The 135,734-nt window shown below is 34.2% G+C and overlaps 5 protein-coding genes, 2 long non-coding RNA genes, 1 other non-coding gene and 1 pseudogene across 9 annotated transcripts; 3 read left to right on the top strand and 6 right to left on the bottom strand.

Annotated features, from left to right (window-relative positions):
* Positions 1-5,297: 5,297 nt before the first annotated feature.
* Positions 5,298-6,689, bottom strand: LOC141689049 (uncharacterized). The gene is made up of 3 exons (XR_012562239.1): positions 6,581-6,689; positions 6,322-6,396; positions 5,298-5,625 (listed from the first exon to the last, which is right to left on the bottom strand). It is a non-coding gene; the product is annotated as an uncharacterized LOC141689049 (long non-coding RNA).
* Positions 6,690-39,296: 32,607 nt separating this feature from the next.
* On the top strand, positions 39,297-41,413 carry LOC141689353 (protein ROOT PRIMORDIUM DEFECTIVE 1). Its single transcript, XM_074493628.1, has one exon. The coding sequence runs from the start codon at positions 39,467-39,469 to the stop codon at positions 40,781-40,783; it is 1,317 nt and encodes a 438-aa protein (XP_074349729.1). The 5' UTR covers positions 39,297-39,466; the 3' UTR covers positions 40,784-41,413.
* A 967-nt stretch (positions 41,414-42,380) lies between these two features.
* On the bottom strand, positions 42,381-49,537 carry LOC141693859 (vacuolar histidine transporter YPQ3). 2 transcript variants are annotated; one of them, XM_074499043.1, is made up of 14 exons: positions 49,380-49,537; positions 48,556-48,796; positions 48,335-48,377; positions 47,955-47,981; positions 47,745-47,837; positions 47,134-47,309; positions 45,872-46,037; positions 45,672-45,785; positions 45,231-45,350; positions 44,815-44,835; positions 44,537-44,595; positions 44,054-44,144; positions 43,735-43,843; positions 42,381-42,660 (listed from the first exon to the last, which is right to left on the bottom strand). In XM_074499043.1, exons 2-13 carry the CDS (start codon positions 48,789-48,791, stop codon positions 43,763-43,765), a joined length of 1,227 nt encoding a protein of 408 aa, XP_074355144.1. In that variant the 5' UTR covers positions 48,792-48,796; positions 49,380-49,537; the 3' UTR covers positions 42,381-42,660; positions 43,735-43,762. The 2 variants fall into 2 exon arrangements, with proteins under 2 accessions (XP_074355144.1, XP_074355145.1); XM_074499044.1 differs by having other exon boundaries at positions 48,556-48,793; positions 49,380-49,523.
* Positions 49,538-53,579: 4,042 nt separating this feature from the next.
* LOC141691813 (uncharacterized) lies at positions 53,580-55,988 on the top strand (annotated as a pseudogene).
* On the bottom strand, positions 53,703-53,809 carry LOC141694332 (small nucleolar RNA R71). The gene has a single exon (XR_012563648.1). It is a non-coding gene; the product is annotated as a small nucleolar RNA R71 (small nucleolar RNA).
* A 30,957-nt stretch (positions 55,989-86,945) lies between the features above and the next one.
* Positions 86,946-94,990, bottom strand: LOC141690293 (vacuole membrane protein KMS1-like). The gene is made up of 8 exons (XM_074495017.1): positions 94,604-94,990; positions 91,112-91,323; positions 90,679-90,757; positions 89,850-90,149; positions 88,796-88,950; positions 88,515-88,631; positions 88,096-88,275; positions 86,946-87,455 (listed from the first exon to the last, which is right to left on the bottom strand). Exons 1-8 carry the CDS (start codon positions 94,704-94,706, stop codon positions 87,264-87,266), a joined length of 1,338 nt encoding a protein of 445 aa, XP_074351118.1. The 5' UTR covers positions 94,707-94,990; the 3' UTR covers positions 86,946-87,263.
* A 3,066-nt stretch (positions 94,991-98,056) lies between these two features.
* On the bottom strand, positions 98,057-109,588 carry LOC141693755 (uncharacterized). The gene is made up of 6 exons (XR_012563234.1): positions 109,502-109,588; positions 106,582-106,762; positions 104,007-104,231; positions 99,179-99,226; positions 98,308-98,560; positions 98,057-98,224 (listed from the first exon to the last, which is right to left on the bottom strand). It is a non-coding gene; the product is annotated as an uncharacterized LOC141693755 (long non-coding RNA).
* Positions 109,589-110,317: 729 nt separating this feature from the next.
* LOC141691812 (uncharacterized) lies at positions 110,318-114,538 on the top strand. The gene is made up of 6 exons (XM_074496566.1): positions 110,318-110,642; positions 110,800-111,006; positions 111,048-111,257; positions 111,817-112,087; positions 112,189-113,850; positions 113,971-114,538. Exons 1-6 carry the CDS (start codon positions 110,318-110,320, stop codon positions 114,536-114,538), a joined length of 3,243 nt encoding a protein of 1,080 aa, XP_074352667.1.
* An 889-nt stretch (positions 114,539-115,427) lies between these two features.
* On the bottom strand, positions 115,428-119,316 carry LOC141693659 (chaperone protein dnaJ 72). The gene is made up of 3 exons (XM_074498809.1): positions 118,723-119,316; positions 115,909-115,978; positions 115,428-115,749 (listed from the first exon to the last, which is right to left on the bottom strand). Exons 1-3 carry the CDS (start codon positions 119,178-119,180, stop codon positions 115,687-115,689), a joined length of 591 nt encoding a protein of 196 aa, XP_074354910.1. The 5' UTR covers positions 119,181-119,316; the 3' UTR covers positions 115,428-115,686.
* Between the last annotated feature and the right edge of the window lie 16,418 nt (positions 119,317-135,734).

The following is a 135,734-nucleotide window of genomic DNA, read 5'->3' as shown; positions in this document are numbered from 1 at the left end:
AAAACAGCAAGAAAAGCAGAATTTATGATTTTCTCCAGAGAGTCAGCGCGCCCGCGCTGTAGTAGCGCACGCCCGCGCTAGGATTACAGAAGTGCAACACGCCCGCGCTGGTGAAGCGCGCGGCCGCGCCGGGTGGAATTCCAGGAATCCTCTTTCTACTCTGATTTTGATCCGAAAGATTTCTTATCTGCACGGGCTGCTATATATACATAACTTATGATCGTTTTTCATAACAAGACGTACCAGAGCTTAATGAGAAGGCGTAAGAAGACCGAATAACATAATTCAACCAAGGCGAAGAGGATCTAGTTTATTCTTGTGATTCTTTGTTTTAAGTTGTAACTTTGGATGTTAGTTTCCTTGCTTGTGAACCTATACTCTTGTTTCATACTTGGTTTATTATTTATTCAGTATAAATACTACGTTTATTATACCATGCTTTCATCGGAACCCACATTGATGATGAGTCCAATTATGGGATAATCGTCATCGTGGGGTTCTAGCGGATTTATGTATGGATTTCTTTAGTTAATTTATTTCGATGCCTTAGTGTGTGGTGATTTTATGATAGTCTAGTATTGGTTGTGCTTATTCGTCTTCTGAGCGTCGCGAACTTATAAGATAGCGTGTTAATCTCTAATGAAGCGAAAGTGAATCTAGGGGTTTAGAATTTGCCATGCTAGCATAGGTTCATGTATTTAATATGCATGATTCGTAGGTAATTTTAACCATCTTATTTGCCCTATGTAATCATGATAGATAACTTGTGCATTAAACCGTTATATTATCAAATTCTATAGATATATAGGGTTTTAATATAATTGGTGTCTATTCAGCTTCTATCTCTTTTGTGGATGTCTGGTAGTATGGTATTCGTACAACGAAAGTTGGCGTTTATCAGTTTCGTGTTATCTGATTAGTGTCATCACCATTTCATGCTAAGGTTAAAAATAAAAAGGCTATTGAATGAAGTATTTAATGAAGTTAGAATTCCATGTCTCAATATAATTGGTGTCTATTCAGCTTCTATCTCTTTTGTGGATGTCTGGTAGTATAGTATTCGTACAACGAAAGTTGACATTTATCAGTTTCGTGTTTTCTAGATTAGTGTCATCACCATTGCATGCTAAGGTTAAGAACAAAAAGGCTATTGAATGAAGTATTTAATAAAGTTAGAATCTCATGTCTGTGTTATATAGTTAATCAACTTTTTAATCTCTTAGTTAATGTTCTTTAGTATAATTCCTTAGATAATATTAGTTATAAACAATCTCAATTTGTTAATCGTCTTAGCATTGAATAATAACCATAACATTATTGCATAAATACATTGATTAAAATTAACCTAAACCAGTCTCTGTGGGAATGAACTAGAGATAATTCTATATTACTTGTGAATGCGTATACTTGCGTGAATATTAGCGCGTGTTTTCGTCCTAACAAGTTTTTGGCGCCGCTGCTGGGGATCGAACCCGGGTCACCCGCGTGACAGGCGAGAATACTTACCACTATACTATAAAGGCTTGAATTGGTGTTTTGTACTCAATTTATTTGTGTTTTTCATGTGTTTTGTAGTGTTTTTGCATTTCAGGCTTAAATAAAATACTCAGGTGAATTGGCATTGATTTGATGCTAATTTGGTGTTAGGAATTTGTCAAAAAGATTGCTCGTGAAAAGGCCAACTCAAAACAGCAAGAAAAGTAAAAGTTAGGATTTTCTCCAGAGAGTCAGCGCGGCTGCGCTTTAGTAGCGCGCGGCCGCGCTAGGATTACAGAAGTGCAGCGCGCCTGCGCTGGTGAAGCACGCGGCCGCGCCGGGTGGAATTCCAGGAATCCTCTTTCTACTCTGATTTTGATCCGAAAGATTTCTTATCTGCACGGGCTGCTATATATACATAACTTATGATCGTTTTTCATAACAAGACGTACCAGAGCTTAATGAGAAGGCGTAAGAAGACCGAATAACATAATTCAACCAAGGCGAAGAAGATCTATTTTATTCTTGTGATTCTTTGTTTTAAGTTGTAACTTTGGATGCTAGTTTTCTTGCTTGTGAACCTATACTCTTGTTTCATACTTGGTTTATTATTTATTCAGTATAAAGACTACATTTATTATACCATGCTTTCATCGGAACCCACGTTGATGATGAGTCCGATTATGGGTAATCGTTATAATGGGGTTCTAGCAAAATTATGTATTGATTTCTTTAGTTAATTTATTTCGATGCCTTAGTGTGTGGTGATTGTATGATACTTTAGTATTGGTTGTCCTTATTCGTCTTCTGAGCATCGCGAACTTATAAGATAGCGTGTTAATCTCTAATGAAGCGAAAGTGAATCTAGGGGTTTAGAACTTGTCATGCTAGCATAGGTTCATGTATTTGATATGCATGATTCGTAGGTAATTTTAACCATCTTACTTGCCCTATGTAATCATGATAGATAACTTGTGCATTAAACCGTTATATTATCAAATTCTATAGATATATAGGGTTTTAATATAATTGGTGTCTATTCAGCTTCTATCTCTTTTGTGGATGTCTGGTAGTATGGTATTCGTACAACGAAAGTTGGCGTTTATCAGTTTCGTGTTATCTGATTAGTGACATCACCATTTCATGCTAAGGTTAAAAATAAAAAGGCTATTGAATGAAGTATTTAATGAAGTTAGAATTCCATGTCTGTGTTATATAGTTAATCAACTTTTTAATCTCTTAGTTAATGTTCTTTAGTATAATCCCTTAGATACTCTTTGTTATAAACAATCCCAATTTGTTAATCGTCTTAGCATTGGATAATAACCATAACATTGTTACATAAGTACATTGATTAAAATTAATCTAAACCAGTCTCTGTGGGAACGAACTAGAAATAATTCTATATTACTTGCGATCGCGTATACTTGCGTGAATATTAGCGCATGTTTTCGTCCTAACAAATATCACTTCTAAAAATAAGAAGGTTAAATCATTTTTTTAGATCATTAATAATTCTCATACCATTAATAACATATCTTAAACACACTTTTATCATTTCATGGTCAAAGGTAACTTTTAATGTACTCAAGGTACACTAATTCTCGTATATTAATATAATAATTTCAAGTCTGAGAATCATTACATCATTATGACTTTGAGAATTACTTATGACACTAAAAACATGTTGAATCTCACATTAGACCTATTCAGCACTGTTGGGTTTGTGGAGTCTATCAATTAAACCCATGAAAATAGACTATTCAGATTCAGATTAGCTTATGGATTAGTCTACTTTTCAGATTTGGGCTATAATTTGATTTAGGCCTAATTTCTTCTCTTATAAATACTCATGTAATTGTTAAATCATAACACAATAAATTGTGAGAGATCAATACAAAATTAGTGTGGTTTGTGAAGTAGGAATTTTCGAACAACGTAAATCTTTGTCTTGTGTGATTGTCGTTTATTTTCTTGTTCTTATTTATTCACTTTGGGTTTTGTTTTCGTTGTTGTATACTCAACAGTTGGTATAAAGAGCATAGGTTTTCAGGCAAATGGGAGCGATGGCAAAAGACGGGAAGGTAAAGATCGACAAATTTGATGGCAAAGATTATGAATTTTGAAAGATGCAAATTGAAGATTATTTGTATCATAAAAAACTACACGAACCGCTGGAAGAGAAGAAACCAACTTCAATGAAGGATGAAGACTGGAAGCTATTGGACAGGCAGGCTCTGGGGGTTGTCATGTTGACTTTGGCGAAGAACATTGCTTACAATATCATCAAGGAAACAACAACTTATGGTTTGATCAATGCTTTGTCAAACATGTATCAGAAGTCGCCTGCTTCAAATAAGGTGTATTTGATTCGCTTGTTAGTTGCCACGAGATTGAATGAAGGCAATTGTGTTTCTGATCATGTGAACGAATTTAATTTTATCGTATCAAGATTAGCGTTGCTGGATATTAAATTCGATGATGAAGTACAAGCCTTGTTGTTGGCATCCTCATTACAAGATAATTGGTCAGAATTTGTAACTGTTATTAGTAATTCATCTGGGAGCGGTAAGATGACTTTTGATGGAGTTTGAGATTCGATTCTTGGAAAAAATATTCGTAGGAGAAACTCAGGAGAGTCGCCAGGTTCCTTGTTGAGTGCTGAGAGTAGAGGCAGAAAGTTCAAAAAGGGGCAGAATAAAGGGCATAGTAGATCGAAGACACAGAAGAGAGGACAATCCAAATATCGTAAGGATCTTGTTTGTTAGAATTGTCAAAAGAAGGGTCACTTCAAGATTCACTGCACGACACTCGCGACTTTTAAAGTAAAGGGTAAAGAGGATTCTCGTGCAACATTACATGCTACCCCTTGCAAGATTTGATGTTAAATTTTAGAGTTGGAAGTTTTTAGTAAGTTCATCTTGCTGATGATAAGACTTTGGTTATTGCGGGCATGGGAGATATTAATCTCATAACCTCTTTGGGAACTAAATGGATGTTGAAAGATGTAAGATACATTCCTGGTCTGAAGAAGATGTTGCTATTTGTGGGTCAGTTAGATAAGGAAGGGTATCAGGTTACTTTCGGAGACGGACAATGGAAGGTCATAAAGGGGAATCTAGTTATTACTCGTGAAGAGAAAAATGGGACTTTGTACATTGTTGAACAATCTAGCTATGAAGCAAATACAGTTGCTGATGAGATTGGGTCTTCAATTTTGTGGCACCAAAGGCTTGTCCATATGAGTGAAAAAGGTATGGAGCTGTTAACTTTGAAGGGGAATATTCCAGAGTTGAAGAATGTGGAAGTTGGATTATGTGAGCCATGTGTTCTTGGAAAGCAGAAATGAGTTACTTTTGCAAAATCATGGAGGACCCCCAAGGCTAAGAAATTAGAGCTAGTTCACACAGACGTATATGGTCCAAAAACAGTTGTGTTCACTACGCCATAAGTGGGCTATTGTAATGCCTAAATGGTGTTACAATAGGCCCCAAAAGCATTACAATAGGTCTATTGTAACACCAGGGGGCGTTACGTATACGAGCATTACAATAGACACCCTAATGTAACACTTCATTAATCTATTGTAATAGAGAGGAAAACGTTACAATAGGCAACTACTGTAACACTAAAAGGCCCAAATGTAACACAAAATGAGTGATACAATAGCTTGATCAAGATTGCATAAGTGGGATCCACAAGGTTGGGTCCCACAACCTATTGTAACAGTCTGTTTTATCTATTGTAACACCAATTTTTTGTAATTAAGCAACACTACCATATGTAATATAACACTATATAACATATATTACACTAGAATAGTCAAATGTAACAATCCCATATATAATTAATAAAATATCAAATTTGCATACATGAGTCTCAATTTTTCAAACCAAACTATTAAATAACAGTCTCAATCTCCAAACCATACCACTACATAAGAGTCTCATCTCTAACTCCAACAACTACAACATAAAATCCAAGCTATCATTGGATAGGAAAAAATTACTCGTCGACTATCCTTTGATATGAAATTATACAAAATAACCAGGCAGGGAAGCACTTTTTGCCCTTCTACACTTTCCTGATCCGAATACAAAATAACCAGCAGAAAGCTACTTGTTCTCCCTCATTCACCATTCCTTGCTCCTTTACACAAGTCACACCAAATTACATAAGAATTAATACAAAATGCATTTTGGACTTAGACAGGGGAAATGAAGATTTTGCAATAGATGCTAGCTACGCGAATTATATTAAAATATACTAAAAGAAAAACAAGTAAGAATCACACACAAAACTTATTTAATTTGGAAGAGGCTACCTACTTGGCAAGTCCTTCCTCCAACCTGTAGACATATCTTTCTTTCAGGGTCTCTAGGAACTTAACATCATGGTCGGCCAGATAGCCCCATTCAAAAATAATAATGACTCTCTTACCAGCAAGTTGAGAGAACAGATGAGGTTCAATCAAATTCAATGTCTAAATCCATGCTACGATGGAAAGATTTACAAAACTTAAAAACCATTGCAAGACCTACAGTATATGAATAAGTACGCTGCAGTGATGATACATTTTATGACTTAGACTTATTTGTGAATGTAGAAAAAGATCAGAATACACAATTTACTTGTTTTATCTCCTTCCCAGTTAAGTAACAAGCATATTCTTAAAATGGTCCAGCTTTTCATTCCTGGGACTTTATTTTGTATATGAGGATATGGTGAAATTCACATTTAGTTGCCTTGTGCAAATCAGATGAAAAAATGATAAGAACAAAAGACAGAGAAGAAACCAGGAAAGGTTTCTCTAAATGGAAAAGACTATCATCTTATTTTACATACCTTTTTTGAGGAAACAGTTAAGGTCACGCGAAGGTGATTGTCCCATGATACAACAGGCGTTAAATTATCTAACCCCTTCGATGTAAAACAAGAAAACAAGTATCAGAAGGTAATGACTACAACATCGACTAAATATGTCCTGGCGGAGACAACTTCTTGATTGTTTGTTACGTTAAAAAAATCGAATAAATTGATGCATGCATAGAGAATGTTAAATTTAGAATTTGGAATACCAGGAGAAAAGATAGTAGCTAGTGACCTGAAACATTTGTTCATTATAAACGCTAGGAGAGAACTGCAAAGCTTGAGATCCACCATCATTAAATGCCCAAGTTCTTGCAAGTGTAAGGCCATTTGATACTGCTTCTTGAAATAGAAAAGATACTTTATCCCTTTGAGATGGATCAGAAGCCACAACCATTAGCCAATACATATTAAATCCATTTATATAGTAATAGCTACCGTTCAGTATAAAGTGCACTCCATTGATGTTAATGAACTCATTGCCTGCTGAAACCTTAATATTTGTTCCATGCTGATCAAACAAGAACAGAACCAACAAAAGGTGGAGACCCCAGTTCCTCATCTCTCTTTAGCTGCATGAAAAAAGCATTAAGATGAAATCAGTGCTTAATCTTTTTAATAAATAGGGCAAAGTGTGTGCTTAAATATACCAGACAAAACTTACCTAATATATTCTGTTTGTAAATTCAGAGTGGGTAAGATGTACGCAGAATTTCCTCAAAAGAAATGGGAGACCGTTTACGTGTGTGTTTATATAATTAAATAATTACATGCGTAGTTGTCAAAATAACATGTATCGGTGTCCATGCAGAAGTTTTATTTCTTTTCGCCCAGAATTATAGCTAAACCTATCAAAATGACAAGTACTTCTGATGAAAAATTAGTATATTTTGGGAATCAGTTGTAATAATATGGCTACAATGGGACTTTTCCCAGGAGAAAGACAAGCAATCATATACATTGTTAAATTATCTACGTCGCCAGAACAATGCCACATGTACAATTTTAGTACTAATCAATTTCACAAGGAAACAAAAAAGAAAGTCCTTAAAAGAGTTACATAATGCTATTTAGTTCATTGAAAAGATCCTTCTCCTTTTAACATGATAAAATCACATATGAAGATAGATGCCAAAGCTGTTTCATAGCAGCACCAGAATCTACAAGTATAAAATATAAGTCAACACAATCAGACAAAGGAAAAAAAGCCACGCAACTAATAATAGAAAATATTGCAAGTTTTCATATAAAAAAATAACTGATAGTCTGATATAATAAATACATAAACCAGAACAGAAGAACTCACCTCAAATCCAAATTTTCCACCAAATACACTGTTTGGCTCCCATAACATTTCCAACCTCAATTGTTTTGCTTCTTCAGTAATTAACTCGGCAACTCTGTCACGAGAGAATGGGTACGCTGAAATCTTAAAGTTCTGTAAGATGAAGACACCAAACGGTTCGATAAATTCCATGTGAGGCCCAATAATTACAACGACAAATTCCTTTCCGTCGTTATCATAGGAAAAGTTAAAAATTTGTTTTAGCATCCTATGATGTGAATCTTCATTTGGGAGTGCCAGCCAAGGCATTGTTTTAAATGTTTTCCAGAATGATTCATCACTTTTGTAAGCCCACGTTCTTAGTCCGTCAAAGCGGTAACTTTATACGCCATCTGAAGTTCTTCTGTAACTTTTTCATCAGAAAACCCCTCTTCATAGAAGTATAGGGCTACCACCTTATCCTCAAGAGTATGAATAGGAACCTGTCATAGTAGATGGACTAGACAATTATTTACACTCACAAGAATGTGTCAATCACATGCATATTATTCAACAGTAGAATTAAAATTTAAAACCTTAATCAGTAAAAATGATTTTATTATTGCAATATTATGCCATTTCCAGCAGATGTATAATTCATACCTGATCTTCGTTGTTTGAGATGAGGTAATCACGTTTTGAGGAGGTCAGGAGCGTATGCAAGGAGGGTTGTCTAGCAGCAACAGCATCTTCAGATTTTAGAAAATCTAGCCTTTGATTGCAGAATGGATACCTTAAGTTAAAAAGATATTCGTACTCGATAAGTGACTTAGCAAGATTTCATATTTCCTTTGAGGCATGCTTTCGAAGAGCGTTAACAGCCTTTCCAATCTCAGTAGCCTGAAAGCAATAAAGCCAAATTTAGGGCAGCAATAAGAATATATAAATAGTATCATCCGGAAAATATAAGTTGCACGCAGAAAAGTCACCTGTGTTTGAATTTGTGCGCGCTTTGACTGAAGCAAGAGAACCTGTAGGCTTTAAAGTTGTGCGGGTGCCACCATAGTACCTCTTCACACATTTCTGCTCCAAAGATCCTCTATTTCCAGCTGCAGCATTATCACAAAGATATAGGAACCAAGGGCTTTCACCAGCGGAAACTGATAATTGATTGCATTTGCTAGTTGAAGCCCTTCAGCCCATTTAATCTGTGTAGGGCTGCCTATTACACTGCATATTTTGTAGATTTCATCTGCTTCACTGCAGAAGAGAAAACATCATAAAAATTTACCAATGACAGATACATTAAAACTTTGAACTAGAGTTCAGCAACCAATAATATATTCAGATGCAATAATATGCTTGCACATAATAGAATATTAAGATCTAGCAAACATGCCTTTCAAAAAAAAGATCTAGCAAATAGGTTTCTGGCATCGTAGCTCATTAATTAATCTAATTCGCAAAACTCTAATAAAATAAAAAATCAGTAAACCATCCATACAATTGCAAAGAATCTGCAACCTTGTTTCAGGATGATCTAAATACAATAATTCCCAGTCTACGAGATAAAATGTGCTAGACCCAGTATAACTATTTTAAGAAAGCATCCAGAATACAGCCATATTAATTTTGCAACAGAATTTAAGTATCACCTGTTTGTATACTTTAGACTGAATCAGATAACATGAAATACCTACCAGTAAGAACCGAATTGAGAAGCAGAATACCCTGAAATATTTATCAAAACATAAATTATATTTGACAATGTTGCAAAAAGTGCAAATAGCAAGTAATGTGTTATTATATTCTGATAAAAAAACAAGGGGCGGAATAAAATTTTGTGTGTATATGTATGTATAAACAAACAAGGGAAGAAGAGAGAGACAAAGATAATACAAAGGGTAGCTAGAAAACAATATACAAGAGAGAGATAGTACTTGAGAATCAATTTATTTGTCGAATTGATGTTGGAATGGGGTGACTCTTTCAACTTCATCACTATCTATTATAAATTCGAAGATCTGAAGAAGCCCTGCACACATAAATAGAGAGCGAATAGTTGAAGTTCAGGTAAATATAAGCCCTAATTGAATTCAAAAATGAAGAAACCCATATTTTGAGCTCAAATTCAAAGCCCTAATTTCAAATATCAGGCTCATCCCATGAATTAATTGAGATCCTAAACATACGACGAGGTTGTAGAGACAGTGGAATGAGATTGCAGAGAGGCGTCGTGTAGTGTAGTGGTCGGTGAGGTTTGAGAGAGAGAGAGAAAAAAAGTGAGCGAGAAATAATGTTGAGGAGAGAGAGTCTTGAGGACTGAGTTTTGTCTAACTCCAATCAGTCATTTAGGTGGAAAAAATGCCGCCCAGTAATTCACCTAGTAAAATGTATATTATTTTATAATTTTTTTCATTTCACTTTTAATTTTAATTATAAAAATATTATTTATTAAATAAAAAACATACAAATAATTTCAGATAAATAGGAAAATAAAAAAAAGTCTTTGAATTTATTTATAAGAAATTGTAGATTTAAATCATATTATATATTTCATTGATCATTCACTACTAAATCAGAATATAATTTATACTAATTTATGATAATATTTCTATTTTAATATTTCCAAAAATTAAAAAAGTATCTAATGTAACACCAGTTGTTGGTGTTACATATTGTGCAACACCGGAAATTTACCGCAACACTAGCTTTATAGCTATTGTAACATTGCAAGAGAGATGTTACAATAGGCCAAAAATCTCTTAGCTAATGTAACACTCCTTGTAACACTTGCATTACAGTAGCCCACTTATGGCGTAGTGGTTGTTGGGCAGATCTCGCTACTATGTCACTTTCATTGATGATTCCACTAGAAAGGTATGTGTTTATTTTTTGAAGAATGAATCATATGTGTTTGTTACTTTCAAGAAGTGGAAGACTAAAGTTGAAAATCAGATCGGTTTGAAGGTGAAGAGTTCGATGTCAGATAATGGTGGTGAATAAAGTAGTGATGAGTTTAAAAGCTATCACACATAAATTGGGATTCGAATGATTAAAACTATTCTAGAGACACCACAACAGACTGGTGTTGCCGAGCACATGAATAGAACCTTGAATGAGAAGGCCAGGAGTATGAGATTACATGCAGGGTCGCCAAAGATGTTTTAGGATGATGCCGTTAGCATATCAATATATCTCATAAATAGAGGACCTTCAAGTCCTTTAGGGTTCAAGATTACTGAAGATGAGTGGTAGGAAAAGAGGTAAATCTTTCACACTTGCGAGTTTTTGGTTGTGTTTCTTATGTGCGTGTTAAAGATCCTGACAGGGACAAGTTTGATCCAAAATCAAAGAAGTGTATCTTCATTGGTTATGGCTCAGATGATATGGGTTACCGATTATGGGATGAATTGACTAAGAAGGTTGTTAGAAGTAGGGATGTTACTTTTAATGAGAATGCAGTGTATAAGGATAAGCTTGTAGTCGATTCTGAGTTTACAAAGGAACAATCTGAGAAAAAGGAAGCAGTGCTTGAAGATATTACAGAAACAAATCTTGCAGGAAAGAGTGGGAGTTCGGAGAATGTTGATGACAAGATTCTAGTAACACCACAGACCGAGGTAAGAAAATCTAGCAGAATTGTGAGGCCGCCACAAAGATATTCTCCTTCAGCATATTAGATGTTATTGACCGAGGACGGTGGAGCCCCAGTGTTATTCGGAGGTTGTACAAGTGGATGATTCAGTTTAGTGGAAATCATCCATGGAGATGAGTTCTCTTGAGAAGAATGAGATTTGGACTTTAACAGAGTTATAAGCAGGAAAGAAGGCTTTCCAGAATAAGTGGGTGTTCAGGATAAACGAAGAACATGATGGTAGCAAGAGATACAAGGCGGGGTTAGTAGTTAAGGGTTATCAATAAGAAAAGGGTATTGACTATATTGTTATATTTTTTCAGTTAAGATGACTACAGTTAGAATTGTGCTAAGTATTGTGGCTGCATAATAGTTACATCTAGAGCAACTAGATGTTTAGACCGCGTTCTTACATGATGATCTTGATGAAGACATCTACATGGTTCATCCAGGTGGATTTCAATTAGTTGGAAAAGAAAACCTTGTTTGCAAGCTTAAAAAAAGCTTGTATGGTTTAAATCAAGCACCAAGACAATGGTACTTAAAGTTTGACAACTTTATGATGAAGAATGGGTACACGGGGAGTGATATGGGTCATTTTTATTACTTTAAACAGTTTGATTCACCTTATATCATATTGTTGTTGTATGTTGATGACATGTTGATAGCAGGATCAAACATGAGGGAAATCAACAAGTTAAAGAGACATATGTCCGAGGAGTTTGAGATGAAGGATATGGGTGCAACAAAATAGATACTTGGTATGAGCATCATACGCAATAAAGCTGAAGGTACTTTGAAATTATCTCAAGAGAAGTATGTTGAGAAATTGTTATAAAAATTTAGTGTCCAGGATGCGAAGATTAGAAGTACACAGTTGACGAGTCACTTTCATCTCACAAAAATTGTTGTAAAAATTTAGTGTCCATGATGCGAAGATTAGAAGTACACAGTTGACGAGTCACTTTCATCTCACAAAAAAGCAATCACCTAAAACGTATGAAGGCAAGAAAGATATGGCTAAAGTTCCTATACATCTGCAGTTGGAAGTTTAATGTATGTTATGGTATGTACAAGGCCAGACATTGCTCATGCAATGTGAGTTGTTAACATATTTATGTCTAATCCAGGAAGATAGCATTGGGAAGCAGTCAAGTGGTTGTTACGCTACTTGAAATGCACATCCAATGTTGCACTATGTTTTAGTAAGAAAGATGTTATCTTGGAAGAGTTCTCTGATGCAGATTTGGGTGGATGTTTGGATACAATAAAAAGTACAACGGGTTATATTTTCACTTTAGGTGGCACAACAGTTAGTTGGATGTCTCGACTTCAAATGAGTGTTGTTCTTTCAACCATAAAAGCAGCATATGTGGCTATCTCTGAAGCTAGCAAGAAGATAATTTGGTTGAAGAATTTTCTTGAGGAGTTGGGCAAGAAACATGCATATAATGCTTTGTATAGTGATAATTAAAGTGTTATTCATCTTGCGAAGAATCCCGTGTTTCATGCTAGGATGAAGCATATTTAGCTGAGATACCACTTTACAAGAGAGTTGATAAGCAATGGTATTTTTTCCTTGAAGAAAATCATTGGTTCAAAGAATCCTACAAATATGTCGACTAAGGTGGTTACCAATGAAAAGTTGAAGCTTGGTGTAGCTTAAATTGGCCTTTAGAATTGATTGATGAGAAGGCGCTACACTAGTTGGAGTTATTGATTAAAGAATTTATTTTATCAGACTAACAAGAGTGAAGTGAAGATGTGGCCAGACTCCAAGTGGGAGATTGTTGGGTTTGTGGAGTCTATTGATTAAGCCCATGAATATGGACTACTCAGATTCAAATTTAGATTAGTTTATGGATTAGTCAACTTTCCAGATTTGGACTATAATTTGATTTAGACCTAGTTTCTTCTCTTATAAATACTCATGTAATTATAAAATAATAACATAACAAATTGTGAGAGATCAGTATAAAATTAGTGCGCCTTGTGGAGTGGAAATTTCCGAACCACGTAAACCTTTATCTTGTGTGATTATCGTTTAATTTCTTGTTCTTGTTTATTCGCTTTAGATTTTGCTTTCATTGTTGTATACTCAACAACAGCCTGGCCCAGAGCGGACAATATCATACTAATTTGGAGTTATGCCTGCTCAACAAAAGCCCAACTAGTGGTATCAGAGCTATGATTCTAATGATCCAGAACAATCTCAGTTGGGCTCCAAGAATGGACCTAGGATGAGGCATATGGGCTACCCAGTATGGGCTTAAGGAAAAGGTGGGTGGGCCTTCCAGTATGGGCCTAGGGGGAGTCATAAAGCCAGGAGGATTTCTGTATGGGTCCAGGGGAAGCAGATCACACAATCAAGTAGCAGATTCGGCATGTGTCGAGCCCGATGTGTGAAAGGGGAGATTGTTAGGAGTTGACCCACATCGTTTGTGGGAGGGGCAGATTGCTAGAATTGAAACATCCATATAACTCCATTAGTATGAGGCCTTATGGGTAATGTCTAAAAATAAATCCGTGCGGGCCTGACCCATAGCGGACAATATCATACTAATGTGGAGTTAGGTCTGCTCAACAAAAGCCAAACAAGAACTATATACGTTTACTTGCACATTCTTGTGTTTTTTACTTTAATATCACTCTACCTATGATCAATGAGAAATGGTCATCGATCAACAAACACGCTAGTTTTAATGCATTATTATTGTCCCGTAGTAATGATATTTAGATATATACTATTCTCATAATCTCATTTCTAAAAAAGTAATGAACATGTACAATGCATTTCATATTACAAAAATATTTATTAATCTAACATTTATATCGTAGTAAATATATAGTTAATAAATAATCAAATGAATAATTGATAAAACATACTCATTAGTAATTCAAATGTCTTTTAACTAAAACATGATAGTGGTGTATGTTGGGCACAAACACTATAAAAAATACATATTTAATGTAAATTCTAAATTTTTACTAGTTATTAAAATTTAATATTTTAAACATCTGTTTAACAGAATCGGTCTCTATGAAGAATATTTAAGATGAGAACATGAGAACTCTGCTTTGAACCATTAGATTATATGGTAATGGGTGAAATATGACTAAAAAAGTGGTGTGTGCTTAATAATCAAATACATCACATTTTAATTTCTATACATTTTCTAGTTAGATTTTTTAAACCAAAACATCTTTTAAGTATTTTTGTCAATTATAATTTTTATTTTCATAGATTTTGTGTTTGCGGCTGACATTCATTTTGCTGATCTGCTAGGTATCTTCGTGTCTTATTTTGTGTTACAAATGTTATGTGTTAGATGTAACGCCCTCCAGACCCGGGGTATAAGTCTGGGGGTTACTAGCTAATCACCAAACCTGTACAACCTGTATAATAATTACACATATATATAAAATAATATATGTTTAGTTTTTTTAGATTTTAATGCCCCTTCATTTCATAAACTGAACACACATTGTAGAAATGCGTATTCATTATTCATTAAAATAGGAAAGTAAATATGCAGATTGTACATGCATGGTATTTGTTAAATTTTCAAAAATATTAGAAATATAAAATAATATTTGAGGGATAGTAAAGAAGAGAAACATGTGAAAATGTATTAATTTAATGTGTGTCTACAAGCATAACTTTGGCACCTATTTATAGGTGCAATACATGTATATTACAAGGCATTTGAAAGGCCAAAGGGCATGAGTTATATGAACTACAAAGCCAAGAGATATGAACTCAAGAGTTTTGTTCTAGAAAGCTCCAAGGACATCCACATTATAACACTCCCCCTTGGATGTCCAATTTTAAATAATCGTGCCTCGTTCAAACCTTTCCAGAAAAAACCCTTTTGGGAAAAAAATCCTAGTAAAGGAAAAATAGTACATCGATTTTTAAAAAAAAATATTTAATGTCTCTTAGACGACGCATCCTTATCTTGTGTTCCAATCTTTCATAAATTATTGGCGGCAATGACTTGGTAAATAGATCTGCAAGATTGTCATATGAGCGAATCTATTGAACTTTAATTTCTTCATTTTCTTGAAGCTCATGTGTAAAGAAAAATTTTGGTGATATGTGTTTAGTTTTATCTCCCTTGAAATAGATTTCCTTTAATTGTTGAATGCATGCAGTATTGTCTTCAAATATAATTGTTGTGACTGCCCCATCATGATACAAGCCACATGACTCACGAATGTGTTTGACTATTGACCTTAACTATACACATTCGCTAGCTTCATGAATTTCAAGATTTCAGCATTATTAGAAGAAGTAGCGGCCAATGATTGTTTCACTGAGCGCCATGAGATGGTTGTATCTCCATAAGTAAACAAATAACTTTTTTGCGATCGAGCTTTGTCTGGATCAGATCATTAACCTGCATCTGCATAACCAGTTAAAACTGCCTTGGATTTATTAGAGTAAAATAGCCACATATCAGTTGTACCTTGAAGATACCGAAAAATATGTTTTACCCCATACCAATGTCTTTGAGTTGGAGCAGAACTATGTCTTGTTAATAAATTTACCGAAAATGCTATATCAGGCCTTATATTATTAGCTAGGTATATAAATGCACCGATATGACTTAAAAAGGTACTTCAGGACCAAGAATTTCTTCATTTTTCTCCCTAGCTCGGAAGACATCCTTCTTTTTATCTAATGATCGAACAACCATTGGAGAGCTAAATGGATGTGATTTATCCATATAAAAATAGTTTAATACATTATCTATATATGCCAACTAATGCACAAAAATTCCATCTCGCAGATGCTCAATTTGTAGCCCACGACAAATATTATTTTTCCCAAGATCTTTCATCTCAAATTCTGTTTTTAGATAATCAACTATTTTTTGAAGCTCTTCGGGAGTTCCAATAATATTTATGTCATCAACATACACAACCACTATAATAAATGAAGATCTGGTTTTCTTTATAAAAAAATATGGGCAGATAGGATCATTCTTGTATTGTTCCCTTAAAAAATATTCACTTAATCTTTTATACCATATTCTACCAGATTGTTTTAATCCATATATAGACCTCTGCAATTTAATCGAGTTAAAATGGCGAGAATGTGATTTAGCTGCTTCGGACATTTGAAATCCTTCATGGATCCTCATGTAAATATCTTGTTAGGTCCCGAATTATCGTAGAAGGGGGTTGAATATGATAATCACTAAATTAAATTTTTTTTCGAATCTTTAGCGGATGTAAGATTTAGTGTTCAGTTAGTGGTTTCGTGTTCTTGAGGTGAATAGTGTTTGGAACAATAAAACGAGGAACACACGATATTCGGGGAATTATATAATCATATATAAATCCTCGAGGGGTGTTGGTACACTTCGGTAAATAAATTAACCGGCTACAATCTAAGAACAACAAAGTTCCTAGTTACTACACAAATTTATAAATCAAATCCTATACAATGATTTAGCTTTTGTTTGTCTAAGGATTAAATTACTGGGTAACAATTATAATGCTCCTATGAATATACAAGAGTTAAATCTGGCATTATAACGTTACTCTGGTGAGAAGTTAAATGGATATCCAAGTTGCCGGAGCTTCTCTATAAATCTTTGCTTCTTTTTTTCATCACCTCTCGTGAGAGAGAAGATGAACAAAGCTACTTAACAATATCTGTGTTGATTGTTATATATTCTGCTTCTCTGTGTAGACTTTCAATTTCTTTGGACATGTGGAATTTTTGTGTCCACACAAATCTAAGAATTGCTGCATTGATTCACTGAACATTCACCAAGTGCTCTATGACGACCTGAACATTCTCTGTTTGCTCTTCTATGGCGACCAGTAGCCCTGTGTTGCTCTATGGCGACTGTTTGAGCTCTATGGTGACTAGTTGAGCTCTATGGCGACTGGTGAAGTTCTTTGGCAACCACTGGTGCTCTATGGAGACCAGGATCTGTGTCCTCTCTTTTGTGGCGGCCAAGCTCTATGGCGACCACTTGTGCCTTGAAGATTCTCTATGGCAACCACTGTGGTGCCTTAGAATAATTCTCTATGGCGACCAGTTGGCGCCTTAGAGTAATTTCTCTATGGTGACCAGTTGGTGCCTTAGAGTAATTTCTCTATGGCGACCAGTTCTGTGGCGACCATAAAGTCTACTGTATGGTGACCAGAGAGAAGAGTATTATGTCTTAGAATGTTCTTGCTTCTATTTTTCCATTCTTCACTGTATCAACACATTCTTCTGTAACTGAACTAAAATCCCTTCTTGTATGTTGATGTTTGGTGCACTGGTCTGATTCACAAACAACTAGCATTGAGTAAACTTCATACAATTTGTCTTGTGTTTCTGAGCTGATACAGGTTGGTGAATATCCATTGCTTCTAACACTGATTGTCAACAAACAAGAGTACTTTCACTGAAATCCTTTCTGGTACTTTAGACAACGTCTCCATTGCTACTATAATCTTGAATACTTCATTCACTGTTCTTCACTGACGCTTGAAATGAACTCTTTTCAGTGAGTATAACTTCAAGACCGCAGATGTCTTCTTTAACCTCTGTCTATACCATGTCTTCAATTTTTCAGATTCATATACTTCAAACATTGTCTATCTTCAACCAATGCCAATACACTGAAATCTTCTGGTAGCACTTATACACTGAATCTTCATCATTTCTGAAACCCTGAAAGTCTTTAATCTTTATTATTCACTGAGGCATGAACATATTAATGAACTTCTTTCAGTGACCTGTAAACAGACTTCAAGCCTTCTTCTAATCTTTTGATTCTTTATATTTGCCTTATCTTCATTCATCCTGATAACTTGTGTAGTCGTAGTATTATTAACCTGTCCTTTTCTAGTGTTGTTATCGTGTTGAGTTATCACGTAACTGTTCATACAGCTACGCAGTCTCACCAACAATCTCCCCCTATTTGATTGTTAAACCTAACAAACAAATTAAATAGAGAGGATAACTCAACTAACAACTAGAAAAAGTAAAGTACCGGGACTTGTAAATAATGCTACTGGTTTTCTGGATCAAATACTGTATTTCCAGATTTCTTGAGTAACTGAAATGAAAGATACTTGTTCCTCTAGCATTGAACTGATCTTCAAGTAGTTTCATCTTCATTTCCTTGGCTCTTCAAATCTCTGCCAGATAATATTTCTCAGTCTTGAAGTAATTATTAATAGCTTCTTTTGTACAACCATATTTCCTGTTGAGAAGTGTATATCTCTCTTGCTTCTCCCCCTATAAGAATTAACTGCTTAAAGGAGATCACCTCCGTCTACCACCTCTCCCGTACAATAGGATCCGCGGATAAGAACTAATGGTACTCCCCTTTTGGAAAACAGTTTTTCCCCTTATGAAGAATAGTGATGAACCAAACCACTTCTTCTGATCACTAGGAAATCACCTTGTGTTTACCAATTCTCCCGTACAATAGGATCCGTAGTTACAAACAAAAATGATGTGGTGTAGTGTACATGTGCTTTACCTTTTTTCTTATGCCTGCTATTTCTCCCCCTTAGTTGAGGAATCCTCCAAACTATTATATAGGCTTTTATCTCCCCCTTAGAGAAGGAATATATGTTGTTATCTGAAGGAGTTCTCATATTTGTCTTGGTTGGAAAATAAATAACAAGTCATAGTCTGATCAACCATGTCCCGTTAAATGCTTCAAGAATGACTTCACTGTTGATCACCATGTTCACCAATCTTCCCAACTCCTTATACCTCCCAAATGTGAGATCACCAATTGTTACCAATTGTGAGCTCCCAAAGCTAAGTCCTGAAGTATTCTAATCTAATCTGTAAATTTTAGGTCCCTAAGAGTTAGGTTCCATTCATAAACAGATTCGAGACCCGAAGTATCGAGAACCATGTTTAAGGATAGAGAATGGGATATGGTGTTTCTCTTTCTTCCTCACTGTGAGTGTGTGATTCTGTTTTGTGTACCTCACATGTGTTTCACTCTTCTCTCCACTCGTGTTTACAATCATTCTCACAAGTGTATCACTCCTCTCATAGCTCTAAAATCCAGCTATACCTGCAAGGAAAATCACCTTAGCCATCCTTAAGGAGGTCATAGTGGTGCAATGGGAGTTCACAAATCCCCATCCTTGTTAGACTCGTCAGATGAATCTGAGTCATAATCTACAAGTTGCTAGTTTCCCTTTTAGGGTTCCAGATTTGAACTCTGGGAAGGTAAACAATGATCCAAAGAATTTAGCATAAAGATCAAAGTTTTCTTCTAATGTCTGTGAAGACATTTCCTTGTGACTCATCAGGTATATCTGAATCATTGTCAACAAGTTGCCGATCTGCACCTATGTCAGATCCACTATTCGTAGATGCATCTAGGGGGTTTAAGCCTGGGGAGGTAGACACTGACCACTGACATATGGCTACTGGATCAGTATCCTCTCCTAATACTTGTAAAGGCAATTGGTCCATTAAAGAACCTTGAACAATCGAATCTGACCGTAAAATGGTCGAAACTCTTATTTTCATCAACTCTTCCTTTGTGTGTGAAACCTTTCCTTGTGCATCAAGAATTGTTTATGTTTAAGGTGGTGACACTACATTGGATGCCTTGGCCGACAGGCGAATTTCAATAGACGCACCCTGTTGAGAGGATGAATCTAGTGACTGTTTTTGTGCATTTTCAGCCATTACATCTTTTTTAGAAGATGTATGGGGCTAGCAATTGCCTCGGTTTAAATACTACTCATCTTTGTAGGAGACGGAGCTACTGGGTTGACTTCAAAACCTTCCTTATGTGATGCACTAAGGCACTTTCTCCCTCACGCTCATTCATACTTCATTTTAGGGGTAAGAGAGTGTTGGTTGGTTCTGTTTCTGTGTTTGTCTTTACAGTATGGGATAGAAGTTATGGGTTTTCAACCTCATGACTATCAAATGAAAGAAGGTCATTGGAGGCTGAACCTGCATCACAGAATATATGGCAATATAGAGATAAAATGCACTTAAGATCTATAATGAATGAAAATTATACATTTAATCTTTTGAGAAAAATGATGTACAATAGTGATTTCAAAACGATTTAAATGAAATAAGCAATCACTAAATTAGAAAGAAGTTTTATTTTCTCCTAAAACTGTTCGAGTGCACAAGTCTGTTTTTATGCCTAAAAAGATAAATTATTTGATAAGACACAGACTGATGACCTAGCAGTATTAAGAAGAGAAAAAAAGATTTTGTCTTTCAATATGAATAAGTTTTTGTAAAAGCATTGACCACTTAGGGTAAAATCTAAGCAATTCTCATTCATATCAAAAGCTCCATAATCTATCTTTATAAAATTATTACCAATAATATTATTTATTGATAAATAATTTTAATAAGAATGATTATGCAGCTAATTTCAAATTGTAGTGAATTTATCAGATATAGCAAAACATATAAATTCGTTAAAACTTAAAATCTCACAATTATCATTAACAAAATATTAACAATATATCATTGTCTGATACTTGTCAAGTATTTTAGATACCAATAATTATGTTATATCCTATTTTAAATATTAAAATAAGATATTAATGAATTAAATACCAATTATCTATCAAAAAGACATCATCATTCAATTTCATATATCATACAATTGTTAACTCCTAACAACTGTAATATCTCAAACAATATTGGTTCGATAAATAAAGCAACATTAACCAACATTGACTTGTTTGCAATCTTAGAAAAATATTCTAAGTTCCATATACTTTGATCCATTGAGTATTGCATCTATTATCAAAGTGTTTAGGAATTTGCAAATAAGTATAAAAATTATTCTAACTTGACAACATATGGTTACTTCTAATAAAGCAATCAAACATTTTAACCATAGTTGTCCTTTAAGAAAAATTTCTACACTTTCTATATTAGTATAAGTGACTGAAGATAAGTATTGATTACTTAGAGGAGTTCTAAGTAATGTCACAAATACTAGAAATTCACAATTAGTTCATAGTTAAACACTTAACTAAATATCATTAACTGATATAAGTCAAGAAATTACACACAACTAATCATGCTACAATCATATTCTGATTTCAGTGAATTCTTGAGATATAAGTATTGCTAAATTCACTAAAACCAAAATCTCATAATTAACTTATAACACATAAGTTACAATCAATATACTAGATATTAATTGTTGACAGATTTAGTTATAATCATTCATGCTGCTTATTTATTTTAAGTTAGTTTGAGTTATGGAGCAAATAAAATGATTGAATCACTTCAATTTCCATAATCCAAACTACCTAAAATAAATAATAAATAAATACTAAATATCTATGAATTAGATACTAGCACTTAAATATTTATAATTATCCTTGAATAATCACCAAAAGGATATATGATTTATATACATGGCAATCACTCTCTGGATAATTAGTAATTTTAGAAATACTTTCTGAGCATATATTGAGTTTTATACACATAACTTAGAAAATACTTCAACTTTCAATATTAGTGATTTTAGAAATAAGTATTGATTACTTAGAACAAAAACTCTAAATAATATCACTAATACTAAAAGTACCACAATTATTCGTACATGATACAAATAACTATGCTGCATATTATTTTAATACAATTCAAATTATGAGACTGATAAGGAATGGAATGGTCTACAGTCATAATTTAAATCAATTAAAATAGTATTCAAACTGCTATAATACTTAACTACCACAAATGTACATGACATTATAATCATGACAATCAAGATAGTAGCACTAAGTACGAGGTACTGGATTACTGATAAATTCACAAGTCCTTTAAATATTGAAGATTTAATACTTGTGAACTTATATGAAGAATTCCTTACATATGGGATTTCCAACTAATATGCAATGAATGGTATCCCACACTTACAAACCAGTCTTGAAAGTTAACTTTAACAAGTGATTTAATAAGTGTTTCTGCAAGTGACTCTTTGTCTAAAAGACATGGTCTCGAAAGTAATGATACCTGGTGTGAAGATGCCTTGTCATAGAGTGTTCACAGAGTTGTTGGATTTGAGGTTGTTTCTTATCATAACAAGAAATCGATCTTCTTCCATGAAGTTGACAGCTTCCTGAGATGCTTCTCCTGTCACTTAGGTTGACAGCTTCAGAGATGCTTCTCCTGTCTTTCTTACAACCTACATAATCTATATCTATATAGCCAAACATGTTAAGCATAATATCTTTAGGGTAATCCAAGAGTTGGTAGTCCCTTAAGATATCTAATAATTTTGTTAATAGCTATAAGATTGGATTCTCTAGGATCCACTTTGAACCTTGCACTTTGGCATCTTGAGAACATTACATGTTGTCTATTAGCATTTGAGTAAAAGTCTGAGCTCGTCATACCTCTATAGCTTGTCATTATACCCGATTTGCACTGATCAAGCTTTAATGGTTTCTGTTGGTAAGTAGTCTTGGCATGTTCAGAATCTTCCAAATTTTGCATCTTTAAAAGATCCTTAACTTACTTGTATTGCAATCATTCTTTTGGTTTACTTGTGCTCCTAAAAGAATTTTTCTTTTGGCTTGCTTGAGCTCCTAAAAGAATTATTCTAATGGCTTGCTTGAAGTAATCCCAAAAAGAAGTGTAACCTTTCCAACACGCTCCTCCATACCTACTCTGCAATTACTTAACAAATAATCTTGCACAAGTTTTTGTTAGCAGACCAACATATAACATTATCATTATATCACTGCACATATAAAATAATATCTTTGTGCCTAGTGATACAAAAGTTATTAATATAACGACTCTACTAGTTTATATTTAACTATAACTTCAGTTAGAGTGTCATACCATGTCCTTGACGATTGCTTGAGTAGTATACTAGTTCATACCAACCTGAAGTGAGATTGTGAAAAAGAGATATGCATAGTCCAATAGATCTGCAACTACAAAGTCCATGAACTGTGGTGCATTGAATTCCTTTTTTGACTCACCAACCAGGAGTGCACTTGTTCACATCTGCTAGAGTCCAATTCCAAGTGTAATGTGCATCAGGTTCCTGATATGTCATAATATCCTCAAGCCTCATCACTGGTGCTATCTATTAGATACTACTTCCTGATAATAACCTAGCATCCAGTTTGGCCTTGTCCCTCGTAACAATGCCATTGTCATCCAGTTTGACTTCTGGTTATCCTTGTACCAATTACAATATTGTCATTTGGTTTGGATACCAGCTTCCCTACAATCTGCTTGCTGACTGATTGAGCTCATCTTGCTTTGCAATCACCCAACCAATCTTGATCTATCAGAGCTTCTGTAACTTTCTCAGTTTCTTTGTCAGATAGAAAATTAGAGAATTAATTATTCATACTCAGTAGCCCTGCTAATCATTACTCCACCATCTGGATCACTTAAGAACTAGACTCTGGGAATAATATTGACGTCAAACCCTTTGTCACAGCAGATATGTTCTTTAGTGTCGTCTGATTTTCAATTTGGTGTTGTGTCTGAGTAGTTGATCCTTCTATTTCTCCCCCTAAACTGTTGCTGGGATTTCCTGAAAATCCTTACCCTTGCTGACTGACTTTATTGAAATAATGAGTTATGTTATACACTGCCATTACATTGCTTGGATATGAATCATCAATACCATAAATTTCTCCTTTAACAGCTTGGAGCAGGGAGTTGTTGAATTGTGCACTTAGACTTTCTATCACTTCCTGTTGATCAACCATAAACACCCTGTAGGTTGTAGACTCCACTGAGTAGCCATGAAGAATATCCTTACAAGTCTTAGCTGCAAATGCCAAGGTCATGTAGAACATTCTCTTCAAACACTTTCAGGTTATCCAGTGTTTGCTACTATTGGCCATTAACTCATTAGTGGTCTTCATGTATGAAAGAGATGTGTCCTAAGTCCAATCATGTATAATGATTTAGGAATAACTTTTATGTAATCTGTTTTGATTTCATTGATATTAATAAAAGATTTGTTTTGGTTTTATTGCGGGCTTTATCTATTTAAGTGTTTAAATAAGATATACCATAGTTTAGAGTAAAGCTTTTTATGGATTATGATGAGATCATAATAATGAGACCTAAAAGATGATAACTCTAAACTTAAATATTTCCTGATCGTAGGATTACTAACTGGTAATTAGTAATCCGCAAAGATCGGTACATACTATGCTTGCTTCATTATGAAGGATGTCTGTTCTCATAGACATTTGTGTGGTGACACTATATCTAGTATGTAGGTGCTTATTATGGAATAAGTTCACTGAACATGACTCACACAGCTGAACAACTGATGGAGTTCACTCACGTGTCAGCAGTTGTTCACATAGTGATAGTTGTACAAGTATCCTTAGACTTGAGGTCATCATAGTCATCTTGTGTACACTGAACTATGCTTTGGTTTAGTTCTTAGTCTCCAGGGACAATTATAAGGGCTCTACTGGGTATAGGAATTTGTACACGAAGATAGTGTATGATCAATAAAGGATCTACCCCTTCCAGTGAAGGAAGAGAATGTTCAATGCTGATCCACTTATACTAGTTCAGAAATCTCTGGCCAGAGTGAATGAAATTAGAAAGGAGTTTCTAATTTATATTAATTAGAACTAAGAATAGTGAATGGGAAAGCAAATGATTAAATAAGATAGGCTTGACACAAGTTTCATGCCTTGTATTTAATCGTGACATTGCAGGATAGAAGGAATTGATTGTACGGTAACTACTCACTGAATATGTTCTTGGTATTCTAAGCAGTGAATTCGTATTATCCGGATAGTCGCGATATGCTGAGAAGTATCCCTCACGGTGTAGAATAAATATTATTAATTTATTAATTAATCATATTTAATGAATTAGAGAATTTATATAAATAATGATAAAATAGTTTTATTATTATTTATTTCTACTACCGGCTTAATATTGAACCTACAGGGTCACACCATAAAAGAGAATGATTTAATGGTGGAGGAATTAATTAATAATGGCTGGTAATTATTTATTTGTGAAATAAATAATTAATTAGCAGATTTAATAATTGACTAAATGAGATTTAATTAATTCTTAATATTATTAATTAAGAATTTAATTTTAGAAATTAAATCAAGTGAGAGAATTATTTTTCTAAAGTGTTTAGAAAAGGGATTAATGATTAAAAGGTGTTTTAATTATTAGTTAATTGGTTAATAAGAATAATCAATTAAAGGGTTAATATATTTTATGGAAAATTTTCAGCTGAAAATTTTGCCTATAAATATACTATTATAAACCCTATTTGCCTCAACCCAAATAATTAACCCTAATTCTAAAGTAGAACAAGAGGGAGGCAACTAATTCTCTCAACCTCTTCCTCCTCCATCACATTGTACTCTTGGTGGATACCGGTGGAGTGCTTCACACTTGAGGAGCAGCTGTTAGGGATTTTCGTTCATCGTTCTTGGATCGCTATTAAAGACCTCCATCTTTCCATTAACGCAAAGCTTCTTAAGGTAAACATACTGAACTACAAATTAAATATTATTTTTCGCATGGATCCTGCGGAGGGTTTCGGTTTTTTTTAAGATTTAAATTTACGTTTTCGTTGCGTTTATTTGCTAAAAACCCTTCAATGTATACATCCAGATCAAGGCTTGATCTTACTTGTTGCAAACTGTTTTGACTGCTTCAGCCCTTTGGTATTTATAAAGTCTTGATTAGCTTGATATTTCCCTTGTAGCTTTAATCAAGTTCCAGTTCTTCTTTTGTACCACTCCATTCTGACACGGAGCTCCAAGTGCTGAATATGTCTCAGAATGTTCTTGATGTTACAAATATTGATCAGAACTGCTTCTTGAATTCAGTCCCATTATTTGATCACAAGCTCATTTCTTTTACAGTTGCTTCCAGCTTGATCTTCTAATACTATTAGTCACCATCTGTGATCAACTTTCTTGAGAATGCACGAACAACAACTTTGTTTAATAAGAGTAGTCAACCACCATCACTAAGGTATATCTTTGCTTTGATGTGATGTTGTCTTTGACTCCTCTTTCTGACATGCCTCACATTTATCATCTTCTGAATTTCAGATGAGGCAGTCCTCTCACTAAACCCTTTTTACAAAAGAGTTCCTTGAGTTGATGTTCAAGGGTGAGAGCTTCTAATGCCATAGCTAAACTTTTGTCAAATAAAGCTTTATAGTAGAAACCATTGACTTCACCTTTCTTGAGAGTCTAGCCACGAGCATATCCTTTTCTTACTCTTAACTGGAGCAAGCTTCTCAATCTTCCTGCTTCAGATGAGACATTAATCCTTCATTGAATTGACATTTTGTCCTTTGATGCAGAACTATATGATAAGAGGATTTGTGCTTTGATTCTCCATCAAGGAAGTTGCTTCGACTATTATCAATGACTCTAATAATTAGTTGTTATCAATGATAACAATTGTTGAGTCCATGATGACATCCCTTTTCTGCATAGCTTGTCCCGTGATGAAAACCTTTGTTGTCATCTCCAAAGATTATTGACGAAATAGATTTTGTCAATCACATTTGATTGTGAGGCTATTTCTTTGATGATATGCCTTGAGTATGAATTACCAAGAATACATATGAATTAATTAACCTGTTATGTCCTGCACTTACAAATGGATTAATAGTTCTTGGTACCCAACTTATCAGTTTGGGTCCAGATGGATTAGAGATATTATCATAATCAGAGATAACAACAACTAAAACCTTATCATGCTAATTCTTATCTTTGACTGACCATTTCCCCATTTTTAACACCCTTGACAGAATTGTCTCTAGGCTAAGGAAAAAATGGTTCCAACCTTACATAAGGAGGACTAGCAGTCTTTGCCCTATTGTGATCCTAAACATGCTTTCTATAATTGATGCAAATTCTAAGAGATGCATTTATGGTATTGAAATAAGCAAGCATTGTATTAAGAATACATGACATTCATTCAGAAACATTACACATAAGAATTAAGCAAGACAGACATGATATGGAACAAACAGAATTAACAAGTAAATCTCCAATTCTATCTAGTCCAATCATGTTGATATATCTCACCTAGCTATCTCAATCCAATTATAAACTAACACATCTTAACAAATAATTCAGATTTAAAGAATAAATTACATAGTAATAGGATGCAGGAGATAATCATAAACAAAGGTCTTACATGCTGGAAAAACATATACCTCACTAAAGCAATTAATCATGTTCAACAAATATTCAAACACATATTTAAGATCATCTAAAGTAACATGCACAAGTAAACATCAATCCTAGTTACCATAAAAATAATATAGTGAACTAGTTCAGCATTATCTATGTGTGATGCTATCATGCTTGTGCGAGTGTTAAAGATTTAAACACTATAATCTTATCATGCATTGAATATTGAGAACAAGATATTGCAGTGGTTCAAGAATTTGAAACCTGAGATATGTGAGTTGGACCATCTTCAGAGATTGCTGTGAAAGCAAGATATTCATGATTCTCGTCATCTGATCCATTCCAACTCTTTCCCGTGCACTATAAGATTTGATTGACTGCTTCCCTAAGAAAACATTCCACCTTTGTCTCAACTCTTCAACTAAATCTCTACTCCTCCTTGTTTGTCAAGCTTCTTGTTCTGTTATAGCAAAACCCATGATAGTTACTTGATACATATTGATTGTCAAACCTGTAGCTATCAAATCTTGTTTATATCCCAACCTTAATCTGTAACCACCTCTTGAACTGAATCTGTAAGATTCTCTGCTTCAGAATAGATAGGCTTGATCCTTGAATATAGCTTATGTACTCCTTGTGAATCTGATACGACCAAACTTCCCTGACATATGAAACACTGCCCTGACATCCAGTCCCTCAAGTACTTCTACCTGAGTTTCTTCTGATTCAACTATCAGTAACTCTTACATTTTGTCCTGAGGTTCTAATTTTACTGCATGTAACTGAGATATCTGTATGTCCCCACTATTCTCTCTGACCTCCACAATTCCTGCATGTATGATCTCATTGATTCCCGGATAAATGTAGCATTGGTACAAACCACTGTGTGACTATAATCTAGAATCATAGAGTTATCTTAAAATCTCCGAGAAAAATTGTACCCGTAGAAATTTCATTCATATCCTACGTCAGAAAACCCAGTGGTATCCTATGGAGTAAGCCTTTGAGGAAGTTCCACAATTTTCGGCTGTAGGTCTTGAAATCAGTTCCATTGGAGTAAGAAAACCATTATCTAAAATTTCCGTGTTCAGGAATTTTCCGTCTGAATAGCACATGGTCTTCGTTTTCTTCAAAAGATTAAATTCCACTTTAAAAGCCCGGAGGAATCGTGAGTCTACCAATCCTTTAGTACCCTTAATTTAATATTTAAGAGAAATTTAAATTTCTAATATTTTTAATTTTCTTAGAAAATAAATTAGTCAAAAATAAATATTTACATAAAATCTAATTTTCAAGAATTTCGAATTTTCTTAAAAATTAAATAAAATGAAAATTAATATTTAAGAAAAATTAAATTTAAGAATTTTAAATTTTATGAAAAAATAAATAAATCAGAAATAAAAATTATGGCTAAGTCCAAATTATTTAAAATTCAAAAATCTCAAGTGTTGATAATTTTTGAAAATTAAAAAATCTGAAAATATGAGAACTTGATTGTTTGGACTGACACACCGGATCTGATATGTATATCGATAACAAGCTCTGATACCAATTGTTAGGTCCCGAATTATCATAGAAGGGGGGTTGAATACGATAATCACTAAATTAAAATTGTTTCGAATCTTTAGCGGATATAAGATTTAGTGCTCGGTTAGTGGTTTCGTGGTCTTGAGGTGAATAGTATTTGGAACAATAAAATGAGGAACACAAGATATTCGGGGAAGTATATAATCATATATAAATCCTCGAGGGGTGTTGCTACACTCCGGTAAATAAATTAACCGGCTACAATCTAAGAACAACAAAGTTCCTAGCTACTACAAAGATTTACAAATCAAATCCTATACAATGATCTAGCTTTTGTTTTTTTAAGGACTAAATTACCGGGTAACGATTATAATGCTCCTATGAATATAAAGATTTAAATCGGGCATTATAACGTTTCTCCGGTGAGAAGTTAAACGGATATTCAAGGTGCCGGAGTTTCTCTATAAATCTTTACTTCTTTTTTCTCACCTCTCGTGAGAGAGAATATGAACATAACTACTTAACAATATCTGTGTTGATTGTTATATATTCTGCTTCTCTGTGTAGACTTTTAATTCCTTTGGACATGTGGCATTTATGTGTCCACACAAATCTAAGAATTGCTGCATTGATTCACTGAACATTCACCAAGTGCTCTATGGCGACCTGAACATTCTCTGTTTACTCTTCTATGATGACCAGTGGCCCTGTGTTTCTCTATTGCGACTGTTTGAGCTCTATGGCGACTCGTTGAGCTCTATGGCGACTGGTGAAGCTCTTTGGCGACCACTGGTGCTCTATGGCGACCAACATCTGTGTCCTCTCTTTTGTGGCGACCATTGTGGTGCCTTAGAGTAATTCCCTATGGCGACCAGTTGGTGCCTTAGAGTAATTTCTCTATGGCGACCAGTTCAGTGGCGACCGTAAAGTCTACTGTATGGCGACCAGAGAGAAGAGTATTCTGTCTTATAATGTTCTTGCTTCTGTTTTTCCATTCTTCACTGTATCAACACATTCTTCTGTAACTAAACTAAAATATCTTCTTGTACATTGATGTTTGGTGCACTGGTCTGGTTCACAAACAACTAGCATTGAGTGAACTTCATTCAATTTGTCTTGTATTTCTGAGCTGATACATGTTGGTGAATATCCATTGCTTCTAACACTGATTGTCAACAAACAAGAGTACTTTCACTGAAATCCTTTTTGGTACTTTAGACAACGTCTCCATTGCTACTACAATCTTGAATACTTCATTCACTGACGCTTGAAATGAACTCTTTTCAGTGAGTATAACTTCAAGACTGCAGATGTCTTCTTTAACCTCTGTCTATACCATGTCTTCAATTCTTCAGATTCCCATGCTTCAAACATTGTCTATCTTCAACCAATGCCAAAACACTGATATCTTCCGGTAGCACTTATACACTGAATCTTCATCGTTTCTGAAACCCTGAAAGTATTTAATCTTTATTCTTCACTGAGGCATGGACATAATAATAAACTTATTTCAGTGACATGTAAACAGATTTCAAGACTTCTTCTAATCTTTTAATTCTTTGTATTTGCCTTGTCTTCATTCATCCTGATTTCTTGTGTAGTCGTAGTATTATTAACCTGTCTTTTTCTAGTGTTGTTATCATGTTGAGTTATCACGTAACTGTTCATACAGCTACGCAGTCTCACCAACATGTCTTTTTCAAGGGAATCATACAAGTATATTTTCATAACATCCATCAATCGCATGTCTAATTTTTCATTGACTGTTAGGCTAATGAGATAACGAAAAGTTGTAGCATCCATCAGGGGAGAATAAGTTTCTCATAATCAATACCCGATCTTTGTGAAAATCCTTTAGCAACTAAACGTGCTTTATATCTTACAACTTCATTTTTATCATATTTTTTTCCGAACAAATACCCATTTGTAACCAACCAGTTTAGTCCCTTCAGGGGTTTGGACTACGGGTCCAAAAACTTTATGTTTATTAAGTGAGCTCAATTCTTTTTCAATTGCTTCTTTCCAATTTGGCCAATCTTTTCTACGTCGACATTAATCAACAAATTTTGGTTCAAGATCATCGAGATCCATCATTATATCAAGCGCTATATTATATGTGCAATATTCATCAATGACAATATCATTTTGGTTCCATCTCTTTCTCGTGACAACATAATTTACCGAGATCTCTTCAATGTCAACATTTTCAGGTACCTATCCCTCTTCAAGAGTTTCGTTTATCATGTCATGGGTTTATTCTAGAGATTTTTATTTGGGCATTTGAGTGTTGGCTCTTTTTCTCAAGGATTTTTATCTTTGGAACTAATTGGTCTTCCCCTTTTTAAGCAAGGTTTTGAATCATTTTCCTTAACAATTTGTCCTTTGGGTAGTTGTATTTTTTAAGGAGCATTTACAACCGGGATTGTAATAACCCCAAAATTTTGAACTTTTTGTAACCCTTATGAATAGTGTTTTAGCTGAATGAGAAAACTTTTCATGCCACACTATGTAGGGGTTCTGTTATGGATATTCTGAGATTTTATTAGTACTCTATATGGTATATAAGTGTATGTAAAGATCGTCAGAATCCAATTCCGAACACTTTGATTTTTCCCGGAAATCCACTAGATACGTAAAGAATTGAGTATAAGGTAACAGGATAAAAAGGATTTAAATTAAAGGATTATAATAGAGGATCATAAAAAGGAATATAATGTATTGAGAAAGGTTAAGTGAACCTAAGTAATAAGATCCCGGGTATGATCCCTCAAACGATAAACGAAAATGAAAGTTAAGCGAACCGTATAACAGATCAGCGGTTATTAGGCAAACAATTAGAAGCTAATCAAAGAGATTAGTGGGGATGATGTCATCCAACCAATAGAAAGAGGACAAAGGAGGGATGATGACATCACAAAGTGATGCAAGCATGACATAAGAAGGAAGGAAATGTGGTGGATTGTTATCCACACAAAACCAAGGTTAAATTGGTAATTAACCTAAAATAAAACAAATCTAATTCAATCAACCAAGTTAAACATTTCATTTCATCAAAAAAAAACACAAAACCTCTTATTTCTTCATTGCTCTCGGCTTTTGCCATTTTCAAGAGAAAGAAATTTCAAAACTCAAGATCAAGGCTTCCTAAATTGGTAAGATAATTCCCTAGTCATCCTTATGCATAGTTATGGCTATCTTATGAGTTTAAGCCTTCAATTCTTTCTCAATCTTCTTCAAGAAATCAATGAAAAAGACAATGAATAGTGATTTCAAAGTTTTTAACTTGATTTTTTCTTGTTTTCCTTTAAGATCCAAGCATCCCTAAGACTTCTCAAGGCTTCTCAAGGCTTCTTAAGGCTTCCTAGCTACTCCCACCACTTTAAGGAAGGTATATCATCTCCAAACCCTAGATTCCTTTGTATAATAAGATGATTTTGATTGTTATGGTGATATAGTAGCTTAATGTTTGTGGTTTAGAGTTTGGGTTGGAGTGGTAGTGAAATGGAATGGTGAATCTTGTTGTTTTGGTTAAAAGAACTTAAGTATAGTTAAATTCAAGCTTAAGCATAAGTATAAATGTTAATATTGAATTTATTGGGGATGTTATGATGTGATAAGGATGGACTTTGGTTGTATGAATGGATTGGGGTTGTTTGGTGATGAATTGGAGTGATATAAAATTGGGTAATCACGTAAACATAGCCGTCGTAATGTCCGATTTACTTTAGGCTGTTTTATTCTTAACATTAGGACCCGACAACTCACTGCTAGGTTTTAATCATTGCCATGTTTAGATAGTTCATGTTACGAGCTTCGTTTTGATATGTAGTTCGTTTGATTCCGATGTACGGTTTAGGAGAAACGGCCGTTTTAAGTAACGACGTTTCGCGAACAAAACCTTATCCCTCGCCTTACTTTGAAACATTGATTAAGGACCCTAAAGGACTAATTGGAGTATGAATCATTTATGTACAGTGTATTAGGCAAATGGTAAGGCACTCGCGAGAGAATCGTCTTAAAACTCTTAATGGCTAAATTATTAAAAATGGTGGAGCCGAGGGTACTCGAGTGACTTAAGAGAATCAGTGAGCGCAAAACGAGCGTTAGAGTCTAAGTTGGTTAAAGTATAGATTTACAAGTGACTTTGGTTTAATTCCAACTTACTTGTTGTTTATAGGTTACCAGACTCGTCCGGAGCCGATTGTAACCCCCAGCCGCTCAGGCAAGTTTTCTACCCGTTATACTGTTGTTGTGATGTATACACTTGTATATGCATTATCTTGTAATAGATGCATGATGGTTATATTAGCAAATTCTTGCGATATATTGTAGCATGTGATATGGTACATATGCATGCCTGTTTCGTATTCTTGCCATATATATATATATGTTGGTTCAGTTGATAATACTTATGCTAGAGAATAGCGGTAATTTGCATATACCCTTAGTATAGGGACCCAAAGGTGAAAATATTTTCTAAAACCGGGAGTCGAGGATCCCGAGTAGATTTTATATATATATATATATATTTTATATATATATATATGGTAATAGTTTTCAAAACTATTAATCGAATAAGGTTTATTCGATAACTTTATTTTATTAATGAATATTATCTTGAATATTCATTCGAGGACTTATGACTCCTTTATATTATTTATTGAATATTACTTGGATATTCATTTGAGGATGTATGACTCCTTTATTTTATTTAATGAATATTATTTATAATATTCATTCGAGGTATTATGACTCCGCTTATTATTTATTAATATTCTTTATTTATTAAAGAATAATGTTCGATAATCAAACTTACTTTTGATATTCAAATAAAGATATTACTTTCGTATAAGTATATCTTTGATTATTTACTATTCATTTCAAGTATAAGTTTTCCAACTTCTACCTCAATTACTCTTTATGGGAATATTATTTAAATAATAATATTCAGATATTTCTTTATATTGAGACTGATTTACTTTATTAAATCAGCATTATTCCAAACACTCTTTAAAGTGTTTTCAAGTCTTTAAAATGATTTTCAAAAGTTAGAGCGGATCCCAAAACTCATTTTTATATTTAAGATCCTCCTTTCGAAGGGGATTTAAATACTCGCTCAAAACCTGAGGGATCCGGCTCTGTGGTGTGTTTTATATTCGCAACAAGGTTGCTGTTTTGATAAAAGAGTTTTTGATTACTTACCCAACACTCGGGAAGTAAAATTCTTGGAACAAGTTAATCCATTAACAGGCATCGCCTAGGAAATATCGGTGAGTTTTCCTTTCCAACTAGATACGACTTCTTGGTGGAGCCGTATCAACAAGTTTCTACTTGGGGAAAGGGGGGACGAGCTTTACGTTTCAGAGTCATGGATTTCATCTGAACTAGGAGTGGCGTAAGTGGTCGAGTGGCGCCGACCCAGCCTTATTATATTGGCCCAAATGGCCTGAAAGTTCCGCTAAGACGGTCCATTCCTTAGGAGTCCAGTGTTCGGTTGACAAGTAAATCCGATAGGTTCTCCTCTACATGTAGAAAATGGTGGGGTTGCACTACTACAACTGATCATCGTAAGTGGTCTTCCTGGCGCGGCAAACTCCCGTAATGAGTTCATCATCTAATTGGATATTTCTGCAACACTACCCAGAGCACTTCGATAGAAAGGTTACGGTTGGGCAATTGTTGAGTTTTGGCAGGGTCAAGTTTTCAAAATGATGTTTGCATCAAATGAAGTATCTCGTAACTTCATTTTATTTTGATGATATTTTAAAGATTTAATCTATTCAAATCTGGTCTTGTAGTCTCATCTATGTGATGAACTTTGGAAACTAATTATAACTTGAATGGTGGTAGTTCAAGTAGTATTTGGAAAAAATATAAGTATATTGGAGTATCTTGTAACTTCATCTTTTAAACTTATATCTAGTAAATGATTATCTTATGCATGACAAAGATTTTCAGAAAAACGTTGAGACAAGGTTAGATATATGAGATCACTTTGCAACGATATTTTTATACAGTTATACACTGGAACTCTGTGTGTATTATGCATGGAAGAGGACTTCCAATATTTTGAAAAGTATATATGTATATATATATACTGAATGTTTTGCGACTTCATCGCATTAAGATATCAACTTGGTTCATTTCTTTTGACCAAGACTTTCATGAGTACTATGAGAAGGCTCATATATTGTTAATCATTATACATATTATTTTGGTGGGCTTACTGCTCACCCTTGCTTTCTTCTTTCATCACACAACATCAGATAGACAAGATGAACAGGACCAAGCTCCCGATTCGCAAGCGGTTAGAAAACGTTCTGCAGTCTTCTGGAAGCATTGATGCCGCCGTAGCTGAGGTAGGATCTACCAATAGACTAGGTTTTCAAGTATTGATGAACCAGACTTATGTATCTTTATCAATTGTAATAATGGCAAAGAAATGTAAATCTATTCAGAAACCCTTTTTAAGGTGTAATGGCATAAAATTTTGGAATAAAATGACTCGTGTTACTTTTGGATATTCATCTCTGAGACTATAACTTGTGGTGTGTGTGTGTGTGTTCATTGTGGGGTCACAATACAGAGTAGTTGATTGTTTATTAATATTGGGTGTTATTAAGGGAATTGGAACTCGTGACAACCCGGATCCCCGACCCCGGATTGGGGGGTGTTATAGGGATATATAATTTTGTTACTTTATCGATGTTGGTAAATGCATCAGGAAGCTGATTTTCCATGAATGAATTATTTGTTGTGCTTCCAAATCACATTGTGCGAGGATCAAAAGTATTCAATGAAGATGCACTCCACGAAATTTCCTATTCCAGTTGTTGATCTTCTCCCCTAATTTTGGGGAAATTGTTATTTTCTCCCCCTAATTTTGGGAAAGTATTTTCATCGAAATGACAGTCTGCAAATCTAGCAGTGAATAAGTCACATGTCATTATATCTAGATGAGGGATATTCATAACCAACATATATTCCCAATTTTCTTTGAGACCCCATCTTCGTGCGTTGTGGCCGAGCAATAAGGATATATACCATACACTCAAAAGTTCTAAGATGGGAACTATTAGGTTCTCTTCCAGAGACCAATTGTAATGGAGAAAATTTGTGATAACTTGTATGTCTGATGCGCACAAGTGTTGCTACATGTAAAATCGCATGCCCCCAAACTGTAAGAGGGAGATTTGTTTTCATAATCAATGGTCTGGCAATCAGTCGAAGTCATTTAATAAATGATTCTGCAAGGCCATTTTGTGTATGAACATGAGCTACATGATATTCAACATGTATACCAATTGATTCACAAAACCAATTAGAAGCCTTTGATGTGAATTTTCCAGCATTATCTAACCGGATTGTTCCATATTATAATCCGTAAATTCCTCTCTTAATCGTATTATTTGCGCAAGTAGCCTCGCATATGCTAGATTTTGTAACGATAATAAGGACACATGTGACCAATTTCAAAAAAAAGCACACATGTGACCACCTTGTTGATGCATCGATCAATATTATAAAATATTTGAATGGTCCACATGATGGGTGAATGAGCCCACATATATTTCCCTCTATTTTTTCCAAAAATTTAGGAGATTCAGTGCCATTTTTTGTCAAAGAAGGCTTAATAATTAAATTTTTCTTTGAGAGCAAGCAACATATGAGAATTCATTAGACTGAAAAATCTCTAGATTTTTCAATGAATACCCATATGAATTTTCAATAATTTTTAGCATCATGATTGATCCGGGATGTCCTAGCCGGTTATGCCAAATAATAAAATTATTTTCGTCAATAAATTTCTGGTTTACTTTGGTATTAACCTCAATATATCGAATTGAAATTGTAGTATAATCCAAAAGTGAAAGCTGGTAACTTTTTTTAACAGATTTGCTACCCCACACGATGCTTGTGATAAAAAGGAATTCTTTATTCTCTGTATTCACTGTTTCAACATGAAATTCATTTCTGCAGATATTTTTAAAACTTAATAAATTTCTCTGTGATTTTGGGGAGAATAATGCATCATTTATTACAAATTTTGTTCCTTCGAGTAATAATATAATAGCTCTTCCAGAGTCTTCTATTAATTTTATACTTCCGAAAATTGTGCAAACATTGCCATAATGTTTGTTTAAAGAGATGAAATATTTTTTATTTTTAAGAATTGTGTGAGTAGTTGCATTATCTACAAGACAAATATCTTTCTCTTTTGTTATATATCCAATGCGAGAATGAGAAACATCTATATATTGCTTCAATAATAGAGAAATATATAATTAGTAATAATTACAATCATTATAAAGACATATAATCATAACATATGTATATAATTGAATCACGTAAAGCAGACATATATAATTTTTATCATATGGAGCAGTGGTGTCATCAGGGATCTCATAAAAATCAGTTGTATCAAGATATGTCATTGTAAGAAGATTATCCGCATGGTCTTTATCCTCGAACACCAAATTTGTTTTGACATTCTTGCATTTATCTTTCAGGGATGCTTGATAAAGATCAACCAAATATTTTGGCGTACGACAGGTACACGACCAGTGACCCTTCATTCCACATATATAACATTCATTTACAATAGTCTTTTTCTTTTCTTATTTTCCAAAATTTTCTCTAACTTTTTGTGGACATTAGATTTTTCGAACTTGAAATGAGGGTGATTTTGGACATGAGACTCATGACCACGTGCCCATACCCACGCCCTCGATCACGATTACCACCTCGTCCACGTCTGCTATCCCGTCCACGCCCATAAATATATGTTGTCGTATTCACTTCAGGGAAAGGGCTAGATCCAGTTGTGCGAAACTCATGATTTTTCATCAAAAGGTTGTTATTTTGCTCAGTAACAAGAAAACAAGAAATCAAATATGAATATTTTGTAAAATCATTTTCACGATATTGTTGCTGGAGGAGTACATTTGAGTCATGAAAAGTTGAATAAGTTTTTTAAACATGTTTGCGTCAGTAATATTTTCTCCGCATAATTTTAGTTGAGAAGTTATTTTAAAAAGCGTGGAGTTATATTCACCGACGGTTTTAAAATCTTGAAGTCTCAAATGTATCCAATCATAACGAGCTTTTGGAAGAATTACAGTCTTTTGATGATCATATCTATCTTTCAAATTTTTTCAAAGTTCAAGTGGACCTTTCACAGTGAGATATTTATTTTTAAGTCCTTTGTGAAGGTGGCGGCGTAGAAAAATCATTATCTTTGCGCAATTTGACTCAGATTCTTTATTCCCTTCTTTTATTGTGTCCCAAAGACCTTGTGCGGCTAAATGTATCTCAATGTAGTTCTTTCTGATAATATCAAGAACCTCAAATTCAAATTTGGTAAAATTTGACATTTTTACAAAGCTATAAAATAACCACAAAGAGAAATTAAAATAAAAATAAAACAAGTCTCCTATACATAATATGGATGCATGTATAAAATGGATTCACTTTTAAAAAGACTAATTGATATATAAAATTACTACACGGGTATAGAATGAAAATGAGATTATAAGGATTAAGAAAATATGATACTACGATCATTTTTTCGGAATAATATACTAATCCAAGATTTTTTAATTTGTCCCCTTTTTCTTTTTAATTTTACTATCTAAAAACTACTTTATAATTGGATGCATGACATGAATAGATAGTTAACAAGATATAACTAGTGGTCTCGGCATATATTAGCAAACTCTAAAATTATTTAATAATTAGGTAGGTTAAAATGTTATAGACAAAGATTTTACAATTACAAAAATAATAATATTTGGTTCTAAATCTGACGAGTAACGATAAAAAATGAGTGTTTTTATAATCTACTAATTTTACTCCATTTAAGCAAAAGTACGTACTGCCTATACATATTAATAATTAAATGTGGTAGTATTGGCGGTCAGGATTGTAAAAAAGACATTACCAATAAAGAACTACACTAGCCTTTTTGTTTGTTTATCAACAATTTCAAATCTGGAGATTATACGTATTATATTAAAAAAGATAACTTAGTTGACATTAACATTTTAGTGTACTAGACTATTAGAGATTATACATATATCTCAATATTAATGTGTTGTTTTAAGCCGAAAAAAAGAGTCGACAACACGACATAGAGACAAATTCTTAACCATCAACCAAACCCCGTATGACCTTTAAATCTGCAGCAATGAGCGATCTCGTCTACAACATAATATTTAAGGGATAATAGAGAAGGAAAACATGTGAAAATGTATTAGTTTCAAGTGTGTCTACAAACTTAACGTTGTCACTAATTTATAAATGTAATATATGAATGTTACAAGGCTGAGTTATATAAAAAAGCAAATGTATATACATTTCGTAGGTATTTTGAACTCTCATCACATTTGATTCTTAGAAGTGGTCATTTTGGTAAAACACCGATAATGATTTGCCATTCAAGAAGAGTAACGTTACTTTCAAAAATAAGTTCATAGAGTGATCAAAAAAAGTTCAAAGAAACTTTACTGTAAGGCCTCAGCAGTCAGCAACTTATCAAAATGACGAGGGTTTTACAAACATTCATCAAACACAAACTAAACCCTCATTTTTCAATCTCATTCGGTCCGTTTAATTCCTCTATTCAATTACGATGGAAGAAAAAACCCACCAGCACTGCAAGAACCCGATTAGAAACCCGTACCCGAGACCTCAAACTGGACCAACTCTCAGCCCATTTTAAGAAACTCAACCTCATTCTTCACCTCCACAATCTCATGACTGATAAAAAACGAGGCCCATTTGTCTCACTTCAGTTAATGTCTCGTTGGAACAACATTGTTGGTCTTAACATTGGTATTGGCGCTTTTCTCCGTAAATACCCCCATGTGTTTGATGTATTTACTCACCCATTAAAGCGAAATGTTTGTTGTCGAATTACGGATAAAATGATGGGGTTGTTGAATGATGAACATAATGTGGTTAGAAATTTGGAATTGGAAAATGTGAAAAGGGTTAAGAAGATTTTGTTGATATCGGTTAATGGGACGATTCATGTACATGCTTTGAGGTTGGTCAGGAGGGAGTTGGGGTTACCGGAAGATTTTCGTGATTCGATACTTGGGAAGTACTGTGAGGATTTTAGGTTAGTTGATTTGGAGATAGTGGAATTGGTGGATAGAGGTGATGAGAGTTTGCGTGTTGCGAAGATTGAGGAATGGAGGGAGAGGGAGTATAGGGAGAAGTGGTTGAGTGAGTTTGAAACGAAGTATGCCTTTCCTATTGATTTTCCGACTGGTTTTAAGATTGGGGCGGGGTTTAAAGAGAAGTTGAAGAATTGGCAAAGGATGAATTATGTTAAGCCTTATGATGTTAATGAGGTTGTTCGGGTCCGTACTTGTGGAGGCATTGAACGGTTTGAGAAACGTGCTGTTGCAATCCTTCATGAGTTGTTGAGTTTGACTGTAGAGAAGATGATTGAGGTGGAGAGGATAGTACACTTCCGCAAAGATTTAGGGATTGAAGTTAATATCCGGGAGCTTATTTTGAAGCACCCTGGAATATTTTATATATCCACCAAAGGAAGTACTCAATTGGTATTTCTCAGAGAAGCGTATAGCAAAGGGTGTTTGGTTGAGACTAACCAAATTCATGATGTTCGGAGAAGAATGGTAGAGCTTATGGTGATGGGATGTAGGAATACTAAAGAGATGAAAATTGAAAAGGAGGAAATAAAGGACAAGACCGGAAGTCAGGTAGTTTACACTGGTTGTGAAAGAGGTGGACGGGATACGGACTTTGTCATCTCGATTCTTGAGAAATGTCATGGTCATGATTATGACTATGGTGCTAGTGATATTGAAGATGGTTCGGAATAAAAGAATTGTGTAATGGGGAATTGGGGATGACCGATGCCGTACCTGGCAAGTAGTGAAAGTTGCAGATTGCTAGTGACTACTTGGAAAATATCCATGTGGTTTGGTTGCTGGGGATTAATTCATTGCGAATAAACGTCAAGGACCATTAGTTTGCATCACCATTGCATTTGGAGCCGTGACACTGAAACTTTGGCGGGTATCCGTGATGCTCTTGATTGTTGAACAACTTTAGTTATGGTGATCAGCAAAAACAGCATTTGTTAATAATTTTTACATCATCAAATGGGTGACAAACACTCGTCGAGGACGTTCTCATCTGGTGGACCGGGCTTGTTCATAACTCATGTTCTGCACACAAGAGGTACTGATCACAGGCTAACATTTACTGGCTGGTTTAAAAGGAGTGTTTCATGAAACATGTCAGTGAAAAGTCAAGAATTCGGTGATGTATGTCAAATTGGATGATAATAACAAGGCTTTGTATAGTATGGTGTATGTCATGCACATGCTAAATATTAAAATTTATAATTTTGGTGTATTTTAATTGATGCGGTTATTATGAAATGCAGAGGATCCACCATTATAAAAAAGTGTAAGGCAATTAAAACAAATAAAATTTATAAAATTTTGTGTTTAGGATGTGTTCAGGGCACAAAACAAATAATAATAATAATAATAATAATAATAATAATGAAAAATAACGTATTGCCAAGGCTTTTGAAGTTCGGTTTTATAATGTATACAGGGTTCTAAGTAGAGCGGACAATTTGGTAAACGACACGTGAACACGACACGCAAAATATGGATATGAGTTTTAATTTTTGGTATACGAAACACAAATGTACACGAACACGAAATTACACGATAGATTTAGTGTCGGATATGGGTTTCAATTTAGTTACACGAAAGTACACGAAATTACACGAGATAAATATATTTATAAATTAATATATATAACACATGCATATATTTATGTATATAATATAAATATAATATAAATATTTACAAGTTTTTATAGAATACTATCTTTGGCCTAATTATAGATTAGAAGACTTAGCTTGTATGAATAGATATTGGTTAGTTTTTATAGAATACTATGTAAAAATATATATATATTTATATATACACTCTCCATATTTCATTAAAATTATACATTAAAATATATATTTTTTATATATTATATTAATTTTTTATTTAATGTACACGACGATTCGAATCGGATATTGGTTTCACATATGGGTACACGAAATCATTTCGGGTCGGATATGAGTTTCATATTTATGTACACGAAACACGAAATTACACAACACAAAAGTACACGACACGACCCGATTGCCCGCTCTGGTTCTAAGTAAATTAAGTCTCCATTAAAGTGTAAACTTTACACTTTTTTTACAGTTTAATAATAGCAACGAGGCCATTATAAAACTTGTCAAATACTAACAGCTAACAGATACTCTGCATAAGCACATCAGCCACACTAAAGTAGAACTTGAATTCATGTAGACAGTGTTGTTCTGGTGGAGAATCCGTTGTAAAGTATCTCTTTTGTTTTGTTTCTATTTGCTCTTCAAAAAAAAGTGGAATAGACAAAACGTTATCTACACAAACATTTGTGGAGATTGATTATCCTTAATTTTACGGGAAAGTATAAGCAGACATAATAAAAAGGTAATACTAATTCTGATAATCAGTCGACAAAACAAGATGAAACATCGGTTGTCCAAGTTCATCTTTAATCAAACCCCATGTACACGTCCAGGTAAAATCTTCAATTGTGTGCAAGAGGTCGTTGGATGGCAGGGAGCATCTAAGATGACTACCATACCAGTTCCCACAGAAAAACTGAAGTTGCAGCTTCTTGCCGGAGGCATGACCTACAATATTATCAAGTGCAAAATTAAAATATATAACCATGTCTACAATTTTCCCCAAAAAAACTGTTTTTGCATGACAATTAAATTTCAACAGTATCAATTAGGGCACGGGAACTTTAAACCAAGGTTTCCATTTGGAGCAGAAATGATTACTGTAACAAAGGGATTTCAGCTGTGTACCCCACTATAACATTCTATTCCAAACATATCAACTATGCACCCAACTATAAGCATTCACTGTGCAAAATGTATCACTTTTATAAACAATGATCTACCAAATTCTGAAACAATTTCTATTTAAAGTATTGTTCTAATTATTTTCTTGATCTCAATTGCTTCTACGTGTAAAAAGTAACAACTATACAAGGGTAACTTGGTAACCATTTTCAGTTCATTAAGATTGAAATGACCTTTCCTTTCTATAACCAAGGACAATAGATAAATAATGTACTTATTTTTACCAGAGAAGATCAACAACCAAGCTTTCTTCTTTGAGCCAGGTAAAAGGGAAACACGAACAAGCATTTTTTTGCATGGGGGGAATATATAAGCAAGAGAGTTATGTCATAATTTTTAAGGTCGGTTTCCACTAAGATCAATTTTTTTGTATCTTCTTCGAATCTATTTATACATTTTTAATATATAATTGCTCAAAATTTTAGCCATTTCCTATCCACTCTACTCTTGGACCATATTAAAAAAAACCATCAAAATATGATATAATTACTAACTATACAAGGGGCACTAAATAGGTTAATATAATTACTAAAATATACACAATTATACGATAATTACTAATAAAAAATTTATTGAAATTTTATTTTCATAGATCATCCCTTTTGAACAAGCATATAATCCTGTATCAACTCTATCTAAGAGATGTCCAAACATAAGTCATTCAAAAGTCCATGAAAACTACTGGCAGTGAAAACTAGGCACCTCAGAAAAGATTATAAGATGCTTCTGATGTCCTAATAAGCAGATACATTATAACAAGAACCAAAAAGTGTGTGCGTGCCTGCATGAGTTTGTATGTGTCAGTGCGAGCGAGGGAGGAAAAGAGGGAGGGAATACCTTTTGCTGCTAGGTGGTTGTTATTCATCTAAGTTACGTTTGAGCTTTCACTCTTGATCTCGTGATCTTGTGGCGGATGATACCAAAAATATATGAATTGAATTAGTATCTGGAAAAAAGATTTAAGGAACACACCACAAAACACACTTTAATTTTGTTTGGACAACAAAACTCTAGTTTGACAGTGAGGTAATCTGCATATTCCAAGGCATTTATGAAAATCAAGTTGATAAAAAGTACCCACGCGTTACTTCGGACACAAGTCACTCATAATTACTAAAATGCAATCCATGCATAACACTAAATACATTAAGGATACAAGGGAATCAAGAACCACGCAACCTCCAGCATCCACCAGCCACGGCAGGTTTGGTTTTAGTTTTGCCCAATCCAAGCTGCTCACAAGTATACTGCAAATAGCCAAATACCCACACGTAAAACACAAAATTATCATAGTAAGTAAGTATGCTGTTTAAGCTATTTAGCCTTAATAAAATTATTGTTCCAGGTTGCTGATATCTTATAGCTCCAGCCTCCAGGAGACTACATACAACCATCAACCTTTGATATTAGATATTTTACTTAAAACAGGTTTGAGGGTCTAAATAAATTAATGAACATCTGAACCATTGTAGCCTAGTGGATACCCCTCTATTTTTGGTAACAAGAGGTTGAGGATTCGAGCTCTACTGTGGCAAGTGTGTGTGAGTTATAAATTTGTGTAACGGATCTTTACAAAGAAAATAAGACAAAAGTAGTAACAGATTAATATAAAACTAATCTTGCTTTAGAGAATCTTAACCTTCCCACATAGGTGATATTTCCAACGAGAGCAAATATGAACATAAGCGGATTAAGCCCCTGCACATCAGTGAAGAAACGTTAAGTAACAACAAGATTGTGTGCAGCTGTGTAAACTGTGGCGACTGTTTTGCAAGGATAGAGTAATATGAAACTTATGTGATACGAAAAAAATGTCCTAATAATACATTAGATATATAACAGTAATTGTAATCGTCATAAGATTCTTTTGAGATGCTTTTGAAATCAAATTCAATCAACATTAAAGACGAGGTTTACCTCAACATGGCCTCTTCTGAACTGCAAGTTAAACACAACCAAGTTAGATGCTATATGGTTGTTGTAATTTATATAAATATATATTTATTAAGATTACTCTAATTTAAAATTGGAAGAACTAGCTCAGTTTCGAGCTTGAACTGTACGCTTCAGAAACAAGAATACACGAATGCAGCTTCAAATTTGGTTCTTGTTCATGAATTCTTTTATATGAAGACAAAATATTCTGTTGTAACAAAATTAAAGGAGGACAACGAATTCAACCTAAAAAATACAAGTTAAAATACAAAAAATAGCCTGGTTCGAAAATGTTAATGTATCATTTGCTGTAATACGACAAAATCACAATGGAATAGAGGAAAACATATTTTTGCTTTTGAAGTATACGACTGTTCCAACAAATTTTAAGGTCTCACATTCAAATATATTTGAGGTAGACGTCCACCCATGTAGATGATTGCCATTCCCCAGCCAAGATAACTCCCAATTTCTACAGCACCACTGCTTCCGTACTCTTTCAATAGACTTTCATTTACCTGCAGTTTCAAGTAAAATTTCTTTTGACCTTCCGTATTTATCCAAGTAAAATCCAGCTTTTGTACAAATTGCAGTAGAATGCAAATGAAAACGAGAGATCCAATAAGATAAACAGAAACTTGGCAGACATCAAGAGAGAAAACAAAAGGATTGATGCAATCTCCGGTGTGAATGGTGGAATTGTATATGCTGCTTTCAAGCTAATTGAAATAAATGGTGCAGCCATTGATCAAAAATAGATAAGCCATATCTATGAAAAAATAAAATAAAAAAAGATATGCCGATTATCAACCATAAATGCAATAGACAGCTCCTCTTACCTGTAAAAGCTTTCTACCCATTTGCACCACAAATCCTTGATTTTGCAAATTATTCCTATTGCTATTTACATGTTGTAAATTAGAGACGCATAGGAAGAACGTCAGAGCAGAAACCTGAAGACAGCAAAAACTTGATCATTCATGCGTATATGGCATATGTTTACAAAAAACAGAAATGCTAATAACTATATAACACTCACAACACACATCAAGGTTTTAGTCTCAGAAGGAGGCGCTGATTGAGTTGACTCATGTTCACCAAATATGGACTCTTCAGTAGATATACATTCATAACCGGAAGTAGATCTTTTTGGCATATGAAAACCAAACGTTGGAGTATGGCTTCGAGATAGGGATCTTGCTGACCTGAAATTTATTAAAACCTGAAATTATGCATCAAGACATACAAGAACAAGGAGATGTACAGAACATCTGTCAGAACAATCACTGCAAATACAAATGCATGTGCATACGGAGCACTTAATGGAGTGGACACCATCATAAATTCATAATGTCTGCTTTAAATGCTTTATATATGTTCACTGTGGAAATCATACATTAATTTTGAAATACTGATAATGGTTTGCATTTATTTATCATGTAAAATCAGATTAAACGAACTCCCTGCAATTTGCTGAATAGTCACAGAGCAGCAACATACCATATTTTTTCTATTGTCATCTCCAAGTTCTAACAAGTTAACAATGATCTTCTATGTTTCCACATTAAAGAAAACCCTATCCTAGCTCAGATATTTGAAGAATGATGGATGAATAATGAAATTGTAACAGTAATAGCGATAAACTGTACTGTCAGTAAAAATATGTCAGAACACTAAAGTAACCTGGCAGAAAAAGACCTTGTATAAAAAAGTGAAAGGGTGCGTTGTGCTTATGACAGGATAAACATACATGCTCATGTAAATTAATTAAGAGCTCATAAGTATCAAATATTTATTCGTAAGTATCAAGTTAGCACTAGTAGGTGTTATGTACAATATTAGCGACAAACATTGTTAAACAAAACACATTACAACTGGCATAGATATGCATAATCACGACTTGTACACCCTTAGTTACCCGGACTCTTCATTTTGCTTAGAGTACCCGTGTCGGACACTCGACACTCGGACATGGGTATGGACATTTGGACACTTATTTTAGGCCAAAAACGTAAATTTTTCAAAATATTGCCGAGTCCGACACTTGGATACGAACCCGTGTCCGACACCCATACCCGAGTCCGGGTAACATAGTGTACACCATATTACATTATTACTAATTTCAAGGGTAGGGTCAAATTAACAAATTTGTAAAAATTTTTGGCACTTCGACCAGTTTCATATATTTGGATTTATTACATCTACATAAGATTGCTAGTTATTTTTTAAATAAACTTTCAGACAGACAAAAATTGATCAGAACTGTATTTTACTGAAAAATTATAAAAGAGGATCCATTACGTGTAGTAAAACTCTCCTCCAACAGAACCATGATCATTGGCTAGAAAAGGGATTGGTATACTTGGAGCAACTCCACATGCAAGCAACTGGCTTCTATGTTCAAACCTATGAGCACTATCACCTTGCTTTTTGTCAATATCATCGGTATGTAGTCTTCGCTTCTCCACATTATCAATCTGGTCAAAATTGACAAGTCATAAAGTATATTAATTGAGTTACACCATGAGCAGTAGAGAGTATAAGACAGCAATTCAATATACTTGGCACAGGGATACAAAAAGCAGTCTAGATGAGTCCAAAACGAGCAGAAAATTTTGAGTTTCCGAGAACAAAAAGGAAATTGTTTTCCATCAGTATAAAATTACATGAGATACTCTTACTCTTCCTAGAAAACCGTCACAAAAGTCAAACAAAAAAGGATTAAAAAGGGTTTTAATATTAAAGATTAGTTAAAAAAAATAAACTATTGGCTCTTGTTTCTCAATATAAAATGCACAGCTACATACACAGGAATAATGCGTCTGGCATTTGACTACAAGCACACATATGGGATGGAAGAACCAAGCAACAAAGCTGTACAAATCAGAATATTACAAGGAAAAGATTCTAACCTTGTAGTGTCGCTTATTGGCTTTCAGCCGGGGATATATGTGACCATAGTATATGGTTTGCATAGCAAGCGACAAGGTTGTCAATGTATATAACTGCATATTGCAAGATATCAATGTAGTCAGATTTGCAAGGGACAAGGAAAAACAAGAAGACTTTTATTATTATGGTACTAGTAAACCTAATCTAAAAGGACTAGAAACTGTTCTTACCACTGCCATATAGTACTGTGTCGGAAGCTGCGAGGAAAGAAAAAGGATCAACAAAGGTACACAAAATTTTCGAAACAAATTTAAAACACACCCCACATATTGAACTAAACACAAAGGGAAACAAGAACATTCTCATCTTCATCCCACCAGAAGAAGTCTGTTTCATACTTTGGTGGAATGTGCTTGAAAATTGTCATATATGTGTTTATATATTACATACACAAGCAAACAAAGGATATCTTTTTTTTTGGGTACCTCTCCACCCAGACTAATTAACTTAGTCAGATGTTGATAGAACTTCAGGATTTCTTTTTGTTAATTTTAATATATATCTCTAGATATTAAATATATATATAGCACAAAAAGAAGGAACAACTCACTGTCGCTGGTTCTAGCTTGCAGCCAATCAGATTAAGTAAATCTCTGCAAAAGAGGTGTGGCAAAGTACAAACTTTAGAAGCTAAAAACAAGTGATTAAAATGTAAAAACGAAAAGTAAATACACTGAAATACAGAGTACAAAATGAGATACCCTGAATGTGGATCAATTTACAAGCATTACATAAAAGATAGTATAATTTAGAACGGTATAATGGCATTACCCAAGTATCCAAGTGGTTATGAACATGAGAGAAAGACCCTCCACTGATTTCTCCTTGTAATTTGTGATGAGCTGAGGTACCTCAGCAACCCCCCAGCTAAGAACACTAATAACACCCAACGTCAACGAGATAACATCTCTGGTGCCGCACAGGCAATAGCTCATATTTTTTTCCACCCATTGAGAACAATGTTGGTCTACAGGGCATATCGGCACCGAATTGTTGTAACTTTCCATTGCTTCTAAAGACACCAAGATGATAGTCAATAAATTCTCAAGATCAGAATATGTAATAAAAACGCAAAGAAACATATATCACAATAAATGCAATCATTCGTTTAAAATAAGGAGCAAAAACGCAGTTTAACTTGAAAAAAGGAGAAGACAATCATACAAATATCCATCATAATTCCCCGTGGAAATCATTATATAACCATAACAAGTCCAAGGAAATCATTTAATTCTTCTTGGCTAATTAAAAAACATAAAAAATACGAAAATCATATAAACAGCACAACGCGAAAGCTCGAAAAAAGGACCTAATATTGTGAACAATAATTAGTATTATTATGACAGTTGATTCGTAAGTTAAATGTTGATGTAAACTATAGACATATAGATATATAGAGAAAACAACATATATAGAATATATAGAATGAGAATAAAGGATCTACATAGGTGAAAAATTAACAAAACTCAATCGATATATAAAAAAAACAGAAGAAGAGTAGGATTGAAGAAATTGGAATAGAAAGTGATATACACAGATACATGCATATATGAATGTCTAAGAAGAGAGTGCGCGAGAGTGTAAATTGAATATACCTGATGTGTGTGTAAGTGTGATGTGTGTGTTGAATCGACTACTCTTGTGCACCGCCTTCTGTGTCACCCCTCCTCTTTAGCATGTACTCTCTCCCCGAGTGTGAGCAGTGGGGGAGGGTTTACAATCCTTTTATTTTTTATTTTATGGAATGTTTCTTTCTTCTTTTTTTTTTCTCTTTTCTTGCGTGGAATAATGAGAGACAATTGCGTGTTTTTTTATATGGAGCAGGCCAGCAGGGTTATAGATACGCAAATAACTCTCTCTAACATGTTTTCATATTAATATACATGGAGTTTATTATATTGATTAGCAATTAATCAATCACATACCAACATCTTATTTTTTGGACAATTTTTTTTGGTATCTCTAAAATTACTTTTTTATATTTATATGTGTTGCTTAAATCTTAATTTACGGGTAAATTAATCCAACAAGTTTCTAGTTAAAACAGTTTCGAGCTTTCGCAAAAAAAAAAAATCATACGAGCACGATTAAATAAGTGCTTAATAGTTTATTCTCTGTCGTACCAATATCTGAATTCGACCGTCACTCGTCCGCGAATTTTCTGAGAACACATACTCATTTATAAGGATATAGGTCATATTTGTAAAAAAACAAAACAGTTTCCTTGTGTTCCAGAATTGTAAAAATCAAACAAATTAATAGAAATAAGTTTTTTTTTATCTTCTCAAAGGTGTCATGAGTCACAAGTAAGTGTTCATAGTGTGAGGAACACGAGGCTTGTGTTGGATCGGAATCCAGCCGGGCCTAGAAGAAGAAGAGCTCTTTAGCAGAAATAAACTTTCGAACTAATGACACTCAAAGAAATGCCAAGGTCATGGCACCTCACGATAAATATGGTGATGAAAACACATCCATTGGGATAAAGCTGACAATGGTGAATCTTCAACTCAGCAAGAGCCTAGGGATAAAGGGAAGCAAGGAAAACCTTAACTCGGCCTCCACCACCGCTTTATACACATATAGTCTAGTACGACTCAAGTTACAAGTCCTCTCATTGGACTTGGCTCTGCAAACTCTGATACATTTAGGGAAGGAGTAGCTCGGCCTGATCTCATCGACGTCCTCGTTACTAAGCACGCTTCTATGATAGAAGGCGTCAAGATGCACAGTGCTCGAGTACTCATCAGCTAGTTCATCTAACATGCTCTTCAAGCTATTCAAACAACGGCTAAGAAAGCATATCTTTAAATGACCGCATCGTAGCACACTTGTTCATCGTAGCTGAGAGGGAGGGCTTGTTGATGTGATTTTCAGCCATATTGCAAGAGTAAACACTTGTGAGAATGAGAGCTTTTGAACTAAGAAAATTTTGGGAGAAGTTGAGAAATAAAGGTGTAAAATGAAAATGAGCACTTCTCATCTTCTTTTATAAAAAAGGGGAACCTGTTACAGCAGGTCACAACTCTGTCTGGTTCGCGTTAGCAAGTAGCACTAAAAAAACCGATAGATGGCAGCAAAACAGTTAAGAACTGAAAGGAAAGGACATAATAAACGAATAAGGTGATACAAAATATTGTCTATCGTGTCAGTCCTCCAGGAAAAGCTTAATAAAGCTAAACACAAGATAATGGTCCTAATCCAAGACTAATTATGCTAATCATAACGATTAGTGAAAACATTTTGGCAAGAGCAAATTTTAGCTCTTAAACTAAGTCGTCTGTAGCCGAGAAAGTTGAAGTTTAGGAACGTTCATGAGAACAAGTTTCGTGAAGACTATAACGTCCACAAAAACAAGTTTCGTGAAGAGTATAAAGTTCACGTGAACAAGTTTCGTGAAGACTAGAACGTCCATGGAAACGAGTTTCGTGAAGAGTAGAACGTTCATGAGAACAAGTTTCGTGAAAACTAGAACGTCCACAAAAATAAGTTTCGTCCTAATCCAAGACTAATTACGCTAATCATAACGATTAGTGAAAACATTTTGGCAAGAGCAAATTTTAGCTCTTACACTAAGTCGTCTGTAGCCGAGAAAGTTGAAGTTTAGGAACGTTCACGAGAACAAGTTTCGTGAAGACTATAACGTCCACAAAAACAAGTTTCGTGAAGAGTATAAAGTTCACGTGAACAAGTTTCGTGAAGACTAGAACGTCCATGGAAACGAGTTTCGTGAAGAGTAGAACGTTCATGAGAACAAGTTTCATGAAAACTAGAACGTCCATAAAAATAAGTTTCGTAAAGAGTAGAAGGTTCACGAGAACAAGTTTCGTGAAGAGTAGAACGTTCACGAGAATAACTTTTGTGAAGACTACAACGTTCGCGAAAACAAATTTCGTGAAAAGAACGTCAACAGAAACAAGTTTTGTCAAGACGACTCCCGGCCGACAAGGACCCTCACGGAGGCCTGGTCCCGGCCGACTAAGAGCAAGCTAAGTCGAGTCCTCCACATAGGGGGATTGGTGATAGAATATATTTTTATGTATATTTTAGATGATTTTATTCCCATATTAATTATATTTTGCATTGATTTGGATATTTATTTAATAGATTTTAATGATTTATTGTAGGAAATAAAGAATCCTTGAATTGGAAGGATTTGGAGCGAAAAGACCTATTTTGGAGTGAAAATAGAAGAAAATTCGTATTATTTGGCTATACGGCCTGCAAATACTGTTTGGGCCATATCTAGAGATCCAGAAATCCGTTTTTGATCATCTTACAGTCCACGCGAAGCTTGCAAGATTTCCCTTAATTCAGAGATGGGCCCAAAAGCAAAGTCCAACTGGAAGAGCCCGAAAACTGGGGGTAAAAATAGCTGCGAATTTTATAAATTCCTACTCCATTGTGTAATTCTTTTTGTATTATTATTAGAATATTAAAAATACTTTTAATATTAGAAATAGGATCAGATATTATTATTGGAGGATACTTTTAGTTTTGTTATGAGTTTTTATCATTAGTTACAAGGAGACATACGGATGTTTACAAAAAAGCTAGGATTTATGTCTTTCATCTTCTTCATTGGATTCTTTGTTTAAGCTTGGATCTCAATTTCTTCATTAATATAAAAGTTTAAGGTATTCTTAATCTTTTCTTATTTATTAGCATATATTTTCTATGACTTTCTTTATTGTTCTTGTTGTTTTTATTGCTAATATGAGTGAGTAGTTTTATTCTAGGGTTTAAGGGAAGCCATGTTTGCACCATGACAATTCTCTGATTTGTTAGTAGTTTAATGGGTAAAGAGTGATTCTAATTGATATGTTTTATTATTTAATCTATGTAATTGACCAATATCGTGGATTAATTGTATGCAAATAGGGGTAATAGATCGAGAGATTTTACTCGCTAGAGGCATACATACGATTAGCAGAATTGAGGATTAGTGCGAGAGCATAATTGGATTTCTGAAAGTGTTAATGCTTGAGAGAGATTAACCATTACTTTAATTACTCGACCCAATAAATTGTTATATTTCAGTGAATGTTTTGGTGTAAGCATGGTGAACCTATATTGACCTAGACTTTAGTTATTTGATTTTAACCACACAAAATTTGCATTATTTAGTTAGCTAAAAATTCACAACACTCGATTTAATCCAGAAACAATTTGTAGTAGTTGAATTAAAATCCTTGAAATAGTCTCCTTGTGGATACGACCCGTACTTGCCTATATCTGCTAACAACAGACACCGTGCACTTGCGGTATTACAATTTTACACATCAAGTTTTTGGCGCCGCTGCCGGGGAGACGCCTAGTTTCTATAGATTTTATTTTGATTATTTTAGATTGTTTCCTTTGTCTCATTGGAGGTTCATTCCAATTGAGGCATATTTCACTGCCTTTTCTTATTTTAGTTGTTAATGCCCAGGTCCACAAAAGAAGCAGAAGTAACTCCTCTTAGTCCGGATTTTGGGATTACTTGTCAGCAATACATAGAACGAGTAAGAAAAGAAAGGCACCAAAATATCGGTGATTCAAAGATCATAATGGCAGAACTTCCTATTAAATCTTTGAAGAACTATTCACAGCCCTCTCCGAGTGGTGTGCCTACGGGTCTTACTATGCCAACTATTGAAGCAACAAATTTTGAGATCAAACCGGCGTTGCTTACTATGATCCAATAAAATCAGTTTGCTGGTCTTCCATCTGAAGACCCTACACTTCATCTGCAAAGGTTTTAACAACTCTGTTCAACCATCAAACATCGAGGTGTCACTACAGACCAACTTAAAGTCATGTTGTTCGGGTTTTCTCTTCGTGACAAAGCTCAAAAATGGTTGAATGATATCAATGTGACTGAGTGGAATGCAATTGCTCAAGCTTTCTTAACTGAGTTTTTCCCTCCGAACAGAACTGATGATTTGATTGACAAGATGACGGGTTTCAAACAAGAGTATGGAGAGTCTCTAAAAGATGCTTGGGAGAGATTCAAAAATCTTCAACGTGCATGCCCTCATCATGGTCTTGAGAAGTGGTTTATGATAAAACGCTTCTATAATGGTCTTGATCCTGAAACCAAAGGTACGGTTGATAATGCTACAGGTGGTGTATATTTAGATAAAGGAGTCGATGATGCATATACTTTTCTTGCAAATTTGGCTACTCATCACTTCAATAACCCGAGAGCACCTAAGAAGGGCGGTAAACTTGAAGTGGAGGCTTATTCTCTCTTATCATCTCAGCTCGCTGCGTTAACTCAGGAGATTCATTCTTTGAAGACCTCACAATCATCTGCTCCTCTTATGAGTATTAATGCATTGTCATCCATGGCTCCTACGAATCATCTTGTTTGTGAAGTGTGTGGAATCCAAGGCCATATGGGTAATGAGTGCTCATACAATTTTCAGAATTCACAAAATTTTCAGATGGAGCAAGCAAATGTTTTTCAGCAGAGGCAGCAATATAATCCATACTCCAACACTTATAATCCTGGTTGGAGAGACCATCCGAATTTCTCATATAGGAACAACAATGCTCAAAATCTTCCTATGCCTAATCAGCAACACCAGTATCAACAATCTTATCAGAGTTCTCAACAACAACAGTATAGGCCTTCTCAGGGACCTATGAATCCTCCTGGATTTCAGAAGCCTCCTCAAAATTACGCTCCTCAAGCTAGTCAAGCTGCACAGCCTGATCAAACAAATGAGATGCTGAAATTACTGATGCAAGAGATTAAAGATATGAAAGTCCATAACAAGATGATGGAAACTCAGATTGCACAATTGGCTAGTTCTTCAACTGCAAGGCAGCCTGGCTCTTTACCATCACAACCAACAAATCCAAAGGAAAATGTGAATGCTATTTCTCTTAGGAGTGGTCTTACATATGATGGTCCTTCAATGCCTAATACTGATGTGATTGATGAGAAAGCAAAGGAAACCATCAAAGATGTCAAGGTGGATAATGTTGATCAGACAAACAAGAGTGGAACTGAAGGAAGCAAGAAAGCTGAGAACGAGAAGATTGTAAATACTCCTCCACTATTTGTGCTTAAGTTGCCGTTTCCTAGCAGGATGAACAGGACAAAGGTAGATCAACAGTTTGGTAAGTTCATGACACTTGTCAAGAATCTTGAGGTAACAGTTCCTTTCACTGATTTAATTTCTCAAGTTCCATCATATGCAAAGTTTTTAAAGGATATTTTGACCAAGAAACGATCTTTTGGTGAGGTGGAGACGGTAGCTTTTACTGAAGAGTGTAGTGCTGTTTTACAAAATAAGTCTCCACCTAAAATTAAAGATCCCGGAAGTTTTTCAATCCCTTGTCATTTAGGTGCATTATTTATTGACAAAGCTTTGTGTGACTTAGGCTCTAGCGTCTCTGTCATGCCTCTCTCAATTTTTTAAAAATTAAACATGGGTGAGTTGAAATACACACAAATGACATTGCAAATGGCGGACCGTTCCATAAAATACCCTATGGGTATTTTAGAGAATGTGCCTGTCAGGGTTGGAAAATTCTATATTTCTGTGGACTTTGTAGTGTTGGATATGGAAGAGGATAGCCAAATTCCCATTATCTTGGGTAGGCCATTCCTATGTACTGCAGGTGCTGTTATTGATGTTAAAAGTGGGACTTTAACTTTGAGTGTTGGTGATGATAAAATTACTTTTACTCTAACCTCTGCTCTTAAGTCCCCTTTGTTTGAGAATATTTGTTGCAGGATTGATGTTATTGATGAAATTGTTCATGATGAGCTACCACAAATTTTGTTGAATGATGTGTTGGAAGCAGTTCTTATGCTTGAAGCTTCTGAAGGGGAAGGACATTCTGAAGTTGACTCGTTGATTCTTGAGTTGGATGGTAAGGCTGATCCAAGCCAAGGTTGTGAGGTAACAAACACTATTACTTCTTGTGATAAACCTCAGGTAAAAAAATTAGAGTTAAAGCCTTTGCCATCTAATCTCAAGTATTTGTTTCTTGATGATAATGAGTCCTTTCCTGTGATTGTCAGTTCTGATCTTGACGATGGTCAAATCTCTAAGCTTCTTACTGTGTTGCGTATGCATCGAAAAGTGATTGGGTATAGTATTGATGATCTTAAAGGGATTAGCCCAAACTTCTGCATGCATAAAATTCACCTAGATGAGGATCATAATCCTTGTATACAGGGACAACGCCGCTTGAACCCTAACATGTAAGAGGTTGTTAAAAAAGAAGTCTTAAAACTACTTGATGCGGGCATCATTTACCCAATTTCTGACTCAAAATGGGTAAGCCCGGTTCAAGAGTTCCAAAAAAAGGAGTTGTCACTGTTTGGCGGATGTGTATTGATTATCGTAGATTAAACACTGCCACTAAAAAAGATCATTACCCTCTTCCATTCATTGATCAAATGCTTGAGAGACTTGCTAAACATAAATTCTTTTGCTATTTGGATGGGTATTCAGGGTTCTTTCAGATCCCTATACATCCTGATGACCAGGAAAAGACTAGATTCACATGTCCATATGGTACCTTTGCATATCGAAGAGTGCCGTTTGGAATGTGTAATGCTCCTGCTACTTTTCAGCGTTGCATGACATCCATATTTTCTGATTTCATTGAGTCAATTATGGAAGTATTTATGGATGATTTCAGTGTTTATGGTTCTAATTTTGATGTGTGTTTGCATAATCTCTCTAAAGTGCTTAAACGTTGTGAAGAAGTTAACTTGGTTTTAAATTTGGAAAAGGGCCACTTCATGGTCAATGAAGGAGTGGTACTTGGTCATCTTATTTCTGAACGTGGCATCCAAGTTGACAAAGCAAAAATTGAGGTGATTGAGAAACTTCCTCCTCCTGTTAATGTCAAGGGAGTGAGGAGTTTCTTAGGTCATGCGGGGTTTTATCGACGTTTTATAAAAGATTTTTCAAAAATTGCAAAATCCCTCACTCAATTGTTGCTTAAGGATGCCACTTTTGAGTTTACTGATGCTTGTCTAGAGTCTTTTTACAGGATAAAGAATGCTTTGATAACTGCACCAATCATACAACCCCCAGACTGGAATCTTCCTTTCGAAATTATGTGTGATGCAAGTGATTACACTGTAGGTGCAGTTCTTGGTCAAAGAAAAGATAAGGTATTGCACGCTATCTACTATGCAAGTAAAACCTTGGATGAAGCTCAGGTGAACTATGCTACTACAGAGAAGGAGCTTCTAGCTGTTGTCTATGCTCTTGACAAGTTTCGAACATATCTCATTGGTTCAAAAGTCATTATTCATACGGACCATTCTGCACTGAAATATCTCTTGGCGAAGAAAGAAGCAAAACTGAGACTTATTCGATGGATTTTGTTACTCCAAGAATTCGACTTGGAAATCAAGGACAAGAAAGGTGCTGAGAACGTGGTTGCAGATCATCTCTCACGACTACGTTTTAAATCAGATATTGCATCAGACATTCCTATTGACGACTCTTTTCCAAATGATCACTTATTTGCAGTTGCAACTAAAACTCCATGGTATGCAGATTTTGCAAACTTTTGTGTGAGTGGCTCTCATCCTCCCGAATTGACCTATCAACAAAGAAAGAGGTTCTATCACGATGCTAAGCAATATTTTTGGGATGACCCTTTCTTGTATCGAAAGTGCGCTAATGGTATCTTTCGTAAATGTGTTCCTGAGTTTGAAGTAAATGACATTCTCAAACATTGTCATTCTCTAGCATGTGGAGGGCACCACGGTCCTTCTAAAACCGCTGCAAAGGTGCTTCAATTCGGTTTCTTTTGGCCTTCTCTATTTAAAGATACTCGTGATTTTTGTCTGGCTTGTGATGCATGCCAAAGAACGGGTAATATTTCAAAACGCCATGAGATGCCACAGACTGGTATTCTAGAAGTCGAGATTTTTGATGTATGGGGTGTTGATTTCAGGGGACCTTTTCCAACTTCTTGTGGAATGAAATACATCTTAGTTGCAGTTGATTATGTGTCTAAGTGGGTTGAAGCAATTGGATCCGCAACCAATGATTCAAAATTTGTCATGAAGCTCTTTAAAAATATTATCTTCCCACGTTTTGGAGTTCCAAGGACTGTGATTAGTGATGGTGGTTCCCACTTTAGGCGTCGACAATTTGAAACTTTGTTGAAAAAGTATGGTGTTACTCACAAGATTGGTCTAGCTTATCATCCTCAGACAAGTGGCCAAGTTGAGGTTTCAAATCATCAAATCAAAAGCATCCTAGAGAAGGTGGTGGCCAAGTCTCGAAAAGATTGGTACTTGAAGTTAGATGATGCATTATGGGCTTATTGAACAACTTATAAGACCCCTATTGGCACTACCCCCTACCGGTTGATCTATGGTAAGGCATGTCACTTGCCGGTTGAGCTTGAATATCGTGCTTTTTGGGCTATCAAAGAGCTCAACATGGATTTAAAGGCCGTGGGTGAAGCAAGACTTCTTCAACTGAATGAATAAGATGAGCTTCGTTTTGATGCTTATGATAATTCTCGGATTTACAAGGAGAGAACGAAGAAGATGCACGATAAAGCAATATTACGTAGAGATTTTCAAGTTGGCGATAAGGTCTTATTATTTAATTCTAGACTTCGGCTTTTTCCGGGAAAGCTCAAATCTAGATGGTCCGGACCATTCACTATGACTGGAGTAAAATTTCATGGTGCTATTGAGATTATGGGGCAAGATGGAACAAGATTTAAGGTCAACGGTCAATGCCTTAAATTGTATGTGAACGGAGCCTTTATTGGAAAAATGGAGACGATTCGTCTCAATGATCTCATCACGAGTGTCTAAATCGAGGTTAGAAGTCAAGCTAATGACTTTAAACGAGCGCTTTTTGGGAGGCAACCCAAGATTTTGTATAAGTTATTATTATTATTTTTTCTCTCTTTCTTTCTTTTTTCTAGGTAGAATTTTCTGTATATTTTATCTTCTTTTTATTCCCGCAAGGTGCCTTGATAATTTTTGTGTGAAGTGTTTCAGGAAGGAACAAAACTTTTACTTGATTTGGATGTGTTTTTTTTAAAAGGATGAATTTTCAAAATTTCAGATGTGTGCAAAAAAAAATGGTGGTAAAATTCTCCTTTCTGCTACCCGTGATGCGTTTTCTCCTCCCCACTGGTGAGGAGGCTCCCTGGAAAATGAATAAAGCGGAAGAAAAACATGAGACCTGGGGTGCATCTTTGTTGCACGCGGTTACTACCCCTCTCTGGAAAATCAACACAGGAAACCCCATGGTGCATACTTTCCTACCCATGGGTACTTCACCTCCCTGGAAAAATCATGTTTTGGAAAGCAAAACTCCCTCGCGCGTAAAGCTCTACCCAGGTGCAACACTCTCTCTGCCACACTAGTATTGTAAGTTGTTAAAACCCCCACCCCCTCCCATTTTCACGCACGTAACCCCCTTATATAATTATGTATACATTTTATTCAATTTAACTATTTGATTAATTTATGTAACTTTTTTTTTCTTTTCTTTTTTCAATTCTTTTTTTTTATAATTTTATTATTAGCTTTATTTATTACATTACATATTTGTTAATATTATATTAATATTTATATATGTATGTATATTTTATTATTATGTATATTATTATTATCTAATTTTTTATTTTTTATTTTTCTTTTATTTCTTTATAATTGTTTTTAAAACTTATATATATATATATATATATATTTTGTACAGTATCTTATACACTACCTATATATATATATATTTTAAAATATTATTTGTATTAATTTTTATGAGTAATATTATTTGTACATATATGTTTGCTTTTCTTTATATTAGTATTGTTATTAATTTTTTTTTCTTTCTTTCTTTAAATATACTTTTTACTCATGTATAATATATTATATTTTATATATTTGCATTATATTTATAATTATGTTTTACGCATATATTTATATAATATATAATTTGTATTCTACATGTAAGTATGTATTTTATTAGTAAAATTAATAAAAACAAATTTGTACGTATGTATATTGTTTTGTTATGTACGTGCGTGTAACCTACCAGCAACACCCCAGCCCACCTCCCCTCGCAGACTCCATCACAAAAATAATAAGGACGCTTTCATAGAGTTTTTCTTTTCCTTCACTGGTTCTTCACCAAGGTTGTTCACCGACTTCTAATAAGAACAGGTGTTCAGACTTGTTCCCTACACTATATTCTATCAAAGCCAGAGCAGACTCAAAGCCCTGATCTTCTTTGGTTTTATATATCTCTGCCACACGGTCTCTACCTACATATACGAGCACTCTGTATTGTGTCTCGAATAGAACACACCCACGCTCGGAGTTTTCTGCCTTCACTTGGGCTTATTCAGCGCGTAACGGCTCTTGTTCTTTCCTTGTGTGCCTATACTATCACGTACCTGATAAACACCACCATATTCCCTGCTGCGTTCCATCGGAGATTGATCGTATCTGGCCTCTGCTTTTTGTCAGTCTGTCGGTAATTGCAAGACAATGATTCTATTGTGGTTGTGCCTATTGTTAGTCTGTATTGCCACGTGCACAAATTTAACTTAAACCAGCCACAGAGCACCAATAATTCTTCCTGCTAGTCACGACGTCTTCTTCTGTTGCACCCCGGGTATTATTCAGTTTTTCTACCGTAAGTCTCTGTCTCTACAACCAAGAACATCCGCTAAACCAACTGCTACAAGAGTTGTCTTGCACTGTTGTAAATTTACTAGCAGCATCTTGTTCTATTACAACATAGTTCGTCCTACATCTTCCTCTAAGTCTCCTCTCAAGAAGAAATAAAAGAAAATTTCTGAAGACACGGAAGTTTTTCAAAAGTATCCGGTTGTTAAGACTATTGGGGACACACAACCAGCTCGTTATATTGTTTTATCTGAACGTCCGGTGCTTCCCAATCGGTATGTATGTCCTCGAACAACTATTGAATTGTGTATTGATGCAGAATTTGAAAATAAATTGGATAAGGTTGGATGGAGTAATCTCTATTCGATGAATGAGCCCTCTTATGCTCCTCTTACATGTGAGTTCCTCAGTTCTTTCACAGTCACTAGTGATGGTTTGTTATCTTTTCGGATTGCAAATAAAGATCATGAGATTACAAAAGCTCGGTTGGCCGACATGTTTGATTGGCAGTTAGTAGAGCAACAACCACTTCCTGAAAATTATGAAACTCCCTTTTGGCTCAAAATTACAGGATTGCCAATCACTCAAAGATATATTGCTCAGACTGCCTTGGCCTCAGATATCATCAACCCTTGTTATCGTTATTTTGCTAGAATTTTATCATTTACCCTATATGGTCGTGCAGAGAGCAATAATAAAATTCAAACTGGGGAGCTTGCTTTGTTGTACTATTTTGATGCGGAGCTTCCGGTAGACTGGACAAGTTTGTTGATAGAAAGGTTCTTGTATCAAGCCGAGCGGCGTACTGGTGCTCTGGTCATTGGGGGATTTGTCACTCGTATTGCTGAGCTACTAAATATTTTTGGTCGTTACACGACTAATTTGAAGGCAGCGACTGGGTGGTCTACACAAATTGATCTTAAGTACATCACTAGTATGCATATGATGCGTCAACATGGTAAGAAAGGGTTGTCTCTAGCACCTCACAAACGCGACAGAGTACAACCAGAGGTGACTACAGAGCCAGTGATATCTCTCGAGCAACAAGTTGTTGAGCTAAGGGCAAACCAGATGCAAATCATACAAAATCAAGAGAGGATGGGGAAACAATTGGATGACATCTCTGCTTCTATTCAGAGATATTTCTCGCATCCTGCACCTTAATCCCATGGGAGTTTTCTTTCTTTTTAGTGTAGATTTTTATTTTGTTCTTTTTGTATTTTGTTAGTTAGTTCATTGGGGACAATGAACCACTTAAGTGTGGGGATGCGTTCCAAGTGTTAAAAATCCAAAAATATATATATATATATATATATAAATTCAAAAAAAAAATTAAAAATTAAAAAAAAATTAAAAAATTAAAAAAATCTTGTATATTCCCATGTCTCGTAGTGTGTTAACAAGGATAATTACACATCATGTGAGCTTCTTTTGCATAATTAGTTGATATGTCATATCTATAGAAAATCATTTGTTGCATGATGATTCCTAGTATGTGCTTGCGAAAATTATAAAATTTGAGATGCATCTTTGTCAATTTTAGTAAGTACTGAAGCATGCTTTCACCTTGTGAGATCTTAAGCCTAATTTATGATTGATACTTTCTATATCAATCGAATTTTTATTGTTGTGTGTTGTTCATCATTGATTATGTGCTCTAGAACTTGTTTTGAACCTTGTTGAGACTACATGATATGTGTATGCATGGAAATGATAAAGGCACTAGGATAAACCTCATTTACCTAAACAGTACCCATAAATTATATCTCTAGTGAACCCCTTTGAGCTTTATATCCGTTCTTTTGATATGTCACCACTCTAAATGCTTGGACCTACTTTTTTTGTCCTTGTCTTGATTTACTAGTAGACCAATTTGATTTATTTGAGGGTTGGTGAAAGCATAGTGTGGGGATTCTTTGTTATGGTGTGCTAGTTTGGTGGGAATTGGAATGGCTGGCTAGCTACTTCCTCTTTAATAAGATTGAAGAAAGAGAAAAAAAAGGGAAAAAAAAGAAAAGTTAAGTACTCCTTTGAGACCATTGGGTGGCAAGTGTAATATCATATGAAAGGGACGATCCATGTACATGTGCTGGTATTAAGTGCATGGTACTAGAAATTAAGGGGGATTAACCTAATAACCCTTATTTTTCTTGGTGACTTTTCGCTGTCCTTGGTTACTGGAGAATTACTTAACTTTGAAAAAAAAGAAAAAAAAAAGAGTTTGTGTTCATTGGTTTGTGCAATATGAAGTGGGAAACTACATGGTTATATGTGCTTGGACTTAATGCTTGTAAGAGTTCGTTCAGCCTTTGCATGATTTAATTTCATATTGAGTGCTTAATTAAAAATGATTATTATGCTCTATTAGTTTGTCAAGTTAGCCACTTGTGAGCCTTTTTCTTGATATCCTGCCCTTTGCCTTAGCCACATTACAACATTCGATAAAGACCTTTTGATTTGTGTATGCATATATTCAAAGTAGTGGAGATTTGGTTGACAACCAAGCTTATGGTAGCACGTAACTTCATTGATTGAACTTGAGTGAATACACTTAGCCTATACACTTGTGTGATTTGAGAGTTGTGTGAGTTTTTCTATCCATAGCATGTTACTTACCAAAGGCGACATTGATGATTGTTTCATGTTATTTTTTGTCTATTTAGACAATGTGTGTGTACTTGGATTATTGTGTACAAATGATGTGCGAATTAGAAAGACTGTCAAAATTGTGTAATTGTAGTTTACATGTGTGAAATGCTATGAGATGTTGCATGCTTGAGACTTGGCAGAAAAGGAAAAAAAATGAATTTTGTAGGTAAATTCACTATAAACCTTCACGAGACAACACTCGTCCTACTAGGGCTGCTTAGGGGTTTAAAGGCTTGTTGCATATGCTCAATGCAATCGTGTCATCTACGAAAATGATGTTAGTTAGATAGGACTAAGTTTTTTTTGTTTATTTGCCCGAGGACGCGCAAATGCTTAGTGTGGGGATGTTTGATAGAATATATTTTTATGTATATTTTAGATGATTTTATTCCCATATTAATTATATTTTGCATTGATTTGGATATTTATTTAATAGATTTTAATGATTTATTGTAGGAAATAAAGAATCCTTGACTTGGAAGGATTTGGAGCGAAAAGACCTATTTTGGAGTGAAAATAGAAGAAAATTCGTATTATTTGGCTATACGGCCTGCAAATACTGTTTGGGCCATATCAAGAGATCCAGAAATCCGTTTTTGATCATCTTACAGTCCACGCGAAGCTTGCAAGATTTCCCTTAATTCAGAGATGGGCCCAAAAGCAAAGTCCAACTGGAAGAGCCCGAAAACTGGGGGGTAAAAACAGCTGCGAATTTTATAAATTCCTACTCCATTGTGGAATTCTTTTTATATTATTATTAGAACATTAAAAATACTTTTAATATTAGAAATAGGATCAGATATTATTATTGGAGGATACTTTTAGTTTTGTTATGAGTTTTTATCATTAGTTACAAGGAGACATACGGATGTTTACAAAAAAGCTAGGGTTTATGTCTTTCATCTTCTTCATTGGATTCTTTGTTTAAGCTTGGATCTCAATTTCTTCATTAATATAAAAGTTTAAGGTATTCTTAATCTCTTCTTATTTATTAGCATATATTTTCTATGACTTTCTTTATTGTTCTTGTTGTTTTTATTGCTAATATGAGTGAGTAGTTTTATTCTAGGGTTTAAGGGAAGCCATGTTTGCACCATGACAATTCTCTGATTTGTTAGTAGTTTAATGGGTAAAGAGTGATTCTAATTGATATGTTTTATTATTTAATCTATGTAATTGGCCAATATCGTGGATTAATTGTATGCAAATAGGGGTAATAGATGGAGAGATTTTACTCGCTAGAGGCATACATACGATTAGCAGAATTGAGGATTAGTGCGAGAGCATAATTAGATTTCTGAAAGTGTTAATGCTTGAGAGAGATTAACCATTACTTTAATTACTCGACCCAATAAATTGTTATATTTCAGTGAATCTTTTGGTGTAAGCACGGTGAACCTATATTGCCCTAGACTTTAGTTATTTGATTTTAACCACACAAAATTTGCATTATTTAGTTAGCTAAAAATTCACAACACTCGATTTAATCTAGAAACAATTTGTAGTAGTTAAATTAAAATCCTTGAAACAGTCTCCTTGTGGATACGACCCGTACTTGCCTATATCTGCTAACAACAGACACCGTGCACTTGCGGTATTACAATTTTACACATCAATTAGCCCGAGTAAAATGCTCATCAAACAAAAATCTGAGGACCTCCACGAAGGATTGGTCTCGGCCCCCCATGGGGATGATCTTGGTTGGCTAAGAGCCTCCCGTGGATTCTCCGTGACCCTCATGGGAAATTTTTAGACCAAAACTTGAAATTTTTCAAAATATTCAGATTTTTAACTAAGCCTTATTTAGGGCCGATTAATAAAGATTAGCCTCAATTAAGGGCCGATTAATAAAGATTAACCTCAATTAAGGGTCGATTAGTATATATAGCACATAGTTAGCCTCAATTAAGGTTAATCAGTGACTTGTGTGATATAATTAGCTCCGTTTAGAGCCGTTTAATCTATCAACATTCACAATTAGCCTAGATTAGGGTTAATTAGTGACTTGCGCGTGCTGATTAGCTTCGTTTAGGGCCATTTAGCCACGTTTAGCGCTGCATAGTCTGAATTAAGGCCAATTAACGTACTTTAGCATAAAATTAGATTAAATTAAGCCTAATTAACAGCTTATACATATAAATTAACCCCGTTTAGGATCAATTAGCCCCATTTAGGATCAATTAGCCCCGATTAGGGCCTATTGGTAGCTTTCACATCACAATTGACCTTGACCAAGGTTAAAATATGATTAACGCTCGTTTTCTAATCCCGATTAGGACAGTTTATTGTCTAACAATATTGCATTAGCCTGTGTAAAGGCCTAAAAATGTGTATAATCATAGACAATATATATAAGTCGTTGTAAATGTGTAGTTCGCTCCACATTTTATGAATAAAACGATGATACCTATAAAGGGCTGCTACCGAGTTAGGGTCGATACCAATAAAAGGCCGAAAGTATCCTGAGTCGCGAATAGACCTTTGTAACTTCCATGAAAACTCGAGTAATTTTTCCGGAAGTTGGGGGCAAATGATATGGATAAAAAATACATCCTAAAAAAATACATCCTAAAGACACATTAAACGTCACATTCATTACGCTTGGAATTCATGTCCAAAGCCTACTACAAACCAGGCCGGTCAAGCCAGTCACGAACTAAAAACGGTCAGGTCGTCAAGATCCACGAACATAAGTTATTCGTGGGCGAGGCCCAATACGGCTGGAAGATTGGAGACATGACGATCAACGTGGACACAAACTTCTACAAGGAAAGATCTAGAATCACCTGCCATACAAGAGTCTTAATTATTATCTAAGTTGAAGACTTGTCCACCAAGTCTCTCAACACACGTCTAACCCTAAACTCACCTCTATATAAATGGCTCTAACCCTCAACCTAGAACTATGTTTTTGGCTTGATTCTCTGCAAGACAGATATACGTAGGCATGTTACGAGTACAACCAGTCCACGAATGTGAGATTAACCATTAAAGCCCAGAACCCAAAAACCCTAGTACTGAATACTAACGAACCCTAATTTTTATTCCAAACATTATTATTATTATTATTATTATTATTATTATTATTATTATTATTATTTATAAGATGTATACTCCCTCCGTCCCTCCAGGTACTTTATATTGGGGAACGGGGGTTCGGCACGCATTTTAAAACTCCCGTAAAGTATTGTTCCCTAAATAATTTTAAATATTTTTTCTATTAAATAAAATAAAATATTTAAATTTATATAAAGAAAAAGAAAATTTTAAAAATAAATTATAGAGGTATATTTTATGTTAGACTTAAATGCGTGACAAATATGAGAAAAAAGTATGTAAAGAAATTAGTGAAATGGAGGGAGTATAAAATGTATATAAAATAAAAATAATATTAATTTTTACTTTGGTTATTCAGTCTATTTGCTCTGGACCGAAATATTTTTAAAAAGGACCAGATTGAACACATTTTTTAATTTGATTTATTTGATCTGGACCGAAATTCTGAAAAAAGTAGGATCATACCAAATTAATATGGTTCACTTTTTTTCCGATTTTAATTAAATTTTGCTCACCCCTAAATAAGGTAAGATTTGTTCAATTAAAGTGATATTTTGATTATTTTTTTCAAAGAAAAATATTAGATACCCAAAATTAGATTTCAAAATCGTTTTAAAATGTCACGTGGTTATCATATAATTTATAAGATATAATCCCAATATTCATATCAATATAAATAAATTAAATAACCCAATATGAGATCCAAAACATATAATATATCAGTAGAGTTGCAACGAGTAAGGGAGGAATAAATATCAAGAAAAGCTCAGAAGCATTCTGATAATTGAAGGTGGTGTTAACCACCTGCGGGGTGTGTAAAGATAAACACAAACGCGACATGTCTGTTAGGACCAAATAAAATGGGTGTGAGTCTGTGAGATGTGTTATCAGAGATGAGTGGGGAAGTTTTTTTCAAGCGAGAGCAGGGCTGAGCATTCGGTCGGTTCGGTCAGAAACCGCGCCGAACCAAATTAACCGAAAACCGAATTACATTTTTTTTCAAAACCAAACTGAACCGATTTAATATCTGGACCGAACCGTCAACCGAACCGAATTATTTCGGTTAGTTCGGTTCGGTTTTTCAAACCGAAATAATTGATTTCAAAATAAAGTTCTGTTACCCCCTTTTTATCCAATATCTTAAATTGATTTCTCTCTTTTAAACAAACCCAACAGATCAGCTATTATTGAAACCTTGAAATAAAGCAGAGCTTGCTGATCTGTTACATTATCTGATGAATGCACACATGTCGAATTTGCTAATACCAAAATCAGAAGACTGATGAAGGGTAGAGAACTGAAAATAATGGTTCTAAAATAAGAAGAAAAAATGATGTAGCCTGTAGAGATGAAGGTATCTATTTATATGATACCTATAGCGGCGGCGGCTTCTAATGTTCAGTTCAGTTCTTTAGTTTCATTTCACAGTGTTTTGTTTAATACTTATTTTTTACTGAATTATATAATATATATATAATATAATTGAAAAATACAAGTATATTTATTTTGGTTAATTTGGTCAAAACCAAACCAAAATTCTGGTAAACCGAACCGAACCGGTTTTAATTCGGTTAAAACCGAAAAACCGAAATAACTGAAATTTTTAAAAAAACTTTTGTTATAGCCAAAATTTGGTACAAAAGTTATGTGGATCAAATCCGGGTCGACATAATTCAATTTGGGCGAATGCCAAGAAAACGGGTTTTCGCGGACGGCCAAGGACGGACGACCAAGGAAGATCGGCCAAGAAAATGAGTTTTCGTGGTTGGGTTGGCACGAGGCCAAGCCCTTGGCTGGGTTGGCACGAGGCCAAGCCCTTGGACAGGTTGGCGCGAGCCAAAGCCCTTGGACAAGTTAGGGCGCGCCCTCTTAATAAGAGAAATCAAAGGATTGATGACAAGGGCGACGCCAAGAGAAAGACTTGAGCGCGCCCTCACTCTCAGTTTGTCACAGAACTTGACTTGAACATGCCGCTTGATGGACTGCTTGGACACTTGGGGAAGAACAATCAATGAACGCTTGGACAATAGAGAAGGCGCTCCCTCCCCTAAGGGAAGGAGGCGCGCCCTCATGATGTAAAGGACCTTCAATGTGCTCTGGAAAGAGCGTAGGGCGCGCCCTATATGGGAAATGGTTTTGGACAGGTTCCAAACATGGCTGTTTGGACGGATTTCGTGGAAGGCTCAAGGAAGATGGAGTTAATTATGACTAACGTATTTGATGCAGGTACTCTATTGAAGAACTCCTTCCTGTAGCACATCTACAGGAAAGGCGGTGTCCGTGGTCAGAGACTTCCAGGGGTATGCCTGGACTGAAGGCCTCCTCCTGTAGTAAATGGGTGTCCTCATTGGGGATGTGGGGTGAAATCTGGTGTGTGCTTTGGGAGCTCTGTCTCTGTAGTCAACGGGTGTCCTCGTTGGGAGACTTTGGAGTATCCTACACTTTGCACCCAAAACCTTGGGATCACTTGTCCTGCAATCTGGTAGGGGCTCCTTATCGGGGGACAAGGATGCGTCCAACATTTGGGGTGAACCACAGCTATACCTGCGTCCACAGACTAGAGAAACAGCTGGTAGCGGAGGGTTATCCTTGGCCAGGGAGATGCTTTATCCGTGAAGTCTCGAAGCCGTGGACGAGTCTTGGGCCTTTGTGATTGGGCCTCATCGGCGGACATTCCTAAAGCTAGTAGAAGACGGTTTCCGGTAGGGTTCCTACTGGGCCTCGGGATAAGAAATCTAAGCCCGTTAGGTTTCTTGTTCCCCAAGAACTACATGGGCTTGATTCCCTATAAATAGGGATAAGTAGGCAAATTGTAGGGGGTCAGAAGCGAGAGCGCAAAGGAGCCACCACTAACCCTAAGCATTCTCAGCCCCCAATAATCACCACCTTCCGACGAATACTGTTCATCGGATCCACCGGTTACTGTTCACGTTTCCGACGAAGAACCGCCGTCACAGATCTTGTTTCCGGCTACGAACCTCAAGTCTTGTGGCTCCCAAATTCCTCCGTCAACAAATTGGCGCTAGAAGGAGGGGCTAATCAATATCTGCATCTAGGAGGAAAGATGCCTCATAATTGTGATGGGAGTACTTACAAGGAAGATAATTCTGAGAAATTTATGGGCATGATTATAGTTGTTCGTCCAACCCCGAACGTTGGGGGCCAACCACGTGTCCTTATTAGCAACGCGGATCCGTTGGAGTAGCTATACCGCATGGGTGATGCTTTTAATATCCAGAATTCGACGCTGAGTATGGTGGAGAAACATAAAATTAGGAGAAGTCGCCACCATACTCGTTCTGGTCAAGCGTCTGAAAAAGCTCCGATGGTTAAGAGAAGTGCTCCGGGCAATCATGACGAGACCCATGGCGACCATATGCCAATTACTCCGCGATGATTGAATTACTCTGGGAACACAACTTCAATTATCGAACTTGTCAATAAGAACACAAATGGACGAGAAGTGTTACGGGTGGATAATCAGATAGCTCCACACCCGTATCGATCTTGACGAGCTTTGGATGAACAATGCCGGGTGGAGGCCTTGACGGACGAGGGATGACAAGGCTTTGCTGCTCTGAAGGATCGACTTGGTATATGGTTGGGAGATGATGATCTGAGAATGTTGCTTCTGCAGTGGCAGATGGAGGTCAGTCAAGGAGATACAACGCCCCGTGGCTTAACGCGTGTGCCCCTGAATCTCTTACGGGATTAGGAGCGGCACCGCGGCCATGAGCGAGCTCCTCCTCGTGATTTGGTGGGAAGATATGGATGAGATTACGAAAGTGACTGGCATAGAAGGTTTGAATAGCGTGATAGGTGGAATCTGAATTATCTTACCAGCCCTACTGAAGGGAGATATGAAAGATGCTTGAAGAATGATAGGATTGCCTATGCACGGAATAACAGAGATGTACGGACTCATAATGATGTTCAGGCTCGAAGCAGTGAACGTGCCCATGCTTTGGTTAAGTTGTAAAATGATGATCAAGGAATAACTCAAGATAAATGCCAAATGATCCCACAACCGTGAGGCGGAGGTCAGACAGATGCTCGGATGGTGGATCAAAAACCCTTAACGGTCCCTGATCAACGAAGTTGGACAAGAGTGTCTCTTCACCCTTGAGGGTAATCCCCCAGGGTAACATCTAACTTGTTATGTTGTGATTTCTGTTATTCTTTTCTTGAGCATGTGCAAGACGGAAATTTTGAAAGATATTCTCTGCATAAAGGGAAATCTCCACAAATTTTGTGGACAACAATAACTAAGGACGCATCCTCCAGGGTGCACACTCTACTTGGTAGGTGCCCTGATAAGCGTTTCCTTTTTAGAGCATGCCCTCAAAAGAATAACAGAACTTCAGAAGGCATGACTCCAAGGAATCAAAAATGATTACAAGGAAATTCTTATATTGGAACTTCAAAGAAATTATTGGAGAAGCGAGGCTCCGTGATACGTGTGTGCCCCTAATTCCCAAATGAATTATAGGAAGAGGCACCGCGAACACAAGCGAGCCCCTCCACTTGACATAGTTGATATGAGTGTCGTATATATATCTCTGACTTATGCCATCATATGTGCCTTAAGATGAGACATATGTCATTACTTTAACTTTGATTGAAAATAAGTTACAAGAAGGTGCGGCTCCGGGACGTTAACGAGTGATTGCTTTCACCTAGCAATAATATGTTAGTGAGATCCTTGTATGCATGTAGAAGCCCCTGCGTTTACAACCTCCACGAAGGAGAATTAAAGGAATAATAAGTTTTTATACAAAATACAACAGAATAAGATTATGGTGCACCTGTACATGTATAAAGGCGCGCGCTTTAAAAAGATACAAAGCATTCACCCGGCTAGCCCCTTATTGAGGAGCTTTATATGGCCAATCTGCTACTCATGTGCAAAGGACGCGCCTTTGCTTAAATAAAAATATGAAGTCAAAGTTGTGATGATAAGGCGCGCCTTCAGAATAGTTCCCTGGAAATAATAGATATTGTATAACATTTTGACAGAATGTTCAGTATGAGGGTTAATAGAGACATACACAAGAAAATTTAAGAGAAAAAATAAATAAAATGGTGGTAGCTTGGGTGAAGCTGCCTGCATGTGGCATGTAACAGGAGAATATGTGGACTTGTGTTGGGGATAGGGTCCGTGTGTATTGTATAAAAGGCTGAAGAAAAATGTATATCATATAAATAAAAGTTGGAAGAAGCATGCCCCGCTTTTAGAGTGGATATATGGGTATCTGATTAAGCAACAAGGGATAGTTTTGCAGGCTCTATATATACTTTTTATGAACTAGAGAGAGCCCTCAAATATGGGAAAAAAAGGTATCCGTAACTGGAGGTTAAATGTCCTGGGGATCACAGTAGAAGAAAAATATAGATGTATGATCAATATGTCAAAGCAACAACATTTAATGGTACCTCAGGACGCGCCCTTCTGATTAAAAATTGATGGCAAATCTGCAAGTATCAAATTAATTGTGTTTGGAAAAGGAAGTGAAGCACCAGGACGCGCCCTATGTTACACAAATAAAGTTCATCTTATAAAATTTGGTGGATGGCTAGTTTTGAAAATAGAGGTTAACATAGAGAAATATAAGAAGGTGGAAACCAATTAAAAAAAATTGGAAGGTTGTATAGCGTGTGGTGTGTATGGTTACAATTCAAACAAAGCAGGACTCCATGTTGAGACAAAATACTCAATTGTGAAGACAAAAATATGTAATATGTGGGTGTCCAGTGTTTGGTACATTGAGAAGTTAAGTTGCAAAGTCAGAAAATTGAGATAAAGCGAGTAGATGATGTGTACAAGAACTGAAGAACACTACGAGTGAACCAAGATTGTGAAGAAAATTTGACGATTTCTAAATATAAAAAAAACTATCAAATTATAGGCCAAGTGGATGGATAAAATTGCATATACAAAAGAGACTAGTACAGATTGGATGAGAAGAAATAAAAAATTTAATGAAGTGTTTCTTTAGAAGGGCGCGTCCTCATACAGATAGAAGGAAGAAAAAGTCATTTAAATTAATAAAAGGGTGATTTATTTATTTCAAGACATGATGTTTAGAACCTGAATAAAGCAACATGTCTAATTGGGATTGACAAGTGAAAAGAAACAAAAAGTGATCGAAACTTGGTCGCGCATCCACAAAAGAAGGCTACGAAATCAAAGCAGCCAACCAGTAGAAAAGAAGAAGACAAGCATATGTTTTTTGTTCATATGAATAGTTTGAGAGGTCAGATTTTGGAGATCATATATAAATTTGATTCCTAGTTGGTATTGGAATTAAAACGAAGGTGAATCTGATGGGCATATGCCATTTAAAATGATGATTAAAAATATAAAGTAGGTGTGTTTGGGTGTCCATGCAATGGAAATAATAATATGAAAATAAAAGTGGTCAACTATAGATACATTCATGTGGTTGCCCAAAATATTATGGCGATTTATAGACTTGCAAGGCGCGTCTTTAACAAAAAGAGAGGTGGAAGTTTTTGTGTATTAATAGGGCGTACATATCATGAAGGCGGACTTAAAATGACTAAGGATGTGCCATGTAGAATGTTAATTGCGTATACTATGATGGATTGCAAGGGAAAAACCAACTCACTGTGCTGCACCACGAAGGACGTGCCATATACAAGTTTAAAGAAACAATATTTTGAAACATAGCATGCACTGCTCCGAAATAAATAATGGAAGACAAGTCAAGTACACAAGCCATGCTATTTGAGTTGGCTAATAAAGCAGTTGTCCATTTGGAAATCAATATGTGCTGACAATATAAAATAAAATGAAACTGAAGAAGGCCTTGAAAGCCTTGAAATCGCAGTGATTTAAAGGAAGAGTGTATGATTTACGTGTTAATGCAGCAATATGTAGTGTAGTAAAGCTAGTAAGGGCGCGCCTAAGAAGACTGCTTGGCATGGAAAAGCAGGGAAATATTAGCAATATATGAAGAAGTAAACAAGCTTGGATGATTGTGGAGGAAAAATCTATTTCATGACTTTAAATATATAGCTACTAAAAGAACATGGCAAATGCACTAGGCGCGTCCTCACATGTTCAACGAAAAAAAAGTAAAGATGAACTCACCTTACTTTTGATCATGTGAACATGTAAACGGGATGAATGTTTGGAAATGAAAATTATGGGACACGTGGATTTATAAAATAGTAATACACTTGAAGACCTGCACATACATGTATTCAAAGTTGGTAGGTCAAAATGGAGAAATTCCAGAATTAACAAGAAAATATGTTGGCTTACTTAAGTGGACGCATGTGAAAAAATAAAGCAATATGGATGGGTATAATGGTTTTGGTTGACTACATGCATACATAATGGCTTCGTTGAGGAAAAAGAAGCAGCACACGTCTTAGGAAATAACTGAAGATGGGTTCGATTGTTGGAGCTACAGGGAAAGAAAACTAAAGTGATATAGAATTGAATCTCTTACATGCAGTTCGGTTTGGTGAACAATAGAAAGGCGCGTCCTCTGTTGCACAAATAAAAGAGAAGCAAATGAGGTGATGAGCTCGTAATATAATGTGTTTGTCACTGTTGAGATGAAAGTATTGAAGATGGGCCTGCGAATCATTTGAAGGAAAGATGAAGCTTGTGAGTATGTATGTGGAAAGATAAAGCGGGACCAGCAAGGATTAACATGATGGATTATAAAATAAAATAAGAGCAAGGTGGAGTAAAAGCAGTGCAATGATGTAACTACGTCCTATTTGCTAGCCTGCCATGAAGTTTTGAGGACGCGCCTAAAAAAAATAATATTTGAAAATATAGCAAGGCGCGTCCTGCGTTGCATAATAAAAAGTCATATTTTAAAGAAAGAATTATTGAGAAGATAATTTGGACTTTCACGCTTTGATAAAGTGAAAAAAGGTTACGAGGTTGTTGGGATGGCCCAATTAAAAAAAACATAAAATGATGTGACAAGAACATAGGAGAGGAGTGCAAGGCGCGTCAAAGAAAAAGAAGAACTATAATACACTGGAAAAATAAGGCGCACCCTTCAACAAAATACAAGATCAAAGCATCATCTGGCTAGTGCATAAATGAGAAGCTATATTTGAAGTAAAAAAAAAAGAAAAAAAAAAGAGGAAAGTTGCATGCAAGCCCTAAAAATAAAAAAAAATTAAAATTAAAAGCAGAAACAGAGTGATAGCTAGATTAAATAAAGGCAATGTTAAGGTTATGGAGGCGATGCACAAGGGACATGCCAAGGTATTTCCATTTGGGCGTACCCTCGGGGGTAGGGTGCAAGTGATTGTTTCCGTGGTCTCACATAGTTCTATGAATGGAAGATAGATGAATTTTCTCAAAATCAAGAAAATGCCCAACTCAAGAAAACGCCCAAGCTTAGGAAAGCGTTCAACTTTAAAGAAATTCTTCCAAGAGAGATGCACCTCTTGTGTTGTGTTGAGATTACTCTGATATTCCTCCAAAATATTAATCTTGAAGATATTTTATGAAGTTTTGTTACATGAATACTTTTGCAGAAGATCTTGTCGAGGTTGATGCTCCTCTTACAGAGGACGCGCCCTCTAAGGATGAATACCCTTATCGAGGTAGATGCTTCTCTGTAAGGAAGGTCCCTCCAAGAATGATTCTCCTTGTGGAGGTAGATGCTCCTCTTATAGAGGACGCGCCCTCTAAGAATGATTCCCAATCTGGAGGTAGATGCTCCTCTTATAGAGGACGCGCCCTCGAAGGACGATTTCCCTTATCGAGATAGATGATATTCTAATTGAAGGCGCGCACCCGGGGGTAGGACGCATGTGATTGGTTACGTGGCATCACATTATGCCACAAACATAAGATAAATGGATTTTTCTCAAAATCAGGGAAATGGCCAAACTCGAGGAAACTCTCAAAAATCCCTCCGAGAAGATGTCTCATTTTGAGATGACTCTACTTGATATGCCTCTTCGTGAGATGCTTATACTTGAGATGCCTCATTGTGAGATTCCCATGTGTTATATGCTTCTATGTGAAATACCTCTTTGTTAAATGAATACAAATGATCAAGGAGGTAATGCATGTCTACCTCCCCTTAGCTCAGACTTCACTTGTTTTATCAAAAAATTTATGACTTTCTTGAAAATACCCTTATCGAGGTAGATGCTCCTCTTACAGAGGACGCGCCCTCAAAGAAAAAAATACCTTGTCGAGGTAGATGCTCTTCTTGCAGAGGACGCGCCTTCCAAGGATGAAGAATTTATTAGGGATGATGCTCCTCTTATAGAGGACGTGCCCTCCAGAGATAAAAAACCTTGTCGATGGAAATGCTCCTCAAAGAGAGGGTGTACCCTCAAAGTTTAAAGACTTTGTCGGGTTAGATGCATTTATTACAGAGGAATTTCCCTCAAAGGGGTGGGAAAGATGCCAAGACCGAGGACACGCCTACATAGATGAAGATGTGGAGGGCGCGCCCTCATGATTAAGGATAACATAAATTTTTGCTTGGGTTTAAAGATAATGGGGACGATTATCTTCCACGATGAACGTATTAATCGGTTAAAATTCTTTGGCTTCACCCTGAAAGATACACCAACATAGGTGTGCCTTATTGAGATAACGACGCGTACAAATTTTTCGAATCAAAGAAAGTTAAAAATTCCAATCCCAATTTCTCTCTTGCATGAGAGTCGGCCGCCCTAGCTTCACCTAACCCTAGCCGCCCTACCTTCTTTTTCCCCCTTTCTACCCATCTCTATCTCCATATTCATCTTCATCTTCTTCTTTTATTCACTTTTTCTTTAATAAAATCGAGATTTGTTTTACAAAACTCGAAAAATCCATTACAGTTTTTCACTTTAGTTTTCAGATCTACTAAGGTAAGAGCTTGGATTTTATAATAAAATTCAGTTTTTGGATTTAAAATCTCTGGCCTAACAACATATTACAATTTGGTGTTATTCCGAGATTTTTAAATTTTGGGTTTTTTCGTATTGTTCTGTTTAAGTTATTATTTGTGTGTTTGATTGTCTCGCTTTATGCGATGTGTCTCGCTTTGTGCGATGTGGTGGCTGTGTTGAAAATGAATTGGATGGTGTATTGGGAGATCTGGATATCTCGCATCAACAACACTTTCGGCAGGTCTATAACTGGTGTCCGGCAGGTAGATAGCTGGGGTGCGTTTGGAACGGTGGTGAAAATCACATGTGCTCACCTCTCACAAAAAATATTTGTTCATAATATGAGGCCTCTAAACTCCGTTGTTGCAACTGAGTCCTCTGAACATTGCAATATCAATCGAATTAATGTGAGGGTCAATTGTGAAGCTACTGTTTTCGGGGAAGATGCGTGCTGGATTGTCCGGGAAACCATTACCTTCATTTTTAATTTTCAGAATATTTGTATTCAGTTTGTTAAGCAATCCGGAAATAAAATGGCTAATTATTTAGCTCTATTTGTTTTTCAACCTGGTTGCATGATCAGTTGGGGGTTTGTCCCGATTGAATCTCTTTTAAGTCATTAATGAAATCTGCTGCTTTAAATTTGGCAAAAAAAAAAAAAATCCAATCCCATTTCCAATGACATATGGAATTTGGGGGGTAGTTGTTATAGCCAAAATTTGGTACCAAAGTTATCCGGGTCAAATCCGGGTCGACATAATTCAACTTGGGCGAACGCCAAGAAAACGGGTTTTCGCGGACGGCCAAGGACGGACGACCAAGGAAGATCGGCCAAGAAAATGAGTTTTCGTGGCTGGGTTGGCACGAGGCCAAGCCCTTGGATAGGTTGGCGCGAGCCAAAGCCCTTGGACAAGTTAGGGTGCGCCCTCTTAATAAGAGAAATCAAAGGATTGATGACAACGGCGACGCCAAGAGAAACACTTGGGCGCACCCTCACTCTCAGTTTGTCACAGAACTTGACTTGAACATGCTGCCTGATGGACTGCTTGGACACTTGGGGAAGAACAATCAATGAACGCTTGGACAATAGAGAAGGCGCTCCCTCCCCTCAGGGAAGGAGGCGCGCCCTCATAATGTAAATGACCTTCAATGTGCTCTGGAAAGAGCGTAGGGCGCGCCCTATGTGGGAAATGGTTTTGGACAGGTTCCAGACATGGCTGTTTGGACGGATTTCGTGGAAGGTTCAAGGAAGATGGAGTTAATTATGACTAACGTATTTGATGCAGGTACTCTATTGAAGAACTCCTTCATGTAGCACGTCTACAGGAAAGGCAGTGCCCGTGGTCAGAGACCTCCAGGGGTATGCCTGGACTGAAGGCCTCCTCCTGTAGTCAATGGGTGTCCTCATTGGGGATGTGGGGTGAAATCTGGTGTGTGCTTTGGGAGCTCTGTAGTCAATGGGTGTCCTCGTTGGGAGACTTTGGAGTATCCTGCACTTTGCACCCAAAAGCTTGGGATCACTTGTCCTGCAATCTGGTAGGGGCTCCTTATCAGGGGACAAGGATGCGTCCAACATTTGGGGTGAACCACGGCTATACCTGCGTCCGCGGACTAGAGAAACAGCTGGTAGCGGAGGGTTATCCTTGGCCAGGGAGATGCTTTATCCGTGAAGTCTCGAAGTCGTGGACGAGCCTTGGACCTTTGTGGGTGGGCCTCATCGGCGGACATTTCTAAAACTAGTAGAAGACGGTTTCCGATGGGTTTCCTACTGGGCCTCGGGATAAGAAATCTAAGACTGTTAGGTTTCTTGTTCCCCAAGAACTACGTGGGCTTGATTCCCTATAAATAGGGATACGTAGGCAAATTGTAGGGGGTCAGAATCGAGAGCGCAAAGGACCCACCGCTAACCCTAAGCAATCTCAGCCCCCAATAATCACCACCACCAAACACTGTTCATCTTTTCCGACGAATACTGTTCATCGGATCCACCGGTTACTATTCACATTTCCGACGAAAAACCTCCGTCACAAATCTTGTTTCCGGCTACGAACCTCAAATTTTGTTACTCCCAAATTCCTCCGTCAACAACTTAAACCAAACCGAACCGAAATTTACCGGTTCGGTTCGGTTCGGTTTTTCGATTCGATTTTGCTAACCTCTAGGCGAGAGGTAATGTTTTACGAGGAAGCTTACAATCAAGGGAAGCAGGTCGAAAGGAGGCCCTAACTTGGACAAAATTTTGAAAACGACACAAGTGTATTTTTAAATGTAATGCGAAATTACTGGTAGATGCAGTTAATGCGAAAGAATGCAACACTTCTTTTCATCTACTCGTTGAGTACTATGGTGATATTATTAAATATTTTGACAAAGATTTAATTTAATCTGTACACAGGTCTGCAAATAATATTACTCATAACTTGGCAAAAATGTCATATTATATATCAGATTTTACAGAGTGATTTTTTACTGATCCGAAGTTTTTTATTTGTAACCTTGATTTTGATTAAAACTTGATGCAAGTACGTTGTTTAAAAAAAACAATGTGAAACATTACCTATACGACATCATTTTAATTTTTAATATGTATTTAATATCGGGAATTTGACACTACTTTGTTTTACAAAAAAAGGGAGACTTTTACCATTTTTCTCCTGATAAATATGAAATATTACATAATTTAATCAACTAACACTGCTGTTTCTTTCAAAAAATAATTCAACACTGCTGTTAAATGTATAGAAATCAGAATTGTTGTCGATTGTGTTGTTTGTAAAGCAGGTACTAAAATAGCGATAGTAATAGGCAGCGACAAAAAAGGAATATTTGTCAGCTGTTCTTTTGGAGATAGATACATACATGATACATCCACATATGTATTTGTCATTACTAACCATCACTCGTGATTATCTTGGATAACTTGATTGTTGGACACCACAAATATAATTGTAAATACGAAGATATGTCCCCTAGTTATAAAAATGATAAATATTAGCTACCTAAATTTGGATTCAAAACAGTTTTAAAATATGATGTGATATATTTTTATTGGTCATAATATACTTAATAAGACGTATTTATTACATTTATATCAATTTTAAAAATTAAAATTATCCAAAGTGACATATCACATATGTTATATCATTTTAAAATTTCTTTTTATACATAATTTTGAATTCTTAACACTGCTCTATGAAAATATTAGTAAAAATATCTCACCGACCGATCACACAGATTTTAAGAAATTGCCTGATAAATAAAAAATTAATATTTTAACCAATTTATTTCGATTTTCCAAATTTATCTATTACTATTATATAAAAAACGTAACATTAAAAATTTTGGTACAGTACCTGTTTTTTGTTACAAAAATAATAATATACAAATACATAAAATAATAAATATTAAAAGTAAACTGTATATTGTACATGGAATAATTTATATTATCATGTTAAAGACGGAACATTAAAAGTTTGGTTGTCGGGTTGGTTCATCGGTAAATTCTACTTCTAATTCTAATTCTAATTGATATCGAAATCAACTTAGTTTAGCAATTTAAATTCTAATTCACACTGAATTCTACATTATTCTAACTGATATTAAAGTCAAATCAATTTGAATTCTAATTCATATGGAATTCTATATTGAAGTCAACTTATTTTGTTAGTTTATTTTTTATTTAATTAAAATTCTAAAACACTCTCTATTATAATAACCAATTTATTTAATATTTAATTAAAATGTCAAATATATTATAATAATCTGTTATATATACAGATATTATATGTATTTATATTCATACAATCAGAAAATAATTTACTGCTCGATTTAATGGTATCGAGATAAAATAAAATAATCTATTCTCTTTATTCAGGCTAAAACAATTATACTATTGATCAGGGATATAATAAAATATACAATAAAAAATTAAAATTAATTATATTTGTTTAATAATAATGGTTGAAAAATATATATTGTTGAGTCGAGTTAAAACAAAATAACATAACCTATTTATCATGCTAAAAATTAGAAACAAAATAGTTTTTTAACTGTTTTATTATCTAAAATAAAATCAAAATTAAAGTATAATTCGACCAACTTAAACAAAATTATATATACTATTAATTTATTTGGGTTAAAACAAAATTATAATAATAGTCCAGGCTAAAAATAATTACAATTAAACTAGAAATACTTAGCTGAATTTGCTTTGTGTAACGGGTCTAAGTTAAAACACAATAATGTATATTATTGATTTGGGTCTTCGCTTAAAACACAATAAAATAAATCATTGATACGGGGCACAATAATGTAAATTTTTTATCGAAGATAAAATAAAATTTATATGAGATTACGCATAATTTGTAGACTATTGATCTGAAATAAAACTTTTACTTAAATTATAATATTTTTTGTAAATACTCATATAAATATCAATTTAATTATATTTAATCCAATATTATCTTTTTTCGAATTCCTCAAATTAAAAAATTTATGAACATATACATGTATTCATATATTTATCATTAAATCATAATATTTAAAAAATTTAAATGAACAAATTAAGAATTCAATCCATATTAACTTTTTACTAAATATATATAAAATTATATACAAACGTGCATCGTAATGGGTTTTATGTTATACTGTTATATTAAAGATAAAATATTGATATTCATATTTTATAAAGAATACGCATCTTCGTCTACAGTAACGAAATGCGCATTTTCAACATGTGTATTCGTGTTACTGTATATAGTGAATACGAATGTGAGAATTTACAAAAAAATAAATAGAATACGCATGCTACACATTCATAATCAGTGGGCATTTTGGGCGTACCGGCAATGGATATTTTGGGCACTTGAAACTGGAAGTAGTGTATTGTGGGCATTTTTTCACACGAAATAATATATAATACTAAAGCATTTTTAAAAAAATTATACTATTGAATCAGGTTAAAACAAAGCTAAAATATGAAAGATAATTCGTTAGTCAATATAATGACACTGAAATAACACAAAATAATATATACAACTCATCTGAGTCAAAATAAAATAATGTTCCATTGGAGCTAAAATTAAAATTAAAATAAACTAAATATAATTACTTTGAGTTGGTTGATATAACGGGGTTTCCTATGCCTTTAATATCCATAATGTTTTTATTAAAATAAAATCCCACCAACCTAAATAATGTTCAATTAAGGGGTCATTTGGAAAATCTGAATATTTTAATTCTGAATGAATAATATTTCTGAATAATCTGAAGGAATAAAAAATCTGAATTCTGAATGAATAATATTGTTTGGTAAAAAAAAATTCTTATCTGGATGCCATTTTTTCAAAAAATATTACATCTAATTTGAACAAATTTTAACAAACAAAAATATAAAATCATAACAAGTAGTTATCATGTCATAATAAAACTAAAGTGGAGTACAAAGTTTATGAATTTGGTGAAAGTTTCAAAACAATTTGATCACGTAAACTACTCATGAATTGTGTTCCTTGTAAATTTCGTTCTGATTCATATTCGGTCTCTTCTACCATTTCTTCATTTTCTTCTCCATTACTATCACTCGAGACATTGTTGTCACATTGATCAAATAATTCATCTTCTATTTTTTACAACCTTATAAAATTATGGACCGCAAAACATGCAATAACGATATCTCTTTGCGTCGAAAACGTGTAAGGAGGCATTTGTTTTAATATAGGAAATCGTGCTTTCAAAACACCATATGCACTCTCTATAACATTTCTCAGTTGTGCATGAGCATGATTAAATTTTTCCTCCTTAGTCAAAGCACGTCGTCCCTGAAAATCAGCTTGCCAATATCTTGTGTTTTTATATGGAGTTAGAAAACCACGAGTGTTTGAATATGCAGCATCACAAAGATAATATTTATCTGCAGTTAATATAATAATATGTTTTGATATTATTAATATGAAATATTTATTAAAAAAATTAGATTGTAAAGCATATAAAAAGATACATACTTGGGGGTGGTAGTGGAAAACCGGAATCAGTATCAGCCACAACTTCTGTCAAATTCTTGAATCATGTGCAACCCCTTCCCATCCGGCGCAAAAAAATGTGAATATCATGTTGAAATCACATATTCCTAGTACATTTTGATAGCATTCACCCCTTCCTCGTCCTCTATAGCGAGCTTGTTGACTAGCTGGAACAATCGCATGAATAAGGGTTCCATCCAATGCACCAATTGCCCCATGTAATATAAGGATATATGTATTTTTTATTACTATATTGATACATTATATTTACTTTGTAATAAAATAAATAAAATGACATTTTATAACTTACTCAAAATATTTTTAGTAGTTTTTTCTGTCTTTTTGATATATTGGTATTTTGGTCATATGGCGTAAGGACTATGACTTCTTTGACAATTTCCATCATTCCATTCAACACCTCATGAAAATACCTGTGAACTGTTTCCGTGGAGTGTTGAAATCTGTTTTTCACCTTTATAAAGCGATCATTATGGCTTATAACATGCAAAAATATAGCAGTTTTATCTTCAACAGTTGCATTTCGACTATCTTCAACTCAACTTCGCTGCTTAAAGAGGTTACAAAGTTGTATATATGCAACACGAGAGAGACGCATCATATCTTGACATTGTGTATTTGAACCATTTAACAACTCACGTGTATATGCATGTCCACCCAAAGCTGAAGTATTGTCTTTTAACCTTGATATATTCCTTGCACGATTTTTTTAAAAATAATAATACACAAGAATGACACATAAAAGTTGATCCATAGTCTCCATATTCAACCTGTAGAAAATAATAGTGAATGATTAAAAAATGTAAACTGAATTACATTGTACTGAGAACCATATCAATGTTCATTACAAGATATTTAAACATTGACAAATAAATAAGTAATTAGCAGAGGACAAACTATATGACTCCACACCCAGGACCAAACAGAACACACAATTTTGATTCAGATAAAACAGGCAAAAAGATAAAGCATTACTTAAAAGATACAACTTAGTTATCAGTGTGATCATATAGAGTTGTAGTAGGAAACAAAAAAAAATTATAAACCTGAAAATAAATAAAAAAACTGACGATGTATAAATATTGATACGACAATAATTACACATAATAAAATCATAGGATTAAATATACGATGAAATAAAAGTAGAAAAATGATGTAAGAAAAAAGACTGAGTATATGTTTATGTTGTAACAATTGTTTGATATGTACAAGAACAGAAACATTTCCTATATCTGTAACTAAAAACTAAAATTACATTTGTATTAAACCGAGACATATATATTAGATGGCTGGTATAAAACTAAATGGACTGACAATGCTAGCTGGTGAATATATAAATGCTTGCAGTAGGAAGTAAATATAGGTTGACAAGTAGCATTGAGCATGCTCTCTCTCTCAAACACACACACACACAAAGTTAGCAAGTTAAACAACTGCACATTATTTAGCATGTTCTGACAATGTCCAATTCATATGCCGCAAGCATAGAAACATGTATTGTATCCTTCTAATAAAAGCAATTCAGCCACAGATTTAAAAGGCAATTGAAAAATGTGACAAAGCCAAACAGTAGCATGAGAAGTGTGAAGACAAGCACTTCCTATATTTGTAACTAAAAACTAAAATTACATTTGTATCAAACTGAGACATTGTTTTTAGTAGCTCTAACCTCTAAATATGGAGTTCAGTATTGTATTTCTAGACACCAGACTTCTAGTGGATACTTTTTAAACATGTAACTGGTCATACAAAATAACAAAATTGGTTTATTCTTAGATGGAGATAAAGGGCAAGATTGGTTTGTTCTTAGCCGGAGCCTGGAGCATCAACTAGTACTGCTTATATTTCTTCCAATCAATATTCCAGGCCAGGGGTAGACTTGCACAACTGGCTAAGACAAAACTTAATAAAAACCTAGGGGGGAGATGAATGAGGGGGTGTATGATACAGAACTCATAGACCATACAATCATACGAAGCCATGTGAAGTTTTGATAAGTCAAGAACAAGAGTTAACATGTGCTTAAGGGCAGGGTTAACTGACCTGTTTTCATAAACTATACACTACATATTATTTGCACATTATACCTATTTGGCTTTCAACAAAAAAGAGAAATCTATACTGCCTAGACTTTTTATCTCCTTTTCTTTTATCACACTGTAGGCTTTAGCTTTCCATTTTTCATACAACTCAGATAAGATGTCAAACCACACTATTTTCTGGGGAAATATATTGTTACAATCTTTCTTAAGTTACATAAAAAACAATAAATGTTGAGTCAATAAATATATATACTTAGAGAACTTAAAGCTAAACTAAATATCCAGAACTATATTACAACTACAATCAAATTACAACTACAAAGTTACATTGAATATCCAGATTATGCAAGAACTTAAAGCTACACTAAATATCCAGAACTATATTACAACTACAATCAAATTGCAGAACTGCAGAGCAAGTAAAAATGTATTTTTTTATTTCGCAAGCATAAGCACTAAATATCCAGAACTATATAACATAAAAATCAAAACAGGTGCACAATAAAGTTTAAACCTTTCTAGTTCAATTAAGCATCCAATCATAAGTATTGACGTCTATCACTTACTACCCACCATGCCCTGAACCCGGTCTGTCACTGGGATTGCCAAAACACAACGATCCCAATCTTATTACTTAGCTTCATCAAGCGAATATTGATGGCCAAAAACACAGTGAACTCTAAAATATTCTAGTCTAGTTCTACATATAGACAACCACTTGCAACTATGATATCTAGAATTCTAAATATAATCAAAAAATATGTTAAGCATATGGCTAAAAAGAACACAATCAAATAAGCAAGCACTTGATAAAAATCATACAATTAAAACTATGGGCATCAAAGATATATATGATATGATTTTACTCTGTAAGTACTTGTTCTTGATGCAGCGGTTATTTTCGCGGAAAAAAAACCTAACGATAATCCAGGTGTATCACGTTATATGAATGAGTTCAGGGAGGAGTTTGAGTATGGATCAATCAGTGATAGAAAAGATTCGTCCAGCTGTAGATTGGAGAGCCAAACGATATGAACATATATGAATCACTCATATAGGCCCATTCAGTTGTAATAAGGGATAAACAAATGAGCCCTAAAGTATTCTAATTAAAACATGACCTATTGACTTGGACATGGATTATATTTTTTGAAACTATTTAGTTGGACCAAGTTCTGAACCTATATATTTTAAAACCTAATTTAATAACTCTAATTGTTTTAACAAACTATTTACATATTTTCACATGCCAACTAATCATAAATAGCTATTTTAATAAAAATTTGGGTATTCTTAAGTCATATTTAAAAAAAATATTTAAATGATAATTAATTAAAACAACCGTACATCGCACGGGTTATAGGCTAGTCTATACTAAAACATAATATAACTGATGTCATCCTAGCCAATGTGTCTAAGTTATTATGTTATGATGATGTCATGGTTGCTTATGTGTCAATTTCTTATTTAATCCCAATTTTTATATAACTTTAAAATCTCCTCTTTCATATCCTCTCTTTCTCTTGTTCATTAATTCTCATCCTTCATTTCTCACTCATTAATCTTCATTAATTCTCTCTTTCCCATTTTTCATCCCATTTAATTCTAATTACTCACATTTTTAATCCTATGTAATTCTAATTACTCACTCATTTTTAATTTTTTGACTAATTCACAATATTATTAAATTTTAAGTAAAATTTGTACAATAAAATCTTTTTATGACCTTTATATAACATATACAAAAAATTATTTAAAATAACTGTTACTAAACTAACACGTTTATTTCAAATAAACTAAATATTAACCGAGAATCCGCCCCGATACTAATCTAGTAACTAAACTGTCCAAACTCCAACGTATTTGAAAATAATTGCTAAAAGCGGAGTATTGTTTATTAATAAAACAATAGCTTCTCGCCGCGCCTAAAAAGGAATGAGACATGATAATTTATCAGGATGAGGTTTGTAAAGAGACTGGACTTTCTTGCCATGTCTTCATCTTTAGTGGTTTCACATGTGAAATTTCACTTTTCTGTTCCTATAAATTTATAATAGAATCATCTCCAGTTCCATGCTATTTTAGTGATCATTACAAAAGATGGGCCATCCTGCAATCCTGCAACCATAGAGATAAGATTGGACATGTATACCACAGTAGATAAGAAACTTAATATTTCAATTGAGTAATGCATAATAGATCAAATTCCATATAAACTCCTTGCAAATGCTTCTTCGTATTTGCAGTACTTGAAAGGTAAGAGTTACCTTGTTACCTCCGCAATAAGCATATAAACAGGTACAAAATGGGTGACAAAGTACCCATTATATTTTAACAAAGCAGGATTCAACATTCAAAACACTCAAAAATGTTGGCAAAAAAAAAAACACTCAAAAATAAATTACAGCCCAATTACACCAATTCGAGAAGGAGACCTGTCAACCAGTGCAGCACCGTGAAAACAAAAATTTTGAATCCAACCAGAATACACAATCTACAGTATTCATGTATTGATATGAATCAACTGCTTGTTTATAATTTATTTAAGGCTTCTTTAAATAGCACAACAAATTAAGTTGAATGAACATATATTATGAATAATCAGCGGCTAGTAGCTTAAAAGTATATACACGGCTTTGACTTGTTACTTAAAAGTATTATCTTTAATTTTATATTATTATGTATTAAACTATTCTTTTACATATTTATCTTACCAAAACAAAAAAATTTGAAAAACACAACAAAATTTTCTTTTAAAATTGAGCCCTGGGTAGATACCCTATACTTTGCCTTTAAAGCCATGTTGAATATTCGTTTGGTTATTGTTAACTTCATGGGGATGGAACTGGGAAACACAACAAATAAGGGGCACAAGGCTAGCATTGCATATGTGATATGTCTGCCATTGACAAAGAATGATGAGATCTTCGTCTTTTCATCCCAATACATATAACAATGACAACAGTAATTTCTCTCCCAACACAGATGCTTTCCCAACATCACGTTTCAACTTAGTTAGCAACATATGTGCTTTCTTTACAATATTTTGGGGTATCTTTGTTGCTGCGATTTGCGAAAGCTCTTTCCGACTTTAATTGTGACTATAAATAATGCTGAAGTCATAATTTCCTAACTGCAACTACCAAGTAAAAAAAGGCAACTTAGCAGCTCTATCTAGACCTAGTGATCAGTATTGTTTGAGGTGCCTGCTGCCGGCAGCTCCGGACTCGTGACAGCAGCCAACTCTCTCTCCTGCTGCTTCTTAAGATATCTTTGTGCAGTTGAAGTGACGATCTTAACAAGAAAGTTCATGAGCATCAACCACACAACAGCATTCCAGACCGAAGCTAATGACAGATCCCACTTGTCCACCTGAGAAAGATATGGATGGATATCAAAATATTACTGTGTAACTTTAAACCGGAGAAATCACATGTCTTGAATAACCTATGTTAGCAAGGCTCTTTAATTCGACTCGACACTCTGTATAGTCACTCGCACTTTATTTTGGGTAAAAATCGTGCAAATTTTCAATATAAATACAAGTCTAACACTATGGGCCTGTCTGTTTGACAACTTTTAAGTTACTTACGGCTTATAAGTTCGTAATACCTTATTGACGGGTGTTTGTCGACCCCATATAAGTTGAATTTATAAGTTAATGTTGGTGACGACGTACTTTTTCTCAACTTATTTTGATTTTTCATTTTTTATTAACTTAAGTTTTAAAATATATGTTTTTAAATATTAATCTAATTTAAAATTCACGAATTAAGATATTTAAATCTAAAATTATTTATTTTAATTCATTTAATATAAAAAAATCGGAATTATAAGTAAAATTATCCAAACACTTACATTACTTATAAGTTATAAGTATCATCTACTTATCACTTATAAGTCGCTTATTTATTTCAAGTCATAAGTTACCTATTTTAAGATTTCCAAAACGGGCACTATGTATATGGTGGACACTTACAGTGGAGTCAACATAATGTGTAAGCAGGAATACCTTAATATTTGTGGTCACCGGAGGCGGTGATGTCATATATTTCTCTTTCATTGCATGCAGTTTTGCCACAAGTCCGGGAAGAATGGAATCAAAACCAGGTACATGGCTAAGAAGCCATATTAACTCGTTCTCTATCCAGTCCAGTAGCTGATTGTTGCACACTGAGATGATGAACACAGTCTGCAGAAAATATTATTCACAACAATTTATATAAAAGTAAAGAAATAAGGGCACTCAAAACAAAAAAAAAATCCTGTTGACATATCGAGTTAAATATACAGGGGATAGTGATGACTTGATGAGTCAAAGCAGGTTTTAATATATCCCATTCCCATTACATAAGCCACCGAGTAAACAGATTCTCAACTTCATCCAATTTGTGGAAAATAAAATAAGGATTCAAGATGTCCTTCACAAACCTGTATATGTGTTTTAACAATTGCTTTTCCGATCATTGTTGCAAGAAAAAACTCCCAGAAAGGAATACCGAACTGTCCACACATTATGCCAGCAAGGTCAAACAAAGGATTTGGCACCTGTAAAAGTACATATTAGTTATTAGAAATTCTAGGTTACAAAAGGGAATCATATAGTGCATCAGAGCTTTGTAGATACTCAAATTCAAATACTGTATTTTACTTGAAAGAAAAGATCTAGTAAGTTTCAAGATCAGATAGAGCATTAGTAGTATCCAACTAACCGATGCAAGCAATAGAATGGTAAAGAAGTTTAGATATTGTGCATGTGACAGAAACCAGCGCTTAAATCGATTCAAAAGCGAAGCTATCCGCCCTTCATCTTCAGAAGAGGATGTATCTAATTCTTCCATATCCAATGTGCTACCTGATAAACTTGCTACACAGAGACAAATATTTAACATGTAACTATGTAAGCATAGCACTATCACCGACTAGACAAATGTATTATTGAAAAGGAACCAATTAAGACATTGTATAAGAAACCAGAACCTTATAAACATTTGAGATAGTAGCAAGGTATTATGCGCTGAAGCTCAACCAAACATTATAAGTTTACAAATATAGTCCGACCTTTATAAAATTTATACAACAATATGAACAACCTCCATGGCTACAGGAAATAAGAGGATTATAATCGCAAACAGCTGGATGAAGTTCATACATCTATTAAGCCTCCTCTTTGGTGTAAATATTAGGTGTCCAGCCCTCTTAGCATTACACTAATTTTGAAAGCACATGATACTTGCCCTCCAGGCTTCTACTCACTTATCAAGTAAACAAAGAACGAAATTTTTCACTGTGCAATTCAAAACTCAATGTTGACAACAGTGAATCCTGTGAACTACCTTCAAAATGTAGTTGGGCATAAAATCAAGCCGTTTACAACTAGTGTAGTCTTACTGAATACAGATAGCTCAGATTAATCAAGTCTAGAGATTTCCAAATAATCTACCTTTATATAAAGGTACATGCTGTAAATAGGTGTAGGACATGCACAAGGTAGGTAACAAACAGACTGAATATATATTTGTGAAACGGAATGAACTACAAGGTTTTCTAATGACATGAAGGCACTAGTTCCGGATAACAAACAAATTTCTACCTAAACTCTTAAAACTCCACTCAAGTCCAATGAATCAAGTACCCAGCAAACATGATATGGCTATACAACATACACTTCAAATATTACGGATAATTGTCTCGTGACTGGTTCTTCGAAAACAGTCTTATAATAATTAGAAAGGGGGGATTCAAAAGTCCCTTGGTGCTCAGTACCTGCTCTTGAAATAAAGTATGGAGGTAGCTCTCCTAGCGCAGTTCCCAAACCCCACAAAATAGCCTCTAACTGGACATGCGGCAGTATACTGCTAAGTGGAACCCGCAAGCCCTGTGACAATGTAAAAACAGGAGGACCAAATTCTGAGCAATCCTTCCTAAGCCATGAAGGCCCTCTATTCAACTGTATTGTATCATATGGAGCACTTTTAATGTCCACCCGGCCACATTGCATTGCTTTTATCGTGAAAAAGGCTATATGAGGACCTAAATATAAGACAAAAGTATGTAGCCCGGATCCTGCACAAAGTATTATATAGATGGCATAAGATTTCCATCCCAGATCTGTAGGCAGGGTGCTATGTATCCGAATTCAACAAAAAACACTTAAGAGAGATACAAATAAGCAAACATGATAATATCATGCTTCTGCGTCGGATAATTAAAATACAAAACATAAGTTATCAACCTCCTAAAAAGACAAACAATATTTCAAGAATTATTTATCGATCTGATAAATAGTACTATAGACATTACAAAACATATTTCCATAAGATTTAATTATATGCTAACATTCATCACTCAGAAAAGCATCAAGTACCAAATACTTGCATATTTGAGATATAGGAATAGCAGTAATGGCATAAATTTGATAAGAATCATCTATCGACTATTGTCTTCTGGCATGTACTCCTATTTTATTAACAAAAATGACAACTTAGATGAAAGAATCAGTTGGGAGGGAATACAACTCTAATTCTTGATCATTTGCAGCATGTAAAAGTCATTGTCAATAAATTATATTACAAAATAAAACAACTATTCTCACCAAGACCAATTGAAGATGCAACACCGAGGGCCACCCACCACAGTCCAAACTCTAGATAGTGGATTACCTCCTCAAAATGCTGCAAAATGTGAAGACAAAAAATTAAAAGTATGTTAAATAACTGCCTGTTAGAAACTTTATAAATACCATAGAAGAATTTGCTGATAATTAAAAAAACAAAAGAAGATGAATTTGCACTTAGGAAACTGTCAAAAACAAAATCTTCAAGAGGTTTTATCTTCAACAGGTATGATAATCCTGTGAAGAGAAATAACTCTGTGATGCAAGAGTTTTAGGGTTCTTCTTTATAGAAACTATTAATTCATCAAAAGCAAATTATGGTGCTTGTTCCAGCCAGTAATTAAGATAGTGTTCCTTTCTGGATTTATATGTAAGCACAAATAAGGTAGAAACATTTACAAATCTGGAGTACCTTTTCATGAGGGCCATTAGTGTTCATTAGCAGTAACCCACTTGCGACCAGGAAGCTACTAAGAAGCGTAAGCCAGGCTCCATGTCCCAACAGATACAGGATTACTCTTTTTAGATACTGAATTATTGCCAAAACAAAAAATTTTATAGTTTTGAAAGGATGTGTTGCAAGTGTCAAATTTTCTAGTTCCCGTTGATGCTTCTCATGAAGTCCTGCAAAATTTAGAAGTTCTATCAGCACAGATGACCTATAGTATACTGTGGAAACTTTTTTAATCACAATGTCACTTATATATCAACTTTTTTTATATATTTAACATGACATTATTATTGCCCAATATAAATTTTACTGTTATGGTCCCATTTATCTTTGGGGATTACTGTACTATAGCAATAATCTTTAGTATACTAATTTTTAAAATTGTATTACTCAACAAAAGATATTGTGATTTTTTTTATGCTTATTTATTATCGGATAATAACCTTGTACCAGAACTAACTTATGCAGGATTTTCTACTTAAGTTTATTTATTGGTCGGAGATAACATATATGCGCAGACATTGGTATGGCCGGTGAACATCCATTTTTTATGTTATATAGAGATGTGTTCATAATATCAATAATAATAATAATGATATATACATTAATTATTGCGTATTTGTTGCCGCACCTAATTAATATTAGGATTTTATGTTATATTTACAGTATTGATTTACCTCTACTATTTTGTGTGTTAAATTCATGTTTAGTATCACAAATCTTGCAACTTATTGTTTGTTTGTTGCATTGGACATTTTTGAGGATTGTAATTTATCGTGGGTACAAGATGTAAAACTGATGTAAAATTGCACCTGGGTTCAATGAAATTAAGTGATACAATATAAACATATCAGTAGAGAAATAGAGCTGAATGTAATGTAAAATTTCTAAGGCTAAACCTAGACGTACTATTTCACCTTTGACAATAACAACTCAACTACAAAAGTTTTATGTATCTAAAAAAACTCAAATTATAACACTTCACTCCCGAATTTTAAAATAAGAAAGGATTTGTTTCCTTTATTAGGAGATTGTTACTTGTTGACTAAATTTAAGGATTTACTTGTATGTGGCTATATAAGCTGATGTAATCTTTTATTATAAGAAGAATTTATTGATTACTACTGAATTGAAAATTGTTTTTCTCTTGTTATGATTCCAACAAGTAGAAAACATCTCTTCTGCGGTTGACAAATCCTAGAGCATGGATTTTCTGTAGTTAATAAACATAATTCTATTCTTTTTAATTGTTGTCATGCATCAAAGTGGTACCGGAGCCACCGTTCCTTCAACTAAACATTTTACTGAACACCTTTCCAACAATTTAACCAAAAAACAAAAATTCACAAGTATTCTTGTTATTGTTCATCCAACAGTATCCATAATATTGTTCACAAGCATAAGCGAAAAATTTCCATGGCAAGAACTATAAAGCATCTTAATGATATGATAATAGACGCCAAAAACATGAACTGAAGAGTACACTTGCTATGGTTGATGACTTCTAGGAGTGAGCATTTCCACGTTCAGAATGGAGAACAGAACCGAAATTTTGATTCTGGTTTGGTTCTTAACTAATTGGTTCCGGTTCGGTTCCCATTTTTCTAGAAATTTTAGTTCTCAGTTCGGTTCCATCACAAAATCGTAAGAACCGAACCGAACATATATAATATTATGTATTATAATTTTTTCTCATATATACAATTATAATAAATTTCAAGAAAAATATTATGTTATAATATATGATTCATATGTCTAAATATATAGATGATGTTTCCATTATTTTACTAATAAATTTTTTATTAAAGCTTTAAAAGTAGTCAAATTCAAAATAATGTACTCCTAATAAAAAAATTAACTAAGTTACCCTTAATTGATAAGTAAAATTAGTAAAAAAAAATGTTTTTTTGAACAAAAAATAATATGCAAGATAAATAACTATGCAATAAAATAAAGTTTTGATTCTTTCGGTTCGAAACCGAACCGAACCGAGATTTAGGTTCGGTTCCGGTTCGGTTCTTCCACAAAATCGGGTTTCTGAAATATTCATATTTCGGTTCTTGGTTCTTTCGGATCCCTTCACCCCTGATGACTTGGTACTTAAATGGGCCGGAGAAAAGTACCAAGAGAACCGATTCGATGGCATGAAGAAAGTAAATTTCATGGTAACCTAGTTTCAATTGTTGGATAAAATCATGTAAAGTCGAATCTCCTAAATTTCAGTGTATCAACATCAAAAAAAGAGATAAAAATGGGTGTGTGAAATATTCATATTTCGGTTCTTGGTTCTTTCGGATCCCCTCACCCCTGATGACTTGGTACTTAAATGGGGCGGAAAAAAGTACCAAGAGAACCGATTCGATGGCATGAAGAAAGTAAATTTCATGGTAACCTAGTTTCAATTGTTGGATAAAATCATGTAAAGTCGAATCTCCTAAATTTCAGTGTATCAACATCAAAAAAAGAGATAAAAATGGGTGTGTGAAATTGAAGAAGTTGTGACGAATGATGTTGACATCATTATGGTGGAGCATTGATTTTATTGGAGAATACAAAGATATCGGGAAATATTCTCATGTTGAGATATCATATTTTTCTTCCAAAGATTGGAATTGGATGTACACGAGTGCTACTACAAATCATCTCTTTGTTCATTGATTCTCAAATTTTATAAAACTCGTGGAAGAGTTTTTTTCCAAAGGCGAGGAGAATGATGAACAAGTGGAAGAGTTTTTTCCAAAGGCGAGGAGAATGATGAACAAATATTAAAATATTAGCTTATATATATTTTATAATATTAGTTAGGATTAGATTGTAATTTGTTTTAATATTATATTTTATATATGCAGGAATATTCTAGATTGTGATTGAAAGTAAAAAAGAATTTGTTTCCTTTATTAAGAGATTGTTACTTGGTGACTAAGTTTAAAAATTTACCCGTGGCTGTATAAGATTATGTAATCTTTTATAACAAGAATTGATTAATTATTATTAAAATTGAGAATTGTACGTCTCTTGTTTGATAGTGATTTTTCTTCAATTGGATCACCTTTAGGCGCGAATTTTCTTTCTGTAGTTAATCCACATAATTCTATCCTTTTTACTTGTTTTTAATTGTTGTCCTGCACCACCTTACTATCCAATAGGACCGAATTCATACACGACATGAAAATGATAAGACAATTTATTTGTTTATATTCACAACATGGAAGTGTGTTACACGAGCTGGATTTAATGTCGTGTTTGGGTTTATCCTTCGCGCACACTACATAATTGCGTTCAATTAACTACTAATAAGCATATATGTCAGACAATCAATCCATGCAACACTTAATTAAACAAATCGATAGCAACTTCTCAATCAACAAACAAAAAACAGATCAGTAATATTTAACCAATTACTAACTACTCAGAACAATAACGGATCCAATACGAGTAACGAGTGTTTCATACCTTCCTGAACCTCTTCACCGGCGGTACGTTCTCCGAATTTCCGCTCTAGCGGTGGCAGTGGACCCGACGGAGCTGCCGTGACATCTCCAACACCACCGTTCATTTCTATCCTACAAACGCTGTGTGTTTTGTGCGTGTGTGTTGTAATTAAACAGTGAATAGATGGATAGATACAAATCGAGATGCAGCGTATTGTGTATATATAGCGATCTGATATGATCGCAGCTTATAGAATTAAATGATTAAGTAATGCATCAAGAGGGATTGTATATTTGGTATTGGGGCAAGATTTAATCGATTTACAGGACTCCAACGATGAACATAGATGGGATATTCTACGAAATTGGTGGAGGGTAGTCTTGTAATTCAACGACTGAACCGTCTGGGAAGATGGAATACACGGCTTTATCAAGTATTAATGTTTCTTTTTCAAAAAAAAAAGTATTTACTTTTCCGCTCATAGCTGCTTTTTTTAAAAATCACCGACTTAACCAATTAATCCCCGATTAATTTTTTCCAAGATATCTGATAGATTTGATTTTTGAAATGGGATTAATCCTTACAAGTTTTTAGTCATTGGAGTATATATAATTATTTATTATAATTAAAATATTATATCCAAATAAATATGAATAATTATAGAAATTATGATATAATAAATATATATTTATTAATAAATAACTAATATACTCATAATAATATTATTTAATATTATAATATATTCGATTTTTATTCTGGACAATCCTTCTGATTAATCTCAATTTTTTAAATTCTAAATCAGTAAGTATATCGATCTTGTCTAATACCCAGTTTTTGTAACACTGCTAATAGCATCTTCGAGTGTTCTAAAAATCATTCGATTCATCAAATTCATATGGATCTCGTCTGAATTAATCACAAATCGGGTCAAAGTGTGTTTTTAAAAAAGCGGTCAAAAATCTGCCGATTCGAACAAAAATCAGGTGATTCGATTAAAAAATCGATCAATTCGGGTCAAAAATCGGTCAATTCTAAGGCTGAGTATTCGTTCGCTTCGATCGAAAACCGAACCGAACCGAAATAACCGAAAACCGAAATTATAATTTTTCTTTTACCGAACTGGACCGAAATAACAATTTGGATCGGTTCAAAACCGAACCGAATTATTTTGATTTATTCGGTTCGGTTTCAATAAACCGGATTTTTGTTTTAAAAAAGTATCATATCATGACTAATAAACGCAAATCGCATAGTTTAAAATTTTTAAAAAAGTCTCGGGCATTAGAAAGTAACAGTATTGCAATAGCACGGGTGCTCAACAACGTGAATTCCTAGTCATTAGTTATTTGCATATACTAATGGAAATTTTCAAGTCTCTACTGCTCCAAGTCTTTGCTAATTGTCTTTGCTCTTTGCTAACTATCCTTGCTGCTTCTTCTTCCCACCTAAATCATTGAGTAACAAGCTACACCATTCCTACGTATTGAATGCTTCATCAATTAATTAGCAGAGTCAGTGTGTTTGTGTTTAAGAATTAGGTCATTTATTATGTACTTTTTGTTCCTGTTAGTCGAGTGTGACTGTGTTTTTAATTAATATTTACTATATTTAATTATCTATATTATATTATATTATATATATATAATATAATTCAAAAAATATATGTGATATTATTCGGTTAATTCGGTTAAAACCGAACCAATATTTTGAAAAATCGAACCGAACCGACTTTATTTTGGTTAAAAGCGAAAAATCGAAATAACCGAATTTTTTTAAAAAAAAAAACTTAAACCAAACCAAACCGAATTTTACCGGTTCGGTTCGATTTTTCGGTTCCGACTCGATTTTGCTCACCCCTGGTCAACTTAGTCAGATGGTGAAATTTAATAAAAAAACATTTTTTAAGAATAAGTTGAAATCCAAAATAATAGTTATATCTCTTCTATATATAATAGAAGAACAATGGGATAATATTTTGAGATTAAAAAGTCTCGTTAAAAATACTAAACTACCCCTATCTTGAATATTTATATAAAATATGTGTTTTGTGAGAATCGAACTCGAGTTATTTCATTTTTCTATACAACGTCATACCAATACACCATATTGTCACATGTGCTTTTTATTATACACATAATATGTAAATGTGCTAAATAAATATTTTATTTAACTTTAAAGATAGCTACTTGAATTCCGCAAAAAAAATAGTTACTTGAATATTTGTACAATTAATTTTAAAGAACAGATATAAAGTTAGGCATAATACATAAATGAATTGTTATCTTATTTATTATTATTTTTTAGTTTGAAAATATATCTCATATATTTTTAACATATTCTTTATTATAAAAAGTAATTAAAATGTACATATATAATTTTTAAGGAAAATATTGAAAATAGAATCGCCTATATATAAATAATCTAGATTGGTATTAAATATTTAGATAAATTCGAATTATAATGAGTCGATAAATTTTAGTTTATTTTGAATTTGAAATCAGATTTTGGCCCATTGTTCAAAAAATACTCGAAATTTGACTACATGATCAGCCGAAAAACATTGTCACATTCTACGTTTAGTAAATTTATATTACAAGTTCGGCGAGAATATCTTACCAATAATGTGAAATTTTTTAATATCTTTTATTAATATAAATTAACGTGTTTGAGATATTTATAGGATCAATTCAATTAATTATTTGTATTAAAATTACTAATTTCACTCGTAGAGCATTAGTGTTTTGGGACTTGTTCCGATTTTAAAAATATTTGAAATTTGATATGAGATCTCACAAGATTTGTTAAAACTACGATGATATATTAAATCAATTTATTTTTTATTTTTCAATTTAAAAAAACTAGCATTTTAAAAAAGAATTTTTTTAGATAAACAATATTCATTGATCAGGATAATATAGTACAAATATTTTGAATTATTCAAATAAAAGTTATATCTATACTATATTGTAGTATTTGATTCAATGCATTTTATACTATATATATATATATATATATATATATATATATTTTGGGGTTTTGGTCCACAACCCCGGGTGATTGTGGTAACCACCTTCCGCATTGAAACATTGCGGCAGATACTGCAACAATGTTTCATTGCAAAGGTTGCAATGAAACATTGTTGCAGATGCTGCCACATTGTTTCAATGCAACAATACCCCCGCATTGTTTCATTGCAGCAGCGCAATGAAACAATGAAGCAGTTATTTAATTTCTTAAATAATAAAAAATTATATTTTAATGATTTAATTTGTTTCCGATAATAACGGAGTTAAAAATTATATAACTAATTTGAACAACAACTTGTTTCTATATTTACTAATTTTATTACTACTTCCCATTTATATTATCAATTGTATAATGAGTTAAGAATTTAAAATTTAATTAGATATATAATCGAAAAAATAATTAAAATATTAGTTTTAATGAAAAAAATAAAAAAAACGTAGATGATAACTGAAATGTTAAATGTTATGATTGTTTATTGATCGAAAGATGTCGTCAAGCTCCCTATGAGTAACTGGACGACCCTTAACAGGGAGGCCCATGATCATGTATACATCCTCGAGGGTGATGGTCAACTCACCAAATGGAAAGTGAAAGGTGTTAGTCTCTGGCCTCCACCTGCAATTGCATTCATACACAAACATCACAAACATTGCTAGTGACGATTCAAATAAATGAGAAAATTGATTACAAATTAGTACCTTTCCACTAAGGTCGTTATCAAACGAATATCGTTTTGAGGAAATGAACGATTGTTCGTGAAAGTCGAGAAACCCCATTGGCTCAGCAACTCACGCTGGGGATCCGAAAGTATCCACTGCTGATGATTAGTTGTGTACTGCCGTACATCCAGTTTATCCCGCACACCTCCCGCCTATATGGCAGTACTAATATGATCATCCTGCATCGTCAGGAGTGATCCAACAATAGGCCCGCACTCATTCTCCATAGTAACTGCAAAGTGCACAATAAAAAATACTATATAATCCCAACTTAAACACGAAACATTTATAGAACCGTTATTTTCTATTTTAAGTCCTACCGAAAAATCGACATGACTCATTCGTTTATAAGCTAGCCACAACCAATCAAATATTTTATGTGTGAGAGGAGTGCAGATGAAATCACTTCGTGTACCCCACAGATTTGAAACAACAGTAAAACCATCAAATACACATAAAACTCTTTAGCAATAAAAAAAGCACAACTCGAAATTTAATAATAACAAATTCTCATCTACCCTTTTAGCAACCAACCAAGCATAAAATTGCAAACATATAAACACCCAATAGATGAAATACAATAAACAATAATCTTGATAATTATACCTAAAGAACAACCACATTCAACCTAATATAACATTATCTATCATAAAAACACATGAAATTAAAGCATTGAGAATTAAAGACCGGGGAAAAACAAAGAAAGCAGTATTCAAGCCCCTGTTCCAGACAAATGATTCACTTATATCTAGGGCTCATTGCGGAAGCAACAATGGGTCATTGCGGTAGTATGTAACTATGTGTATGTATACGTGTATGTATACGTGTGTGTAGATGATGAGAATCATACCTGAGTAGCTGAATCACCGGAGTAGATGTTGAAATCGCTCGAAATCGCCTGAAATCGCCGGAGTAGATGAGAATTAGGTTTTTGTTATTATGAAATTAGGGATTTCAGGAAGAAACGTGTTAAACCCGGGTCTCATCTTCCGCAATGACTCATTGCGGGGGTTGCAATGGGTCATTGCGGAGGCCGGGGTTATTCTGTAATTTCGCGAATTTTAAGTAATAGTTTGTTAAAATAAAGAATTTATTAATAAAAATATATAAATACAAAATAAAAATATAACAACCAAATAATAATTATATTAGGGATTTATGCATCAATTAAAATTATTTATATATTTATTATCTATTATTTTACAATTATTTAAAAATAAAACTAAATTATTTGCAGCAATGAAACATTGCGCAAGCTGAGCTCCCGCAATGTAAGAATGCGTAACCCGCATTGAAGCAAAGTTGTTATGCTTCCGCAATGTAATAATGCGGCAGGTGGTTATTAGAACCACATGTGCCTCTGGAAGGGCACCCTATATTTTGTTCAATAAATAGAAGGAATTAACTGGTTCAACTAATATTTATAAAATTTTATCGAATTGAAAAATATTTAATTTTATGAGAATAGTATACAATATTATCAAATTATTTTATGAAGAAATATTAGAGTTGTAATGAAATAAACTTAAAAATAGTTTAAATAACAATATATTTACAATTTTCCCTTCAAATTCTTGAAAAAAAAATCATGAATATCAATAATAAGTCTTACAATATATAATTTATTTTTATGTTACAATCATGATTGATACTCGGTCGCGTAAAATATAGATATGGATTGTTTGTCAGTGATAATGTGAATACCATATATAAATCATTACAATTTATTTATTACGTAATTTTAAATTTTAAATAATTATAAATACATGTTATTTAAGTAATCAATTGCCTCACCAGATGTTAATAATGATTATACATGTACATAAATCAGATATTCAGCATATAAATAATTGAAACCATCGTAATTTCCTAAGAAATGTAACATACGATAATTTACATGCTAAACGGACATATATAACTTAATCTTATTTTATTAACATGAGTGTAAAAAACTAACATTTTTCCATACATACATACGTTGAATTTCAAAAACTAACATTTTTCATTAAAATCAACTTTTATATTAACAGTAATGTAAATTTTACATTATTGTATATTATGATTGCAAGTAATTCTGAATTCAGTTATTCATTTTTTATCTTTTTAAATTGAGTAAATTAATTGTAAGTTAGTAAAGAACTCAGTAATAATATAGACCTATACATATAGTTTATTTAAATAAAATTCAAAATTTTTGGTCAACTCTGTATTAAACATATATGTTAATTTTTAACTTTTTCTTTGTAAAAATACCAATGACATTCTACATATTAAGTTTAATTGTTTCATTTTAAACGTACAATGACTACCATGTTAATATTCATTCATTAAATACAAATTATACAACACAAACAAGAATATATATATTTTGCTTAATGAGCTATATCGGAAACGTTGTGTAATTTAGTAATGTCTTGTATGAAAATGATACACATTGATAAACAATCAACTTGTATTTTCATGTTCGTTAGACATTATACAATATTTACATATAAAAAAATAGCTAAAAATATTATAATTGCATACATAAAAAAAACTCTAGAAAATAACCCGTGCCTCGCACGTGTTATTATGCTAGTTTAATATAATATACTAGCAATAGGTTATTTATATAGGGTCTTAAATTGAAAAATGAAGCGCATTACATAAATTAGAGTTCGAACACATTCTTGGACTCTCTTTAAAAATTTAAGAACATATGACTATAATTATTATTTTTTACGAATAATCGAAAATTTCATTAAAATATTAAAACACAACCGGGAACAAAACTCTGAACTCTTAATACAATCCGATCGTGAAATAAAAAATAAGTTATACAAATAACTATTTTATTTTTCGTTTGCTTAACACCTTGAACATGCAAATTCTTCGATGTAAAAGTATTATAATGACATCTCGAGCAATCCAATCTATACTAGTTGTGAAACTAGTAGCATTATCATTGACCTTCACATATGCATCATCTGTAGCCCAATATTCATAATTATGATCAATTTTTTGTTGTGAAAAGTAAATTCTTACAATATCCACCATTGACCTAGATTTGATGCGAAATTTACAGATTTTCCAAAATACCAAAAAAATTCTTCACATAAAAATTATCGGATTTGTAATAGGACACAAAGAAAACGTCAAAACAGAACATTAACATCCTAAAAAGGTGGACACATGACAACCTTGATAACAAACTACTTAACAAGATTTCATCAAAAAAATATTAAATCATGGTTTTATTGAAAAAAACAAAAAAAAATTGTTTGAAAAAACGAAGGGAGTGAGGAAGGAAAAATCGAAAAATGGAGAAGTGGTGGGTATGAACCCTAAATTTAAAAGTCGAATCTCAAAATCCTAATTAAGCGAAAGGCTCTTAACTTTTATTTATAAATAAGATAATCATTCTCTCTGATTATTACCCTACCTTGTCAATCTTTTATGTTCAACTATAAATAAAATACTAGCATGAGAACCCGTGCAAGGCACGGGTCATGTTCTAGTTTAACTTGTAACGGGTCATGTTCTAGTTTAACTTGTAACTTGTGGGATGTTACATTGTCTGCGATGTTAATAATTTTTGCCAATTTTGTTTGTAATTTGTGCCGATTTTGATATGTATTTGCTTGGTTATCGATGTGAACAATTCATAATTGAAAACATTTTCAGCGAAGTTACCTCAAAATATCAAGTGTCTGTTAAATATGTCCCAATTATTTTGCATTTAACTTTGTTGTTGCACGATGTTAGTGTGACTGCATATAATGTTTATAAAAAGTGTATACCGACTTCTTTCTATTTTTCATCAATATGCAGGTTTAGCTTCACTGCCTTTGTAGTATATTTTATATGAAGATAAAATAAATTTAAGATGTATTCATAATATTATCCACACAAACATATATGAGTATATGTTACTGAAACACTTATCTAGTAAATACGGTATAACTATTAGCTAAGAAAAATAATTCAGCTCTCCATTAAAGTACCTTAGCAGGATAAATGCGCAACATGTGACAATGACATCATTGGTAAATCTGTGTGGTTAAATTCATGAAATCTTTGCTGTAAGAGAGTGCATTGAACATCGAGTGAACCCCGGAGGAGCTTATCTTTGTTAGCACAATGTTCAATTCTGATTGCAAGCCTCTGCCTAAAATTTAATCAATTTTGCATTTATAATTCCATATACGGACCTCTTGAATATCCATTCTAACAGACTCTTGTTCAAAGTGTGAAACTATATGAATTTGTATAATATAGTACAAAGTTAGTTGTAGCGGGTAGAGTGGGTTTGTGACATGGTTTAGCTTCACCTAGATAAAACAAAGTTAATACATATGTGGGGCTATATATTTTAGTTTATATGAACGTACTTTTCTGATTTGGATATAGTTTTTGTCTTATGCCAAGGTTCGCATGAATAATCAAAAGTGAAGAAGTCATTTTTGTGAAGTAGAAGATTGGCCATTTACCAAGTTATTATTAAAATCTATTAAAATCGGAAAAAGGAATTCAAAATCAATATATACCTTTAAAACTGCATCAGTTCCCAAGCAATGTGTATAAGTTGAAGATGCCAATATGGACAACAGCTCTTATTGATCAAAACAGAAATAGTGATTGGTCATATGAAATTATGTAGATATGACCTATGCGTACTACTACAGAAATATCTTCACTACACTACCCTAGGTTCCTTATGTATAAGCATTAGCAATCTCACAGTATTGAGTGATGTCCTGCAAACATGTATCATGTATGGGCATAAGTTCTGTGTAATCACAGAATAAGTTATAAGGGGATATTAGATATTTGAGCAGATATGCAAATTTTGTAGTTTTTTATACGAAGGAAAGAGAATTACAACTTAAACACATAAAATATGTGCCAATAAAGAAGCTTCCACATTGCTGACATGTTAGAGGATTTTCATTACCCGCAGTAGCTTCAATGTCATTTTGGATACATATTTAAAGCAACTATATCATGCACATAAATGTGCAGGACTGCATTAAGTTAATCATATCCAGACCATTAATTTTTTAAAGTTAGTGCTCATAATAATTTTTATGTCACAGATTATTTAACAATTGGATGATAAGTACCAGCAAAGACGGCTAATTTTACAGTTTTCTTGTGTAATGAAGTTCCATTTAATTTTTATTTACAAATAATAAAAAATAACGTAAGCTTATCATGCTTTGTAACTTCTGGGAAGCTAACGTAAAAGATGTTTCATATAGAGTTTACCTTCCTCCTCTTCAACTGGAAAACCCCACTAATACAACTAAAAAAAGGAAAGGCATAAATATCATCTTACCTATTACTGGATAATACTTTTTAGAAAACAGTACATGTATTACTAACAATAATTTAAATAGATCGTTCAAAACACAATGTAACATTTTGATTTTTAATGCATCACGTAATATTTTTATTAAGTACCTAATTTAATAATCTTGGAGGTTGTTTTAAAATAAGGCTTAATTGTACTTTCGGAGATAGTATACTGATGCAACTTGGTATTATGTTGTCAGTTCATGGAGTTTTTTGTCCAAAATATATCATTTGTTCTTTTCATTGAGTATTATCTGAATCTTGCACCATTATTATCCGCATTTACAGGTAACCACACATTAGTGCATCCAAATAGGAATATGAAGCATAGATCATACAATTACCCGGGAGAGGAGCATAATTGAGATGCTCAGCTAAGAACGGTCGTGCGACGACCCCACAGTATGGCCTGCTGCTATTTTTTTGATCTCCAAAGCATGATGATTGAAGAAGAACCCTGATTAAAGAATATAATCATACAAAAAACTCTTCTTTAGTTTGACAGAAACTCGGCACCATACACCTGGAGCACTGGATCATCTTCGAAAAACCCCCAATTTCAGCTGGGGCTACAATTCAATGGCAAAAATAGGATTGTAAGCGTTCAAACAATGTAATTCATGATGAGCGGGGTAATAACTTATTTTCATAAGGATTAAACTATCTCACAAATTTAGGAGGGAAGAAAATGTCTCAAAAATTATTGGTCACTCGTTATATATCGAACTCTCACCCACCCATACTCACTCTCCTGTTTTTACATGTTTTATACTCAAGATAACGCTAAATATTAATATAGGCGGCTTATACACTTTACACCGCAATGGACCCTTGAATTAAACTATATTCAATAAGTCATTCATTTGCCCGGTGCAACCAAAAAAGCTTTAGCAACCTTATAAAACATTTATGTAAAACTTACATGTGATGGGTAACCGAAATCCATATTCAACTTAGGAGTAATATGTACAGTATTATTCAAATTAATTTATACGATATTCAGAATATTACACAAAAACTTTAAAAGTCTCAGTTATCTATATTTATAAGTGCATAGACTGAATAGGGAGTCTGCAGCATCAGCTGGCCGACCTGTATCTTAAACCTGTGCCTAGAACTCCAAACTTGATACATAGCAAACATCTAGCTCCTAAAATCATCTCAAAAGTATTTGCGTTTTATTCCCGGTTATAACTCCTCTTTATTTAATTTCATGTCAATACTTCTCACATATAAGATGTTATACATATCCATGTATCAAATCACGTAGATGTAGTAAATACACAATCAGCACAAAATAGATTAACTATGTAATCATCATTGTTTATCCACGTAAAATTTTGCACATGTTTAAAGATAATCACTTTGTAATCATGAATGGCAAATTAAGTCCAAGACTCCAAGTACTCCCTCAAGAGTCACATCATTTATAATATAAATGCCAAAATACTCGTACAGAGCAAATATCCAATTTGTACTCATATATAAATTAATATCCATATTTATAATCACCTCAAGAAGCAACTTATCTTGTCTTGTTACCATGTTCAGATTTTCACGTTAATTCTTAAATCCAAAAAATATATTAGAGCAAGTCCATAAACATCTGGTACACAAGATAACTGATAATGTATATATATCCAAGAACCTAATGATGATTTAATATGCAAGTTACTATATCAATCAAAAGAATTAAAATCAAAAGCTCTCCGTCCATTAGTCTAACTTACATAGACATACGTGCTTCGAGTTTATTGATCAACCTAGTTTTGTAAATATTTAATCATTCACTCAGCTTCCTTTTGGTCCTAAATTTTGTTCGTAGATTCTATACATATGGTAGTATATTCATACCAAAATTTTAATGTTTAAATCCATATAAATCAATCCAAGTTACTGAACCAACTCAACCAAACAAAGCATTTCCGTTTCTAAAATTCTGGAAGTTCCGACATCCCTCACTCCGAGACCTTTAACCCTTGCTGAGTTGATCCAAGGCTTCAGATCCTTCTCCATCATTTACCCTTATTAATTGGGACTTGATTGTTGAGGCTTCACCCTCTTAATTGTCAAGTATTGTTTCTCCTCAAGAGTTCTTTTTCTAGAGTAGATCACTCTTACAATATATGCCACACCACTTTTGAGTGCCCTCTTGAAAGCTGTTCTTTTATTGTACGCAAAGGTCCCCAGCAGTCTCATGATCAACTTTTAGATTCCTATTTGTTGAATACAGAGATTGTAGTATCAAAGGAGCTAGTCTAGCAGTCATGAACAATTTTTAATACACCGTTGTTAGGAACCTGAGCTGACACCTAACTTATGTTTTATATTATTTACTATTATATCGATATGTAGGCTGAAAGAAAAAAGGAAATCAAGTACAAATTCATAAACATAAACACACCACTATTTCAGCTCTAGCTAGGTAGCAATCATATATATGAGAAGAAGCGGACATGCTTGCAAGAGTCTCTTTTCTTTTATCCGAAACTTGAGTGTTCATGTACCAAAATACCCACACTGAAAACAACGTTCCAGTTAGTACCTATGCCATCAAACTATTCCTCCTCCAACTTTTTCAAACACATAAACAAGTTAACTTTAAACGTTATCATGCACCTAGGTAGTTATATGTAAAGATTTACATGATTCTATCCTTTATAGTTAGTATTGACTTTGTGGAAGCAATCATAGCCCTTAAACAAATTGTTTAAAATTCCATTAAACTCCATATATGGCAAAACAATTACATAGAATCAAAAGATTACCAATTAGGCACATAATAATAACCAATTTCAAAAAATAAAAACTAATTTCAGCCTACACCCCCAAAATTAAGAAATTCAAATCACATAATCATAACTAATTTCAGCCAATAGGATTTTAATTCAGCAAACAGCAAGTGAAATCATCGATTACCTGACACGTCGGTGGTATTGATCTGTCATCCAAGTCTAACCCGCAACTCTATGCCATCTGGAACTCGCAACCCTCAATTATTTATTATTTAACCTTAGATTATTGATAGGCTGAATGATAATTGATGATTTTATTTTCTCCAACCCCGAACATGGAAGCACGGTTTGAATCTTTTGCGATTCTATGAATGAAGAGTGTTCAGATAGTTCAGCTAACAGAAACCGGAAGGGCAAAGCAGGAAGGATATGACCGTCTTTTTACTAATTAATTGTCTCACCATTTTTATTAGAATTAATTGACTCATGATTTTTTTTATTATTGCCCCATGTTGGGCTATTAATAATAAGATAGATAAATAGGAAGGACGATCTAAAAATTATTTTTGACATTGAGCTCTTAAAAATGTGTTAACTTCAATAAAAAATTAATATTTTATATGATATTTAAAAATTTAATCAAGACCCTTTCGAGATGCTCTAAAATTGATAATTACAAAATGAGGTCATTTATTAATCACCATTATTATTAAAATTCTTTGAAAAACCTTTTGAGATGATAATTAAAACATTTAACATGCGATCTTTATCTAATGCATTTAGAAAAAAAACTTAATATAAATGTTGGATATCCTTTTATTACAACTATCGTAAAAATCATGTGAGTCATAATTATAAATATATATCTATAAGCAGAGAGAGGGAGAGATGTAATTTCTTTCAGAAATTTGTAAATATAATAAAATATTTTCATAATAAAAATATTATACAAAAATAATATTGTAATTTTATGGTATATTTATATAATACTTTTCCAATATTTCACATCACTTTCATTAGTTTTTATTAATTTGATTAAATTTCAAATTTTTTGAATAAATATCTATACTTTAAAAGTCACACAAGTACTTTTTACTGCAAAAATAATTAATCTAATTTAGTGTGGAACGAATTTTATCAAATTAAATAAAAAACCAAGTATAATAAAAAAAACATTTATGCATGATCTATTAATTTGAGTATGTTTTAGTTTTACGTATTTAGATATACATTATACAATTTTCAAATTTACTTGCTTATAATTACTCTTTGACTTCTACGAAACCATTATTTCTATTTGAGAAACCTTGCTATATAAATGTTCAAAAATTCGAATACCACGATCCTATCTGAGAAAAAACTCGAATAATTATATCAGAAAAAAATCCAGGTCCTGTTAAAAATGGGTCATTTTTTTCGTGAAAATTCGGGTTGACCCGGATCTCGAAAATTTAGAATAAAAGCCTATGTTCAAAACAAGCCCGAATTTAAAAAAAAAATGAAAGTTTTGGTTCGGCAAAACCAAACTTTTCGATAAGCCCGAATAAAAAATCCGATTGTTTATATACAATGTATAATATTTTTAATTAATTTTTATCTGTCATATTAAATTATTATACGTAGAACAAAGTATACTCGGTTGATTTGTCGATTTGCTACTGTAAAATAACATATTGTTAGTGTTTTAAATTAATAATCAAGAACATTTGAATGTAATATAAAATAATATTTTTTGTTTCGATATCTAAACTATTCTTCTTTAATGTTTAAAATATTATTTCTTTATGTATCTAAACTACTCATACGTCGAGGGAAAAAAAATACTAAGTAGCTATTTAATACTATATAAATAAATAAATGTCCGAATAATGTCCGAATAAAGTTTTCGCCTAGTGAAAAATAAATTTGTAACCCAATTACCCATTATACATCGGTTTGAATCAATTTGGATCGATTTGAACGAGTTTGATAATTTTTTAAAATAATGGTTAATATTATACAACAATGCTCATTTCGAAAATTTAAGTAAAACTAAAATGCATAATACCTACGATCAGTGCTAATATTTTATTCTGACTAACATTTTAAATTCAATAATTTAGATTGTGTCGTAATTTAAATGCCTAAAAACAAATTACAAGTAAAAATTTATCGATGAAAATATGATATATTGTATAACGTCGAATTGTATTATAATATATAAATATATATTTAAATTATCCAACAAAATCATAGTTTAAATAATTAGCGAATTTATATTTATCAGTCTGGTCGGTCAAATATAGGCCCGAGTTGGTTCAGTTTGGTCGGGCTGGTAAACCCATGAATACCCTACGCGGGTCTAAAAAATGTCTCATGAAACCCTGTTTGACCCGATTTTAAAAGTTGATCCACCTCAAGAAAATCAAGTTTTTTAAAGTTCGTTTGAAATAAGATCCGATCAGCCTTTTATAAATCTCTACCTTAATAACTTTGTAGACCATATTAAACATATATACTTTAGTAACTTTGTAGACCATATTATTCGTGAGTAAAATACTGCGCGGAAAATATCAAATATATTATTTACCAATCATATTTTACAAAAATCGTTATTTTAATGAAAGTCTCTAAAAATCTCATAATTTGGCAAATAACATTGTAAAACGTATTAATGAAAAAAGGAACTTGATCGAGACTCGTATTTTTAACTTTCTAAACATACATGTTATGCTTAGTAAAAAATATGTGATTTTTTAATATTTTAATGTTATAACGATCTTTATTGAACATATTTTATAAAATAATATAATTTGTCAATGTATTGATTTTAGAAAGCATAGGTCTTCAAATAATGGCTTACTTAGAATTCTCCTCTTTTATTACGACGTTTATTAGTATATACTATTTAATTTAATGTTTCATTTTAAAACTTATGTACATTTTAAATTGAAATAGTATTTATGGACAATTAGGAATTATTATTCTTAACTCAACTTTGAATTTTTATCTAGTTAATTTAATCGATGTAAAGTATGATTAGTTGATATTAATAATGTGTGCATTTACATAATATCTAAAATAAAATTTGAAATAAAATCATCTCTATTTTCATGTTAATTTACCTATCAGTGCAAAAGATGGGTCATATACTCCATACAGCTATTCTGCTACCATAGGTACGACAGTGGAGGAGCAAGTCATTTTTCCAACTGAATAATGTATAACAGATCGATTCCTATTTTCATATTTAAATCAATGAGATATCGAAAGAAATCATGAATAAATAGTGTACAAGTTATGCATGACAAAATTGTGAAATACTAATGATAATATATGGTGATTATTTAAGTTTGTTGTATTGTTAACTTGTTAAATAGTTATGTCTTATGTCTTGCTCTAGTGGCAAGTTTTAGTCTGTCAAGTTTGACAGGTTTTTCTTTATTTTTTGCTTATTCTCGTATTTGAAAGCCTAAGCGTTAAATATATGATCCTATTGAGGCCTTACTCTAACACCTTAAGGTTTTAGATGAGCTTCATAGCTTAGGCTGGCGGAAGAACTAAGGTTCGATTCTCAGCCATTCTCCCAATTTATTGTGGACACTAAAGGCAATTAATGCCCCAAAGATGGGCCACCGGTGTTCCACTCTCCGACCCATAAATGGGCTTTCGAGTGAGGGGGAGTGTTAAATATATAATCCTATTGGGGCCTTCCTCTAACACCTTAAGGTTTTAGATGAGCTGGTTACTCAACACTAAGAAATCTGCAAACTGACAATGGCGCAGCCTGAGTTATCGTTGGAAGAGAGGTATGCTAATTTAATCATCGAGGATGATGAGGAGGATGGGCTAATTGTTAAAAATACGTACGTGGTGGAAACCAAACCGGCGTTTGTGTTAGCAGGGAGGTTCTTAACAGAAAAAATATAAATTTCAATGTTATGCGAAATGTGATAGCATCTCTGTGGCGTCCAAAAGAAGGTATGGAGATCCATGATCTGGGAGGATTTAGATACTCTTTTGTGTTTTATCATAAGTTGGATTTGCAAAAGGTCGTGGATGGGGGACCGTGGTCATTTGAACATGCCATGCTAGTTTATCATCATATGAAGGATAACGAAGATCCTCATTTGGTTGAATTGAAGGAAGCTGAGATATGGGTGCAAGGGTACGATATTCCCAGGGGTCTCTTATCTGAAAATATATTGAAAAGTATAGGAGGAGCTGTTAAAAAGTATGTAAAATCTGATCCAGCCAATTTTGATGGTACCTGGAAATCATATGTGCGTGTAAGGGTTATTCTGAATGTTGAGAAACCTCTTAAACGAAAAAATGAAGATTAAACATGAAGGTGATGCATGGAGCTGGATGATGTTTAGATGCGAGAGACTTAGTACTTTTTGTTTTGTTTGTGGACGATTAGGTCATTCCGAAAGGGATTGTGGCATTGTATGTGCTAATCCAGATAAGTTGGTGGATCGTGTTTATGGTCCTGCATTACGTGCTCTTGCGAGAAATGCTGGATTGAATGTGGGTTCGCGGTGGTTACGTAATGGTACTGATGATGACACAGGGTGGAGTAGTAGAAATTCTCAGGCAACTCCGGCTGGTGGTGTGCAGGGACAGACGGGTGACACATGTGAACCGATAATGTTGCAATCAATATCAGAGGGCGAGATAATGGGGATAGGAGTGATGTCAATCAAATTCAAAATGTATTGGAGGGAAATGGGAACGAGGAAAGTGGAGCAAATCAAGTAATCACGCTTGAACCAAAACGGAAGCGTGTGGAGGAATTATGGGTTGATAATAGTGTGAGTAATAGCTTAATTGATTTGGAAGCCAATAAGGAAAGTGGGTCAAAAAATGGATTAGGGGCGGGTACTGGACTCCAGGCCCGTCAAGGATTATTAGTTTAATATCTTGGAACTGTCGTGGGCTGGCTAACCCATGGGCAGTTAGATTTCTGAAAGAAATAAATCAGCATTGCAGGCCCAGTATTATTTTCTTATGTGAGACTTTAGTTAAAAATAATAAAATCCAAAAAAATTGTAAAGAGTTAGGTTTTGTAAATTATTATGCGGTAGATGCTCAAGGTCATGGAGGTGGGGTTGACTTTACTTTGAAGAAACGAGGGAGGAGTGGAGATAGTAGATAGCACCGCAAATTTCATTGATTTTGTGGTTAGTAATGATCAAGTGGGGAGATGGCGCTACACAGAGTTTTATGGCTACCCTGAGAGAAATAGAAGAGTAAATTCTTGGAACTTATTAAGAGATTTGTCGTCCAAATCACCCGCTTTTTTGGTGTATTATCGGCGACTTCAATGATATTGTCAATATATGTGAAAAGCGAGGGGGTAGACGTCAACCTGAGAGTTTAATGAATGATTTCCAGCGAGCTATTGAAGATTGTAATCTTATTGATCTTGGGTTTGTAGGTGAGATGTACACATGGGAGAAGTCTAGAGGATCTGTGCGGTGGGTGCAAGAAAGATTGGATAGGGGAATGGAAAATAAAGCTTGGCAGGACTTGTTTCCAGCAGCACAGGTGCGTGTTTTAGAGGTGTCGACCTCTGATCATCTACCTCTATTTCTCAATCTTAATAGACAGGTCTTCATGCCCAGGGAGAAAAGATTTAAATTTGAAAATATATGGATAAAGGATAAAGAATGTCGGAATATAGTGCAAGATTGTTGGAATGCAGCGGGGTGGTCAATATTGTTGAGAAAATGGTTAGATGATGTGCGAAGTTGGAGGAATGGGGAGGTGGGCTATTAAAGGAGATGAAGATGCGTATGGATTAATGTAGAAGGGAGCTGAAAAACCTTCGGTCTAGGAGGGATGCAGGAGGAATTCAGAAATATAATAAAGTTCGCTGGGAATTCTTGTGTTTATTGGAGAAGCAAGAGATTTTTTGGAAACAACGGGCAAAGCAATTTTGGCTTCGGGAAGGGGATAAAAACTCACATTTTTTCCATAAGTTAGCCTCTACTAGGAGAGGGCAAAATAGTCTTAAACGTATAAAGGACGCCAATGGGGAGTGGCAAGAGACTGAGGCTGAGATTCCAGGAGTTGTGGTAGATTATTTTTCAGAGCTTTTTCAGTCAAGCGAAGTTGATGAAGGGCTGTTGCAAAGTGAAAGGGTAAGTCTGGTTACGGAGGAGCAAAATAGTCTGCTTGTGAGGTCTGTTACTAGTGATGAAGTTGAGCACGCGGTGTTTGCTATGTTTCCGGATAAGTCTCCTGGTGTAGATGGATTAAACCCGTCTTTCTTCCAAACCTACTGGGATATTGTTAAAGGAGATATAACTAAGTTTTGCCAGGTATTCTTTGATACTGGTGTCTTGCCTGATCATATTAATCACACTATTGTCTGTTTAATTCCGAAGGTCAAGCACCCCAAACAAATGTCAGACCTTAGGCCAATTTCGTTATGTAATGTGTTAATGAGGATTCTCTCGAAGGCCATGACAAATAGATTAAAGCCGTGTCTACAGAATATTGTGTCTCCAAATCAGAGTGCGTTCATCGAGGGTAGGCTACTAACTGATAATGTTTTGATAGCGTATGAAATAAATCACTATCTTCATAGGCGTACTCAAGGGAAAAGTGGTGTGGTAGTTCTAAAGTTGGATATTTCGAAGGCATATGATAGGTTGGAATGGGGTTTTGTGGAGAAGATGTTGCGAAAGTTTAATTTCCACCTTGTTTGGATTGATAGGATTATGAGATGTATGTCCACGGTTTGTTATAGTTTTTTTAGAGATGGAAAAATCTTTGGTAATGTAAGACCGCAAAGAGGAGTTAGGCAAGGTGATCCAATTTCGCCTTACTTGTACATCTTGTGTGCGGAAAGGTTGACAACTATTCTTCGTAGGTATGAAGATAATGGTTTGATTCACAGGTGTAAAATATCAAGAGGGGTACCGAGTGTTTCCCACATGTTATTTGCAGATGATTGTTATTTGTTTTTTCGGGCAACACAAGTGGAGGCGGGAATTATTAAGGATATTTTGAATAAATATGACGTGTGTCAGGGCAGGCTGTTAACTATGGAAAATCGAGTGTTATGTTTAGCCGTAACACTAGTCTGCAAAACCGTGGTCTGGTGTGTGATCGTTTGCAGGTTAGAGAAACTAGTAAGCCGGAGAAATACCTGGGTATGTAATAAAAGAGAAGTGTTCGGTTTTTTAGTGAACCGTGTTGGTCATAAGCTGCAGGGATGGACTAACAAATCTCTATCCAAAGATGGTAAGCTTACGCTGCTAAAGTCAGCTGCGCAGGTAGTCCCTAATTTCTGGATGAGCCTTTTTCTATTACCTAGTAGTGTATGTGATGATATTGAGAAGCTGATGAATGGTTTTTGGTGTATATGGTTGTCGTGGGATAATATCAGTGTGGTGAAATCTAATGTGGGGTTAGGATTGAAGCAGTTGACAACATTTAATATTGCAATGTTGGCAAAGCAGGGGTGGAGAATTCTTAATAATAGTAACCCATTGGTCACAGCCATCCTGAAAGCGCGTTACTTTCCTAATACTAGTTTTTTGAATGCTGAAGTGTGAGTAAATCCCAGTTATGTTTGGTGCAGTATTTTAGAGGCGTCAGAAGCTCTAAAGGCGAATTGTAGAAGGAAAATTGGCAATGGTGCGTCAACTAGGTTCTGGTTCGATCAGTGGTTACCAGATATTGAAAATGGTTTCCTGTCAACACCAATGCCTGGACATCTGCAAAATATTATGGTTCGTGGGTTAATGGACATGGAGGGTCGGAACTGGGACAGAGACGTGCTTAATGACATCTGTAATAATCGAGATATTGAGCTCATTATAAGAATTCCAATCCCAAGTGAAGATAGAGATGACTCATGGTTTTGGCTGAGTGATAATAAAGGTAAGTTTTCAGTTTGTACGTGTTATAGGTGGCTACAAGGGGAATCTGTGAGTGATTTCGCTAGCTTCTGGAAAAAGTTTTGGTCACTTAATATGCCTGTTAAAGTCTTAAATTTCTTGTGGAGAGTGTGTAAAGGTTGCTTGCCAACAACTGTGGCATTAGTAAGTAAACGAGGTGATATTTCTGCCATTTTCCCCTGGTGTTACGGTGGTGTGGAATCGGACACCCATGTTTTCTTTGAATGTGATTTTGCTAAAATAGTTTGACAAACTACTGGAATTTATTCCTTGCTTCATGTAGCTGCAGATGATAAGGCATTGATGTTATTCGAAGTTTCTTTGTTGGTTGTTCTCGGAGCAATATGTTCTGTTCGGGATGGTTTGCTGGGGTATATGGAATCGCAGAAATAAATGGCTCTGGGATAAAGTAAACGGTTCAGTTTTTGGAGTCAAGTCAGCAGCTCTGTACTTATTACAGGATTGGAGAGAAGCTCAGGTGGTAGGTATGCAGTCTGGAGGTGTTTCGTTGAATGCAGCAGATAGTGGAGTAAGCCTATGAGTAAGCCTATGACTGGGTGGTATAAAGTTAATATTGATGCGTCTGGAGCTCGTAATGGGGGTATTGGGATTGGTTGTGTCATCCGAAATGAGCATGGAGGCTTTGTGGGTGCAAGGTGTCGAAGGGTTGAAGGAAATTGGTCCCCGAGAGAGGCAGAGGCGATTAGCTTAATTTTGAAAGAAGCTTTAAGCTGAACTAAAACTTTAAACTTACGAAGATGTGTTTTTGAGACGGACTCAAAAGTTCTAACTATGGCGTGTAATAGTGCAAGCGATCATGCTTATTTTGACACTATTGTTTCCGGATGTAAGATAGAGTTTAAGCCCTATGATCAAGTGCTAGTGGTGTTCGTTTATAGGTCTGCGAATTGTGTGGCGCATTTGTTAGCAACAGCTGCACCTTCTATGTCTGGCCTTGGAGAGTGGCTTGTCACTCCTCCAGAGTTTATGAGTCATGTACTTCAGTCTGATTTGATTTAATGCAAGTACGTTTTGTTCAAAAACAGATCGATTCCATATAAGACACCTTGTAATGCTTGCTTCTTTGTATTGCAGTACTTCCATATGCACAACCGGTGTCAGAAAAATTTGCTAACAGTAACAAAACTGATTTCCATTTATAATCTTAACAGGCTATTATGTACAACTGAACCCGTCTTCTGGAGCTCAAACACATGTATGCTGAGTTTGTATATAATAAACATGATTTTATAACCATCTATAGAACCTCTATAGAGAAAACTCTACAACACCTCTACCAATGAATATGAAACTTGATCAAGTAGAAAAAAGGCAGCAAACATTAATGTAAATGTAAAGGTACGGTTTCTGCAGAGGACCATAACAGGACAGTCAAATTATTTCTTATCCTTACCTTCTTTAGCTTTCTGTATATTGTCCATGGCAGCTTCAAACGATTTCTGAAATAAATGAGCACATTATTAGTAATGCTCAATCCCTGATTTCATAATGCAAACTGAAACGATTTGGATACAACCAAAACAGGATTCTAACAAGATGCTTAGAGTTTAGACCTCAAGCTGTAATATTTATATACATAGAAATTTGTAGCACCTTACCCTGGAATTATGTAGATTCCATAGAAGCCCCCTGCTCTTTTCAATTATGATTGTTCCACCGAGTATTATACTGCAAAACAATGTGTACAGGATATATTATTATTTAAGTAAACTACACAACAATTACATAAAAGGATTACAATAATAATGTATATTTCAAAATGACAAAATGCTTGTGTAATGTAAAAATTCTAGAAACAGTGATCAGAAATACAAGAGGGATGCAAATTAAGTGATAAAAATTGGTGAAGGAAAAGGTGGAAGTAAATGACTTTAAAATTCGAGGGATGCATCCCAAAATAGACTTGAAGAACTGAACAAAGGAACGAATGCATAACTGTTAATTTTTATACAACTATACATGTCAAAAAATCAGATTAAAGTCCAGTCATCCCCATTCAATACTATCCAATGGAGCACACTATAATTAAAACTGAACTTACATATCTAGACGTACTTAAAAGGTGAGAGTTTCCGTATTATCTCCGAAATAAATATATAAACAGACACGCAATGTAAGACAGAGTACACATTATATTAAGAAACCAGGATTCAACATTCAAACCACTCATATATAAACTAGAGCCCAGTTACACCAATGTATAAGGAGAGCTGCCAACTAGTGCAGCACGCTGAAAATAAACTTTTTAAATTAAACCAGCTACCAGATTACACAATATATAGTATTCATGTATCAATTCCTAATAATGATTAACAACTGTTTATTTATAATTTATTTAAATTAAACCATATTACCCAATATATAGTATTCATGTATTGATTCCTAATAATGAATTAACAACTGCTTGTTTATAATTTATTTATCGATCTTCAAATAGCACAATAAATTACGTAAAATGAACATATATTATGGAACAATCAGTGCCTTGTAGATTGCTAACATCTACATTGTTACACTTGTCACAGAGCTAATAGCACAATCTTTGCCGTCTAAACTAAAGATCTCTAAAAATTTATCTGATCAAGAGGAGGCCTGACCTGAACTGATCTAAGTTGATCGAACCATATTTAATAATTTCACGCATTTACCAGCTCCTCGTTCCTCGCTAAGGAGCCGTCTGGATATAATTATAAGGCAACTTAATGAATCTAGCCAAACCAACATTCGTCTGAATGGCAAAGCCAAGGTGGATATGTTCTTAAAATATAAGGCACAGAGTCTATGTTGACACATCACCACAACTGATATTATATTCTTATTCAAATTGGTGATCATGCAAACCTAAAAGCCACATTTCTGCTGCTTACCACCGTAGGCAGTATCAAAACTTCATTGACGGATAACATCAGTAAAAACACAGTTTCAACCTATAAAAAATATATGTTAGAACCGACACTCTATTGACACACTTCGCAAGTCTTTAGTTCCGTATAACAACGTGACTAAGTTAATATATGGCAACAATCCTATGCCACTTTCGAGGATTTGAATGATTAAACTCAGTGGCTTTGTGTGCGATTCGGCATTATATACATATTGGGTGAATAATTAAACATACCCAACAAAGGCAGCACCTAGAAGAAAGCCACGGGTATATAAGTTAGTAAGTAACGTGTGAACCTTTTTGTATTTCGACTTTCAAAGCAGACCCACCAGCAGTAATTAGAGCCCCCTCATACCCCCAAACAGCACTAGATGCCCTTCGAAACCCACCAACAGCATTACAAGCCCTTTGATTCCCATCAGATGTACTATGAGCCCTTGGATACATAAGCCCGCATTCATAACAGGTATTATAGGATGCATAATCAAAGTCACTAAAATTAGTTTTATAACTTTGACACGAAGCCAGAGTGACGGGAATCGTAGTCTGCGCGTTTGATGTCGTTGCTGAGTATATTGTAAGCCACAGAAATTTGCTTGAATAAGAGAGCAGCACGGACTGCAACAGATTTAGAAGAAGCAGGGTGCTTGTCCAGGTGGTATTTAACAGCTAATTTCCTAAAGGCAGCTTTGATTTCACTTTTGGTTGCGTTCTTGTCAACATCCAACAGCTTGTAATAATTCATCGTTCTCTGCTCTGTATGTGTACGTACAAATACAGAGCCAGATAATACTAGTAAGTAGTAACCATAATAACAATAGCTAGACAGAGATTAATCAGGCTAGGTTTCTTGCAAACAAGTCAAATTTTGCATGTCTTCCTAATGTATAGTGAGCCTATTTGTTATTAAGCTAAACTGTAACACCCTAGCCCAAAACCCACAAACTTCTACTATTTTTCATTTACTTACTACCATATATATACCAAATTTAAACAACCAACCTAAACAACCAACCGCATGTCAAAATTAGATTGCCTTTTAATAGAGCTTAAATCGCAAACTGCAGTCGACATAATCACTATAATATATTATTGAATCACTAATAATAAGTTTACATACAGTAAGACGCTTAAACTAGTTGCAACTCAGGAAAATTATCAATGAATTATTGAAACTTATGTTAGGAGTTGTCCGGCTCCGTGCGGGCTTGGCCTATTGTGAACTTATAACTCGCTCGCGGCCGAACAACTTAACCAAGAACCAACAAAAGCAGCCTAAAAGCAGCCTAATTAAATCAATGTGTACAACAATTAAATATAAGGAAAATGCTAGGGGTATCAAATTGGTTCCCAAAAAATTACAAAATAATGTCAAATTTTATCGGCTAAAATGCAAATGGACACCAATAAAATCATTTTGTATTGTCACACACATTATTTCGTAACAATTTTTTGTATCATTTTTTTGCCTCTAAGTTACTCTGTACATAAACACATACTAATAAACAAAAAAAAAAATATAACATACCCAATAAATGTGGCATGGAGAAGAAAGTCACGAGTAGTAAGATAATGAGCGAACTTCCCAAATTTATGAGCAAACCCATTATTATAAGGCGGTTTTGAATACCCATACCCATATCCTTCATTATAACCCGACCCGGTGTTGTTGGTTCTACTCGAATACCCGTAACCGTATCCCCTATTATTAGAATTATGACTGTAAGAAGAAGAAGATGATGACGTGGTGTATCCTCCTCCTGATCCGGAGTGACGTAAGTTATAGTCAGCACGTTTACGATCATCGCTTAGAACATCGTAAGCTTCGGAGAGTTGTTTGAATTTGAGAGTGGCGTTGTCTTGAACGGATTTAGATGAGGCCGTGTGTTTGTCTGGGTGGAACTTGATGGCGAGTTTTCTAAATGCGTCTTTGATTTCTGATTTTGTAGCGGTCTTGTTCAGACCTAGTATTTTGTAATAATCCATTGTTGTTGTTTGTGTGTGTCTTTGTGCTTTTGTAGGAGAGTCGGCGTAAGCTCCGGCCTCGTGGCGTTGCGTCCACCGCGCGCTTGGTATTTTATTTACAAACACAAATACGTTTTATTTTTAATGCAGTAAAAATTTGTTCCGTCCACGTTAGTCCCGTCAATGTTAAATACATATGATAGCCGAAGTTTGACTTAATCAATTTGTGTTAGTTAGTGTAAATATCTAGATTATTTAATATCAATGTATTACTAATCGTGCTATTTAAGAGTATATATAATTTCTTTATATAATAACTTATTTAACATAACTTGTTATTATTTTTAATTTTTCAATCTTAATTCTTTGCTAATCGGGCTATTTAAGGGTATAAATAATTTTTTATGTAATAACTTATTTAACATGTTATTATTTTAAATTTTTTAATCTTAATTATTCTAAATTAAAAATTTTAGAAAATTTAGTAATTTATTTAATATACCAGAGTTTCAAACAATCACCTTCAAATCACTTATAGAAATTAAATATACATAAATGTTTAAAATTACAAAATATTATTTAATCGCGTATCAACTTCCAATTCTCGATTCTAACTTTTAAAGATGTCTCTCATCCATGTACAGAAACATCACGAAACTTGAACCAAAATCCGTAAATCTCTGTAACTGGACAATTATCCACCAGGGTAACCTGAAATTTTTTATTTGTAACGTAAATAATTAATACAGTGTAATGAGTTAATAATTAAAATATAACAACTCTAGATAATAATAAGTACATACCGGAATAATAATTAAAGTATAACAATTGTAGATAATAATAAATACATACCGGAATAAAATGGTTATGCTTTCTTAGGATGACAACACCAATGAGCTTATAGTTGTACATGCTTCATTTTTGTCAAATTGTCCTTATTTTTATTCTTTATGAAAATCAAAATCTGAGATGGAGGCACGTGAGCTCTTGTCATTTCTTTTGCTTTAATTTTCTCATTCTCGGATAACCTGCTCATTACTGAACGGCCGATATTGTAAACGGAAAAATTATTATTGTGATTCCCGTCAATTACAAACAATCTCCACGTTCCTCCAGAAATTTCTTTTCGTCTAAGACGAAAAGGACATTGACATCTTTTTGTTCCACTTGTATGCTTTTTAACTTGAGGTTCACTGCTTTTATTCTTGTTTTGACGATAACTTTACGATCTTTCACATCCAAAATAGACGTAAGCATATCCCGATCCATTGCCTTTCCCTCCTTTAGAATTCATAATGACTATGCCGATATTTTTTTTTTCTCAACTTCTCTGACAAATGTTTCTAGTTCTTGCCGACTCTGAAATATTTGCTCTGTTTAAAATAGATGACCAAAATCCTCCAACTTGCTTGAAGTAAAATCAAAATATATATCCTGTAATTTTAAAGAATAATATAAATAGTAGAATTAATATATATATAAAATAAAATTGAGTTTAACATATGTTGACATATTTAAATACTTACGTCAAATTCTTCTCCTCCCTCCATTGTCAAGCTGAAAATAATTATAATCACATGTCAAAAAAGTATGCAAATGCAAGAAAAAATGCATTATTATTGCATATTTTATAATTATTGTATATTTTATAATTATTGTATACAATTATTGAAATAGAAAAAAAATCATGAAAATTTTATTATTTTACAAAATTATTTTACATGACTTTTCTATATTTAGTTATTCCTTGTCACATAATAAAATATTACTATATAAAAAAGATTAAAATAAATATTTAAAGGTGAAACATGATTTGCCCATTTATAAAGTGCATTATAAATCTTTTAACTAGTGTCAACCTAAAGTAAACAGATTAACATTATAAAAAAAAAGTTAACACAAAATAACTTTGAAAAAGGATAAAGAATTTTATTAACAACTTTTAGAAAAGAGAAGATAAAACAAAATTTTATGTTTTAAACTTCATGCCACTGTTATTAACCCTAGCAATACTAACACGTATTAACAAACAAAGATAGATTACAAACTATTCTTAAAAAGATATTCATACTTAATTCAAAACAATAAGTATTATTGAAAATACTAGGGACCTTTGCCCGCCCGCTACGCGTGCTAGCAAAAAAAAATTAATTTTATTATTTTTTACGATTAGCACCAAATGAATTATTTTACCATTTTTTTATGATTTTAATTTTTTTATTTTTCGCTAGAAATCATGGTGTTGAGTTTAGATAAAAGTATCTCAAATAATATTGCCACGAATAGTTGCGATATAATGTTAGTTTTATTTTTTTGTTGCTAATATATAAGAGAAAAACAAAAGTTTCAAATTAGACAATAGCATGAATTACTTAATGTGGTTTAATTTTATGAAAAAATGTATGGATACCAAATTGTGGCCAAATTAAAATATAATTGACACATCTCCTATTCTTTTATCAGGCACCAAAAAGTTTCAGTTATTATTTTTGCTATAACTACAGAGTAACTATCACTTGAATAAAAAACGGAGGTGTTATTATTATTAACCGGGTCCATTTTGTTACTTCCTCCTCTATATGCACCCTTACATCATTGATTTCATTCATCCATGCATGTTCTTCATATCATAAAATCAAATAACTATGAAGTAAACATATAGTGATTTAACATTTATAGATGAAATGAATTATAATTAAAACTTGGGGATTGAGTTTGAGTTGATAGGATATTTTGTATCAAATATTACAATCACGCATTTGAGCAATTCATACTGTATCAACTGGGAATTTCGCGATGTGATTAAGTGAATAAAGTATAATTCTGTATTGTAATTATAAATTATGTGCTAAATGAATTTTGTTGGTTAATTGTCTTTATTGTATATTAGTAACTAGAACGTAAAATGACCTTTCCAGTTTGATGAGTCAGCTACGCGTACTACCATTTTTTTTTATTAATTTTTACGATTCACACCAAATAAATTTTTTTACCATTTTTTTTACCATTTGAATAGTTTATTTTTCACTGAAATATAATGGTGTCGAGTTTAGGTAAAAGTCTGTCAAATAATATTGCCATGAATAGTTTAGACAATACCAAAATTAAATAATGTGATTTAATTTAATGAAAAAAAAGACATACATACAATACAACAGTCACATTCATTCTTAGATGACATTACATATTCTGCATCTAAAAAAGTATGTACATCGGCAAGTTATTAAAGATTTTCTGAACTTATGTACTATATTGATATAAAACATAATTATAGAATTTTTTGATTTTAATTAAAATACGTTAATAGAGCATTTATATTTCCATTCAATTTATAAGGAAAATTATTTTATGAATTTAACATTTAAAATTAGGTTTTTAGCATGGACAAAATAGTTGAATAATACACAAATATATTCCAAAAACAAAAAGAAAAAGCAAATCAGCATAGCTCAATTAAAGTTCATACACTCTCAATTTAAAACTGACAAAACTCACTTACAATTCATAATTCACACACTCCCTCTTTCAATTTGAAGCCGATTCAAGTAATTTATGCTTAGAGCTTGAAGTGTTGCATTCAGTACAATAACTAATCCATACCATTTCATCAGGGGTACTCATTCCGAAAGAAGTAAGTTGTTCAATTCTCTTTTATGTATTCTCATTGTTAGAATAAGAATTTGATGTTCGATTGATCGTTGAATGTAAATTGATGCAGAAATGGATCTAAAAGAAGTTCAAATATGTTTTGTTTGTACAAATATGAGTGATTTTTACAAAAAAGGGGAATTTGTATGTATTAGAATGTAGTTCTGTACTTTGTTAAAGTTCAATTGCTCATTAGGTGATAATTATAATTATTATATATTAGAGTATTTGTTTTGCTTACTTTGTTCAAATTATGCAGTTTCTGTCATTGCCATTTTATGTAAACTATGGGAGTTACCTCCCTAGTGAGGTTAAGTTGTTAGGACCCTTGAATATTGTTTGGATGAGAAAATATCTGAGGAACTCTAAGAGCATCCAAAATCTGTCTGATATGATGAATTTCTACTTAATGAAGCCCTACCACATGGTTCTACTGGAATATGAAGGAGGAGCGCAGTTCAAATTTCAAGTATATAATCCGTATGCGGTGGAAATGAAATATACAGAAGTGGCGTGGGATTCTGACTTGACCTAGACTGATATCGAGCTAGAAAGACTGACTACCATTTTTTTGTTATAATGCTACAACTAAATTCTATACTGTTCAACACATACTTATTAAAGGCAAACATTTGTTGGACACATCATTCACAGAGGTAACAAATAGATGTCCATATTTCAAAACTTATTTGAAAACATTGTCATTTTATAATGTGTTGTCTCTAATAGTTTTGTTCCTTCTAGGTTATCAATTCAGATACTTGCGACAAATTGGGGTTATGTGAAAAGTCTCCAGGCATTACATTTTGTTTTGAGGATCAATAATGGCCTATACATGTAAAATGGGTTCCTGACGCAGTCCTTTTTACTAATGAGTGGAATTGGTTCATTCGAGATACACAAATTAAAATTGGTGATATCGTTGCTCTCTACCATACTGGCGAAGCACTGAAGTTTAAAATATGTGTTTTTGATGAATCTGTTATTCCAAACGATGGACCTTATGGAGGTATCTTGTCATTAACAGCTTCAATTTAAAAACCTGAGATTTTGAAATTGTTTCCCATGTTGCATTTTAACAGGTGAGGCAGATGATGTTCAGCATTATGCCAAGTTTTTAAAGGTTATTACAGATCATACGTTACAGTTCGAGGAACTGGTATGTTTGTACTTTGTTCTTGTTTTATAATGAGTCAATCACTAAAATGAGTTCTTGCAGTAATTGATAACCTTACTATGCAGGAAGTACCACATGTGTTTTACTGTCATCATGGTACAAAACTTGCCAATAACTTAAAGATTTTTCTCGGTGGTGGGATGAGTGCAAAATTTAAATTCTATTTTGCGGAGAAGAAGATTTATGTGATGAATCAGTTTTTACGGAAGTATGTTGTACGTGAGGGTTATATTATGTTTTTTAAATATTACGGTAATTCAGACTTCCAGATTTCTGTTTATGATACGGCATGCGTGAATCACCTTCGTCATTGTTGTGGAACATACCGCTTTGAAGATTTCATATTTCCTTCATGTTCTGAAAAAGTAATTGAGATTAATGATAGTTTCGATGTAAAATCATAAGCACTTACTATGTTCTCTGTATGATACCAATAAGATACGAATGGTTTATGCGTTTGTGTCATGGTACTTTTCGTTATAAAAGTCTTTTTGTGTTTCATATTTGAACCTGTTTACATTTGGTAATAAATTTTTATATTTGTGAGTATTTTTATAATACATTGGGGAGAGAATATTGGTTGTCAAAGACTCACTCCAAGATTAGTTCTTATGATGATAGATATAGAGACTTGCAGTTACCAAAGTTTTAGTTAAGTAAGTTGCAGTTATTTAACTGCACATTATAGAAAAGGCAGTTATCAATATTTGGTGCTTTTATAAGGGAAAGGTACATGACCTCACACATACAATCACATTAATAGAAATACCCACTCTTACACCTTCTCTGATATAGCGTCAAAAATGACTTCACGCAGTGCAAAGAGGAAACGATGGTCAGGGATTAAAAATATGGCAATGGAAGAATTGATCAAATTGGCGGTCACTTGCGCATATTTCAACACTAATTTGGAAGATGCAAATGTTTTCTTCTCAGAGTTGTATGCATCCATGGAAATTAGGCAATCTGATTTGTTTCCTCGTTCGGTTGGCCTCCAGGAACAGTTAAAGTATTCTTTACATGTCTATTTGTTTTCATGTCTTACCAATATCTGGACCTATGCTTAATAATTTTATCTCTCTCCTTTACAGCAACATAGAAGATATTTTGCAGAATGGATCAAATAAAAAATATGGAGAATCATCCCAAAGCAGTGACCAAATTCCTCCATCTTATATAGGAAATCCACTCAGATTCCTAGGCGATACGTCCACCTCTCTGCGTGGTCATGAGACAATCTTGAAACAAAACGCTGCAGAAATGATGAATGACTTTCCAAAGTTTGGCAATGGGTGGAAGGAAAATCTTGCTAATTTGAATGGTCAGGATGATAAGTTGATTGAAGCAATCAGTTGAATTCGCATATTAATGGATGATTATAGTCGCAATATATGATTCATATTTCAGTAGATTATTAGAGAGATGTTAGTATGTTATTGTGTGATCAACGTTACTATAAATTAGTAATGATGTTATTCTGCAAAAAGTGTTTGTAAGATTATTGGATCAAAGTGAACATTATTGTGATCTAAATTCAAATTACATCATTGTCTTCCAATGTACATGTAAAAAAGTCTCATTTATTTTTATAGTATTCCCATTTATAGTAGCAAAATGTAAATTTATATTTACATGTCATAAGTAAACATTGATTTCGTCAATGACATATAACAAATGATTAGATGAGTAAAACATTCATATGAGTCTACATTAAAATTAATTTCAATTCATAACAGAAAGTTTGGCTGAATACTGAAATCTCAAAACAATAATCTTTGAAATGATAAAAGCTCAAATGTAATGCAAAATAACAGACATTCCAGAATACAATCTGCCTAAAACTTATTATCAATAACTTGAATGCAAATGCATAAGGAAGACTTCACGCCAAAAGTAGTTTATTTAGACTGCTCCACCAAGTATCCTGTAAACACAATAGTACAGAGCATGTTCATCAGAGTTTATACAACTCAATCATGTTTATATCTCTCCCAATAGTAATAATTTACATTATGCAGAAAGTGTTTATACCTTTGCCTCAACACTTCAACGGCCGGATGATTGATATTGAAATAAATCTGCGAACATGATGAATTTCTTAATTGCAGCGAACCTATTAGACGCAGTATACCAATAATCTTTAGTTTACACCATGAAAAAAATTTATAGTTTGTAGTAAAGATATGTAGATTGAAAGTAAATGGAACCATTATGGATTAGTGGCCTCATTGTTGTCAAGATCACTATTGGAGGATACACAACATTTCCTTCTAACGCATTAGCTACATCATCAGTAAATTGATCCCAAACACAAATCTTAACCACGTTGCTGATATGTAAACAAAGATAGAAAATCATATCAACATTGGAAAATACTGATCGAAACTACATGTAATAGTGAAATGATGGTCTAACCTGCCATCAAATAACTCAAAAAGAAGAAACTTTTTCTCACCAAATCGTGTATAAACTTCTTTAACTGGTTTAATGTTTTGAACCATTCCAACAATATCTATGCAATGTCATATAATTAGAATTTTTAAATGATCATTTAAAATAAAAACAATTGTGTGATAATATACAAAAATACTGTTAGGTCACACACACACTGTAGAGGGGGTGAATACAGTGTATAGTACACTCAAATCGAACTTTAAGAACTTAAGTAACAGAAAACAAACTTTATTGAAACAATAAACTCTGTTACAGTATGGAACTGTTACCTCTCAGTGATGAACAAATATCACGAGAGGTGCTAGGGTTACAATGAATAATCTTCTCTAATAATGATAACACTTATAGTATAAACCCTATGTCTGTGTTTATATACTACACAGTTACAAGATAATCGCTAATTGATATGGAATATAATTCTGCTTCCTAAAATATATCAATCAGATATCTTTTCTTCCAAGTATTCCATTCTTTACAGAATTCCTTTTTCATGCATATCTCTTCTTATGTTTATCTTGATCTTCTTTCCTTTAATCAGCTACTGTCCTTATCTGATCGTCCTTCAACACTTAAGTTCTGATATCTATCTTCTGATGATTATCTCCTGATAATATAAGTACTGATATCCTTAAGTCCTGACTTCCAGTATAAGTACTGATCAACAGTTAAGTACTGATTTATCCTGTTCAAGTAAGATCTGAAAGCTAAACATAAAACATATTAGCCATGACATTATCAAATATATCTAACAATCTCCCCCAACTTGTAATTAACATAATATACAAGTTTAACAGATATTTGATGATGTCAAAAACATTAAGTACAAATGCATGAGAATTAGACTAGATAACTACAACTTACAGTCCTTAAAGCTTTTACCAATTTCAACTTATGATAACAACTTCAGTCTGTATAAATATCAGAATTTAAGCAGTTGTAGATCTTCGACTTGGCTTCATCATTTTCTGATCTCTCTGATGTCAAGATTTGTTCTGAGATAGTTCTTCAACAAACATTTCTCAGCATATCTGAGTTCATCAATCATTCTCCTTTTGACATCTTTAAGCTCTGCAGTATCTTCACCAGTTTGAAAGATTGCAGCTCTGAGATCATTGATCTTTGCTTTTCTCAACTCCTGATCTAGTCTTATGACATAAGCTTTGTCAGACTCTAGATTGAATTCAAGTCCCTTAATACCAAGATATGTTCTGATCTGTGCAGTATTAGGCTTCATATCAACAATATCACCATTGTGATCTCTGTACTTTGGAACATATATGCTGTCAGACTTAACAGAATAAAGCCTTTTCTGTCTCTGAATCTGTTCTTTTAAGTAGTTTGCAGCAGTCCCTGTTATTCTGTCATCCACTTGAAGTAAGAAAAGTACATGCTCCAATTCTTCAAAATACTTCAATGGAATGGCATTTTGTCTTATATGATAAACCCTATCATCTGTCATGAAATACAACATGATGTATTCTTTCAAGTAGGTATGGTAAACCATCTGTACAGATTCCAGTTGATTCAATCTCTCAGGAGTTGCTCCAATACCTGGTTCACTCAAGGAAGTTGGATCATTGGTAGTGTTGTGTACTCTTCTTTCATCAGCACTTCCCAATCCAGTTTTATCTCTAGCTTTCTTTCCAGTAACTACTCTTGCTTCAAAACCACTTGCAGTAGTCTTCAAAGATTGAGTCTGTTTTGCTTTAGTGAATCCTGGTAGGAGTGTCTTTGATCTATTTTCTGATATCAAGTTAACTTGAGCTATGTCAGAGGTTACTTGCTTCTTCTGAATATCAGAACTTACAATTTCTTGACTCTGAACAACTTGAGCCATGTCAGAGGTTGTTTTAAGAACTTTTCTTGAAGTCAGAGCAAGATCATCCTTTTCATCAGTAATTTCTTCTTCCTCAGGAGGTACATAAACCTTGATAGGTTCACCAACCTTTTCTTTACCCTTGGATCTTGGATCTATCTGTGGTTGTGATCTAGCCAATGTTGCTTCAGTATGTGTCCTTTCTTTGATCACAATGCCTTTGAGTTTTGGAAGTGATTTTTTACCAGAAGCTTCAGATTTAGATGTGACTTTCTCTGATTTAAGTCTGGCTTCTTCTTCCTTTAAACTTTCCAAGTCCATTCCTGGATTTTCTTGAAGAAATAACTGTCTTGACATTTCCTCATCAAGATCTAGAAGTTCATCAGAACTTATCCTTTTACCAGCAGCAGAACTTATTCTTTTCCCAGTATCAGAACTTGTCCCGTGACTAGCTTGTCTTGATGTAAACCTTCTACCTTGACTATGACCGCTACCCATTCCAGAGTATCCTTGCTCATCATTTCCATCATCCTTTCCTTGCAGTGTCTTGTTAGTTTTGCATTTGGACTTAATTACCTTCTCCCCCTTTTTGGCATCAGCAGGTAGTAAAAGAGAGATAAGTAATTCCACTGAGGATTGGATTTCAGTAAGTTACGATTGCTGAGAAGCTTGATTTGTCAGAATTTCATCAATCTGAGCTTGTTGTTTCTCTTGAGTTTTCTCAATATAAGCAATCCTGTCAATGGTAGGTTGAAAGAACTTTTTCTTATCAATTTTCCAAACTTGTTCCTGTTCGATAAAGTTCTCCTGAATCTTGTGTAGCTCTGCATGAGTAGTTGAATGAAGACCTTGTAGATGTTTAGTACTCAATGCAGTGACTCTAAGCTGGGTTTTAAAATCATCAGAATTTAACATTTCATCAGCTTTAGTCAAGTGCTCAACAAGATGTTTTTCAGTTGGAACACATAAAACTGAGTTCCATTCCTTAGTCCACTCCTGACCTGCAGGAGTTTCACTCCAAGGTACTGGTGCTTCCCCGGTAACAAACTTCTTTACCAGTTCAGGCTTAGGAAGAGTCTGTTGAGGAGTATGTCCTGAAGGACCTGCTTCATCAGCATCTACAGTTGGAGCAGCATTACCAGTATCTCCAGCATTTGCAGCATCAGAACTTAAAGAATCAGTATCTTCTGATAAGACAACAGTGTGAGTAGCAATGGAGGCTTCAGCATCCTCTAATTGCTGATCTGATACTAAGTTCTGATCAACAGCCATATCCTGATGCTCACCTAAAGTCTGATCATCAGCATCTTGATGCAGAGAAGGTGTTATTGATAACTCTGGAGTTTGAACAGCATCAGTAACAGGTGTTGTGGAAGGATTATTTGCTGTTGGAGCTTCTAAGAGAAATACTTCAGACACAACCAAGTGTTGAACATCAATATCAGCACTTGTGCCTGGATCAACAAGAGACACAGATGGTGAGTTAGCCTTGTCAGATACAGCTTCCTGAGATGGAGTTGATGGAGAAGAAGAGACTGGAGCAAATTCCTTGTCTTGTGAGATCAGAGATTCCTGATCCCCTTCCTTAGCTGCTTCCTCTTCATCATCTGAAACTGGCCTTTGTGCCCTCTGTTTCTTGTACTTCCTTGTTGATTTGGATTCCTTGGGAGTTTCATGAACTGTCATTCGTCTAAGCCTCTTGAGAAGCCTAGAACCCCCAATTTCAGAATCCTTCTGAGAAATCTCTTTCTCAGCTTCAGTTACAATAGGTTCTCTAGTAGGAACCGGTTCCTCAGAATCAGATTCATCTCTCAATGCAATACTCCTTCTCTTTTGAGGTGTTTGAGGAACATTCTTTGTCCTATTTGGCTTGGAAGATGAAGATTTCACAGTAGGTGCTGAAGATGAAGGTTGAGCAGTCTGTGAAGTGGAGAGATAGGATTTGAGATATATTCTGAGGGTAGGTTGAGTAGAATGAGAGGTAGGTACTGAGGTTGATGGATTTTGGGTGTTTGGAGTTGGTTGGACATCAGAGTAAACAGATCTATAAGTATCAGGATCAGCATTTACTAGGATCTGTTTTACAGACTGAGGAATCTGTAATGGTCTAACCACTTTTTTCTTAGTATCAGCATTTACCAGGTCATTAAAGTATCGTTTTGCAACCTTAAAAGATGGGGTTTGGGTGCTGACTAAATGAGGTTCATCAGTACAATAAGTGTAAATAAGTTGACAGAATCTAGCAAAATAAACAACATCTCGATCCTCTGTCATCCTATCCCCAATAAAACCAATTAAAGCAGTTGCAAAATCAAAATGAGTTTGATTGATAATTGCATACCCGATGTGTTGACTCATAATTGGAATAGCATCAAAATTCGAACATTTGTTCCCAAAAGCTTTGGTGATGCAATCAAAGAAGAAACTTCATTCTCTTCTGATATTAGCCCGTTTCAACTGTCCAAGTTTCGTCAGACTCTTTTCATATCCCAATTCAGCCATTAACTCCCGAAGGGCTGAGTCCTCTGGAATTGAGAAAGTACAATCTTCTGGAAGATGTAAAGCCCTGCGTACTGTACCAGGAGTGACTACAAAGGATGAATCACCCACTTGGAAGATAATACTGGGAGTTCCACGTTGACCACCATCATCAAAAAGTCCAGTCCTCCAAAACCTCGAAACTTGTTGGCTTGAAAAGAATTCAGGCTGTGTTAATGCATACCCAACCTCACTATGTGCAAGAAGATCTTGCACAAAGTGCAATTCAGATGGAGCTTCAGTGTGATCAAGAACTGCAGCATAGTTGTTGGGGACAAACTTAGCTCCATCATTGATTAAATCCTTTGGTGCCATGTGAAAAAAAATTGAGATTCAAGTATGCCTGTTAGGTGTTTGATATAATGTCTATATGAAAAACCAACGTGAGAAATAAAGAGAAAGAGAGTAAAAGTAAGGAGAGAGATAAAATATGAAGAAAATAAAATATTAAAGAAATCTTCTCTCTGTTGTACTTATACTCTGAACAAAAATGTTACCGTTGGGCACCTATCAGACATGCAGTAATAACGGACAGTTACTGGGCTCGAGAAAACAGGAATCATTACTTACCCATTTGCCTAGTTTCAAGGAAAAACCATTCTATTTATCAAGAGAAACAGTTTTAATTCAAAATTTAAACCGTTATCACTGATTAAATTATTTTTCACTGCATCATTAATATTCTGAAAATACATCACATGAAAATGACCAAGATAAATTAGATAAGTAAGTGCTGAAAACGAATCAGAACTTAATATAAAACAAAATTTATATGGTCATCAGAATATCAATCAGGATTTATCAACACAAGATAAAATAACTCAGAGACAAAATCTTGAAGTAAAAACAACTTTCATTAATATATCAAGACAATACATTTATGAAATGGAAATTACATCAATACTTATACAAGATTTTCCCTAAGTTTCTAAACCGAACATCAACAGCCTTAGTCCTAGCTAAGAAGCATGACAAAGCTGATGATGAAGAAAAACAGGAAGAAGACAAGATTTAATCATTTCTTCTTCTTCCTACTCTCGACAAACAGAATGGCGAGTCTGATGATTCGCTCTTGCTGGCGGAGAGCTTCCAGCCTTTCCTCCTCCAATCGCTCCAGATGGCGATGGTAGTCCATATAGAAGAACAGGAGGTGTGTCAGTACCTCCTGTGGGACAGAGTCCCATATCTCCTCAGGAATGGCTGTGACATGCCATTCCTGCTGCCAATCGGCACAGCTTAGCTCCATATTGAAGTTTTGGTAGTTCAAAAACATGTTGTATCTGACCATTGTGTTTTTGAAAGAAGAAGTATGAAGATAAGTGTGTGAGAAGAATTTGATGGAAAGACTGATGTGAAGTGGCTGCTTATATAGGCAAGAGAATGCCAGGAGACGCAAAGAAATTGAATGCTGACAGGTAGAATTAATTCTACCTCGTCTCCCTAGACTTTGAAAAAGAATAACATTCATTGGAAAGAGGAAACATGGTTTAAAGCGCACAAGAAACAAGTAACATTGGATTGTTCAGGTACAAATACCATTAACCCTAACCATAGTGACTATTAATCTTCCACTTCAACATATTCAATTATTAACTGAGACTGTTATCAAATGTTATTCACAGATAAGTCAAGTAAAACATTAGACTGTAATATCAGAACTTAGACTTATATCAGAACTTAGCAGTCATCAGAACATAATTTCTTAAATCGAAAAAGGAATGCCCATCTTAGTAAATCCTCATACAAGTTCTGAGTTATAGACTTCAGAACTTAATCATTAGAACGTGTAACTAGAACTTGTCCTCAGAATTTGTGCAAAGTGACACAGTGACTGTTTATCTAAAATAACATAGACCACCACAGTAATTTTCATCATTCATATGGAGTGATTAGTGTGTGCATTAAGCTAAATAACAGACAAAGAGTAAAGTATGAGTCACTTCAGTACATCTTAGAAATAAGGCATAACTAAAATTTTGCTAAAGAGCTGTCATTGTCCTGAAACCTACTGATGAATGAGTTCATGCTTGAGTCCACCTCAACTGTTTTGTGCTAATTTTATGCATCTTTTGAAATTCTATTTTACAGTGGCTTCTCAGTGTAAGTGAGTCACAACTGTTTATCAGAATTTATGCTATTATCAGAGTATTTCTCCAGTAATCATAGAGTGTGAAAAGTCACCAAGAAAATATTTTGCTTTTCTAATGCATATTTACTTAATACCAGCAATGCACTTGGGTCGTCCCTTCCACATTTTTACTCTAGATCTCAAAGGAGTACCTGATTTTATTCTTTGATCTTTTTGCTTTTTCTTTTGATAAGTGAGGTTTATCAGCACTTAGTACATTCAATAGTTTTACTAGTATCAGAACTTAACAGATGAGTAGCATTATTCTAATTTGTGACTTAGTAATAAGATATACAAAGTAAACTTAACTAAGCTCAATTATCAGAATTTGCTAGTGTCATAAGATTTCCACTGAAATAATTACTTCTTACATGGAATCATTTGTTTATTGAAGACTACTAGATCAGTATCTAGCACGGTTATCCTCATAGGATTGAATAGGTACTTGAACAGACATATCACTTATCAGAGTTTAGAAACATATATCAGACAATAGTCAGTACTTAAAGACATTTATCAATTAAGCACAGAATACACAATGAGATTAATTCTGTAAATACTGAGCATAAATTCTGATAACACAGAACAAGACTAAGCAGATTTAGAGAAAGAACCTGAAACCATTCCAAGTTCATTTACCAATCTTGTAAAAGTAGCTTCACACAGTGGTTTTGTGAAGATATCTGCTAGTTGTTGATCTGTGGGAACAAAATGCAATTCCACTGTACCTTCATCCACATGTTCCCTGATGAAGTGGTACCTGATGCTGATGTGCTTTGTCATAGAGTGTTGAACTGGATTACCTGTCATAGCAATAGCACTTTGATTATCACAGTAAATAGGGATTTTGAAATATATTAACCCATAATCCAGTAACTGATTCTTCATCCAAAGAATCTGTGCACAACAGCTTCCTGCAGCAATATACTCTGCTTCTGCAGTTGATGTGAAAATTGACTTTTGTTTCTTGCTGTACCAAGAAACCAATCTGCCTCCAAGAAATTGACAGCTTCCACTTGTGCTTTTCCTGTCAATTTTGCAACCTGCAAAATCTGCATCTGAGTAACCTATTAGTTTAAAATCTGATTCTCTAGGATACCATAATCCCAGAGCAGCTGTTCCTTTAAGATACTTAAAGATTCTTTTTACAGCTGTTAAGTGAGGTTCTCTTGGATCTGCTTGAAATCTTGCACAAAGACAGGTAGCATACATGATATCAGGTCTACTAGCAGTTAGATAGAGTAGAGAGCCAATCATACCTCTGTAGTCAGTAATATCTATTGATTTACCGGTATCCTTATCCAGTTTTGTTGCAGTGGCCATTGGAGTGGATGCACTTGAACAATCTTGCATTCCAAATTTCTTCAGCAAGTTTTTGGTGTATTTGGTTTGACAAATAAAAGTGCCTTCCTCATTCTGCTTGACTTGAAGGCCCAGAAAATAGCTAAGTTCCCCCATCATACTCATCTGATATCTTGACTGCATTAGTTTGGCAAACTTCTTGCAAAGTTTATCATTTGTAGATCCAAAAATGATATCATCAACATAAATCTGGACCAGAAGTAAGTCCTTTCCATGGTTGAGGTAGAACAATGTTTTGTCTATTGTCCCTCTGTTGAATCCACTTTCCAGAAGAAACTGAGCTAAAGTCTCATACCATGCTCTAGGAGCTTGCTTAAGTCCATAAAGTGCTTTATCAAGCCTGTAGACATAATCTGGATGTTTGGTATCTACAAAACCTGGAGGTTGTTCAACATATACCTCCTCCTCCAATTCTCCATTGAGAAAAGCACTTTTCACATCCATTTGAGAGACAGTAAACTTTTTGTGAGCAGCATAAGCCAAGAATATCCTTATGGCTTCTAACCTAGCAACTGGTGTAAATGTTTCATCATAATCAATTCCCTCCTGTTGAGAATATCCTTTTGCAACCAGCCTTGCCTTATTCCTTGTAATTATGCCATCACTGTCAATTTTGTTTCTGAATACCCACTTTGTACCAACAACAGATCTATTCTTTGGTCTTGGCACTAGGGTCCAGACTTTGTTTCTTTCAAATTCATTCAACTCTTCCGGCATTGCTTGCACCCAATCAGCATCTTGAAGAGCTTTTTCCACTTTCTTTGGCTCAGTCTGAGAGAGAAAAGAATTGTAAAGACATTTATTTGAAGTACCTGTTCTAGTTCTGACACCCGCATCAGGATTTCCAATTATCAAATCAGGTGTATGTGATTTTGTCCACTTCCTTGCAGATGGAAGGTTTTCTCTAGAACTGGATGCTCCCCCATGATCCATGCTATCTTCATTTTCATTTTCTGATGCTCCCCCTGAAACTATGCTCTCTGAGTTGGAGTCTTCAGTATTTAAATTTTCAGCACTATCAGAACTTGGCTTATCAGAACTTGACGAATCAGAATTTGAAGAGCCAGATGTATGTTCTGATGTTTCTTGAGCTGTGGTAGGATCTTGAGTATGCCCCCCCTGCATCGGTGCATCTTCCCTTGGCGTAGCCACCACAGTTTCAATAACATCAGAGTTTATTCCATCAGAGTTTACAGTATCAGGACTTAGACTTTCAGGATTTTCAGTATCAGAATTTGAGTCTTCATTTTCAAATCTCAGCTGATCATGGTTAATGAAATCTTCAAGACCAGTAATCTTCTTGTCATCAAAAGAGACATTGATAGATTCCATGACTACTTTTGTTCTCAAATTATAGACTCTGAAGGCTTTTGTGGAAAGTAGATATCCAACAAAGATTCCTTCATCAGCTTTTAGATCAAACTTTGATAGCTGTTCAGTATGAGTCTTGAG

Source organism: Apium graveolens, chromosome 10 (assembly GCF_009905375.1).
Source record: "Apium graveolens cultivar Ventura chromosome 10, ASM990537v1, whole genome shotgun sequence".
Taxonomy (NCBI): Eukaryota; Viridiplantae; Streptophyta; class Magnoliopsida; order Apiales; family Apiaceae; genus Apium; species Apium graveolens.
The sequence above is the reverse complement of the archived record's forward strand: the minus strand, read 5'-3'. Positions and strand labels throughout refer to the sequence as shown.

Bases quoted from the DNA above. Each gene is read 5' to 3' on its own strand.
- LOC141689353 (XM_074493628.1), top strand. From the start codon at position 39,467: ATGACGAGGGTTTTACAAACATTCATCAAACACAAACTAAACCCTCAT.
- LOC141693859 (XM_074499043.1), bottom strand. From the start codon at position 48,791: ATGGAAAGTTACAACAATTCGGTGCCGATATGCCCTGTAGACCAACAT. The intron at 44,596-44,814 runs GTAAACCTCGTC...ACTGATGTGCAG, and splicing joins TCAGAAGAGGCCATGTTGAG to GGGCTTAATCCGCTTATGTT. The intron at 43,844-44,053 runs GTATCCTTAATG...TCTTTTTTCCAG, and splicing joins GCGTGGTTCTTGATTCCCTT to ATACTAATTCAATTCATATA.
- LOC141690293 (XM_074495017.1), bottom strand. From the start codon at position 94,706: ATGAACGGTGGTGTTGGAGATGTCACGGCAGCTCCGTCGGGTCCACTG. The intron at 90,150-90,678 runs GTGAGAATAGTT...TACTTTGTGCAG, and splicing joins TGCATCTTCAATTGGTCTTG to GATCCGGGCTACATACTTTT. The intron at 88,632-88,795 runs GTTAGTTGGATA...GTACTTTTACAG, and splicing joins CCATTCTATTGCTTGCATCG to GTGCCAAATCCTTTGTTTGA.
- LOC141691812 (XM_074496566.1), top strand. From the start codon at position 110,318: ATGCGAAATGTGATAGCATCTCTGTGGCGTCCAAAAGAAGGTATGGAG. The intron at 110,643-110,799 runs GTACCTGGAAAT...GTGGACGATTAG, and splicing joins TGATCCAGCCAATTTTGATG to GTCATTCCGAAAGGGATTGT. The intron at 111,007-111,047 runs GTGACACATGTG...TCAATATCAGAG, and splicing joins TGGTGTGCAGGGACAGACGG to GGCGAGATAATGGGGATAGG.
- LOC141693659 (XM_074498809.1), bottom strand. From the start codon at position 119,180: ATGGATTATTACAAAATACTAGGTCTGAACAAGACCGCTACAAAATCA. The intron at 115,979-118,722 runs GTATGTTATATT...ATTGTTTTGCAG, and splicing joins CTCCATGCCACATTTATTGG to TATAATACTCGGTGGAACAA. The intron at 115,750-115,908 runs GTAAGGTGCTAC...CATTTATTTCAG, and splicing joins GGAATCTACATAATTCCAGG to AAATCGTTTGAAGCTGCCAT.